The 106,882-nt window shown below is 41.8% G+C and overlaps 3 protein-coding genes and 1 long non-coding RNA gene across 4 annotated transcripts in view; all 4 read right to left on the reverse strand.

Annotated features, from left to right (window-relative positions):
• LOC117457819 (oocyte zinc finger protein XlCOF6-like) overlaps positions 1-11,851 on the reverse strand; it is an 18,675-nt gene extending 6,824 nt beyond the window's left edge. Inside the window, exon 1 of the mRNA XM_034098056.2 lies at positions 11,449-11,851. Within this exon, the coding sequence (XP_033953947.1) occupies positions 11,449-11,538 (90 nt within the window). The 5' untranslated portion in view covers positions 11,539-11,851. The remainder of the gene's footprint in view (positions 1-11,448) is intronic.
• Positions 11,852-17,315: 5,464 nt separating this feature from the next.
• Positions 17,316-58,496, reverse strand: LOC117457818 (zinc finger protein 721-like). The gene is made up of 8 exons (XM_071205178.1): positions 58,035-58,496; positions 43,522-43,578; positions 30,634-32,486; positions 28,039-28,058; positions 27,381-27,758; positions 25,070-25,635; positions 24,027-24,083; positions 17,316-19,095 (listed from the first exon to the last, which is right to left on the reverse strand). Exons 1-8 carry the CDS (start codon positions 58,122-58,124, stop codon positions 17,599-17,601), a joined length of 4,518 nt encoding a protein of 1,505 aa, XP_071061279.1. The 5' UTR covers positions 58,125-58,496; the 3' UTR covers positions 17,316-17,598.
• LOC139434951 (uncharacterized) lies at positions 36,721-38,214 on the reverse strand. Its single transcript, XR_011644231.1, has 3 exons — positions 38,149-38,214; positions 37,361-37,440; positions 36,721-36,818 (listed from the first exon to the last, which is right to left on the reverse strand). It is a non-coding gene; the product is annotated as an uncharacterized lncRNA (long non-coding RNA).
• Positions 58,497-60,363: 1,867 nt separating the features above from the next.
• On the reverse strand, positions 60,364-99,602 carry LOC117457340 (solute carrier family 25 member 36-A-like). The gene is made up of 7 exons (XM_034097365.2): positions 99,158-99,602; positions 96,338-96,502; positions 86,049-86,126; positions 73,231-73,331; positions 70,242-70,308; positions 62,946-63,235; positions 60,364-61,441 (listed from the first exon to the last, which is right to left on the reverse strand). The coding sequence occupies exons 1-7, from the start codon at positions 99,196-99,198 to the stop codon at positions 61,248-61,250; spliced, it is 936 nt and encodes a 311-aa protein (XP_033953256.1). The 5' UTR covers positions 99,199-99,602; the 3' UTR covers positions 60,364-61,247.
• Between the last annotated feature and the right edge of the window lie 7,280 nt (positions 99,603-106,882).

Below are 106,882 nucleotides of genomic sequence, written 5' to 3' on the forward strand. Positions count from 1 at the left end.
TCCGGGTTCGGTTCTGGGTAAAACAAAGATGATGCGGGTCGGGTCGCGGGTATTGCATAATAAATATATTAAAATAATAATAATTTAGTTTAATGTTTAAATCCTCAGACCTCTCCCCCGCGGGACCGCGCATAATCATAACCTCTGCAGCGCATCAATCTGCTGCTGTGCATTCGAAACGGCTGAGGTGAAGCTCTCTATGGAGAATACAGCATTTTCAATAACCCTTCCTCAAGAGCGAAATCCAACGTCTGGGAGGATTTTGGTGTCATCCTAGATCAGGGGTGGGGAACCTCCGGTCCCCGGGCCGTATACGGCCCCCGAGACCATTTGGTACGGCCATCGAGGTAATTTATAAACACACACAAAAAAGATTTTTCATTTTTTTTTTTAAATCTAGACCGCAAAAAAATTAAACAAGCGAGTACCTGTTTTTCCTGGCCAAGGTCAGGGTCCTTGAACACAACATGAGCCAAACGTGTCATCATGTGGTATATGTCTCGTCTAACAGGGGTGTAGTTCTGACGGGGAGCACCAGAAAGTCGCTCCGGCACTTTCAAAAAGTGCAGTACCCATAAGGAGCCGTACACATGCTGCAGTTTTTGCGTGGCTGTGTCTTTAGTTGCCCAGTGGCGATGTGTTCATCTGTCATACTGATCATACAGTCAATAACTTTGTTCTTATACAGTCAATAACTGTGTTCTTATTAGCATCTGGTTAGCTAGCTATGCTAACGAATACAAGAAGCTTTTTCTACAACCAGTCAGGTAAAGGCACATCTTTATATGATCATTATAGTTGTAAAAAAATAAGTGAATAAAGTAAATAGGTATAAAATACTATATGACAGTACAAAAAAGTAGTTATTAATAAACAAGAATACAGTTTGAAAGGGGAGTGATTTGTAAAATATCCATAGAGAAAAATAAATCTGCTTTCAGTTCTGTTTCATATGGGTGTTGAGATGTATCCATAGATCTCTTCATTTTGCTCTCAAAGTGCACCAGATTGATGCTTTTAACTTCAACATTTAAACGGAACTTGTGCCGACGGGTCGGGTCACGGAACTAATTGGCAATATGTGCGGGTAGCGGGGCGGGTTCGGTATTGCACGTCGCGGGGCGGGAGCGGGTCTTGAAAATCAGACCCGTGCAGCACTCTGCATCAGGCACCTTCAAGTTAAACAATACTACAGTAAACAATTAACACAGTAGGCCTAAATTATACGGATTAAACCACATTTATTTCGTTAAATATAAACGAAATATGATTTTGTTTGAATGATTAAATGTCATCAGGCACCTTGAAGTTAAACAATCAGGTGCACACTTTAATGTGCCGCCGCCTCCTGACACGGCTTGACTCGGTTTAAAGAATGCACAAATGTGTTTAATCGTTTATGTCAGATATGTACTAAGTAGCCTAAATACATTTGTTCCTGCTCAAGATTAGATTCAACTTTATTGTTATTGCACATATTGCAGGTACTGAGACAACGAAATGCAGTTTAGCTTCTAACCAGGTGCAACAAGCAGTAAAGTGAAAAGTAATGTGCACACTACTACAGTAAACAATTAACACAGTAAATTATGTGGATTAAACCACATTTATTTCGTTAAAAAGAAACGAAATATGATTTTGTTTGAATGATTAAATGTAGGGTGAATTGCCCTAATGTGGGACATTTTTGCATTTCAGACTTCGGGAATATATTGCGATATGAAGCCGATACAATAAATCAAAATCCAGTAGGCCTACCATTCCCCAGTAATATTAGACACTAATAATACAGTAAACTATTAACACTGTACATATTATTGTTTGCCCGTGGGATTAGGATGATCGGTAGTGAGAGCCGCTGCATTTTCCTCCGGTCGGATGTGATATAAAAACAAAGCGATTATTTTTGTTGTTGTAAACTCACGTGGATTAAATTTAGTGCATTCATTTCAACTCGCGAACATATGATACATTAAATGAATGTGAGGATGATGATTAAACATCGTTTGTTTGAGTCTGGATGCATTTCCTGATCTAAAAACATAGCGATGGTTTTGTACTTACGCCAACGTGAATTAAACATTATTTTGTTAAATAAAAACATGGTGATGTTTAGTAAATGATTACATGTCTCTTATTTAGCATAGAATATGATCCTATCCGTGACATATGGATCTTAACAAATATCCGCTATATCAGATACCTGTAGATCAGCTGTTTATTTCACATGAGTTCCAGTGTGGCAGCTTTTCACGGCTCCCCCTGGTGGATCCATGATCCATTGCAGCTGGTTTAATTATAATTAAATGTATTTATCATGGGGACGTTTCAAGTCCTGCGGGGGGTTTTCCTTTTCAGCAGGGGCCCACCCCGTGCCGATCACGGACCCGCACGGGTAGGCGTCTGAAACGAAGCGCTACATCTGTACATAGGTTGCGCTAGACGGACAGGATCGTAAAACTTCCGTAAAAATCCAGAATTACCCGTCGGCCTTTACACAACTCTGACGAGGGGGGGGGGGGGAAAGCATACTCGTGATCTGACGAGGGGGGGGGGGGGAAAGCATACTCGTGAACTGTCAATGGGGGGGGGGGGGGGACAGTTCACATGCGCCGTGTTATGCATGGTTGCTGCACCTCACGGGAGCGTGCACAGCGTAAAGCCAGATTTGTACGGCACAGTTAGGTTTGGAAACGGTATAATTTCCTTTTTGGAGGGCATGCATAACACGGCATAACACCTGAGCCTCGCTGCGGGGAAACTTTGGCGCTGTTCCGAGTTCGGAAAATATACTCTGCGCTAGTGAGCAGTTTTTTTTTTACATTCTCGAAAAGGTCGTGGGCTTTGACGTGTCTCCCAAGTTTTGCGTTCTGAAGCACATTGTCATTAAAAAATGTACAGGCAACGCCCACATTTGTCATTCGTTGTGACACTTTAAATATAAGTTCATACTCATCCCCAGAGTATGTCTAAAAAAATAAATAAAAATGTCATCCATCAGTTCATGAGTTATACATTTGTCATGTTTTTGGCGCCCCCTATAGCCCAAAATGAAAATTACTTGTTGTGCCTATTCCCCAATACAGACTGAACCTTACCACCAAACTGTGTTTTTTTGGTACATTGTTGATGAGTTATGAGCATTTCTATCTAATCCCTGCCTTTTTGCGAACACGTTTAGAGTAATGACGGCCACATTTATCGACTGAACATGCTGATTTCCTACGATAATTTGTCTGGCCCTCCAGCGATGCTGTATACTGAGTTTGGTGTTGAAAAACAAACATTTGAAATGTAAGTGAATATTTAACTGTTTTTGAAATTATGCTAATTTAAAAAAAAGTAGGCGGAGCATTGGGGTTCGAATAAGTGTGCACAATTTCAGGTCATTCGGAGTTACGGTGCGACTTTGTACATCTTTCCAAAAATGGAAATGGCCATAGGTGGCGCTAGAGAGCATGCTGGACAATTTGAGCAAATTGAGTCCAGAATATTGTAGTTTTCACCGATTCTGGAATCAGTGCAAAATTATACAACTTTTGAAGCATCCTAAAGACCTCAAAAAAAGGAAACGCCAGCAGAAAAATAAGAAGAATTCCTCCAATAACAATAGGTTCCTCGTACTTCGTGCTAGAATGCTGTTGGGTCCTAGCGCTCCGTGCTCGGGCCCTTATAAACATATTTATATTCATCTATATATAAACAACAGTCCTTGTCATTTCACTATGTGTGTTTCTTTATGTATACCTGTGCTCTCACTAGTGGGAGGGGCGTCCATCTTCACGCCTCGAGGTCAATGAGGCACTTTTACAAGTACACATTGGTATTATACATGTACTGTGGACAATACCCACAGGAGCAAATCTGTGTGAAGTGTCTTGCCCAAGGACACAACGGCCTGACGCAGTGGCGGCAGGAGCGGGTTTCAAACTGGAGTTCCCCAGCACTCCCCCTTGATCGGATTCACAGACCACTGTGCCACCCGTCCTGATAATGGAAGAAAGGATTTGAGAGCCCTCTCAGCCAGAGCGGGATAGCCTTTTTTGACATACAGCCAGTACTGAGGGAGTGAAACAGCATGCAAGTTTCCGGAGCCATGAGGCATCTGAAAAACGGCCAGCCAGTTGATGATTTTCAGAAGAGACGAATTCACTGATCTCCCTTCGCAGTTCAACAACACAACACCGCCCCACGGGAAAGCCAGCGCACGTTGGAGTGGAGCAGTAACCCCTCAAACTTTGCACCTATCTCGTTACACAAAATACGCTTAGCAACAAGTTCCTCGCGATGGAGCATGCAGTGCGTTGCCACTATGTGGGGCCTTCCGCCTGATCAAAGCTGTCACTCCGCTTTTTTTGCCGGTCTTAGCCCCACTGCCCCATCTGAACACACACCCACACAACGAGACTAGTCAAGTCCATTTCAGATGATGTACTCATCTAAAACTTGGAAAATGTCTCTTCCAGTGCTTTGCAAAATATATATTCAAACAAAAATATTTCCTCAACAAAGTTGTCTTCTGATATAAATCTGATTTCTGCGACATTTGCTACATCCGTGCTCTCATCCAGCTGCAGAGCGAAATATTCACTTGCTCCAAAAGCTGAGCAGATACTCAGTTTCACTCTCAATAGCGGCAGCTCGATTCTGATTGGCTTGAAGGGCAGTCGTGTGATTCAAAAACAAAAAATATTAAAAGATTGGCATCAAAGGACACATAGATTGATAGATATGCAGTTATTAATAACATCTAAAAAAAAAATCTCTTTTCCAAGAGTGACCTGGCCAAGAAGGGCAGCATGTACAAAGTTACAACATATAAAACACAGACATGAAAGGCAGACAAATACAGCTGTAAAACACAAATAAAATGGCACATTAGCCAGTCAATATGCGAAGTAAAACAAACTATTAAAATCATTCAAAAACTGGCAACATTTAAAACGATTTCAGGATATACGAGCACTCACATCGACCAATGGTGTCGTGTTCTCTGTCCTTTAGGATGGACCTGAATTCCCCCAAAGTGACTAAATCTGAGAGTTTCAGCTCCTTCTGTACATTGTTCCAAGCTGTGGGGGCAGCATATCTAAAAGCTGTTTTTCCCAGTTTTGTTCTCACTGTAGGAACCAGCATCTGAATAAAATCTTGAGAGCGCAGGCCATATGGACTTTCTTTTTGACACATATATGTGCAAATGTAGGAGGGAACCAACCCAAGCAGAGATTTATAAATAAAACCCAACCAATGGGAAAGTCTGCGAGCAGACAAAGATGGCCAATTAGTAGCAGCATATAAAGTGCAATGGTGTACTCGATATCCACATCCAGTGATACATCGTAAGGCACAATGGTACACAGTATCCAAGCTCTTTAGGCATTGGTCAGAGGCATTCATGTATAGCAGATCACCATAATCTAATACAGGTAAAAACGTTGCAGATATCAGATGTTTCCTTGTCTGAAAACAGAAACAGGATTTATTCCTGTAAAAGAAACCTAATTTTATTTTTAGCTTTTAAACAACATTTTCCGTGTGTAACTTGAAAGACAAGTTCTGTTCAATAAGAAATCCCAGATATTTGTAAGTAGTGACCCTCTCAATGTAAGTCCCTTGTGCAGTACAAATATTGGGTAGAATAGATGGTGACTTTTTGCCATTCGAAAATATCATTATTTTGGATTTTTCAGCATTTAATACCAACTTTAGTTGATATAAATGGGTTTAAATGACATCAAAGGCAGACTGGAGGAAATCTAGACTTTGCTCTATAGAAGCGGAGGAACAATAAATAACAGTGTCATCTGCATACAAATGGTAAGAAGCATTTTCTAAATTATTACATAGATTATTTACATATATGGTAAAAATAATGGGTCCTAATATGGAACCTTGTGGCACACCCTTTGCTATCGGGAGGAAGGAAGAAAAGGACCCAGAAAATTGGACGCATTGGGTTCTCGCTGATAAATAATTTAAAAACCAACCTACAGTATGCCTAGATAAGCAGATACTGTGAAGTCTTTACGTCAGGATGATATGATCAACTGTGTCAAATGCCTTTGACAAATCAATAAATAGAGCTGCACAATACTTGTTACAGTCTAATGCCTCAATTATGTTGTTCACCACTTTAATAGCAGCAGTTGTTGTGCTGTGTTGTTTTCTAAAACCGGATTGGTGTTCTGACAAAATATCATTTGTGTCCAAGTATAATTTAAGTTGTTCACTGAGAAGCTTTTCGAGGACCTTCGCTACAACACATAATTTTGAAATTGGGCTATAATTATTAACAGATGAGGGATCCCCTCCTTTCAGTAAAGGAAGAACATATGCAGATTTCCATATGTTAGGAATCTCATTGTTGGAAAGAGTTAAATTAAAAAGATAAGTAAGCGGCTCAGCTATAAAGTCGGCTGCCAATTTAAGAAAATTAGGAGGAAGTTTGTCCGGACCTGCCGATTTGTGTGGATCCAGATTCTGCAATGCTTTATGGACCTCTATCACCTCGATAAAAGTAAAATTGAATGGCTGAGCCATGTGATGGGATGAAGGTGGTGAGGAATCAATGTTCTGTCCAGGGCCCGAATGTAGGGACTCAAACAAAGAACCAGATGAAATAAAATGTTACTAGTAGTATTAGAAATGTAGTACTCAGATTTAGCCTTTTTAACTAGGAAGGTGAATTGATTTCGGAGCTGTCTAAAAACAATCCAGTCCACTTGGGATTTCGATTTTCTGGCCCTCCACCAGGCAATATCCCTTTCTTTTAGAATGCTGGCCAGTTGAGGACTAAACCAGGGATTTGTTTTAGCCCTTTCACCCTAAATTTGCGGAAATGAGCATGTTTGTTTATAATTCTAGTAAAAGCCTCATGAAAATAATCCCATGCCAGTTCAACATCACTAATGAGAGAGATCTTGTTCCAATCAAAATCCCACAGGTCATGAAAAAATGCTTGCTCGCAAAAATGTTTAAAGTCACGTTTAAAAACTATTTGTGGTCTTGTTTTTGGAAGCTTAGCTTGCCTGATTGTAGCTATAGCGCAATGGTCACTCATATCATTTACAAAAATACCAATATCCAAAAACTTATGAGGCGCATTTGTTAAAAATAAGTCGATAAGAGACGATTTATCTTGGTGTTTAAGATTAGGACGAGTTGGGCTATTGATAAATTGCGTAAGATTAAAAGAGTCACAGGTTGATTTAAAACTATCGGAGACAGAGGACAACCAGTCCCAATTAAAGTCTCCAGCAATTAAAATCTCATTAAAATCCAAGCAAGATAACTGATGACTCAATGATGATAAAGCCTCAATGCTTGCTGAAGGGGGTCTATAGCACCCTACAACAGTGATGAACTGACCCTTAAGAAGTTCAAATTTCAGCGCAAGTAGTTCAAATTGTCTGCTAAGAGACACAGATGATTGGATGGTAGCATGAAATTTTGTTTTTACATAAATTGCAACACCACCACCTTTTCTGGGACGGTCACAACGAAACACACACAAAAAAAAACCTCCTCTCGGCGTCAGGTAGAAGGTGAGCAGCCGGCGTGTTGTTTTCCTCCTCTCGGCGTCCGGTAGAAGGTGAGCAGCCGCTCTCAGCGATCGATAAACGCAATGAAAAAATGTCCTCTTGTGTTACTCCAAAAAGGCTAGTTTTTGACTATTTGTAGAGGCTAAACCAACGCTTTAAGCCTCTGAGGATACGCTTGGTTCATCAGATTGCAAGGGTTCATGGAGGTTGTTTGTGTCAAGATGGGACTGAAGCTGTGCAGCAACCACCCTCTCAAGGGTCTTGGAAATGAAGGGTAGGTTGGAGATGGGCCTGTAGTGGTTTAGATCGGCTGGGTCAGTACCGGTTTTTTTGAGGATGGGAGTGATTGCAGCCAGTTTGAGGGAGGTGGGTACAATTCCAGAGGTGAGGGAGGAGTTAATTGTGTCAGTGATCATGGGTGATATGGCTGGTAGGCAAGCCTTGACCAGGGTGGTGGGAAGAGGATCAAGCTGACAGGTGGTGGTTTTAGCTTTACGGATGAGCTCTGAGATGGTGTATTCCGATGCTGGGGTGAAGATGGAGAGGGAGCTGATGAGTGATGGACCAGTGGTAGCCATCCAGGGTGGATCACTTGAGGAAGTGCATGTTGAGGCCAGCTCTAGGTGAATGGTGTTAATTTTGGAGTGAAAAAATTGCAGAAAGTGCTCGTTACCGTGAGACAGAGTGCTCCATATGAGCAGTTTAAAAATCCACATGATGAGTTAAAAACAAAGTAATCCAGCAGTTTGATGATCGAAATGGTTTAAGTGAAGCGACAAACCTGCACTGCTGAGGCAGACGAGTAGTCGTGTTGGTTGTAGCCGCAGGTTTTCTCTCGAGGCGGAGAAACCAGACGTATGGCGCTGGGGACGAGTGACAGGTTAGCCGGTAGTAGCTAACCTGTGTGGGGCGGCCTTCGTGTTGGCAGCAATCCACAGGGGGATATTTGCACCCAGGAGAGCTGGCAGAATGGCAGCGGACAGATCCGAACAGGTCTGCTTTGCAGGGCACCACATCAGGCTATCAGGTGAAATAGAGCACAGCCCAAGTAGTCCAGTACGGTGAGCCGTGTACCGGCGCGGCTAGCTTCAAGCTACCGAGTGACAGCACAGCTTTACACACTAGCGCGTGTAAAGATTGTTAAACGGCTAATTTAAATCGTCACAATCTTAGATGGGACAGACGGGTTTGTAGCTGACGGATTTGGAGTACAGTTGCACAAGACAACATTCAACAGAAACAGCACCAAACAATCGACAGACAACGGAGGAGGCGCGGCAGCAACTTGCCAGCGGTCCCTCACTTCCGGAAAAAGCAATTAATATTATGATTAATATTATAACTTTAGCATTAAGAAAGCTTAATTAAATATCTGCCACAACATAAGTAACCGGATCAAAGTAACAGTACAGTCCGCGGCATATCACATCATAACGTATCATATATTTCCTTATCTGAGTCAGCTTCTTGAGCCGTATCTGGCCGTGCAACACTCAGTGTCAAATACTGTATGCAGAAGTATTATTTTAAGACACATTAAGTTGACGAAAACAACATGGTCAAATGTAATTCTACGGGGCAGTGATATCATAAACCTGTTAATGTACGCATTCAAACACTTTTTCTGTTACCAGCTGTATTCACCTTGCAGGCAGGGGCGGACTGGCCATCAGGATGAATCCCGATGGTCCGGTAGCCCGGTACCGAAGTGGGTGGTCGGACCACTCGAGGCGGCCCACTTCGGTACAGGTGAAATTGTAATCAGCTTAATGCTTGGCCCATGTATACGAGTGAACGTGGATCGCTTTATTTAGTGATCGGATACGATCGGAAAAACATTCCATGTAAACGGGGCTATTGCTAGGTTGTCAAACTTGTCAATCAGTAAAAAAAGAAAGGGTGGGGCTGAAAAAGCCAGAATGAAAAAACGAAAATTGCTACAGGAAGATGCTGGAAAATGTTCGAAAATCACAGAGCTGTTTAGTAGAAGCGCTCCCGCTCCCAGTAATAAGGAGGAGAATGAGAAGGAAGATGATGAACCACAGACCCGACATATAATGGCAGCAGATGCAGTGTGCAGGGCTGTGTTAATTTATGTTACTGTTAGCAATAGCATTAGTTGAGAGAGAAAACTGTCATGAAAAAAGTTTAGCAATGTTACGACTAGTATAATATGCCCAGGCTGTGATTGACAACCTGGACAGCCAGTCAGAAGCTAGAATGCCAACCTAGAGAGCCAATCAGAACCTAGAACGGGCTGCAGGGCTGGCCAGACTATTATATTGTTCATAAAGTTAGATGCATTAGGATAGAGTCATATGCTCATGATATTCCAAGTTCAATTATATAATATTATCAATTTAAATAATTATATTAAATAATATTAATATTCAATAATAAGGACACAGAGATGTGTGGCCAATTCACTATTGCATTCATTTTAGTGATTGACATTATTGTGCATGATATTGATATAATATTGGTAATTTAATTAATTGCTGATGTTCTTCTTATGCAGTTGACCCTGAGGAAAGTGAGAAAGCTGCAGGGTCCAGTACAGTTCATCAGGTCCATCTCTTTTATGTTATGGCTTGACTCTGGGGAATCCAGCCATAACAGTATACAGTATATGAGCATAATAGATGTATAATGTATCTGTAGGCTACAAGGGTGGCCTGCATGCGTTGGCGGCGGCCCGGTGCGTCTGAACGTCCCGGGCTGAATTTGTGTCCCAGTCCGCCCCTGCTTGCAGGTGCAGCTATGTGGCTTTTATCCTGGATATCGTTTAGCGAGAGCGCGTATGTTTTGGATTAGGCCAACCGGTTAACTCAAACATATCCAGGTTAGGTTGAACCAGCTTCGTAGTACAGGCCTCAGGTTTACTAATCTACCCGCACAATTTCTCTCTGGTGTTGGAATGTCTCGCTATGTTAGTTACATTCTTAAAAAACAAAACACCATTTAATTTCGGGTTAAAATAATAACTTGGATTTCTATAGTGCCTTTCATGATACCCAAGGTCGCTTTACAAGGAAGAACAGGAGTATAAACAAACATAACAAAAAGGCAGTCAGACGAACAGTTAGACAGACTAAACAACAAATAGATTAGGGGTCAAAGTCCTTGGCAGACAGATGGGACTTGAGGGCCCTTTTGAAGGCGTCAAGAGTGGGGATGTTGTGGATCTCCGCAGGGAGAGTTTTCCAGAGAGTGGGGGCTGCCATACTGAAGGCTCTATCCCCGAAGGTTCACAGGTTCCGGGGTGGGACATGTGAGAAAAACAGCGAGCCAGCTAGCACCATTAGCCTGGGAGAAACCGGACCTTGAACCTCAGCAGCGGTGATGGAAAACACCCCAGTTGAGATGGCAGGACTGAGGGAGGGTTCGTGGATAGTCCTGGGAGCGGGGCAGAGAGGAGCCCAGTCGGGGTATTCCAGAGCGGGGATTCCACGGATAGCAGAGCACGACGGTGAGCTCGTTTTGCTAATGGCAGGACGGCAGAGGCTAGGAGCTAAACAGCAGCCAAACATAATCGGCTGAGCAAGGGAGACTGCAGAAACACAAAACCAGAGCCGAACAATCTTTTCGCTGTGTATGTGAAAAAGATTTGACGGCAGGGATTGATGGACACGAGGAATAAGCGTTGGCAAATGTGTTGTTGCAACTGCGTTACTGGGCATTGTAACGGGTAATATATTACCCATATTTCATTATTAATGCGTTACATTACTTCGTTATAGAATAAAGTAATATATTACTGTAACTCCGTTAATTTCGTAACGCGTTTGTTGTACACCCAACACTGGTTATACCCTAGTAATTAATGCTGCAAAGCTGGGTATTTTGAGCTTGGCGCAGAGGCTAACAACAGCTAGCTCTAACCCCATCGAATAGGACGTATATTTACCTTCTTTCTCCTACCGAATTGTCGTTGATGATGATGATGATTGTAAAGAAGTATTGAATGTAACATGTAACGACTGTAAAGTCGTTCCATTTAGTTTTGACGGAGCAAAACGAGTAGCGCTTCAATAAAATCGACCATTGTTGTTGTTGTCGATGTGGGGTGTTTCCGCGCGGTTTGGCTTTATGAAGCAGGCACGCAAACGGTTACGTCATGACGCAAAACCATGATGCAATGACGCTGCACGGAAAAGCTCTAGCACGGAGCTAGAATGGGAAAGGGGTATATCAGGCACTAAAAATGGGGGTAAAAGTTATCGGAACTAAGTACACTTTTTGGTATCAACGCAAAATTCCAGGCACTAACGAAACTAAACGGGGAAAAGTACAGGTAAAAGTACTCCGGTGTGAACGGATTTGAAAGATGCACTGGTATTTCCATGGTAACACCATTTTTAAAGGTTCCAATTCAAGTTTTATTTTGATTTGTCTTTGTTGTTGTATTTGTGTCATCTGTTCCCTCTAGCTTAAATAGAGGGTTGTGCTATGTATGCTACTTTGATGTATTGTATGCAAAATCCACCATTGTCCTGAAGTATACTTTTATCTGCAATACGGTCTGTGTTTTTTTCTTCTTCAAAAAACTGGAAAATTAAAATAAAGTTACAAAAAAAAGGTTCCAATTCAAACAGTGTTTTAAAAATAAGCAGCAAAAACATAAACTACTCCTCACAATACATATATTATATAATATTGTCTGAATCTTAACGGCAATACTGCACATTGAGCAAACTATAAACTAATGAATTTCCTTAAATGCGGATCATATACAAGATTATTAACGACATTTAGTTGTAGTGCAAGAGCAACACACATGCCTTAAATGTGAGAAAATGAGTTAGACATTTCACTGATTTGAGAAGTTTAATTTGAGGATTAAGCAGACTGTGAAAAACTGATTACATTGAAATGACACACATTGTTTTACAAAAACAGGTACGACAGAATGCATAGGCCGAGCCACACGCACAGACGGCTCATCGAAGACAACACGGAGAGAAAGAAGGGCGTCAGGAAAAGGCAACGATTTCTTTTAAAAAGATAAAAACAACACTGTTTGCTGCTATTCTTCTGAACGCATACATACTCCCATTGTCTCATTTACACGACAAGACACGACCGAATGATATACGATTGTCATTTGAGCAAACACACATGGAACACACACACACTTACTGGCACACAATGCAAACAGGTGCAAAATAAATCATGAGATGCAGGTAACGATGCATCAGAAACACACACACACTAATACAAGTGAAAGAGATTTAGCCAAACAGGTAATGGGCATTCAATATTTTTGAGAATGAGAGCGAATTTACCATTTAACCTGATGAGTCAGTGTGCAAAAAATTACACGCCCCACCGTCCGGGACCTGTTATTTACAATATCGGACAAGTAGATCTTTCAATTGACTTGTCCGGCGGACAAGTGACGTTTTTCGCCCTCATTTATTAACAAATTATTGATACATTCAGTTTACAAAAGGCAGAACTCATTCGCAAATTGTACGTGTCCGCCATTGTTCGTTTAGAAGTGTTAGTTTCGGTTCTGCTTGCCGCTTTCTGTACAGGGGGCGGGAAGTGTAGCACAGTGGCAGGGTTGGGAAGCAAAACTTGGTTCAAATAACAATTTGTAGGATTTTGACCCTCCATTTAACATTAGACGTTTCTCTTCTTCTACACCGGGATAACACAAACACGCTGAATTTGAGACGTCATTTTTGGACTTTCATTGCCACAAATAATAATAATGAAGCTATTTCGTGTAGAGCTGTAAATACACGTCGACTCCTGCGTTATGAGGCGGGAGTATGAGATTATTTCAGATGCTGACGACCTGTAATCACAGAACCAGTGTACGACTCTACCAAATCTTCACACGAGGCACGTCTCCCGCTCTCTGTCTGCCCTCAACAAGCCTTAGGCACAGGTTTCTCCTTCGCCAACTTGAGAGCCACCTGTCAGGTACTTTAACTCAGTCTCCAGTCTTCTACTCTCTGATGACCGCAGGGGAACACTGCACAATACTAATGTTTAAAAGAACTGAATTGCTGCTAGAAGGGGTGGTGTTAAATCCGCTAGGTAGTAAGGATTGGAATTACTTCTTTTTATATTATTAGTATTGTTAGAAGCAGAACAAGCTGTCTTCCAGAAGCACGACTGAAGGGAGAACAGAATGGAATCAAAATAAAACAATTGGACAACCATTTCTTTAGATAAGCCCCCGAACCAATGAGGACCGCCTGGATCCTCCTCCTCGTGACAGACCCTTTGGTTAGTATTTTGACCCCCCGCCCTGTGTCAGTGGTAAAGATCACCGTCTCTGTCCTCTTCAGGCGGGGGTGCAGTCAGCTTTCGTCTCCGATCAGGGGCAGGGTTATGAGTACTAGGTATGGGTGGGGGAGAGGCTTTAACCGTTCAGGAGGTAGACCACCAGCTCGTAGGTGGAGATGACGATGGCCGTGTTGGGGATCTGCAGACCTGGCATCCAGGATTTTGGCCCGCCCATCCAGGATTTGGGCCCGCTGTCCTAATATTTATTTTTGTTTTAAACTATGTTGAAAGATTAGTTTAATATCTTTTTTTTTATTTTGCTATGAAATTCAAAATGAAATTCTGAATGAAAGGCTGCGCAAGAGACTGGTTTTTCGCTGGGTTGAGTCGTTTGGGTTTTTGAGTGAGATGCGGCACAGCAGCCTGTCAGTTTACTCTGGCTAGGTTAGTTTTGGCTATTATAATTTATATTTATCTGCAACAATGGATATCAGGAAGTGGTTCATGAAAGGAATATGGCAACTCAGCGCCAGATGCAGGCACATTAGAAGACATCAGTTACGTTACCAACGAGCTAGCAAGCCAGCCAGGGAGAACGGAGGCTGGCTATCAATTATATTTTGAAGAGAAATTGACTCAAGCCGGCTCTCTCACAAACTCCTGCTCTGTGCGCAAGCAGACCGTGGCACACGCTCTCTGCCTCGCTCAATCTCTCTCTCTCTCTCCCTTTCTCTCCATTGCTCAACCTCACTCCACCCCGTCAACAGCCTTATGGCAACCTAAAACCCCTCTGTTTCCGTAACAACAATTCTCGAGCGTCTAACAGCACCCCCCCCGTTGACAATTCAGATTTCTCGGGAAATGTAAGTTTCTGGCCCGCCTTGGTAAATCAAATGCCCACCCAGAGACGTATGTCTGCCGCCGGGTCTGGGGATCTGTCGCACCAGGTGGGTGGTGAGGCCGCGGTACAGAGTGCGGTACCCCTGCTCTCTGGGCACTGTTCTTAAAGTCTAGAAGAAGGAGTTATACTTGGTGCCCTCCTCCCATAGGCGGGTGCGGATCACTTCTGCAAGAAGAAGAAAGGGAGCGGTTAAAGGAGAAGAACTAATAAATCAGCCACTATGGGATAACTTCTGGCATAGAATGCCATGTCCACAGTATCAAATGCGTTGGATAAGTCTATAAAAAGGGCAGCACAGTAGCTCTTTGCGTCCAAGCCTTCAATAATGTAATTCACTACTTTCAAAGCAGCCGTTACTGTACTGTGCTGCTTTCTAAAGCCTTACTGGTGAGGAGATAGAATGTTGTTCAAGCTTAAATATTCTTTGATTTGATCATTCACCAGCCTTTCAAGTTCTTTAGCTAAAATGGAGAGTTTGGAAATGGGGCTGTAATTATTCATCAGCATGGGATCACCACCTTTCAATAAGGGGAGAACATTTGCAGTTTTCCAAACATCTGGAATGACATTGTTTGTTATAGAAAGATTAAAAACATGACGCACTGGTTGGGCTATAATATCTGCAGCTAGACGTAAGAAACAAGGGGGGAGATTGTCTGGACCTGCTGATTTATTGGGGTCTAGGCCCTTTGGAGCCTAACCCCCAGTTTCCACCAGGTCCGTCTACGCCGCGTTACGGCTGCACCGCGGCGGTCGTATGGATCGCGGCCACTCTAGTCAATGGATGCTATTCCACCAGACGCTCTGCGTTACGGCTCAGACGCGTCCCAGAAGCGGCTCGGTGCAGCGCTTCTCTAAAATTAGGATGAATCCTATGTTTGCCGCGGCGCAGCCGTAACGTAAAGGGCGGGCAGGCAGCCCCCCCTCGCAGGAAGTGGAAAGGTGAGCATCCGGGCCAGGCCCATCCCCCACATATACTAATTTAGCTGACCCCCTCCTTCATCACAACACCTCCACTACGATACGCACAATGGACGACGAGGTTTTCATCATGGAAGTGGAAAAACACACTATTTGATATGATGTAACCAATGCTTACTACAAGGACAACATCAGAAAGGACAAGGCCTGGTTTTAGTTGCTGCAGTTTGTGGAGTGGAAGGTAACAACTACATATTAGGAAATGTATAACAACAATAAACACAATTTAAACAAGACACAAAAATAAAACATATAACTACGTAGCCTACTTACTTTCTTGTATAAGTACAAATGTCCAGGATGCCGAATCAATAACAAAACTGCGAGCCTGCACGCACGACGCTACGCTTCTGGGACGCGTCCGGTGGGTTATGGCGTTAGAGGAGGTCGGACCAAAACCGCGACACGGCCGTGACGCGGCGCAGCACGGCGCAGACGGACCCAGTGGAAACTGGGGGTTACAAACCTCCCCAACAGAGAAAAGGTCGAAGGAGGATGTCTGGCTACTGGAAAAAGTTATGTAACATCTAATGTAAACATGAATGGACCCTGTGGAACCTGTGGAACCTCTTTTGCGGCTTTCACACCAGCGCTTTTCAGTTTCTAGCTCCGAGCGGGAGCTTTTCTGGTTCAGCTCCGGTTTCCCTTTTCAGCTCCCGCTCTGTGCACACCGCCCACTGGCGCCCCAGAGCTGCCCTTGCTGCGTCATGACGTCACCGTTTACATCGCTGATCGCTCACAACAACAACAACAACAACTGCGTCGGGTCGATGATCGTGTTGCTTTTAATCACACGAAGCCAGAATAAATTGAATAACGACTTCTCCAACCTTACACTTTGCTCCAGAGTGCCGTGGTTCATTGTTTATTAATGTGTTTCTGCAGCATTTACCGACCGCTGCAGTGCTGCTCTTCCACGGGAGTTTATTCTCCCGTTAGCTCCCGGTTAGCTCACACTGCAGCGGCCGCTCTAAAGTATTCACTGTCCGACTCACACAAGCAGCTGATGCATATCCCCAGTTCCCTTAGCCTAAGTGAATGTGTGTCAGTCTGAATTGACACTGTTTGGTATCACAACACTGTTATGAAAGTTTCTCTGGTATAAAACGGGTGATGTTAGCATAGCAACCGAAGCTAAACTGACTACTTGCATCCGATAGCTGCAATAATACAAAACAACACGTCTGCCTCTCTCCACAATGATCGATAACAGTGAACGGATGGTCAAAGTAAGGCACAAATAAACAGAATCACACGAAGCCTGGTTAGTGTTGCCTGACTTTATAAAGTGTGTTTATAGGCACTACTGCTTGTAGGCAGGCATAGCAGTCGACCCATGGGAGGTGGGTTTAGTTTCCTGCACGCCTCGACGTAAGAGAGACGTAAGCGACGTCACCTCTTAGCTCCAAAGCTCTTGCCTCTGGACCGACAATTTTTTGGAGCTGGAAATGAAGCGGATTCCGGAGCTAAGAGCCGGCGCAGCTCCGGTGTGAACTGGAAAACCCGGCGCTTTTCAGGCTCTAGCTCCGAGCCGGAGCTGAAAAGGCGCTGGTGTGAAAGGGGCATTTCTGATGGTAAAATGGCCTGAATGAGTACAGTCAGCAACGGTAATAGTTTATGGTTCAAAGCGACGCTCTATCCAGCTTATATGAGACTAAGGTCTCTATGCACACTTTTAGAAATCAGTAGGCTTTAGCTTGTTGTTAAATTACCACATTTGTATAATATTATCAAATGTAAGTGACTGTTGTGCCTTGTTCTTTAGTGAGCTTTGTGTGTGTGTTTGCTGTGGAAAAAAATACAAGTTGACAACTTCAGTGAATCATTTGAATATTATTGAGAACATTTGAACAACTTTTTAAATCCACAAAACATCTTTTAACAGCAAGTTGTGTCAAACAGTCCACCTCACTCTTTCTGAACAGTCTCAGTGCACTAGTGAAGGTGTTCTCCCATGTGGTCTGGTTTTCTGAAACTCTTCTCACGGGGAGCACAGACGTCAGGTTTTTCTCCAGTGTGGGTAGGCTGGTGGAGCTTCACACTGTATGAGTCACTGAACTCTTTCTTCCACTGGTCAAAGGAGTGGATTCGCTGGTGGCGCTTCAATGAGCGTGAGTCCTTGAAACTTTTCTCACACTGGTCACAGGAGTAGGGTTTTTCTCCAGTGTGGGTTCGCTGATGGACCTTCAAATAGACTGACTGGTTAAAGCTCTTCTCACACTGGTCACAAGTGAAAGGTTTTTCTCCAGTGTGGGTTCGCTGGTGGACCTTAAAATGGCTTGAGTATCTAAAGCTCTTCTCACACTGGTCACAGGTGAAAGGCTTTTCTCCAGTGTGGATTATCTGGTGGTGCTTCAATGAGCGTGAGTCCTTGAAACTTTTCTCACACTGGTCACAGGAGTAGGGTTTTTCTCCCGTGTGGATTCTCTGGTGAATCTTCAAATAGCCTGACCGGCTAAAGCTCTTCCCACACTGGTCACAGGTGAAAGGATATTCTCCAGTGTGGGTCCGCTTGTGAATCTTCAAATTGCCTGACCGGCTAAAGCTCTTCTCACACTGGTCACAGGTGAAAGGTTTTTCTCCAGTGTGGGTATGTTTGTGAATTTTCAAATTGCCTGAAGTCAAGAAACTCTTCTCACACTGGTCACAGGTGAAAGGCTTTTCTCCAGTGTGGATTATCTGGTGGTGCTTCAATGAGCGTGAGTCCATGAAACTTTTCTCACACTGGTCACAGGAGTAGGGTTTTTCTCCCGTGTGGATTCTCTGGTGAATCTTCAAATAGCCTGACCGGCTAAAGCTCTTCCCACACTGGTCACAGGTGAAAGGATTTTCTCCAGTGTGGGTTCGCTTGTGAATCTTCAAATGGCCTGACTGCCTAAATCTCTTCTCACACTGGTCACAGGAGTAGGGTTTTTCTCCAGTGTGGATTCTCTGGTGAATCTTCAAATAGCCTGACCCGCTAAAACTCTTCTCACACTGGTCACAGGTGAAAGGTTTTTCTCCAGTGTGGGTTCGCTGGTGAATCTTCAAATCGCCTGACCCGCTAAAGCTCTTCTCACACTGGTCACAAGTGAAAGGTTTTTCTCCAGTGTGGGTTCGCTGGTGGACCTTAAAATGGCTTGAGTAGCTAAAGCTCTTCTCACACTGGTTGCAGGAGTAGGGTTTTTCTCCAGTGTGGGTTCGCAGGTGAACCTTCAAATCGGCTGACTGGATAAAGCTCTTCTCACACTGGTCACAGGTGAAAGGTTTTTCTCCAGTGTGGGTTCGCTGGTGGATCGTCAAATTCCCTGAACCCCAAAAACTCTTCTCACACTGGTCACAGGTGTGTGGTTTTCCTATCTTGGCTGTGGACTGATGTTGATCCAGCTGTTCTCCGATGATACTCTTCTCCCCCTCATCAAAAAGTCTATCTGGGTTTTTGCAGGTCTCTTCCTATAAAACAAAACAACAAATCAACAGAGTAGTATTAGAGCAGGGGTTCCCAAACTTTGCCATGCCAAGGACCCCCATATAGCATTATCCTCTGGCGGGGACCCCCCTGTTGCCATTTTTTTGAATTACTTTATGATGGAAATATGACAAATTAATCATACATCTTAATACATTTTCTTAATATATATTTGTATTAATAATTAGTTATTCTTCTAAACATTTTTTGTATTTATCTTTTGTTTGTCATTCCTTACATTCATTGTGTCTTCTGTTATACACATTCTTAACACAATATTAAATAGTAATATCAACAGTAAACATATTTTTAAAGCATTTTTAAAGTGATTTCTTTCTTTATAATATTATATAATTTTGAACAGTAACATGAACAAATAACATATATTTGTTAGCATTTTTTAAAGCTATTTATACCTTTTTAATATTATATATAATATTCAACAGTAATATTAACAATTAAAACTGCGGTCGCCCATGTGTGCACAGTGATGAGCGGGCCCTCGCGTCCGTGCGCCTGTTGGGGAGGGCAGCCGGTCGTCCCGGCGTCAAGCAGACGCGCGCGAGTCCTCGGAAATGAGCCGTTTGTTATTTCTCTAATTTTCGCGTCCCAGACTCCCAGGTCCTCCGGCAGCGACCCGGAAATGGATGTCGGCGCGCCGTCTCGAAGGAAAACAAATTTCTCTAAAGGTTCGTCGAGGATCGATTTTCGAGGAGGCTGTCTTGAGGTGCCGTAACCGAGGATACACTGATTTAGAGGAGAGAGGAGTCTCTCTGGAGGAGCTATAACCGAGGGTACACTGATGTATTCTCCGGAGACTATTTAAGCCAACAGTTATAATATATGTAACAGGCCTACATTTCAAACAGATATCTACAAATAAACAGTAGATATTTGTCATGAAACCATATAGTGCTTCACATAATAAAATATACAAGGGCTGTAGCCTGATATTTAGTATATGCTTTAGGAGCTGTTTGTGTTTGTTGTACAATGTGTAGGTGTGGTTTTGTGTGTGTGTGTGTGTGTGTGTGTGTGTGTGTGTGTGTGTGTGTGTGTGTGTGTGTGTGTGTGTGTGTGTGTGTGTGTGTGTGAGAGTTGATGTGGCAGGCAGACAGGCAGGTGTCAGTTGGTTATCTGACATAAATGGTCAAAAATGGTACATTCTCCGTTAGCCTACGAGCTCCCCGTTTGAGCGAAGGACTGTTCCTTCTTAATGTAGCATGACATTGGATATGCGCTTAACTTGTCCTGGATTGGAATTTTTACGAACATTTCCCTAGGAGGAGTTTGCAAAAATGTGCTTAAAATGGATGAAAAACGCACATTTTTCAAAATGGCCGAGTTTTTGGGGGGCGGGGCTAATGGAAGGCAATTTGAAATATGTCCGCAATGATAAGAGCAATGTGTATACAGTGTTTCGTGAATATCGGAATAACTATATCCGAGTAGTTTGGAGTAATTTGCGACATGTAAATCGTTATGAAAAACGCACATTTTTCTTGGGTTCAAGGAGATTATATGTAGAGCAGGTCCACCCGAATACGTGTGTAACATTTCAGGTCATTCGGAGTTACGGTGCGACTTTGTACATCTTTCCAAAAAATGGAAATGGCCATAGGTGGCACTAGAGAGCATGCTGGACAATTTGAACAAATTGAGTCCAGAATATTGTAGTTTTCACCGATTCTGGAATCAGTGCAAAATTATACAACGTTTGAAGCATCAAAACAGGAAACACCACCAGAAAAATTAGAAGAATTCCTCCAATAACAATAGGTTCCTCATACTTCGTGCTAGGACGCCGTTGGGTCCTAGCGTTCCGTGCTCGGGCCCTAATAAACATATATATATAAACAACAGTCCTTGTCATTTCACTATGTGTGTTTCTTTATTAGTGCTGGGGGGAAACGATTATTTCGAAAACGATTAATCAAAATCAAAAGACGTGTTCAATGGCATTAAAATGAGAAAAAACGCGGCTGAATCGGTTAATCCATAGGTTTTTAACGTCTATGTATAAAAAAATGATTGAATTTATAATCCATAATTCCATTTTTATGTAAAAATCGGAGAGCAAATGCTAGCTGCTAATGGTAGCCACCACAGCTAGCTGCCGCTTTAAATGTTCCAACATAGCCGTTGTGCTTGTGTGATATGCCAACTCCATTTGGCAAAGACTGCAAATGACAATATCTTTGTGTTTTGGACTAACTTTAAAATATTCCCATGCTTTTGAAGACCTAGGGCGAGATGTTTTCGTTTGAGGGCTTCGTGCGCAATCCTGTGAGGAGGTGGTAGCCGTTTCAGTCTCCATTGTGTTTGAAGTGCGATTGCGAACTGCTTGTTGCTTTGTTTACACACCCACGTGTGTGTAGCGACGCGTCGACGCGGAAATATGTCGTCGACGATATTTTGAAGTCGACGCGTCGCTCCAGCACTATTCTTTATGTATACCTGTTCCCTCACTAGTGGGAGGGGTGGGCTTGGTGGCTCCTACACAGTTTATCAATCCTAGGTTTTAGGTTTGTCATTGTCCACTTGCAAACGTCCTCTGCGCTTTGTTTTCAATACCTTCAATGTAGAAAAGCCAGACTCGCTGAGGTATGTGGTGGCAAATGGAAGAAAGGATTTGAGAGCCCTCTCAGCCAGAGCGGGATAGCCTTTTTTGACATACAACCAGTACTGAGGGAGTGAAACAGTATGCAAGTTTCCGGAGCCATGAGGCATCTGAAAAACGGCCAGCCAGTTGATGATTTTCAGAAGAGAGGAATTCACTGATCTCCCTTCGCAGTTCAAAAACACAATTCAGCACCGCCCCACGGGAAAGCCAGCGCACGTTGGAGTGGAGCAGTAACCCCTCAAACTTTGCGCCCATCTCTTTACACAAAATACGCTAAGCAACAAGTTCCTCGCGATGGAGCATGCAGTGCGTTGCCACTATGTGGGGCCTTCCGCCTGATCAAAGCTGTCACTCCGCTTTTTTTGCCGGTCTTAGCCCCACCTGAACACACACCCACACAACGAGACCAGTCAAGTCCATTTCAGATGATGTACTCATCTAAAACTTGGAAAATGTCTCTTCCAGTGCTTTGCAAAATATATATTCAAACAAAAATATTTCCTCAACAAAGTTGTCTTCTGATATAAATCTGATGTATGCAAGCAATTCTGCGACATTTGCTACATCCGTGCTCTCATCCAGCTGCAGAGCGAAATATTCACTTGCTCCAAAAGCTGAGCAGATACTCAATTTCACTCTCAATAGCAGCAGCTTGATTCTGATTGGCTTGAAGGGCAGTCGTGTGATTCAAAAACTAAAAATATTAAAAGATTGGCATCAAAAGGACACATAGATTGATAGATATGCAGTTATTAATAACATCTAAAAAGAAAAAAGAAACATGTTACTTTAAAAAAAAGAAAAAATCCCCCTTTCCCTCAAACTTTGCGTGGCCCCCCGGGGGGTCGGGCCCCCACTTTGAAAAACACCGTATTAGAGGACACATGAATGTCTTGATGAAAGTTAAAAATGAACGTCACAAAAGTAAAGTAAGGTTTTTAATGAAACCCGAGAATGCATTCTGACTCGTTGTAGCCTCAAATACCGCTGAATAAAGGAAGAAGTATAAATAAATACCTATTAACTTGATACAACTTCTGCACAAAGACGCACTGATTGGTTGATTGATTCAAAATGATTTGTTGTTATTTTTAAATGAATACAAAGGGGTTGGCTCTCACGGACAAAATGTTTTTAAATATTATTCAAAACATGCAAAATCTAAATGTGTTTTTTTCAACCAATATCATGATGGAATATTGCATACTTGATCTGTTATAAGGTTAGAGTTATGTATAGCTAAATACAAAAAACTAAAAGGGTTGAAGCACACAAACTTGTTTCATTGTTTTATAAATTAGTTATAGTATCCAGGTATCACTCGCTATTAAAATATCTACACCGTGAATTTGAAAATAATTAACATTAAATGATCACATTATATCAGTAAATTCAGAGGTAGGAAGTACATTTACTCAGGTACTGTACTTAAGTACAATTTTGAGGTAATTGTACTTGACTTGAGTATTTCCATGTTATGCTACTGTGTACTTCTACTCCACTACAGTTCAGAGGTAAATGGTGTACTTTCACTCCACTACATGTATTTAATACCTTTAGTTACTCTACAGAACTGGATGAATGATGTGAAATATAACCAAGTGTTGAATCAGACTTTAGTTCCACCTGGAGTAAATCCACCAGCTGCCCTGCAGTCTACAAAGCCATTCAGACTAGCTGCACCTTCACCAGCTTTGAGAACACTTTCATGATCAATCATTATAAAACATATCATATATATTATTCTGAAATGGACCAATCTGCACAATCACTACTTTTAATGTCGCTACTTTCACTATATTTTGATGAGAATACTTTTCTACTTTCACTTGAGGAACATTTTGAATGCAGGACTTTTACTATAACAGAGTATTTCTACACTCTGGTACTTCTTCTTTTACTCAAGTACAAGATCTGAGTACTTCTACTTTTACTCAAGTACAAGATCTGAGTACTTCTCCCACCTCTGAGTAAATGTGAATTATCAGATGTTAACATCTCCTTGTATATGCTACTGTAGCTTTAGCACTCACTATTTTATACAGGTGACTTCCTGTTTACATCTTTGATTGATTTTGCCAGATGTTTCCTAGCAACCAATATGATTCACTCAATATAACGAATGCTTTTTTAATTCTTCATTGTTTAGACTCAAATGCAACCATGTAAACAATTCTGAAAACTTAAAGGACTCTAGACTGCTAAACTTTAAAACAGAATGTCATTGTTTTCACTCAAATATGAATAATTATTTAACCAGGATTCTCACTTTTAAAAGTTAAAGTAACTTACCTCTGCTGATGAAGTCATTCTTCTGCTTGTGTTATCGTCTACCTTAAGTTCAGCCATCTGCAATAACAGAGATTACCATATTACTTATTAGCCAACTACAGGAATTAAAATAAACATTTTGTGTTTTTCTAAATGTTAACCTTGAATCCAAAGGGTTCACATACTTTTTCTTGCAACTGTATATATACAATATATACAAATACACGATATTGGCCACAGACTATAAAGGGCACAATGTTTCATTCACTAATGAAAGTCAAACACATGTTTGTTTCCACTGTTTTATTGTGTGCCTCTAAGCAAATAATTGACTTATCGTACGATAAATAAAAATGAACTCGATAATTTCTGACCTCGATAAATTTCCATTTACATGAGGATGTGACTAGCCGTTTGAAAGGATGTACTTGAATTATTATTATATATTATCATGATGTCAGTTGTCTAAAATGGTCATACAACGGTGCCGACAATATTATCGTTTATCGCAATAACTTCGAGAAAATGTATCAACAAAATTAGTTATCGTGAGAGGCCTATACATGAAACGCACACAAACCTACAGACTTACTCCAAACTGCCAAATATATTAATTAACACACTCACATATACTCATAGACTCTATTTTGGCCTAGTACAGGGGTCTGCAACCTTTTTGACCAAAAGAGCCATTTTGCCCCCTTTTCCAACACTTTTTTTTGTCTGGAGCCGCAAAACATATTTGATAGCTTGATAAATAAGTAAATTCTTAATATGTGACACGTTAATACAGTACAGACCACTGTCAAGGACTATAATGAAGGTTGCTAAGGAGGATCAAGAAAGGGAAAGGAAAAGAGGTTAAAAGACGGAGCAGATAAATCACCAGAAGAAATAATAACAGGATACGGAATGGGCTCTGTAGTTTGTTTAGTATATGGCCATGTAAAGGCCCGGTTCCAGAACAAAATGACTGGGGTGCATCTGAGATTACAGGGGGTGCACCCCTGGGGGACACCCAGTGAAATAGCACTTTCTTGTGACTTGTGATTACAGAGTTGTACAAACTGTTGTCTGTCAGTGAGGTATGATGAGAACCAGGAGAGCGCAACACCAGTGATCCCAATGCCAGCCAGGCGGTCCTGGAGTAGTGGGTGAGAGATGGTACCGAATGCAGCACTGAGGTCAAGGAGAATGAGGATGGTGAGAAGTCCGGAGTCAGCTGCACGGAGGAGGTCGTTGGTGATTTTAACCAGGGCTGTTTCAGTACTGTGTTTTTGGCAGAAACCAGATTGGAAGGGTTCATGGAGGTTGTTTGTGTCAAGATGGGACTGAAGCTGTGTGGCAACCACCCTCTCAAGGGTCTTGGAAATGAAGGGTAGGTTGGAGATGGGCCTGTAGTGGTTTAGATCGGCTGGGTCAGTACCGGGTTTTTTGAGGATGGGAGTGATTGCAGCCAGTTTGAGGGAGGTGGGTACAATTCCAGAGTTGAGGGAGGAGTTAATTATGTCAGTGATCATGGGTGATATGGCTGGTAGGCAAGCCTTGACCAGGGTGGTGGTAAGAGGATCAAGCTGACAGGTGGTGGTTTTAGCTTTACGGATGAGCTCTGAGATGGTGTATTCCAATGCTGGGGTGAAGATGGAGAGGGAGCTGATGAGTGATGGACCAGTGGTAGCCATCCAGGGTGGATCACTTGAGGAGGTGCATTAGGGGTGGGCGATATTGAAAAATATGTTATCACGATATTTTCAAGCAGTATCACGATAGACGATATAAATCACGATATTTTTTCATGTCGGTTATTATGGTTATTTTTCAAGTTACTTAACAGTACAAGCACCTACAAGGTAACAGAAACTAAAACAAAAAGGAGTAACAGACCAAAATAGCATTTCAAGCTGGTTTTATTTCAGAAATGAATCCCTGAATGAACAAGTGAGCAGTGAACATCAATAAACATGAAAAGGAGGGTAAAACATAACTAAGTAAAACATAAAACATCAATGAGGAAAAGTCAGTGCCAAACAATTAAAATGTAAACTTTAGAGTAGACTTGAAGTGTAATAAAATACTTAAGCATAACTGAAGGGAAAAACATAAACGCCACCGCGTCAGTTATGTCTTTCCACTGTTTGCTAGTCTTTTCATAAGGAGCCCCTTTATGAAATGCCTGCCCTATGGTAGTTTGTTTTGGTGCAGTCGCTGCGGTAGATTGTGCATTCACACGCGGGGGACCTTGCACTCAGTCTCTGCATGCTCTTTCTGGTGCTTGCGTTTGAGGTGGTCTCGTAAGCCCGACGTGTTGCCATCTGTCGCTTTGAAATTTCCTTTTTTGCACATTTTGCAAATTACATTTGTTTGCTCCGTGTCTGTTGTGTTATATCCCAAATATTTCCATACCACAGACGTAGAGTTCTTTTTGGGGACTAAATCTAATTCTTCTACATCAGAATCTGACTCTCCGTCCATTATTGCTGTGTGTGCAGACTGCCAACAGTGTATTTTCCCTCGCTGCAAAGAAAGGGGGCGGGGACTTTGGGAGCGTGTCAAACAACTCGGACTGAACGAAAGCAGAGGTGCGCTGACATTGTGAAATCGATCGGGCTTGATATATGGTGAAATTAAAATCAGTAGGTGAGGCTGGGGGAGCGGGAAGGGAAGAGGCTCTCCGTCCGCTGTCATAGCCCCCTGCGCCGCGCACGGAGAGCCTCTCCCCATCCCGGTTTTTTTTTCCCCAATTTTTTTTTTATCACGATAGGACGATATCTCTGAAAAAGCATATCGTGGAGACCTAATATCGTCACGACGATATATATCGTCATATCGCCCACCCCTAAGGTGCATGCTGAGGCCAGCTGTGAAGCTGACCGTTGAACGGCCCAGACCAAGCAAGGAGGCAGAGGCAGAACGTCCAAAAATATAACCCGACGTGGGCATTTATTAAAAACATGGGCACAAAGTTCACAGCCTCAATCAATCCTGCTGTTCCCTTTGTCCACATCCTGCAGCCACAAGGATCTCACACACACACCCAGCCCTCTCAACAGACAGAGAAACCGAGCCTAAATACACCCACTCCAATCAGCACAACCAGACACAGGTGAGGGAGGAGGAGACAACACAGGACACCAGGTGCACACCGTCATCAGCCACAGACAACATACTGTGCAATCACGCTCATAAAGTGCCCTATTACCCGGCCTGAAGCCGTCAGTCCATAGTGACGAAGTTCCCTTCGTCACACCAGCTCTAGGTGAATGGAGTGAAAAAATTGCAGAAAGTCAGTACATTGGTCAATGGAGATATCTGGAGGGAGGGTTTGAGGAGACTGAAGTATGTGACTGACTGTGGAGAAAATAAATCTGTTGTTACCAGTGCTGATGAGGTTGGAGTAATATGAGGACTTGGCATTGGAAAGCGCGTTCTTGTAGAAGTGAAGGTGATCCGAATACATTTGCGTGTGACTTGAGAGTCCGGTGCTCTTGCACAGCCGCTCCAGTCGGTGGCCAGTTGTTTTGAGCTGACGTAGCTCAGAGGTGAACCAGGGGGCGGAGCGGGTGAATGAAACTTTGCGAGTTTTCAGGGGAGCCAGGGCAGTGAGGGAAGAGGAGAGACAGTTATTATAGTGATTTACCAGGTCAGCATGGTGGGTGGATGTTGGAGGATTGGGGTAGGAATTAATCAGAGTGGTGAGATCTGTGGGGTTAATGTGTTTAATGTTTCTGAAGGTGATGGACCGTTGTTCTTTGGCTTTGGAAAGGGGGGCATGGATATAAAAAATTACAGCTTTATGGTCAGAAATGGGGAATTCAAGCAGGCCTTGTTTCTAAAAAAGTCCCAGTTTGAATTTCAGTTTCCTTAAAAGATAGTCAATCTTAGTAGTCATAGATAGTCAATAGTCAAGTTTCTGTATGTGTGAACAGCTTCAATGTGGTTATGCTGTGCAGACACGATGCAGGGAAGAACAGTTGGTAACTTTTTCTTCTTGGAAAACAACATGACTTTTGTCTTGTCTGAATTTTACACTAACCTGAGGTGGAACAGGTGTGACTGAAACGTGTCAAAAGCAGACTGCACACGTTCAAATGCAAGGGCAGTAGTGCTAGCACAACAGGATAGATCAGTATCATCTGCATAAAGATGTACAGAGGCATCAATATTTTTGATGCATATCATTTATATAAATTGTAAAAAGGGTGGGTCCCAAGACCGAACCTTGAGGAACACCTCTGGGCACATTAAGAAAGCTTGAGGAGAGTCCGCTGAATTGTACAAATTGCTTGCCATTTGAAAGATAGTTTGAAAACCAAAAAACAGCTTGGTCAGACGGGCCTATCTGGGGTAACTCCTGGCATAGGATGCCAGGGTCCACTCCACAGTATCAAATGCCTTGGATAAGTCTATAAAAAGGGCAGCACAGTAGCTCTTTGCGTCCAAGCCTTCAACAATGTCATTCCCTACTTTCAAAGCAGCCGTTACTGTACTATGATGCTTCCTAAAGCCTGACTGGTGAGGAGATAGAATGTTGTTCAAGCTTAAATATTCTTTGATTTGATCATACACCAGCCTTCGAAATTGGTCTGTAATTATTCATCACCATGGGATCACCACCTTTCAATAAGGGGAGAACATTTGCAGTTTTCCAAACATCTGGAATGACATTGTTTGTTATAGAAAGATTAAAAAGATGACACTGTTTCCACAGGGGTCTATCCTTGGTCCATTCATGTTTACATTAGATGTTACTATTAAAGTATTCGTTATTCTAGCGGCTATAATATCTGCAGCTAGACATAAGAAACAAGGGGGAGATCGCCTGCTGATTTATTGGGCTCTAGGACCTCTAGAGCCTTACAAACCTCCCCAACAGAGAAGGGGTCGAAGGAGAAAGTGTGGCTACTGGAAAAGGTTATGTAATGTTATACATTAAAATCAATGTTTTATGGCATAATTTAGTTTAAACATACTGTCAGCTTAAATGCTGTTTTATTCTGAAAAACCAGAAGTTCTCGCACAATCTTAATGCCAAGCTTTTATTCTGAAAATCCTTCATCTCCTGTTAGCATTTAGCATGTGCCTAATATCCCCATTCTAGAGATGTGAATGTACACGGAGTATTGCACACCAAAGCCTACTGACTTTAACACTACATCTATAGACATTGAGATATTACTATTGCTGAATATTAAATGAAGGGACAGTTATTTAAGTTTTGTTTACAGACATGAGTTGGTATGACAACATCCTCAACTACCGTAAATGATAACTGCCGTAAAGTATTTCCAGTATTATTAAACAAATGATTGCAGTCGTTAAAATGGATTAAATAAAAAGTCATGAATGAGAGTATGAGGAGAAAAGGCATGTGGAGGTTTACAATGAAGATAGAATGTCTGAATGCTCTGTTATGCGCGATATCGGACACAGATGACCGAGGGGGGAGGTCCCCTACGTTACCACAGCCTCCAGAGAGGAGGAGCGATGGGGGATGCAAGCGGGAAAGACGAATGTGTGTGGAGTCTCTTCTCCACGGCCGTGACTGCGAGAGGGAACTGCAGCTTCTCTCTCCCACAGAACCATCTTCTGCCTGTAACATTACCGCGCCATTTTAATTAAAGTACCCATTTGAACCTTATACCAGAGACTCCATTGGTCTAATTTATCCTAAGCTTCTCTCCTGGACGCTAGAATAACGAATACTTTAATAGTAACATCTAATGTAAACATGAATGGACCAAGGATAGACCCCTGTGGAACCTCTTTCTGATGGTAAAATTGCCTGAATGAGTGCAGTCAGCAACAGTAATAGTTTATGGTTCAAAGTGACGCTCTATCTAGCTTATATGAGACTAAAGGCTCTTTGCACACTTTTAGAAATCAGTAGGCTTTAGCTTGTTTATATTTATAACATTATTACATTTAAAGTGGACCTATCATGCTATATTTGAATAATAGATTGTAGGGCCATACCTATATAAAACATTTCTGTGAAGTTTTTTTTTCAAAATACCAAACAGATCATGCATTTTAGCCATGCCTTATTTCGCTCTATTTGCTCTTTTCCAGCCCTGTTTTTGCAAGGGCTGATTCTGTGAGAAGTCGTCTTCGCTGCTTTTGTGGCAGACTACAGCGCCACTTACAGGCCTGGCATATGTACTACAGCGTCTCCAGCGCTTTTGAGCGGCAATGGCCGTGGCCAAACCCCCATTCCCCTGGTAGGTGGAGAGTTGCCCATATAGGCGGAGCTCCCTGTTTCTGACGTCAGAACAATTTCAAGTGTGTATCAGCTCCGTTGCAGCCCCGTTTTTAGAGATTTGAGTATGGAGGAAAAGAGAGAGGGTTGTGTTTTCTGACACTTGGTGAGTTCCCTGACACACCGGGGACATATATTCATGTATAAAAGACGTACAAAAGTGCATTTTGTGAGATAGGCTGGTGCCTTGTTATTTAGGGAGCTGTGTGTGTGTGTTATTGCCGTTTAAAAAAATACAAGTTGACAACTTAAGTGCATACATTTGAATATTATTGAGAACATTTGAACAACTTTTGAAATCCACACAACATCCTTTAACAGCGAGTTGTGTCAAACAGTCCACCTCACTCTTTCTGAACAGTCTCAGTGCACTAGTGAAGGTGTTCTCCCATGTGGTCTGGTTCTCTGAGACTCTTCTCACAGGGAGCACAGATGTCAGGTTTTTCTCTAGTGTGGGTACACTGGTCAAAGGAGTGGATTCGCTGGTGGCGCTTCACTGAGCGTGAGTCCTTGAAACTTTTCTCACACTGGTCACAGGTGAAAGGTTTTTCGCCAGTGTGGGTTCGCTGGTGGCGCTTCAAAGAGCCTGACCGGCTAAAGCTCTTCCCACACTGGTCACAGGTGAAAGGATTTTCTCCAGTGTGGGTTCGCTGGTGGACCTTCAATAAGTCTGACCTGCTAAAACTCTTATCACACTGGTCACAGGAGTAGGGTTTCTCTCCAGTGTGGATTCTCTGGTGGACCCTTAAATGGCCTGACTGACTAAATCTCTTCTCACACTGGTCACAGGTGAAAGGCTTTTCTCCAGTGTGGCTTCGCTGGTGGATCCTCAAATCGCCTGACTGGCTAAAGCTCTTCTCACACTGGTCACCGACGTCAGGTTTTTCTCCAGTGTGGGTAGGCTGGTGGAGCTTCACACTGTATGAGTCACTGAACTCTTTCTTCCACTGGTCAAAGGAGTGGATTCGCTGGTGGCGCTTCAATGAGCGTGAGTCCGTGAAACTCTTCTCACACTGGTCACAGGTGAAAGGTTTTTCTCCAGTGTGGGTTCGCTGGTGGGCCTTAAAATGGCCTGACTGCCTAAAGTTCTTCTCACACTGGTTACAGGAGTAGGGTTTCTCTTCAATGTGGGTAAGTTTGTGAATCTTCAAAATGCCTGACTTGTTAAAGCTCTTCTCACACTGGTCACAGGTGAAGGGTTTTTCTCCAGTGTGGGTTCGCTGGTGGACCTTCAAAGTCCCTGAACTCCAGAAACTCTTCTCACACTGATCACAGGTGAAAGGCTTTTCTCCAGTGTGGGTTCGCTGGTGGATCCTCAAATAGCCTGACTGGCTAAAGCTCTTCTCACACTGGTCACAGGTGAAAGGTTTTTCTCCAGTGTGGGTTCGATGGTGGACCTTCAAATCGCCTGAACTCCAGAAACTCTTCTCACACTGGTCACAGGTGAAAGACTTTTCTCCAGTGTGGGTTCGCTGGTGGACCTTCAAATCGCCTGACCGGCTAAAGCTCTTCTCACACAGGTCACAGGTGAAAGGCTTTTCTCCAGTGTGGGTTCGCTGATGCATCCTCAAATAGCCTGACTGGCTAAAGCTCTTCTCACACTGGTCACAGGTGAAAGGCTTTTCTGTAGTGTGGGTTCGCAGGTGAGTCTTCAAATCGGCTGACCGGCTAAAGCTCTTCTCACACTGGTCACAGGTGAAAGGTTTTTCTCCAGTGTGGATTCGCTGGTGGGCCTTCAAAGTCCCTGAACTCCAGAAACTCTTCTCACACTGGTCACAGGTGAAAGGTTTTTCTCCAGTGTGGGTTCGCTGGTGGACCTTAAAATTGCTTGAGATACTAAAGCTCTTCTCACACTGGTCACAGGTGAAAGGTTTTTCTCCAGTGTGGGTTCTCTGGTGAATCTTCAAAGAGCCTGAATGGCTAAAGCTCTTCTTACACTGGTCACAGGTGAAACGTTTTTCTCCGGTGTGGATTCGCTGGTGAACCTTCAAATAGCCTGACTGGCTAAAGCTCTTCTCACACTGGTCACAGGTGAAAGGTTTTTCTCCAGTGTGGGTACGTTTGTGGATCTTCAAATTCCCTGAACCCCAGAAACTCTTCTCACACTGGTCACAGGTGTGTGGTTTTCCTATCATGGTTGTAGACTGATGTTGATCCAGCTGTTCTCCAATGATACTCTTCTCCGCCTCCTCATAAAGCCTATCTGGGTTTTTGCAGGTCTCTTCCTATAAAACAAAACAACAAATCAACAGAGTAGTATTAGAGCAGGGGTTCCCAAACTTTGCCATGCCAAGGACCCCCATATAGCATTATCCTCTGGCGGGGACCCCCCTGTTGCCATTTTTTTGAAATACTTTCTGATGGAAATATGACAAATTAATCATACATCTTAATACATTTTCTTAATATATATAATTGTATTAATAATTAGTTATTCTTCTAAAAAATGTTTGTATTTATCTTTTGTTTGTCATTCATTACATTCATTGTGTCTTCTGTTATACACATTCTTAATACAATATTAAATAGTAATATCAACAGTAAACATATTTTTAAAGTGATTTCTTTCTTTATAATATTATATAATCTTTAACAGTAATATGAACAATTAACATATATTTGTTAGCATTGTTGGCAGCTATTTATACCTTTTTAATATTATAAATAATATTCAACAGTAATATTAACAATAAACATATTTATATTCATATATATAAACAACAGTCCTTGTTATTGCACTATGTGTGTCTCTTTGTGTATACCTGTTCCCTCACAAGTGGGAGGGGTGGGCTTGGTGGCTCCTACACAGTTTATCAATCCTAGGTTTTAGGTTTGTCATTGTCCACTTGCAAACGCCCTCTGCGCTTTTTTTTCAATACCTTCAATGTAGAAAAGCCAGACTCGCTGAGGTATGTGGTGGCAAATAGAAGAAAGGATTTGAGAGCCCTCTCAGCCAGAGCGGGATAGCCTTTTTTGACATACAGCCAGTACTGAGGGAGTGAAACAGTATGCAAGTTTCCGGAGCCATGAGGCATCTGAAAAACGGCCAGCCAGTTGATGATTTTCAGAAGAGACGAATTCACTGATCTCCCTTCGCAGTTCAAAAACACAATTCAGCACCGCCCCACGGGAAAGCCAGCACACGTTGGAGTGGATCAGTAACCCCTCAAACTTTGCGCCTATCTCGTTACACAAAATACGCTTAGCAACAAGTTCCTCGCGATGGAGCATGCAGTGCGTTGCCACTACATTTGGGGCCTTTTGCCTGATCAAAGCTGTCACTCTGCTTTTTTTGCCGGTCATAGCTATGAAGGTAGATATGGTGCAAAATGCGAGAGCGTGAAAACCTGATGTGAGCACTTGCAGAAAAAAAATATGAGTTTGTGTGCATACTAGTGCTGGGGGGAAACGATTATTTCGAAAACGATTAATCGGGCGATTATTTGATCGATTAGTCGACTAGTCTAACGATTATTTGTCTGTTGTTCAATTCATAAAAAACGTAATGTAAAAAAAACGTAATGTAAAACATTTTTTTTTCACAATACTGTGTCTCAGGGGATCTTAATATTTAACAAACTATTAATGTGTTATACCAGATTAACGGTAATAATCTCAGCTAACTGCCGATATAAACCATGTTTACCAAAACAAAACACAAGTCTCATAAGAAGCATCTAAATGACCCATGAGCGAAAAATGCTAACGGTCTTTGGCACAGAACTCAAGATAAAAGTACCCTTATTACTCATCGTAGCTGCACATACAAGATATCCGATTAAAGCTGAGACTCCACAGATTATGTAGGTATATAGTATCATCACTGAGTGATCCGAACTCGCGACAGGGGAAGCAAATACAGTCATCACAACACGTACCTTTACAGAGCTTCTAGGGAGATCGTCTCACCACCGTAGCTGTCAATCTAATCAAAAGACGTGTTCAATGGCATTAAAATGAGAAAAAACGCGGCTGAATCGGTTAATCCATAGGTTTTTAACGTCTATGTATAAAAAAATGATTGAATTTATAATCCATAATTCCATTTTTATGTAAAAATCGGAGAGCAAATGCTAGCTGCTAATGGTAGCCACCACAGCTAGCTGCCGCTTTAAATGTTCCAACATAGCCGTTGTGCTTGTGTGATATGCCAACTCCATTTGGCAAAGACTGCAAATGACAATATCTTTGCGTTTTGGACTAACTTTAAAATATTCTCATGCTTTTGAAGACCTAGGGCGAGATGTTTTCGTTTGAGGGCTTCGTGCGCAATCCTGTGAGGAGGTGGTAGCCGTTTCAGTCTCCATTGTGTTTGAAGTGCGATTGCGAACTGCTTGTTGCTTTGTTTACACACCCACGTGTGTGTAGCGACGTGTCGACGCGGAAATATGTCGTCGACGATATTTTGAAGTCGACGCGTCGACGACGTCGCTCCAGCACTAGTGCATACATTTACACTTGTATAAAATATCCACCTAACTTTGAACCAAATGTACACTTGTATAAAATATCCACGTAACTGTGAACCAAATGTACACTTGTAAAAAATATCCACGTAACTGTGAACCAAATTTGAAGTCACAGAAGAAAAAAAAAAGTGTTGTAGCTTGTAGAAAAAAAATGAACTTAGTGATGAAATGTTCACTTGCAGAAAAATACATATTTTTAAAATATATTTTCCATTACAACTGCAACTTTATTTATTACAACCTCTCAAATCAGTCATTACAACTTGACGAATCTGCTCTGTGGCAGTATATATCGACGAATCTGCGGTCTTGACTTTTGCTACACTTCTTGCGATAAATGTGTCGCAAAAGTAATTTTCACCTGTAGATGTGGGGGAGGGAGGGGGGTTGGAGCGAAGGGGCGGAGCTATCAGAAGGACGAGGCTCGGGTGACTGGAGACTGCGGGGCTAACGGTCCATGTCGCTACCAGTCCGCTGACATGGCGCATCAATCAACGGTAAATGTTGCCCATTACTTGCCCAGTATTACTTTGAATATTATTATTGTGATTGAGGATTAAATCCGCTTTGAAGACCACCGTTTTATATCGTGCAGTTTAGCAGCAAAATAACGTCAGTTAGCCAGCTAACGATAGCTTTGTTGAGTTTATGCTAGCTAAACAAGTAGTGGTTGTAGTCTATACAGCAGTAATTCATATATTATAGCCTACTGCTTTGGCCCCAACGGTTGATAACCATTTATGAAAATAAAACCAATTGAACTGTACTGAAATAATGACAAGTTTTATAATTGTCTTGGGCTCCTGCTGTGTTTTTAAAGCCTTTGTAAATTATCCATGCTATTTTCTATTTAGAACGAGGACTTCAGAATCTTAAAATCCCTTAACGTTTGTATGCAATTGTGCTAAATTCAACTCTGGAATCAAGCAAATATTAATATGTTTGCATGACATTAGTTATTTATATTTTGCCATCACTGAACTATACGTGTAATACATTTAAGTCAAGCTAAGGTACATGTGTTACATGTGTACAGCTAGTTAGTGCTCTTACCTGTGATGCCTCCTCCAAACAGCATAATAACCAGACTGTATCATTAAAACTAAGTACCAGTTCTAGATCCTTGACTTTAGACAAACAATTCAAAAGACAACATGTATTTAAAGACCAATCTTTATTTGAAGGTGCCTCTAAACCTGAGATATTAGTTATACAGTAATAGTATTGACAATCTAAAAAAACTGAGCAACTCAACAGTCAACTTTATGTTTCTTATTGTCTAAAGCATTTATTATTTTCATTTTCCCCCTCTCATATTCAGTGTGGACGGATTGAGACAGCGTGGTGTCCAGAGGGCTGCAGAGACTTCAGGGAGAAACCTCCATGTGATGGACGTCCTGTCTGTTGGTTTGGAGAGGACTGAGGGTCTTTCCTCAGCGAGGAGGACCAGGGCTGATGAAGGAGCCCATGCTAGGCAAAGCTGATACCAACTGCACAGGCCTAGTCTGTCACGTTATTTGACTAAATGTGTTTACTTATACATTTAATAGGTTTACACCTTCTGTCCATATGTGCTTTTTATTTAAAACATTTGGTTCACATTTCAATAAATTGTATTTGTATTTGCACTCCTTTTGTCCATTATTCTTACTGAAAGTGTTAATTACACATTCACATCTGACTGAAGATTGGCCCCATTTATTTGTGACGTTGCAAACTCTGCGGTACAAGGCACAAGTGATGTGAAGCTCATAAAGTGAGGCAAATAGAAATAATCAGCTGATGGAGTGTAGATGTGGAAATAGGTGCATTCGATCAGCTGACTAAGTTTTTCGCCACACTTTATAAGCCTGACTATAACCACCCCTTCTCTGAGGTGCAGGCAGCGTCACAAACAAATGATGGTCCTGATAGACTACAAAAATATTCGGTGTGCAGATCTTTGTTTTCACAATAAAAGTAGTTTCTTAGTGAATGTCCTGTACTGGTCTTAAAATCTCATAACATCAGCTTTTAATGTTCCTCTTGGATGTTCTTCTTGACCCTCAGAGAAGGAGAAGATGTTGTGTCTTTCGGGCATGTCCTTTCCTAACAAAAATTACAGGAAACATAAAACATTATTGCAGAACAAGTGTGTTATTTATGAAAGAGGTATGTTTGTGTGTTATGGGGCTGTTGATATCATTATGTTTTAATTGTAATCCGATTATGAATGAACATTATGAAATTCATCAACATTGAAATATATGTTATTATCAAAATAATATTTAACTGTTATCAAAACGTAGTGCAACTGTAGAAGCTTGCTCTGTTGTCTCACTGAAAGAATAACTTTTACCACGTTTTTTACAGACAATATTGAGAGATAAATAGTAGCAGTTCTCACTATGTGTTAAATATCTTTGCCTTCAATACATTAAATTAGAAAGCTGACAAAGTCATATTGCTTGTTAACATCTAAATGTGACTTTTTGCATGGAAAAAACCCTCAACTTAACTGATGTGTAGGTGATCTAGTATTTAGTATTGTTTAATGGAATGTATATCAGTGTATTCAAGTCAATACTTCATTCATTTAAACCAATATCTTTCTTGATTCTTTGTACAGTATGAAAAAAGAGTCTTTGTACCTGTGCTGAGGTTCACTGCTGTGAGGAGTCCAGTTCTGTCTCTCACTCTCTGGTCCAGCCTGTCTGCATCACCTGGACACCTTAAACAAACAGATATATATGTAAAGTACCATGTGTACAAACAATATAACTGATTCTCTTCTGTTGAACATGTTGGATGGTGTATTGTCCGAGTCAGGGTCCTTTTTATTTTACTGTAACTTTAGAAATTGTGTTACCAATGCTTACTGTTTATTTGATATCAATTTGTAATACAATTAATAAAAACAACAAGGTTTGGGTTCGTTCTTCAGATGACTGTGACGTTAACTAGTAAGCTCAATAATGAACTCTAGCTCAACCAACCATATTGTAATATCTAAGTAATCATCTTGAAATATGACATTAATAATTGTAATATACACACATCTTATTGTAAGGTTGATTTCACATACGACGTTAGCTAAATAGAAAATAGCATGGATAATTTACAAAGGCTTTAAAAACACAGCAGGAGCCCAAGACAATTATAAAACTTGTCATTATTTCAGTACAGTTCAATTGGTTTTATTTTCATAAACGGTTATCAACCGTTAGTGCCAAAGCAGTAGGCTATAATATATGAATTACTGCTGTATAGACTACAACCACTACTTGTTTAGCTAGCATAAACTCAACAAAGCTAGCGTTAGCTGGCTGACTGACGTTATTTCGCCGCTAAACTGCACGATATAAAACGGTGGTCTTCAAAGCGGATTTAATCCTCAATCACAATAATAATATTCAAAGTAATACTGGGCAAAACTTACCGTTGATTGACGCGCCATGTCAGCGGACTGGTAGCGACACGAACAGTTAGCCCCGCTGTCATCCGGTTCGACCTGACTGTGACTGACCCAAGCCTCGTTGTTCTGATAGCTCCGCCCCTTCGCTCCAACCCCCCTCCCTCCCCCCACATCTACAGGTGAAAATTACTTTTGCGACACATTTATCGCAAAAAGTGTAGCAAAAGTCAAGACCGCAGATTCGGCGATTTATACTGCCACAGAGCAGATTCGTCAAGTTGTAATGACTGATTTGAGAGGTTGTAATAAATAAAGTTGCAGTTGTAATGGAAAATATATTTTAAAAATATGTATTTTTCTGCAAGTGAATATTTAATCTCTAAATTAATTTTTTTTCTACAAGCTACAAAACTTGTTTTTTTCTTCTGTGACTTCAAATTTGGTTCACAGTTACGTGGATATCATTACAAGTGTACATTTGATTCACAGTTACATGGATATGTTATACAAGTGTACATTTGGTTCACAGTTACATGGATATGTTATACAAGTGTACATTTGGTTCACAGTTACGTGGATATTTTATACAAGTGTAAATGTAAGCACACAAGCTCAGATTTTTTTTCTACAAGTGCTCACATCAGATTTTACACGCTCTCGCATTTTGCACCATATCTACCTTCATAATAGCCCCACTGCCCCACCTGAACACACACCCACACAACGAGACCAGTCAAGTCCATTTGAGATGATGTACTCATCTAAAACTTGGAAAATGTCTCTTCCAGTGCTTTGCAAAATAATATTTCCTCAACAAAGTTGTCTTCTGATATAAATCTGATGTATGCAAGCAATTCTGCAACATTTGCTACATCCGTGCTCTCATCCAGCTGCAGAGCGAAACATTCACTTGCTCCAAAAGCTGAGCAGATACTCAGTTTCACTCTCAATAGCGGCAGCTCGATTCTGATTGGCTTGAAGGGCAGTCGTGTGATTCAAAAACAACAAATATTAAAAGATTGGCATCAAAGGACACATAGATTGATAGATATGCAGTTATTAATAACATCTAAAAAGAAAAAAAAAAGAATCCCTCTTTCCCTCAAACTTTGCGTGACCCCCCTGGCGGCCCCCCGGGGGGTCGGGCCCACACTTCGAAAAACACTGTATTAGAGGACACATGAATGTCTTGATGAAAGTTAAAAATGAACGTGACAAAAGTAAAGTAAGGTTTTTAATGAAACCCGAGAATGCATTCTGACTCGTTGTAGCCTAAAATACCGCTGAATAAAGGAATAAGTATAAATACCCTTTAACTTGTTACAACTTCTGCACAAAGACGTACTGATTGGTTGATTCATTCAGAATGATTTGTTGTTATTTTTAAATGAATACAAAGGGGTTGGCTCTCACAAACAAAATGTTTTTAAATATTATTCAAAACATGCTAAATCTAAATGTGTTTTTTTCAACCAATATCATGATGGAATATTGCATACTTTATCTGTTATAAGCAGGGCTGCACATAACTGGTGCGCAGGTGCACCTCCGCCAAAAAAAGAGCACCATGTCATTTGAAAAAAGGCGCATTTGCGTACCAACATTGAGAGAGAGGGAGAGAGAGAAGAGAGAAAAGAGAGAAGAGAGAAAAGAGAGAAGAGAGAAAAGAGAGAAATATATTTGCGAGTTGCATATGAACCTATGATATGAACTCAGAGCCGGCCCGTAGCACTGGCGTAATAGATGTTCGCCTAGGGCGCCAGATCTGGGGAGGCACTGCGCTCTGGGAGGGAAAAAACATTTTTGGGAGGGAAAAAACATTTTTGACCGTTGGTGCTCATCTTAATTTTTGACCTTGATGTAACGATATTCACAATTAAGTAAATGTAACACCCTTTACACCCCGGTTACACGTTTCATTTGCCCTGTACGATGGGCGCTGTAAGTGATGAAAATGGGGGATGTTGGCTTATCTGGCGCCCGCAGCTCACAGCCAAAATGTGAGTGAGTGAGGGAGAGTGCACCGGTCCCGGCGCTGTTGTTATTAGAATCTGGTGCTAGATACTATAGTCCTCTCCAGTCAGACCGAGAGGCTGATAACTACAGCTCAGTGAGGTAAGGACTCTGAGTGTTTAGATAGTTAACTTTAGTCTAAGTTCAAACGGTTGGGTCACAATTTATGTAAACACATATTTCCAAGGCACTCTTTTATAATTATTGGGATAAACAGGTTTGAAATCATTCCAATGTATACTATAGGACAGTAACCAAAAATATCCTTTAAAACTGGAGAAAAAAAAATGCATAAATAAATGTTACGGTAAAATAAGATATGAATGAACAACATAAATAAAATAAGTTACATTAATTTGTTATTGGCTATGGTAGGTTATTGGTTATCAATCAATGTTTATTTATATAGTCCAATATCACAAATGTTACATTTGTCTCAGTGGTCTTCACAGTGTGTACAGAATATCAGTATGACAATATGACACCCTCTGTCCTTAGACCCTCTGTCCTTAGACCCTCTGTCCTTAGACCCTCACATCGTACAAGGAAAAACTTCCGGAGAAAACCAAGTTTAAAGGGAAAAATGGGAGAAACCTCAGGGAGAGCAACAGAGGAGGGATCCCTCTCCCAGGACGGACAGACGTGCAATAGATGCCGTGTGTAAATTGAAAAGAAGTTATGTTCACATACTTATTTCATTACATCCACTTTTCTAAGATGACAACAGAGACTTTCAACCCAAACCCAGCTGTTGACTTGTGGATGCAAGCAGCTAATCACAGACTCAACCAGAGAGAAAGTAGTAGGCCTACATCATCAGCTACCATGTCTGACAGAGAGGAAGACAGTGAGGAGAACAGTGAGGAGGGTAGTGATGACAGCTTGTAGGATTACTGGTCGTGCTAATGTTGTCTTGTGTTCACCTCTGCACGTGTGTTCTGTGTTCACCTCTGCACGTGTGTTCAGTGCCGTGTGTCTGGCAAATAAAGTAATGACCCCCTCAAAAGTTACAGTTTATTTCATTTTAAGGATGAGCACCAAGCAACATCTCCAGGTGCTCCTTTGAGAACCAGGGCAAAAAAGTGATGTGCACCCCTGGTTATAAGGTTAGAGTTATGTATAGCTAAATACAAAAAACTAAAAGGGTTGAAGCACACAAACTTGTTTCATTGTTTTATAAATTAGTTATAGTATTCCAGGTATCACTAGCTATTAAAATATCTACACCGTGAATTTGACAATAATGAAAATTAAATGATCACATTATATCAGTAAATTCAGAGGTAGGAAGTACATTTACTCAGGTACTGTACTTAAGTACAATTTGGAGGTGCTTTTACTTGACTTGAGTATTTCCATTTTATGATACTGTGTACTTCTACTCCACTACAGTTCAGAGGTAAATTGTGTACTTTTCCTCCACTACATGTATTTAATACCTTCAGTTACTTCACAGATGTGGATGAATGATGTGAAATATAACCAAGTGTTGAATCAGACTCCACCTGGAGTAAATCCACCAGCTACCCTGCAGTCTACAAAGTACTTCAGACTAGCTGCACCTTCACCAGCTTTGAGAACACTTTCATGATCAATCATTATAAAACATAACATATATATTATTCTGAAATGGACCAATCTGCACAATGACTACTTTTACTGTCTTTCACTATATTTTGATGAGAATACTTTTCTACTTTTACTTGAGGAACATATTGAATGCAGGACTTTTACTGTAACAGAGTATTCCTACACTCTGGTACTTCTACTTTTACTCAAGTACAAGATCTGAGTACTTCTCAGGGGTAGACATTAAGGGTAAAATGCCACTGGCCCTCCGGGCCGGTGGACTTGTATTATCACTGGCCCCACCATTGTAACCACTGGCCCGGAGCATTCCTCCACCAAAAAAAAATCGACTAATGATGAAGAAAATTAACACATTTGTTGCAATAGTAATTTATGCACTAACTACGTTACTACTTGTACTACAACATTTGAATCATCAGTTCTTCCTCATTTTCCTCAATTGTTCATATTTGGTTTATTAAAATAATGATATTGTGGTCATTGTTAAAACATTTCTGCTATTATTATAAGTATAATTATTTGTATAATGCACTTTCTGCCTTCCTGTCATTAGGAGTTAGAAATGTAGAGTAGATTAGAGCCTTCATTATCCTAAACTGCTGGGACATTTCGCCAATACCTTTATATTGTCTACTCTTCACTTACTTGTCAGCATAGGTCGGCATTGATGTACAGAGCCGACAGAAGACCTTGTTTATATGGCCATCATATTGAGAAGTCCAGTGACTCGTCATAAAACCAGGAAGTAAGCTGTTGGTTCCCTCGACAAAAAGCCATGGGATTTCTCCACAGGGTTTTGGAAAATAGCTGGAAATAAAGTCTGTGGAAAACAAACCTGTTTGATAAATGCACGTTTTGTTCAGCCGGATAATCTCCACATGTCTACCCTACTTTATAATTTTCGAATCATAAATCTAATCGATAGATTATAAAAGGGTTTTAGGACGCGGCACTGCACCACTAGAACCATCGATCAAGCTGGCTGAAACTTTCTCTCCCTCTTCTTCTCATACTCCCTGTCACTCTCCTTTAACTCCTCCGGTGACTTTCTTTTATTTGAAGATTGTTTTTTGCCCGGCTACCGCTGGTATTAAAAACATTTTGGCGAATGGTTAGGTGGCGCAATAATCTGTAGTGAAGGAGCGTGCTCCCGCTCACGGGAGCCTACTCGCGCTGCACTCCGCAGCAAACAGCTGTTTGCTTTTCCCCCAACAACGACAACCGACTCAAGGAACGCTATGTTGTAGCGTTGATAAACAAAACAATTTAACTAAATTGCTAGTCAAAATACCAATACCACAGGACATTTTTTTTAAAGAAATATATTTAGTGGCCCGAGCGGGCAAGTGGAAAGTACGTTATGCTGGCCCGGAATAGTGCTTCCGGGCCAGCAGGCCATTTATAATGTTGAGCCCTGCTTCCACTTTTACTCAAGTACAAGACCTGAGTACTTCTCCCACCTCTGAGTAAATGTGAATGATCAGATGTTACCATCTCCTCGTATATGCTACTGTAGCTTTAGCACTTACTATTTGCTACAGGTGACTTCCTGTTTACATTTTTGATTGATTTTGCCAGATGTTTCCTAGCAACCAATATGATTCACTCAGTATAACGAATGCTTTTTAAATTCTTCATTGTTTAGACTCAAATGCAACCATGTAAACAATTCTGAAAACTTAAATCAACAGGACTCTAGACGGCTAAACTTTAAAACAGAATGTCATTGTTTTCACTCAAATATGAATAATTATTTAACCAGGATTCTCACTTTTAAAAGTTAAAGTAACTTACCTCTGCTGATGAAGTCATTCTGCTGCTTGTGTTATCGTCTACCTGAAGTTCAGCCATCTGCAATAACAGAGATTACCATATTACTTATTAGCCAACTACAGGAATTAAAATAAACATTTTGTGTTTTTCTAAATGTTAACCTTGAGACCATTCATTTGACAAAACAATCACTACCACAAAGCTCAAAGAGAGATGGAGTCACTCCAGTTAGACACTTGCACATAATATAGACATATGTTATTGTGCTTTAGTTTGTGCATTTTATAAATAAATGCAGCTTTAAAATGAGGTAAAGCTATATATTACAAATATAAATCAGGGTTGCCAACTTTGGGTACCTGGCTGGAGTGAGATTTTGATATCATGGGTTTAATTACACATATGCGCACTAAATTACTGCTATCGTATCAGTAGCGGGACCTTAGCATCTATATACAATAATGGTGCACGATAATTATCGGCCCGATAATTATCGGTCCGATATTAGGAATTATGACGTCATCCCGATAAACCCGATACAAGTATCAATAGCCCCGATAATATACAATATATTTTTTGGGTAAAAAAAGAAAAAAGTACTGCGGTGTGGGTGGATTGGGATGAGGGGCGCTTGTTTTTCCCTCGGCTCCCCCCGTTTTGCCAGTACTGTGGTATTAGTGGTTTAGGAAGAGGGGAGTTTTTCACAAATCCAGCACTCCCTAACTCATGCCTGGCTGTGACGTAAATGGCGTGCGGCCGTGAAGCCAGGACAGTAAACAAACATGTCGTCGGTAGTATGGGACTATTTCAAAGTTTCAGAGTTAGATAGTTCGCGTGCTATTTGTATTAACAGATGCAATGCAGAAGTTCCACGAGGAGGGAAAAAGACAACGAGCTATAATACTTCCAACCTGATCAGTCGCCTGAAACATCACCATCGCTACGATGGTGTGTTAAAAGCGTACGAAGACGCCTGCGCTGCTAAACTAGCGACCAATCCAAAGCCAGCTGCAAAGGCACCGGGGCTTTTACCTATCGACGAGGCTTTTGAGACGACCCCAGGGTTAGTTTTGTTCATAGTAGTAATGCTCATGTCATTTGCTCACTACTAGTCTTTTTTTTTACCACCAGGTGTGCAAAAACTACAGGTACATTTAATATATATATATATATATTATATTATTATCGGTTATCGGTATCGGTCTTGAGAAGCAGGAAGTTATCGGTTTCAAAAAACCAATATCGTGCATCCCTAATATACAATATATACAAATACACGATATTGGACACAGACTATAAAGGGCACAACGTTTCATTCACTAATGAAAGTCAAACACATGTTTGTTTCCACTGTTTTATTGTGTGCATAGGCCTGTCGCGATAAGCAAATACTTGACTTATCGTACGATAAATAAAAATGAACTCGATAACTTTTCTGACCTCGATAAATTGCCATTTACATGAGGATGTGACAAGCCGTTTGAAAGGATGTACTTGAATTATTATTATATATTATCATGATAGCATGCGCACCTCCGCCAAAAAAAGAGCACCGGGTCATTTGAAGAAACGCGCATTTGCGTACCAACATTAACTTTTCGCAGAGCTTGCATTTAACTTCCTTTGGACTTGTAAGTTCGAAGTAGTTCCACGAGGAGGAACTCTTTTTACCTGCCGCTTTGTTCATCTTTAGTCGCACGTGTGAGGGAGAGGGGGGGGGGGTGGGGGGGGTGCAGCGTGCTTCAGCAGCAGTCTGCTCTGCACGCAGGCTTCCTCCAAGTTTACAGTAAAACAAACTGGTGGTGTGGCCATTTACAATTATTAATACTATTACTATTATTAGCATTAGTCTATATTTTAGTTGAAACCAAGCCAGAAAAATAAAAAAATACATAAATAATAATAAAAAAATATATAAATAAAATCGATTTTTAAAAATAATATTCGATTATGGAGACTGTAACGAATATTCGAATAATCACTGGCATCCCTAACATGTACCAGCCATTGTTAATCAATCAGAAGTAGCCAATGATAGAAGGTGATAGACAGCTTGATCCAATCACCTGCCAAGTGCTTCTGAAAGTGCCTGCCCTTTCCAAATGGCTTCCAATGGAGCTTTAGATGGTTTGGTGAACCATCTGGGTCAGGTTAGTAATGCTCCATCACATGTTTCTATCACAGGGTGAATCTTAAACTAAAGCTTGACTTTAAAGCAACCCAACGGAAGTTTCATGTAAGTTTAGTTTTTTTCACTCGTAGCTCGGGCTGCGGGGGTGCTAGAGACGGGAGCACGTTGATACGACCTTTCTAGCCGGAGATATGGCCGCATTTTACAATAAACTTCCGTTGGGTCACTTAAAAACAAATATCGCAATTCGAATCGCAATCGCAATATTTGTCAGAAAAATCGCAATTAGATTTTTTTCCAAAATCGTGCAGCCCTACACTGATGTATTCTCCGGAGTCGATTTCAGCCAACAGTGTTGTTTCCGTTGTGATTATAAGTTATTTAAGATGATCAAATGTGCATCAAACTTTCTGCACTTTACCGTTTGTTTACTCACTAAATCACATCTCTTCTGGATGTTAGGCTATCTATCATACAACTGCTTTCATTGTGATGCGATGTTTACAGTGAGCACAGCTGCTGAGGTCAGTGCAGAAAGCAGAACGGTGTGTATAATATATATCGCTCAAAAATATATATAACAGGCCTACATTTCACACTTTAGGAGATATCTACAAATAAACAGTAGGGTGAGGGAATGCTCCGGTTTTGGGACAAAATTAACATGGGATCACTCCGGTCATTGTACGTACTTCGTCTAACTGGAATATTAACGGTCAGATTGAATACAACATCGACTCAATTTCTCTGGTCAATGACGGGAGAGTTTTGAAAGTGACAAAACACTGTTTCACACATTTAAAAATACTTCCACAATTAAACAATGTTTACCCAGGATTCAGGCACCTTCCCTGGCTTGTAAAATGTGGTGATGGAGGTGTCAGACTATTTAAAACATGTATACCCAGGATTCAATCACTTTTCCTGGCTTGTAAAGTGCTGTGAAGTAGCCTGTTCCCTGGGTGCAGTCTGGGTACAAGAGCCATGCGCTGAAAGGAGATCTGTGGCTATAAAAGTGACATTTCTGGGTGACTTTGTCAGTTTATGGAGCTTAGCCCACAATTCCCGGAGGTTCCAGGCCGAATTTGGGAGCTCATAGGCGGCCTGCCATGCGCCCCCACCCGTGGAAAGCAGAAAAAGTAAAGAAAACGGTCAATTATATTTTAGAATAATCAAAAATGAAGTTAAAAAAAATTCTCTAAAAAGTGCCAGCAGAGGATGGGTCTCCAAAAAGCTCAAGTCTTCGGGGCGAAGCCCCGGACACTTTTGCACTCCCCCGTTGCATTTTACAACGGAGAGGGGAATCGAGACCTCCCCTCCTCAGTCAAAAAAATGCATTCATGTTTTTCAAGCTACCATCTGCACGAAATCGGAAACCCGGTTTTTGAGAGGACTTCACATCATGGAGGAATGCATCCGCTCCATGAGTGCTTTGGCTCGGATACAATTGTTGCATGGAGACCCCCCAGCATGGTTCTTACCAAACTTTAAGTTTTTGAACTGGTCTCTGGAGGAATGCAAGGGGAGTTGTCAGGGAATTATGAGACACTATTTTGGGATACAATTTCTCCATTTTCACCCCTTTTCTCTGGTTCTCCCAAAAGTTAACTTAGAGTTTTTCTGACTCTGGAGGAATGACATGGGACTTGACAGGGGATTCTACCCGGGTTATGAGGCACTATTTTCGGATACTTTTTTACATTTTCACCCCTTTTATCTGGTTCTTTTTATTTTTATTTCTGTTTTGGCCCGTTTCACCCGGTTCCTTCTACCGGGGCACTGCACTGTTCTCCCCCCCCCCCACCCAACTCGACCGTACATTAACGGATTTTGTCCATTTTTGCTGCGTTATTTTCCTCTCACCTCACTGATCGAATGGCAAACGCAACCCGCCATCGGAGGGCCTCTGCCGGCCCGGCCTCGTGCCGGTGCTCTGGCGGTCGGTTCCTCCGAACTGCGGGTTATTCTCTTCTGACCTCACTGATCGAATGGCAAACGTGACCCGCCATCGGAGGGTCTTCTCCCCTGGTCCACGTGCCAGTGCTCTGGCTGTCGATTCCTCCGAACTGCGGGTTCGACTCTGATGGCCGGGAGGGTGTGCTGCGTTTCTCTTACCTACCGGGCCGACCGATATGAAGCTTTTCCAAGACGAACCGTCTGACTCAGGGGTCCCACCACAGGTTCCGCAGCGGGGTGGAAGTTCCACCCACCCACGGAGTGCCAGGCAAACATTAGTTTCTCTAATCCTCCACTGTTGCATAGCGGCCTTAGTCGGCTGCGACATTCAGACATACAGGGATCATTGTGAGGGTGTCACACCGACAAAAAATTGTCTGTCCAAGGTCAGCCGGATAAAGAACTTCCTCGTATTCATGGCCCATGGTGTTAACCGGCTGTCAGATTGGCTGTTCCTAAAACACACGAAAAAGTCGGGCCGGGCAGTCACAACATCGCTGTTGTTCCTGAAGAATGTGAACCATTTCCTGAGGTACTTGTCTGAGTCAAAGCTCCGGGGGTGCAGGCTCACCCAGTCTGATATGACCCACATCATCAGAGGTGAAAGCCAACATGAACGACTTGAAAAAGTCTGTCACTGTCCACCAGTTTAAGGTGAAGAGGAACAAGCTGGATCGTCTGCCGAGCCAGGCTCTCTCGTCGCTATGGCGGCCGTTGAGAAGCGCATCCCTAATCTCCTTGACCTGATGGCTTGCAATCCGACCTCAATCACCCAGTACCTGCTATATGGCTATCTAACCCTCCATTGGAGCCTCCTGTATGGCCACCGTCTAGGTGTGTACGCAAACATGACCAACACTGAGGTCTTGGAGGCGGACAGATGGGGCACTGCTGAGGGCTACATCATCCATGTGCAGGATCACAAGACTGCCAAGACATTTGGCGAAGCACAGCTGGTGCTTACAGTAAAGGAGTTTAGCTGGGTTATGTGGTGGATGGGGATAAAAGAGGGCTTGTCGGGTCCTCAGAATGAATTCTTCCTTTTCACAACGGGGAAGCATGCCTCCAAGAACCTGAACGCTCACTTGAAGAGGGCTTGGGCTGATGCTGGGCTAGAAACAGCAGTCACCTTCACAATCCTGCGCACTGCCCTGGCTGACAAAATCAAGCATCACCAAGATCCAGAAAGCAGGTCGATTCTCGCCAGGTTTATGTGTCACGACGTAAGCACTGCAGACCGGTTCTACGCAATTGAAGATCCGCTCCATGTTCAGGGTGGCGGCAGCAGCTGCAGCAGCAGCATCATCGGAAGGAGTTCTACCGCCGTCAGATACCTCCGAAGAGGGCTCAGGGGCGGAGAGCAGCGATACCTCTTCTTCAGGGCCGGTTGATACTCCTGATGTTGGGGTAGGGGCCGTGGACTCAACCTTTTTTCCCCGGTGCACCGTACAAGTTAGACGGCTAATATGGCCCCTGGGCCCCCGCTAATCATATTTTTTTATTATGTTTATTATGCATATTATGTATACTGTTTTTGTAAAAAATAGTGTGATCATTAAATAAATTAAAAAACATTTATATAACCTTGAAGATTCCCAGGGGTTGATACAGTGCCAGGTATCAGACTATTTAAACAAAGTTTACCCCGCCTTTCAAACACTTATTCCTGGGTTTTAGTCTGTCATTTTGCACGATATGATTTAACATTGAACCTCTCCTGGAAATGGACATATTCTGTGCATTTCCAGGAGAGGTTCGATGTTAAATGATATTGTGCAAAATGACAGGCTAAAACTCTCTTCCAGACGTTTAAAAACACTTTTCCCGACCATTTAAACATTATTTCTGGCTTGTAAAGTGCAGTGATGAGCCCTGGTAGTATCAGACTATTTAAAGGTTTACCAGGAGCATGAGAATATCCTCCACAGAAGGGGGGTGGTGGTGCCGTGAAGAAGGCCGAATATGGATGCTGATGGGCTGACAGAAAAGCACCACAAAATCCACCACCTTTAAGTGTTGGCAGGGGCATGAGGTTCTGTAGGGTGTGATCATCTGGGTTTAGTCCGTGGGGGAGTGCTTAAGTCAGGGGGCCCGGGGACTCACGGTGTGCAAGGTTATGGAGGTGTCCATGTCAGGGACACATGCTGGAGGTCATTAGTCCGTCCATAATCACACTATTAGTCGAACCGCATAATCCTGCTTTATCCGACCATTTCTTAGTAACTTTTGAAGTACTGTTACTAGACTACAAAGCATTAGTCAAAAGCTCCTGCAGCAGAAACCTATCTGTTAGTGCTATAGCCAAATTTAAGGAAGAGATTCCACCAATACTTAACTCGATAGCATGTAAGGGAGGAAACTTATACAAAATGTACACCACCCCAAATTAATCATGTTGTTTATAGTGCTACCGATGCGCTGCGAATAAAATTAGACTCTGTTGCTCCTTTGAAAAAGAAGAAAATAAAACAACATAGATTAGCTCCATGGCATAATGCCGAAACCCGCAAAATAAAGCAAAAGTCGAGACAACTTGAAAGGATATGGCGTTCCACTAAACTTGAAGAATCTCGTTTAATTTGGCATATTACTCTCAATGAATATAAGAAAGCACTGCGTAAAGCAAGAGCAGCCTACTACTCATTAATAGATGAGAATAAGAATAATGCAAGATTTCTTTTCAGCACTGTAGCCAGGCTGACAGAGAGCCACAGCTCGATTGAGCCTTCTATTCCCATAGAACTCAGTAGTAATGAGTTGATGTGCTTTTTTAACGATAAAATTGTTACTCTTAGAAACAAAATTAATGACCTCTTGCCTTTGACCAGTATAGTGTTATCAACAGCTCCCAGAAACGTAAGTTCTAATATTACACTAGATAGTAAACTAGAATGCTTTTCAGCCATAAACCTGGAACAATTAAATTCAATGATTCTCTCTTCTAAACCATCAACGTGCATGTTAGACCCAATTCCAACTAAGCTGTTGAAGGACTTTTTTCCATTAATTAGCACTTCTTTATTAAATATTATGAATATGTCTTTATTATGAGGCTATGTTCCACAATCATTCAAAGTAGCAGTGATAAAACCGCTTCTTAAAAAGCACAACCTCGATCCAGAGGTTTTAGCCAACTATAGACCCATTTCTAATCTTCCGTTCCTCTGAAATTCTTGAGAAAGCGGTCGCAAAACAGCTGTGTGATTACTTAAAAAACAATGATTCCGGAACGGGGATTCCACGGATAGCAGAGCACGACGGTGAGCTCGTTTTGCTAATGGCAGGGCGGCAGAGGCTAGGAGCTAAACAGCAGCCAAACATAATCGGCTGAGCAAGGGAGACTGCAGAAACACAAAACCAGAGCCGAACAATCTTTTCGCTGTGTATGTTAAAAAGATTTGACGGCAGGGATTGATGCAGGGCCGTATTCATGGGGTCAACATTGGGGGGGGACCAAAAATTCAATACAAATTTGAATACTAATTTCCTGCCATTCTAAAGGAAAATACATAAAAAATCACTAACACATTGGATACTTTCAAACCTGTTAAACCCCATGCCCCTGCCCGTGGGGGCAAAACACAACAATAGTCACGAAACTGTGTCTCAGGCATGGGTGTAGGAAGCATCCTCAATGTGGGTGGGACAATTTGACGGGGGGTGTGGGCGGGCGGGGGACCTAACCTCCTCTAGGGGGGTCCGGAGGCATGCTCCCCCGGGAAGATTTGTTTTTAAATGTTGAAGTTAAAAGCATCAATCTGGCTCCTGAATCCTAGTCATCACAGCTAATGTGTGACACTGGCTGCACACTACATTTCTCCAGTGCCTTCTTCCAATTGTTAAAACCAGTCTTGACAAACGCTGAATCTGCTTTTGACGCAAGCTTAGTGCTGCAAAGTATTTAGCACAATAGAAACAGAGGACCCCTTTTACAGAGGGGCTGTAATGGAGCCATGTATGATCTTCAAACCACTTCTCCTGAAAGTAGAGTATTCTATTTGATAGGGTGTGACTGGGTATGACTTTCACATTTGGATGATTTGGGCAAAGAACTATTGACTAGAAAGACTGTTGATACACATTATACATATGGGGGGACACAGGAGTCTGTACATTAAAGTGGACCTATCATGCTATATTTGAATAATATAGTGTATGACCATAAGGCATATTTATACTTTTTTTTTTCAAAATACCAAACAGATCATGCATTTTAGCCATTCCTCATTTCGCTCAAATTAACACTGAGCCTGACATTTTGGATTCAGTGAGAACAGCACCATCTTTTGGCCTTTTAAATGTACTACAGCTTCTACAGCTTCTCCAGCGCTTTAGAACGGCAAAGCACGTGGCTGTCTCCTCCTGATTGGTGGAGTTGGCCCAATAGCCGTAGCGCCACCGTCCTGAGGTCCTGACGGTGCTCAATCTGGATCCGTTTTGTTCAGATCCGTTGCAGCTCCTTTTTTTTAGATTTGGGCACGGAGGAAAATAGAGAGGGTTGTGTTTTCTGACTCTTGGTGAGTTCCCTGACGCACCGGGGACACATATTCATGTTTAAAAGACATACAAAGGTGCATTTTGCACGATAGGTCCCCTTTAACATTAGACTGCTATGTTGTCATTATTCTGTCTTAACCATCAATATAGCTCCTTTCTGGCTTACCTCCATGTCACCAGCGCACACTCTCCCTGTCTGGTCGTCATGCTCACATTCTCCCTCTCCCTCTCTCTCTTTACTCTGAACACACCAGAGTGAACATGGAAGAAATATCAGTAAACTATTGACTAGAAAGACTGTTGATACACATTATACATATGGGGGGGACACAGGAGCCTGTACATTAACATTAGACTGCTATGTTGTCATTATTCTGTCTTAAGCATCAATATAGCTCCTTTCTGACTTACCTCCATGTCACCAGCGCACACTCTCCCTGTCTGGTCGCCATGCTCACATTCTCTCTCTCTTTACTCTGAACACACCAGAGTGAACATGGAAGAAATATTATCAGTAAACAAGCTATCTGACTCACTTTCTCACTGCTCTTAACTTACTTTTTTTCTTTTCTGAGGCTGCCCAAAAAACTGTCTAATGTCACTGCCACCCTTCCTCTTGCTCATGCTTACATCTTGACCTCGGCGATCTGCAGTTGCTGACGTGATGAATACGGGTCAGCAGCGCTGGATATAAGATAATTAAACATGTTTATTAGCAATTCTGAGCGTTCTAAATCCAGCACAAGTTATGATGCACACTGCAAACCTCCTGCGTGTGAGTATCTTTTAAATGCTTCTCACGATTATGAAATACTATTTCATAATAATTGTAGAGTATTTATTATTTAATTAATTCTGGCACCTTTGGTATTCCATAGGTGTCACACATCACAGTTTTAAATCTTTCCACACCCTACAAATTACAAAGTAAAATAGAAATAATCCATATGAATAAATATCTATTGGATTACATCCAAAACGACACCGTCATTTTCCACATAGCTGACACTAGCCCGCCAAACCCTGGCTAACAACTGAAACCAGCTAGCCCACAGCTAGTTAGCTACTATTCCTGAGAAGTTCGGTTTTAACATCAGAACTACAAGTTACTCACACAAAGAAGCTAAACCGGAGGGTTCATTAACATTACCATTACGAAATAAAATAATATAGATTACTTTAGGGCTAACTAGAAAAGATACCAGAACTGATGGAGGGCAAATTAAAACATGACTGACCTGCTTGGAGCATCAAGCTAACTGAAGGTTGACTCAGATGTGTAACAGCGAAATACACCCCCAGGTACAAAATAAGGAACCAATTTACATATGAAAAGAAATATCATTTTGGTGAAGTTCACAATAACAGAAAATATAGATTTTCAAGTATCAGGGTTCTTACACCTTTTCCAAAGTCAAATTCAAGCACTTTTCAAGCATTTTCCAGCTTTTCAAGCATCTTACAGCTGTTGTAAATTACATATTTATATACACATACTTAGTGCTGCGTACCTGGACTCACATTCAGGTTCAGGTCCGGACTCAAGTCCAGAGGTTCAGGTTCAGGTCCGGACTTATAAGTCCGGACCTGAACCCATGGCTTGTGTCAAGTTGTGTGACTAAAGTGAACTTATTGTGAGCTAATTATTCATTGAAAATTAACTCATAATCAACTCAAATTCAAACTCATCAGGTTTATTGTGCTCCCATCTAACTTGTGTCCACATTTCTCTACAAAGTACAAATGTAAAAATAACACTTTTTGCCACTTAGTCTACAAATGACTTATGACAGCAACTACAGTGAACTACTACAAAGTTCAAACATTTATTTCATTTACCAAATTAAAGTAACCAAACAGTCCCTGAGCTGACTGAGCCTAAATCCCTAAAACTTTGCTGAAAGGTAGAGTGTAGAGTAGACTATACGCATTACACTGTTACACACCTACTATACAGTATAGGCTACACTGTGAGTGTACTGTACTGTCTGTACACCATGTATTTTCTACAACTCTACATGTGTACATTATACAGTACATACTACATACATAGTGATGTACATACATACTGTTAGAAATTAAAATCAATGTTGATATGGCCTAATTTTGAATTAAATACACTATTTAATTTAAATCAGTTTTATTCTGAAAAAACGGAAGTTCACACTATTAACTTAATACTTTTATTCTGAAAATTCTTCACGTCCGGTTAGCATTAGCATGTGGCGAAATGCTCCGTTTTCAAACCATGAATCGAAGGTGAAATGACATGTGATGTTGTACACTGAGCACACTGGGATTAGCACTCATGTATTGACGCTGAATAACGTTCATCAGGGAATGTTTAAATTAGGGCTGCAACAAACGACTAATTTGATAGTCGATTAATCTATCGATTAATGAAACGATTAATCGACTATTCGGACTATTACGCCTTGCACAATTTCTCAAGCGCTCTTATTTAGCCATCAACTTTTAGATTTAGCTTGAGGTTGTTTTAGGCATGTGGAAACTAACAATGAAGACAATAAAGATGAATACTTGATTAAAAAATACATATTATTAAATTAACTAAACAAATTGTTTACAAAATGAACATGGCTTTTCATTTAAATTAAATAAATAATATTTATATTTCACATCAAAAGAAACAACAGTGTTTTAGCAAATAATAAATAATGTGATGACAGAACTGTAAACAGAAGAGCTGAAACTTTAACAAACTAAATAACTCAGTTTCCTCTAATCATTAACCCATGTTTGTATAATGTAGTTAACTCCGTGTGTTGCTGCTAGCAGACAGAACACCTGACGTGGAAACGATACTCGTGGGCGGGGCTACAGAGCTGCTAGAGAGACAGTCCAACCCGGTGCATTCCTCCGTCTGGATGTGGAGCACTTTTGATACATGTTTAGACAAATTGCTCGTGTTACCGCCCTGACATGCTGAACTCTTATTGCGCTTTTGGCAACGAGCATCGAGACGGGTAAAGTTTAACAACACCTCGGAGCGGCGTTCTCTCCGCCATCTCCGCAGTGTGTTGCTGCATGTAGCAGCCGCGTGTGTGTAAACGGCCCCGCCCCCTCCACCACAGACCAGGGAGAGAGATCTCGTCTGATCGAAAATACATCACAGACGCATTTGTTTGTCTTTTTGCATATTCGAAACGAGCTGGCCACACTAAGACTGCGATATAATGTTTTTGTATCAATAATACATGACATATATTTTTTAAATGTCCCCAGTACCGATAACGTTGTAGCTTAACGGCGCGTAAAACACACGTGATGACGTCACCAACGAATCGATGACTGAATTAGTTGGCAACTAATTTGGTAATCGATTTTAATCGATTAAGTCGATTAGTTGTTGCACCCCTAGTTTAAATAACCACAGACACCAGAATATACGTAAGTGCTAGTTTTTTTTTGCGAGTACAAGTACCGGTTCCTGACGTTCCGGTTTTAACCGGACTTGAACCGAAACTTTTTACAAGTCCAGTACCGGTTCGGCGTACCGGTACGCAGCACTACACATACTCAAATGATTATTTCCCTACCTCATATTAAATCAGATGTTCTTTATGCTATAAACAACCACATGTGTGTTTCATGATAGCATTCTACATGAGGATGAAAAATTAAAGAAAAGAAAACTAAGTTTAATATTTCAAAATTAGTGATCTGTACGTAGACTAGGCCTCCCCTGAGCCAATACAAAACAATCAGCCAAAAACAATCAGCCTTTTCAATACATTATTGATCACTATTTTTGAGGTACTTTTAGGTTGGCAGTAAACACAAGTCAGAGGTAAATTGTGTACTTTTCCTCCACCACATGTATTTAATCCCTTTAGTTCCTTCACAGATGTGGATGAATGATGTGAAATATAATCAAGTGTTGAATCAGACTTTGGTTCCACCTGGAGTAAATCCACCAGCTACCCTGCAGTCTACAAAGTACTTCAGACTAGCTGCACCTTCACCAGCTTTGAGAACACTTTCATGATCAATCATTATAAAACATATCATATATATTATTCTGAAATGGACCAATCTGCACAACGACTACTTTTACTGTCTTTAACTATATTTTGATGAGAATACTTTTCTACTTTTACTTGAGGAACATTTTGAATGCAGGACTTTTACTGAAACAGAGTATTCCTACACTCTGGTGCTTCTACTTTTACTCAAGTACAAGATATGAGTACTTCTACTTTTACTACAATATCTGAGTACTTATTCCACCTCTGGTAGTGTATTAGTCTGAATTGTAGCCACAAAATCATGCAGAGCTGCATAAAAATAGACTCACAATGGTAACAAGTGGAAAATAATATTTACAAATGTGTACAATGATTTGTAGGTAATGCTGACTACTCAAGACACCTGACTTATACATCTTCAAAGGAAGACTGTGTTCATTCTACAAGTACATGGGATTAAAGCAAAATGTAGTTTTACTTGTATAATACTTCAATTTTATATAAAAGACAGTTTGTTTTCATCTGTTTTCAAATCAACAAAGTCTTGGCTTTCAGAATATTAAACTTGTTTCGGCAAATTCAGATGATAAATACAACTTTGAAGCTTCGGCATGATTACAAGCAGAGAACGGACTAATGTAACGTCACAGCAGGCATAGCAACAGCCGGTGTTTCTTGTGAGTGTTTCCCCGGTACACAAACGCAAAAACACACAAACACACTCGCGAGCTTCCCCCAGACCAGTAATACAAACGAAAATGTGTCTTCGGGTCAATGTGACTGATTTCGATAGATCAAGTCACATTTGGTTTAGGCACGAAACATACTACCAGTAGAAATATATTGCTTTCAAAATCGCTCTGTGTCGAATCAATAGATTATATTTCGTGACTAGAACATGAAATGCCGTGAGAGCTTCATCCTCTGAACACCACACGATGGCAACTGTAACGCACATATTAATATAGGTACGCTCCTCTGAAATGTTTGTCCCCTGCAATTATTATTATCCCTCAATCGAGTTCGCTATTCAGCTAGCTAACGTTAGCTTAAACAAACGTAACATGCAACGTTAGCCTAATCTAAAATGCTCTTCTCCGGCGTACCTTTCATGTGGCTCGTCAGCGCAGACTCTCGCATCGTTATTTTTGAAAACTTTGCAGGAGGCTACTCGTGGGCTTGACCCTCGTCTTAGCCATGGCTTGTATTTGTCTTCTGTTAGCCAACGCTCGTTGAAACGGCAACCTCCTGGCACACATCTATCTCTCATCAGAATGCCCAGGTCACGTAACAAAAACACTTGCAGGTCGCGCGCATAGCGCGGGAAGGTCGGAGCGGAGCGGTTTTATGGAGAAGCGAAGCAATGCTTTTCTTTTAATCTAAAAAGCGAACTATTCAGTCAGACAGCAATTTATTGTAAAAGTAAAGCATTTACATTTTCAAGCACCATTCCCAAAATTCAAGCACTTTCCCAACCTTGAAAACACCACGTCAAATTTCAAGCATTTCAAGCACCCGTACGAACCCTGAAGTATACAAATAACCAAAATAAAGAAGTCATAGAATAGCAATTTATTTATTTTTTTGCTATTTATTGGGGGGGGGGGGCTTTTGAGTGTATCTGAATATTGGGGGGGATGTGTCCCCAATGTATATGGTGAATACGGCCCTGGATTGATGGACCCGAGGAATAAGCGTTGGCAAATGTGTTGTTGCAACTGCGTTACTGGGCATTGTAACGGGTAATATATTACCCATATTTCATTATTAATGCGTTACATTACTTCGTTATAGAATAAAGTAATATATTACTGTAACTCCGTTAATTTCGTAACGCGTTTGTTGTACACCCAACACTGGTTATACCCTAGTAATTAATGCTGCAAAGCTGGGTATTTTGAGCTTGGCGCAGAGGCTAACAACAGCTAGCTCTAACCCCATCGAATAGGACGTATATTTACCTTCTTTCTCCTACCGAATCGTCGTCGATGATGATGATGATTGTAAAGAAGTCTTGAATGTAACAAGTAACGACTGTAAAGTCGTTCCATTTAGTTTTGACAGAGCAAAACGAGTAGCGCTTCAATAAAATCGGCCATTGTTGTTGTTTTCGATGTGGGGTGTTTCCGCGCGGTTTGGCTTTATGAAGCAGGCACGCAAACGGTTACGTCATGACGCAAAACGATGACGCAATGACGCAGCACGGAAAAGCTCTAGCACGGAGCTGGAAGGGGAAAAGCCTGAAAGGGGTATATCAGGCACTAAACATGGGGGTAAAAGTTATCGGAACTAAGTATTCTTTTTGGTGTCAACGCAAAATTCCAGGCACTAACGGAACTAAACGGGAAAAGTACAGGTAAAAGTACTCCGGTGTGAACGCGCTAAATAACTCGTGCCGGGTTGATGGACCTCACGTGGGTCAGGTTTGCAAGATGCACTGGTGTTTCCATGGTAACACAATTTTTAAAGGTTCCAATTCAAGTTTTATTTTGATTTATCTTTGTTGTATTTGTCATCTGTTCCCTCTAGCTTAAATAGAGGGTTGTGCTATGTATGTTACTTTGATGTATTGTATGCAAAATCCACCATTGTCCTGAAGTATACTTTTATCTGCAATACGGTCTGTGTTTTTTTCTTCTTCAAAAAACCGGAAAATTAAAATAAAGTTACAAAAAAAAGGTTCCAATTCAAACAGTGTTTTAAAAATAAGCAGCAAAAACATAAACTACTCCTCACAATACATATATTATATAATATTGTCTGAATCTTAACGGCAATACTGCACATTGAGCAAACTATAAACTAATGAATTTCCTTAAATGCGGATCATATACAAGATTATTAATGACATTTAGTTGTAGTGCAAGAGCAACACACATGCCTTAAATGTGAGAAAATGAGTTAGACATTTCACTGATTTGAGAAGTTTAATTTGAGGATTAAGCAGACTGTGAAAAACTGATATGAAGCACTAAATTACAATGAAATGACACACATATTTTCTTATATTTGCACTTTTTATTGGCTTTTTGTTTTACAAAAACAGGTACGACAGAATGCATAGGCCGAGCCACACGCACAGACGGCTCATCGAAGACAACACGGAGAGAAAGAAGGGCGTCAGGAAAAGGCAACGATTTCTTTTAAAAAGATAAAAACACTGTTTGCTGCTATTCTTCTGAACGCATACATACTCCCATTGTCTCATTTACACGACAAGACACGACAGAATGACATACGATTGTCATTTGAGCAAACACACATACACACTTACTGGCACACAATGCAAACAGGTGCAACATAAATCATGATGCAGGTAACGATGCATCAGAAACACACACACACACACACTAATACAAGTGAAAGAGATTTAGCCAAACAGGCACTCAATATTTTTGTGAATGAGAGCGAATTGACCATTTAACCTGATGAGTGAAATCAAATATCTGCGTCCTGTTTATATTTTAGTGTGTGTTCGTGGCACAGTGTCAAACATCTCTGATAAGATTTGCACAATGAGGCTAATCTAACGCATCTTTCACGCGTGCCTTAAAACTGAAAAGTCTTCAAATGAAAGATCTATATTTCCAGTGGAGAGAAGCATGGGGGGGGGGGGTGAACACACACACCGAAGCAGTTTTCTGTAATCTGAAGCACAATGGCGGCCTCGCGACAAAATGATCTGCATATTTCACCACACTGTGACGGACATATTAAGCAGGAAGTGTTTGGATAGTGCGCTGCAGCTGTTGAAGGGTTAGCATCGTGTGCTAAGCCATGCTGCTGTGCTGGAAATGCAGGCTAGCTTCTCGCGTCATGTGATCACTTAGGAAAGGTACTAGGATAGATGTTGGGACAGCAGAATACTGTTAAAAATAAAAAACAAGAAAGCAAGTATCTTTCCATGTCATGACAAAGTACACAACACTGACGTTTTAAATTGGTAGTAATGCAGTTCACATGTTTCTTAAATAACAATGGGGGGAAATGAACAAACGGCAAGTCTTCTTCTTTCTTTTGTATACACGGTAAATTAGTGTGCGCTCATGACGCATTTTCCTGGCCACTTCCTCCACTCACAAGCACAACACGTTTCCAGAGTAAACTGAAGAGGATTGTCCCTCGCCTGTAGAACTACGTGAGGGAATATGAGATGAGGATTGTAGAGAAAGATGTTGACAGTGCTGTAAGAACAACACCTCGTTGTTTGAGGGAAGGAAACGACCAACAGAACAGCTCTCCTCCTTTTGCACTGTGCCACTTCTGGGGAGCCAAATGCAACATAATCACTTTTTATATCGACATTACATTTTGTTAGAACTTATTTTTCATCACAACATGGGTCAGTGTTTTACTTCCTTGGCTTTAATGAAGCGCATCCTCATGTCTCTGATTTCAGTAGTTGAATTTGGGGACTTTAGACCCTCCGTTTAACATTAGACGTTTCTCTTCTTCTACACCGGGATAACACAAACACGCTGAATTTGAGACTTTCATTCCCATAAATAATCAAGATGAAGCTATTTCGTGTAGAGCTGTAAATGCACGTCGACTCCGGCGTTATGAGGCGGGAGGATGAGATTATTTCAGATGCTGACGACCTGTAATCACAGAACCAGTGTACGACTCTACCAAATCTTCACACGAGGCACGTCTCCCGCTCTCTGTCTGCCCTCAACAAGCCTTAGGCACAGGTTTCTCCTTCGCCAACTTGAGAGCCACCTGTCAGGTACTTTAACTCAGTCTCCAGTCTTCTACTCTCTGATGACCGCAGGGGAACACTGCACAATACTAATGTTTAAAAGAACTGAATTGCTGCTAGAAGGGGTGGTGTTAAATCCGCTAGGTAGTAAGGATTGGAATTACTTCTTTTTACATTATTAGTATTGTTAGAAGCAGAACAAGCTGTCTTCCAGAAGCACGACTGAAGGGAGAACAGAATGGAATCAAAATAAAACAATTGGACAACCATTTCTTTAGATAAACCCCCGAACCAATGAGGACCGCCTGGATCCCCCTCCTCGTGACAGACCCTTTGGTTAGTATTTTGACCCCCCGCCCTGTGTCAGTGGTAAAGATCACCGTCTCCGTCCTCTTCAGGCGGGGGTGCAGTCAACTTTCGTCTCCGATCAGGGGCAGGGTTATGAGTACTAGGTATGGGAGGGGGAGAGGCTTTAACCGTTCAGGAGGTAGACCACCAGCTCGTAGGTGGAGATGACGATGGCCGTGTTGGGGATCTGTCGCACCAGGTGGGTGGTGAGGCCGCGGTACAGCGCGCGGTACCCCTCCTCTCTGGGCACTGTTCTTAAAGTCTGGAAGAAGGAGTTATACTTGGTGCCCTCCTCCCGTAGCCGGGTGCGGATCACTTCTGCAAGAAGAAGAAAGGGCGCGGTTAAAGGAGAGGAACTACTAGATCTTTTATTGTAAGGTTATTTGTTGGGCCACCTGGGCCTTACCATAGATAGGGTATGAGACAAGGGTTTGCTTTTTGCAAATATATTTCTTATTCTTTTCCTAGAAGATGTACGTTTGGAGTTATACGTTTTGACCCAGAATTAAGTTTATTGCGAAGTAGGTTTACAAATACAATAAATATGCATTGCAAAATCTCCATTTATGGCTGTGTGAAAATAGCTTTTAGCCTCAATGCAGAATGCGGGTATGTTTGACATGTAATTACTAGGGATGCTCCGATCGATTGGTCACCGATCGAGATCGGCCGATACTCACTCTCTACCGATCGATCGGTGCTCTCTAAACATGCCGATCGCGAGAGCCGATCGCATGACGTAAAATACATGACACTTTTCTCTGTGCGCGGCAAAACAAGCTCGCCAAAATGGCTTCACCGGTGTGGCAGTATTTTAAGGTGTCCGAAAAAGACAGTAAAATAGTGGAATGCAACGTGAAGCAGAAACCCTGCAGCTCCGCCCGCTGAGACGGACCGGTGAGCGGAACACAAGAGTTAGACCTAACACACTTAGCTATTTTATCTACCTCTGGAACAAGCTACACTAGTTATACATATATTTATTCTTCACTGTCGGGTCACTCATTACTGGATCAGTGAGCTGCATGAGATGCTGACAGGCTGTCAGGAGAGAGAGAGAGAGGGGAGAGAGAGAGAGAGAGAGGGAGAGGAGAGAGAGGAAAAGAGAGGCTTCAGCTAATTTCTCCCGTGTTATTATCCAAAGTGAATGTAAACTTGAATAATGTACATCATTTGAATGTAATAATTAAGTTGATTGTTGTTTGTGGAAGCTCCAGAGAATGAGCCCATTAACTGAGTTGTAAACACTTTAAATGTTAGATGTAAAGTGAGGTTTAAATCTTTCATTTAGGCCCCGCCCACTCGATCGGATCGGTATCGGCCGAAACTGATTCCGGCGATCGGCCCCAAAATCGGAGCATCCCTAGTGATTACAGTTCTTATATGTCTATGATTACGACTCATGACGCTCGAATGTTTGTCGCGGCCCCCTTCAATCGCGCCGCGGAATTCGCGTCCACCGCTTCAAGCTCGCCGTCGGAGCGAATTCGCGTCTGTCCGCATCTCTGCAGTGACTTTACATGTAATCGCGCGGCCCCCAAACATCGCATCGCGTCCGGTGTGAACGCAGCATAAATTCTGTAGAGTTAATTGCTTTGTAATTGTTTGCGATACTAATATAATTATAAATCTTTGTTATTTGGCGATAACAGCAGCACACTGTAACCATGCTACCTGGCCATATAAGTATACTGTATTGTCGTTACAGTCCACAGCTAAAATAAATCACCACGCCTGGAGAAGCCCGTTTCTGTGTTCTTTAAATCGGGACACATATTCATACGTTGAGCTAACTCCCCGATGTCTTTTATAAAACTCTCACCATGAGGATAAGCTAAAGTTGTGGCGCAGGTTTTGGAGGTGGCGGCAGCGAGCATCATCCCGATGAAGTCCGACACGTCTTTGGACGTCTCCTCCTCCTCGTCCATGTTCTGCGTGGCCTTGGCCTCCATGAGGCGCCGCTTGATGTTCTCGTAGATCACAAAGTGGATCACAGTCTCTGAGATGCCGGCGTAGGAAGCCGACATTCCTCTGTAGAAACCCCGCAGGCCGTCCGTCCGATACACCCGCCGCATGCACTCGAACGCACTCATCCTCCGCTCGCCCCGATTCCTGGGGGAGAAAGAGACAATGTACAGTTTCAAAGCCAAGATAAATAACTTGTCTGGTGAAAAACAACTGAACACAAACTAATATTTTCATGCCTATAATATTACAGTTTCTCTCTTACTCTTAAAAAAGGCAATATTCACACTAAGCTGTTTCCATGTCTAATGAAAATGTATATTCAGCTCATATTTTCACTAAAAATAGTCTCCGTCTCCGTGTAGATTGTTCAACTGCGTCTTAAAATGACGACGGCACTGATCGAGGTTTTCTCTAACTGTTCAAATCTGTTCATGTTTTCTGTTCCACTAACCAGTCTGATTCTGATTTCTCTGTCGTCAAACTCTCCGTCTTTTCACCTGTTTCCTTATCTTGTTTACCGTTTCCTTTGTTTTAATGTTCTTCACAACTATATATCTGAATAATCAAAAAGTATACCAGGATGTTTTTATGATGGGTGTAACTGAAATCGAATGTTGTTGTTTTTTGCCACAGATAATACAATTCTTTCTGTGGAGTGATATGACGACACAAAGTCCCTTGATCAAGGAACAGCACAGTGCTCCAAATTGTAACAATCCAACTTTATTTATATAGCACTTTAAAAACCTTCAGACCAAAGTGCTGTACAGAGAGATAAGCTCACACAACATAATATAAATACAAGATACAAACGCAAAACAAACCAGAATAAACGTAATAATTAAAAAATAAATCACAGGCATATAATAAAAACAATAGACCACTGAAAGCAAATAAAAGCAACAATCTACTTGTTTCTGAATGCCATTTAAAAGCAGTCAGTGTGGGAGCCTGTCTGATGAGCAAGGGCAGGTCGTTCCACAGTTTAGGGGCGGCAGCAGAGAAAGCACGGTCCCCTCTGCGCTTAGACTTTGTTTTTGGCACCCTTAGGAGCAACTGATCAGCTGACTTGAGTGTGAGTTGGCGTGTAGCTGAGTAACAGCTCGGAGAGGTAGGGCGGGGCCATTCAGGGCTTTAAAAGTAAATAAAAGAGTTTTAAAATCAATCCTCAAATGAACGGGCAGCCAGTGGAGTGAAGATAAAATGGGGGAAATGTGCTCGTGTTTGCGTGTGCCAGTTAGTAGCCGTGCTGCTGCATTTTGCACCATCTGGAGGCGAGCAAGGGAGGATGCACTTATCCCCATATATAGTGCATTACAATAATCCAAGCGGGAGTATTAGTCAGCACATAATTGAAGGATGCACATGGATGTAAAGTCATGAATCTTAATGTAAAGAGAGCCTAGTGAGTTACATTAAAACCCAGCAGGACTCTGGCTTCTGCACACAGGTGCATAAATAGCTGCGCTGTTGAAGGAGAAGGAGAAAAAAACAAAGGACACATAACGGCAGCATGCCTTACACAACGTATAATCTGAAATAAATGCATTGATCAGAAGACCCGAGTCACATGTCTTCAAGTAAACAGAGTCTGCTTTATCAGCTCTTTGTTTTCTGTGAGGTAATGTTATCCTTTGGGATTTTAAGGAATAAACGTCATGGCTGCAAAGGATTGATCACACCGTTGGGAAAAGGGAGATGAAGGAGGAGAAGTTCTACATCAAGTGTTTTGAGAGCTGTATTTTACATATAAAGCAGTTTCATGTAATACAACCAAGGAGCGTCTTTACAAAGCTACTCAGGCACCGTCCACACGGAGCCGAAAACGAACCGATGTCGATACCAAAAAAGTCTTGTGTCCACACTAGGGATGTTAAGATTCACCGATTCGCATCGGTGCACCGGCATAAACGTTCAACATGCAAGGGCACCGGTTGAAAGAGTGCACATCGGCTACAGTTTGGGTTGAACTCGCGATGCATCGATCGTCTCTTTGCATCGGTAAAAACCGATTCATTCAAATATATAATATTATCCACTCATCCACTCGTGTCAGCACTCTGCAAAGACGATGTTTGATCCGCCACTACTGTGCCCGAGAGCCGCGTGCACGCGTCACAGTTATCAACAAGCATGGAAGTCGAGGAGAAAGAAATACACAGCGCACCGAAAAATAAATATAAATCAAACGTTTGGCAACACTTCGGATTCTTCAAAAATGACGGACAACTTGATAAATCACAAGAAATGTGCAAACAATGCCGTGCCGCTATAAAATACACGAGCAGTACCACGAATTTAGCGACGCACCTAAAGAGGCGACATGGGGTGAATATTACGTCCGCGGCTGTCTCCCTATCCTCCTCGGATTCAGCTGAAGCTAACCCGGCTGTCCCTGGCGGCAGCAAGACTGGTGAGCAGCAGCATATCACTAACAGTTCTACCCGCTCCAAGGCAATAACTGACGCCATCGCCTTCTTTATCTGTACAGATATCCAGACGTACAGTGTCACGGAGAATGAGGGCTTCCAACACCTCCTCCACATTTTGGAGCCCAGGTACCGAATAGGAGGTTCTTCGCCGAGAAACAAATCCCTGCTCTTTATGACAAAGTTACCTCATTCACACCAACGCAACTCCGGTTCAAGCTGAGAGCTTTCCAGGTTCAGAACCGGTTCTTCGGTTTAGCTCCGGCTCTTTTCACACCGCCCAGAGTCCGACTGCTGCTGCGTCATCGTTTGCGTCATGACGTAACCGTTTGCGTGCCTGCTTCATAAAGCCAAACCGCGCGGAAACCCCTCACAGCTCACACAACAACAACAACAACAACACCGACAACAACAACAATGGCCGATTGGGCTCCAGCTTCCTCTGCACCTCTTCGGAAGACCAGATTCCCAGCAGGTAGCTGGTCTCTTCAGTGGAGCACTGCTGCTTGTTAAGTTTCTCCATCGTTGTGTACAAACTGGATAAGCCGGCTATTTGTGGTTGTTCAGGAGTTGATCCCGCCCCTGCCCCCGCCTCGACGTAAGCGTGACGTATGCGGTGCTTTTGCTCTGGCCGGACAATTTTTTGGTACTCAAAATTAACCGGATTCCAGAGCTAAGAGGCGGCTCCGCTGCGGTGTGAACAGGAAAACCCGGTGCTTTTCAAGCTCCAGCTCCGAACCGGCCCTGAAACACCGTTGGTGTGAATGAGGTAACAGAGAAGAGTTGCAATTACAGTTGATGGCTGGACGACTTGCGCCACTGACGCATATGTCACGGTCACAGCACACAATATTGATGACGAGTGGGTATTGCAAAACCATGTTCTGCAGACCAGAGTGTTCAACGAGGCCCACACAGGAAATAATGTAGCAACGTTACTGCAAGAAGTTTTCCGCGAGTGGAAAATTGAAGACAAGAATCCGGCGTTGGTCACAGATAATGCTGGAAACATGAAACTGGCTGGAGTTGGTGCACAGATGGAGCCACATGTGCGATGCCTCCCAAAAAGCCCTGAAGGTGGACGGGGTGTCGGAGCTTCTGGTGAAAATGAGGAAGGTGGCGACTTATTTCCACAAAAGCCCAAAAGCAACTGAAGCTGGAAAAATAATTGGCGTGCTTCCACCGTCCTCTCTTCAGGAGATGTCTGAGGAGACGGTGAGAAAGCAAGGCCGTAAAATCCCATGCGACCCCAAACACGTCCTGTGTAGAGAGTTTGAGCTGCTGAAGGTATAGATTACCAACCTGTAGATTGAACAGGTATAAGTTTTCCTTTGTTCCGCTGTCACTCAAGCTGCTGAACAGTCAGGAACAATTGTGATTATGCTGTTAGGAGCTGTTGGGAGGTGCAATGTTTACAGTGTAGTTTGTGCAATGGAGAAGGTTAAATAGGGGAAGTGCAATATGTGTGAATAGGTATGGATACAAGAGGGATATGTGCAATCTGACGGACACTATGCATAGGTGCAATAGGGATATGAGCAATAGGGAAAGTGCTGTACCTGTATGTTTCTTGTTTGTTTGTTTGCCATGTGATCTCTGTTCTGTATCTATGACTGATTGACCTGAATGTTTTATGTGTATTATCTCGATGCCCAAGACAATAAAGCTCTATCTTATCTTAAGCTCTCCGTGAAATGCAGATCCAGTTACACCTGCCTCACCACAAGCTAGTGCATGATGTGTCCACAAGGTGGAACAGTTCCCTGGACATGTTGGAGCGTTTTTGGGAACAGCAGCCTGCTGTGTTGAGCACCCTGCTGTCAAAGAAGATGAGGAGGGGAGAAGCCATGGCCAGCCTGACATGACATTAATCCCAGAGGTCATCAAATTGATGTCCCCCCTGAAAGTAGCAACTACACTCCCCAGTGAGGAAAACAACCCCACCATCTCAATGATCTCCCCAATCCAGACCAAACCGCGGAGGCACTTCCAGTCAGATGAGAGCGGTCATATGGTCGTTTCCCAGATGAAGGGGCGATTCAGACCGGACTTTGATGGTCGCTACACATATCTCCAAGACCTCCTCCACTACGCCTCAGCACTGGATCCCCGCTTCAAATACCTGGCTTTCCTGGATGACAATGAAACTAAGGACAGGATATTCATGAGGATAACAGCAGAGGTGGTGAAGATGGAGGGACAGGTAAGAATATACTACTCAATATATTGTAGCTAGTGTCCGTCTCACTTTCACTGTTATTTACCTGTGGCTTACTTAACTGACGCTTATTTGTTTAGTTTAAGGAAATCTAATGGCTCATCTGTGCTGATTATTGTCAGGCAGGGGATGGTGATACACTTAATGAGGACCAGGCAGCTGAAACAGAAGGTGACCGGAGCCCCCACAGCAACAACACTGTTGTGTAACTTCAGTTAAATACTTGTATGTGTGTAGATTAGAAAGAGGTGAGATAAAGGATCTGCAGTATTTTATGAAGTATTCATCGTACAAAGGTCAGTTTTATACAAGTAGAAGTGTGTGTTTACCTGGCAGTAGGCTGTCAGTAATGGCTAAGGCTCTCTATTTGGACTGGTAGATCTCGGCAGACTGGCAACTTTAAAAGTAGCTCTCGGTTCAAAAAAGGTTGGGCACCCTTGATTTAAGCATATATTATGTTTAATGAACTTTTAAACATCTTACAACTGGTTTCCTCTCTGTGCCCTTTTCTTTAGTGCAGCCATCTGCAATGAGTTAGAGAGAGACAAGAAGTGGGGCTGCAGGCTGACATGCTTAACTAACAATAATGCTTCATTTATTATATCTGTCTATCTAGCATAACATCCCAATAAGCTGCTAGCAACTGCAAAAACACTAGTGCTAGCTAATGTTTTGCAAACTATTAAAAGTGAGGCTATGACAGTAGACCTAACGTTAGTCTAGTAGCCTCACTTCTAATATTTTGTTAAACATTTGCTAGATACATGTTGGCTAGCTAATGAGCTATCAACCTGAAAAACTACACACACACACACACACACACACACACACACACACACACACACACACCACACACACACACACACACACACACACACACACACACACACACACACACACACACACACACACACACACACACACACACACACGCACACACACACACACACACACACACACACACACACACACACACACACACACACACACACACACACACACACACACACACACACACACACACACACACACACACACACACACACACACACACACACCCCTCTGCTCAGCCAGATTTCCTATAAATGTCACAGTCCATGATATTGACAGAAATGGACTTAAACCTCTCCTACCAGTATTAAGTCCAGAGGCCAGTTATTGTCAATCATTAATATTGTGTCTCACACACAAACTCTCAGTTCAAAACATTTGAAAAAAGTAGTTATCTTACTGCATGTTGCTTCTTTGAAGCGTGCAGAGGATGTGGAAGGGGCTCAAATGCATGAAAGGGCATCATTTAATAAAAATATGCCTGGCCTTTATTCTGCCTGTATCTCTCACACACATTCATGACCATCATTTAAAAATAAATGTAAATAAATGAAGTGGATTTTTGTTAATTCTCCTCACATGACATCTCAACTTGGACCTAACCCTCTGACTGACAGAAGCTCTGCTGACAGAGATGCACTTTTCTCTCTTTTTACCGCGAATCACCAAATTCGGGAGTCCTTCTGTGCCAGCTGCCAGCTTTCCGGGAGCAGGCCTTCTCACATACACATACCACTGCAAGTTGTTACCGTTTTGATTTGACAACATTATATTGAGTTATTACGATTTTATCCGAGTTATATTTCTGCCGATCGGAAGCCGATCTCTCCCTGCACTGTCACATCGCGAGTGCAGTAAAGCCCGCCTCCAGTACTGCAGGATCTGCATTCTGATTGGCTAAAGCACTTCTTTGTTGAAAACTCTGTGTAACGATTGGGCTGGAACTTGTGTGTTGTTAACCCTTTGGGAACTGGGATACATATGCGCAAAAAAAACAACACAATTACAATTCGATATGAACTGAGGAGCCGCATGAGACTCGGCAAACAGCCGCATGCGGCTCGAGAACCGCGGGTTGGCCACTCCTGGCCTACTGAATGAGTGTTATGTACATCAGTCTGGCAGTTGTATTGCACATTGTTGATGCTGGTCAATAAGGAATAAAACTAAATCCTCTGTCGTACCATATTGAATTGTATCATTATTTTGCACCGTGTTGAATCGCATCGTCCCGTATCGCATAATGTTGAATCAAATCGTATCGAACTGTATCGCAACAGAGGTGAATCGTATCGCATCGCCTGGTGTTTCAAATGTATCGTTAATGTATCGTATCGTGGCAACGTATCGAGATGCGCATCACATCGGCCTCAGTGATGGAGATGCACATCCCTAGTCCACACGGAATCGGCTCAATAAACCTGTCCGTCCACACGAGACCGCTCGACCCGCTGGAGACTCTGTAGTACATATGCCAGGCCTGTAGGTGGCGCTGTACTCCCGCCACAAAATACACCAAAAGCTGTGAATAAGAAAAAAAAAGTACTCCGGTGTGAAAGCGCCAAAGGTGTTCCTGTGTGGCATGATAACACCTCGAAGGGCTTTGTAACACTGTCGGTCCCTCTCATGTGAAGTGAACTTTGTAACGCTCACACCCAGGCGTCATGTTTACCTCGCATCCAGCTGCAGACGAGTCTTTATCAGCCATATGGGGTTGGTGGCTGTGATGGCTGTAAAACCTGCAGGGAAAAAGACAAATGTGTTCAAAATGTTCCATGGTGTGTTATTATCAGCTGTCTGACAACTAACACAGAAAGATAATATGCTGTATTCATGGTAGCTAACACAATGAACAATTATTATTTTAACAAAAAGCACCATCACGTGAGAAAGCTTGATCTTCTATAGAATATCCTCTGTGTGATCTGAACAGGAGCTACTGCATGTCATCAAAATCAATGTCAAGCAAACAGCTGTAAAAAAACAGCTTCTTATCCAATGAACTTTATGGTAGGAGAGTAGAGGACAGAAAGGCGTGTGAGAGAGACGAAACGGATATAAAAAGTGGCATAAATCCACATGATATGCTTATAAAAATGAAGACCAGGGATTTCAAAACCATTTGACCTCCCGTAAAAAGCTCCGTGTCATGTTATATGGTAATTTATCAAAGGGACCGTTTTCTGCAGAAAGAGTACCGTACTTTTCGGACTATAAAGCGCAGCAGCTAAATTGTCTGTCTGTCTTGCTCTCGTTCTGTCTCTCGGTTCCACTTTTACTTTGGCGCGCTACCTGTCTCACTCGTTTCCGGCCTCCAGCTTTTCCTGCTGGAGCCCGCCGCTTAAAGGTGGCGGGCGCGGACCGGTCATAGAGCCCGTAGAGTTAAAGGTGGTTAATTTTACCTGTAACATCCATAGATTTAGGAGGTTCCCTAGTGGCCGTTAGCTGTACAAAAAAAATGGGGGAAAAAGTCGCGGCTTATAGTCCGAAAAGTACGGTACTCTCTTTATCAAACTTTACTTTACCAGATGTCTAGGTATCTTCTGCTGGAAATTGAAAACTCACCTGTAGGCAATTAAAATACTCAAATAAAAATGTATGAAGCACTTTAAATGGTTTGGCTTATGCTTTGATTCTTCTTGCTAATCTTTTTCTTCATGGTTGGTTGCACCTAATGTAAGCTGCGTCAGGTAAATGTAATGTAAAAGAAAATGTTGGTGATAATGATTGTGTACATGAACCTATGATGGAGGATTTAGTAAACAGAAATACGTTGCTCTAACAGCTGCTGTGGCTTTCACCTGTCGCTGAGATAAATCACTGCTCCATCGAATCCTCATCACCTGTCACTTTATTTAGTCTGCAGAATATGTGCATTCACTGCTGGAGAGATATTTACAGACAAAGCTGACCTTGACTAAAAGCTTCACCGACTGAGCAGCGCTGTAAAGATGCAGAGGGACACAAGAGCAAACAACCAACCGTTGACAAACAAAGTGTGAGGGGAAAATAACACGGTATTTATTCCTGTCCTTTTAACATGTTACATTTTAACTGAGCTGTTTTAAGATTTCTGTTGGGGCAGTATATCGCCACCGAAAGGTGAAGGAAAAAAGAGGAGGATTCTCTCTGCAGGACAGAATTTAAACAAGTCTGCAGCAGCATGAGTTATTGAAAATGTTATTAGCCAGATTGGCCTACTTGTACTATGGTTTGTTTATAAACCCAAAAGAGATTTTTGTTAAGTTTTGTTCTCAAAATCCTAACTTTTATTTAAAAAAAAAAAAAAATTCCCCTTAAAAAAAGTTTGACTTGTTTTTTCAAAATGTTTGACTTTCTAATTTTTTGTGTGACTTTTTCTAATAATATTTTGACTTAAAAAAAAGGAATGGAATTGACTTTTTTCACAATACATTTTTGTAAGAATTCTCACTTCTATAGTGAAAAAAAAACATGTGTTGTCCTAATCCTCTTCGGTACAGAGGCCTGTACTACGAAGCCGGATTTTCGCTTAGCGGCTAACTTCAGGGAAAACTCTGGGTTTCCGGTCCTTATGCTTAGCGGCTAGCCTGGTCCGGAGCAGGTTAGGTTCCAGGACAAGAGATCAACTCAGTGAAAGCACCAATCAGAGCTCCGTGTGCGGAGTTTAAAGCGATCAAGTCATATTACAGGAGAAAGGAAATACAGAAAAGCTGCCGTTGCAGGAAAGACGGCCGGCAAAAATCAACGGACTGTGTGAACGTGAAAATTAATAGAATATCAGCTCCATCTTCAGAGCAATCTGACTATTATAACATTAGCGTTAAGAAAGCTTACTTAAATATCTGCCACAACATCAGTAACCGGATCAGAGTACATTAAGTACAGTCCGCGGCATATCACTTCATAATGTATCACATATCTCCTGATCTGAGTCAGCTGAGCCGTATCTGGCCGTGCAACACTCACAGTGTCACAGACTGGATGCAGAAGGATTATTTTAAGCAACACATTAAGTTGACGAAACACTCGAGACAAATGTAATGAAAGTCAGATCGTGTTTTAGACGGGGCAGTGATATCATAAACCTGTTAATGTACGCATTCAAACACGTGTTCTGTTCCCAGCTGTGTTCACCTTGCAGGTGCAGCTCTGAGGCTTTGATCCTGGATAAAGTATTTAAGTCATGGATGTTTAAAGTTCAACTTCTTCATATGTCTAATATTATAGTTGGCTTTTCCTTCAGGAAGTATGACGCTGCGCTGTCAGTACGCTTCTCCATGTTTGTGATTGGTCAAATGTTGCTAACCCCGCCCCCAAACATATCCAGATTATGTTGAACTGGATTCATAGTACAGGCCTCAGGAGTCTATTTAATTAAATAACTTACTTTTAAAAGGGCCTTGATGTGATTTGTGATAAAGCCTCCCTATCAAATATCTTCAAGCCCAATAATAACCTAAGGTACTATTTCAACAGAATATCTCCGGGACATTGAAATATTCCCCATAAAGTTAACCAGCACCTATTTCTTTCTAGTGGAAACTCTAAGGCACATGCTGGGGTTTGTGTTTCTTAGAAAGCAGCATCCCTAACAAGAATGGTGAGCATGTGACGAGCATGCTGGATATGTTCCCATATGTCGAAAAGCATTGTGGTAAACGTCCACCCGTTGTAGTTACCTGCCATTCCAGCCGACACCATGTGTACCTGCGTGGAGTCGGGTTCAAACACACCGTTCAGTTTCTCTTTGGCCGTGGAGTAAGCAGCAAAGTAGATTGCTCTGTTGGCAAAAAAACACGAAAAGGTGAATAAATAAATGTAACACAAGTACAAGGAAAAACATGTTTTTCTGCTGAAGTGTCAATACAATTAGTCCTGATGATGTGCCTCCGGTAGCTTTGTAGCCTTTTAATTACACAACATCAACAAATACAAGCGTCCTCATGTCTGCTTCAGCCTAATGAGCTTTGAAAAATTAATGAGGTGTAAAGCAGAGAGCGGAACCAGCAGCAAATCAGCTGGGTAGACACAGAGGCTACTCAGTACGAACGGCACGTCTTAATTATTTTCACTAATTAAAAGACAAAATCACATCTCAATAAAAACAACTGCTTCCGTTCTTTTTAACAGCATAATGTACCGTGTGTTTGCTAATGAAGCTCATCAGTCACTTATAAGAGTGTCTGTGTGAGCGTTCATCTTCAAATCTGCGTCACAGCTCCTCTGCATCAGCATTTATTCACGCAAGATGCCAACAAAACACTTCACATGTGCTAAGCACTGACATCTGCCTGCTGCGGCATTACGGCTTCCCACTGCCATTAGCGCCCACTTTGTTCCCGTCACTACCACCGAGCGTGATTAATGAGCGCTAATGTTGTATACAGTACATAGCATTAGCTAACTTCAGTCATGTACAGCAGGGGTTCCCAACCTTTACTGGGCCAAGGACCGGCAGACGCATTAAAAAAAAAAAATCACGGACCGGTTGTCAATTTTAACTGATTTTAATATTTACTCACCAGCAGCAGCAACAGAGGCTAATTGTATGCAACAGCCTGAACAAATACTAGAACAATATGCATCCACAAAATATTAACAACGTTTAAAAAAGAACCAGTGTCGTTTTTTGTTTTTTTCGGAAAAACGGAAAACCAAAAAACTGACGTTATTCAGTTTTTAAACCAAAACGGGAAAACAGATAAATCAACGTTTTGGTTTTGTTTGTATGATTTACGGATAATACATTGAATGCTGGGAAAACGAGGAGAAGGCGCATTATGAAGGAGATGTCCGGTCGCCTGTCTGTGTGTGTGTGCGTGCGTGCGTGCGTGCGTGCGTGTGCGTGCGTGACACTGGCATTTGTTTTCAGAAGATATTATGATAGTGACGTTCGTTCCGGTGCACGTCCGAAAGCATTTAGCACTACATCGAGATTAAGATTAAACTAATTTATTTTGGGAACACCCGCATATAGGCTACCTATGGAGTTAGCCAGATGTGTGTAAATTACTGTTCATGGTCATTTGAAAACAAATGCCGGTGTCGGACAGACACAAACACACCGAACACACAGAGCTGAGCAGAGTATACACACACACATCATGCGCCTTGGTGACTGGACATCTCCTTCATAAAACTAATAAAAGGGGGAGTAATCGGGCAGTTCGATGTGTGTAGAGGTGTGTGTAGAGGTGTGTGTGGTTAACACGTAGCAGCCTGAAGTCACTCGCTGTTCTGATGAAGGTAAACACAGCGAAGGCAGTGCGTAAAAAGGCACAGCTCTCGGCGCGCTGGTGCTGCACTTCTCAGAGGCGGAGTATACGTCCCGCTGCCTCCTGATGCTGCCTGCAGAGATTTCATGAAGTGAAGGTTTTCCTTCTATCAAACAGCTGCGGGCAGCAGATACCGTGAGAGTCCCGGACATGATTTCATAGATCAAGGCAGACTGGTTTAATCTCCTGTTGTGCCAATCCGGTGCTTAAACATATAGCTCTACACCCCTGGCCGACATGTCCTTAAAATGAAGTCTGAGTTTGAAATATATCTCAAATAATGTATGCACTGCCATTTCCCCACATAAACATAACAGTCTGCAATTAAACGATTGTCTCCTGTGCGCTCCTCTTACTTGGCGCACCGGTAACTTTCTCGTGCGCACTGAGAGGCTGAGACCCTGATCCGCAGAATCCCTCGGAAACATCATAAAAGCCATTTTCAACAATTTTCTGGTGAAAGATTAACTAGGCTACTGGATGAAATAATATGACTGGTATTGGTGCAACAATTAAACACTTTTTAAAAAAAATATTATGATAAAATATTTGTATATATTTATAATTCTACAAATATTACGATAAACTCACAGCTATTTCGCGGCCCGGCAGTAACACGTACCGGTCCGCGGAGAACCCCTGATTTACAGTATTTACAGGACACAGACCAAACGCTGTTGCCATGTTTGCGTGTAGAAACTGCTGAAAAGCCACGAAGATGAATGAGCATGTATTTCTAACACATTGTATGTGATAGGGTAAGGAGCGGGACATCTCTAAGCAGTTGACCAATCAGAGCAGACTGGGCTCTGGTTTCAGACAGAGGGTGAAAAGGCAGTATGAGAAACGTAAAGAGCTTTTTTAACATTAAAGCATGGAGACATATCACAGTAGAGCAGTTGTTCTCAAAGTGGGGGGCGCAGAGGCATGCCAGGGGGGGAGCAAGAGACCAGGAGGAAAAATGTTTATTTAAAAAAAAAAATCATAATTTCAAAAATTATTGATTCGAAAATAATATGATGCAGTACAGTACTATTATGTCTGGGTCTCTGTGTTTCATTAAAGCTCGACTCTGTGTGTGTGGAACGAGCCATTTTGTGTGCGCGAGAGAGAGAGCGCCCCGGTACTGGAGATCGTTGTTGTTAGCTTCTGGTGTTAGCGAGCTACGCCAACGGATATAAGGAGTTTTTTCAAAAACAAAGTGGAGGAGAGTCCTCTCCTGTCAGACTGAGAGACTCAGTGAGCTAAAGGACTCTCTCAGCGTTATCTCAGTGGGCCTCAAACGTTTTGGTCACCATTAATGTAAACAATTATTTCCGAGGCACACGTTTATATGATCATTATAGTTATACAAAAATAAGAGAATAAATTAAAAACAGGTATGAAATACTATATGACAGTAAAACAAGAATAAAGTTTAAAAGAGTGATTTGTAAAATATCCATAAAGAAAAAGTAAATCTTCAGTTCTGTTTCATATGGGTGTTGAGAGATGTATCCATAGATCTCTTCATGTTGCTCTCAAAGTGCACCAGATTGATGCTTTTAACTTCAATATTAAAAAAAAAATCGTCCCGGGGGAGCATGCCCCCGGACCCCCTATGTGAGGTCCACACACCACCTATAAAAATAGCACTTTACCCCTGCTTACACCTATATGCCGTGAGCTGATTATCGAGCCTTCATTGCGACAGCGCCCGGTACATTAATGGGAAACCCTAAATGTTTGAGCACCCTCTATGAAACGTCAAGCTACCCCACAGCACCCCCAAAAGAAATCTCTGGCGCCACCACTGAGCCTGACTATTTGTGTTGGGGGGGGGGGGGGCCGACCTTTTTTTTTCTCCAAAGGCCTGACAGAAAAAGTTTGAGAACCACTGCAGTAGAGACACTACACACTGATATACACCTGAAAAGAGCAAAATAGGGCCTCTTTAACAAATAGTGTTATTCTTCTGATTTTAATATAAGAACACATTGTAATTTGGCTAACATTTGGATTATTTGTGCAGCCCTAGTGGTTACATAACACCACTTTTTCTAACAGCCATGTCAGCCCTTATGTTGACAGATCAGCCTTGAAAGTACTGAGACAAAGTGACAAATGTTAATGAAACAACTGGCGTATAATAAGCACCGCTGTTATCAAAGCCCTGTAGGAAACTGATAAGATGACCTTGGTGTTTGTTTTGTATGACGTGCGCCACGGGTGCTGAGATAAATCTATGAATACATGCACACTAGGGCTGTACCCGAATATCCGAATATTCGTTCGTTGGAGTACTATTCGGGTTTCAATTTCGTTAATCGGATATTCGTTTTGTTTTGTTTTTTTCAAATTGAATTTATTGAAATCTCCAATATCAACCTAAGGCAAGGCAAGTTTATTTATATAGCACTTTTCAACACAAGGCAATTTAAAGTGCTTTACAAAAAATGAAAGACATTAAGCATTAAAAAAGAAAAGCTAATAAAATAAACATTAAAAGGAAAAATACATGGATAAAAGTTACAGTGCAGTTTAAGATATGAATAGTTCAATTAAAAGCAGCGACAAAAAGAAAAGTCTTCAGCCTGGATTTAAAAGTAGTAAGAGTTGCAGCGGACCTGCAGGTTTCTGGGAGTTTGTTCCAGATATTTGGAGCATAATAACTGAACGCTGCTTCTCCATGTTTAGTTCTGACTCTGGGGACAGAAAGCTGACCAGTCCCTGAAGACCTGAGAGATCTGGATGGTTCATAGTTTAGCAGGAGGCCAGTAATGTATGTTGGGCCTAAACCATTCAGTGCTTTATAAACCAGCAGCAGTATTTTGAAATCTATTCTTTGACACACAGGAAGCCAGTGTAAAGACTTCAGAGCAGGAGTGATGTGATCCACTTTCTTAGTGTTAGTGAGGACTCGAGCAGCGGCATTCTGAATCAGCTGCAGCTTTTTAATAGATTTTTTAGTGAGACCTGTGAAGACACCATTGCAGTAGTCGAGTCTCCTGAAGATAAAGGCATGGACAAGTTTTTCTAAATCCTGCTGTGACATTAGTCTTTTAATCCTAGATATATTCTTTAGGTGATAGTAGGCTGATTTAGTAACTGTTTTAATGTGACTGTTGAAACTCAGGGCAGAGTCCATGACTACACCTAGATTTCTGGCTTTATCTGTTGTTTTGAACATTGCAGGCTGAAGCTCAGCGCTAACTTTTATACGTTCTGACTTGGCTCCAAAAACCATTACCTCAGTTTTATCTTTGTTTAATTGGAGAAAGTTCTGACACATCCAGTCATTGATTTGTTCAATGCACTTACTCAGTGTTTGAATTGGAGCATAGTCTCCTGGTGAAATTGTTACGTAAATGCGTGTGTCATCTGCATAGCTATGGTAACTTATTTGGTTGTTCGCATGTAGATGTTAAAGAGAAGAGGCCCCAAGATGGAGCCTTGAGGAACCCCACATGTCAGATATTTGTCAACTCAGATGTGTATTTACCTATAGAAACAAAGTTCTTTCTGTCCTTTAAGTAGGATTCAAACCAATTTAGAACTGTTACCGAAAGAAACGTAAGAGCTTGTGCCTCTTCGGGGGTGCCAACACTTAAGGCGAGACACGGCAGGCAAAAACATCGTTTTTCATGCACTGGTCAATTTTGAGATTTTGTGCTATTTTGATTCAATAACATGTTTTCTTTCAGGCTTTTGAAAGGAAAACGTTGAAAATACACATTTATGTGTTTATTTTACTATAGTTTGTCTATTTGCGTCTTTAGATTTCTCCTATATTCACCAAAAGTTAGCATTCTAACGTAACATAAAGTTCCGCGAAAGCTGTTTGCACCATGTCATCAGAGGTATCGCTGGAAAGCTCTGTTTCTCCTGCACAATCTCATCGGATCCAAATATGGTCATTTCCTTTGTATCAGCAACCAATCGTGAAAGCACAAAGGGGTCTTAAACCAAGAAACAAAATCTGATTGGCTGGTGTCAATTTCTGACAACGTGATTCGTTCAGATGCGTCACGTGGTGTGCTATGACACTTCCTTGTTTAGCTTTTCGCAGAAAATGTAAATCTCAAAATGGCAAAACAACCGCGGAATAAACGTACAAAGAGAAGACAACAACAATTGTTACTTGCATGAGGCAAGGTACAACACAAAACAAATGTCCCCGAACCTGAAATACCTTCAATGAGTGTGTCAATGCGCAAGCTGTCACCCAAAGAGCAGGAGGGTTTAGATAGCGCCACACAGCAGTGGCTGATAATTCATGCAGCGCGGCTGAATGAACTGCTCAGTGGGTTGATTTGTCCAAATTGCGCAGGGACAGGGCTCAAAGTCAATATTGATCCGCAAAACCATGGTTTCTGTAGCAGCTTAATTTTAGAGTGCAGTCTGTGTGATGGCCGGTACCGCAAAAGTGTGTACACATCTACGCGTCTTCAAGACGAAACCAGGAAGGATGTTGCTTTTGATGTGAATGTGCGAATGGTGCTCTTAGCGCACGAGTTAGGCTTGGGCTTTGCAGCTCTGAACAAAATCAGCAAAGTGTTGGGGATTCCTGGACTTCATCTCAAAACCTATCAAAGACATGACAAGAGAGTGACAGGTATAGAAACAGGATTGAGACCAAGAAAACTTGAACTATTGAATACAGAGTATAACTTATCAGGACATTCAAGTTTTTTTCTCTAATTAGTGGCAGAAATAGAGAGAGGCCTGGAGTCACTTCACAGGACAAGGGAGCAGGTCAGGCAGGCTTATGCAGATGTAGACCCAGATGTTGCAGAGTTGCTGAGGGAGGACGCAGATGCAGTGATAAACATCAGCGTGTCATTTGATGGCACATGGCAAAAGCGAGGCTTCACATCCCATTATGGGATAGGTGTGTGCATTGACATCCTTACTGGATTGGTGATAGACTATGAAATCCTATCATCATATTGTCATGCTTGTGCTCTAAAGGGAAATGCCAAGCAAGTGCAAAATATTACAGAGGAGGAGTATAACAGTTGGCGACAGACACACATTGATTGTGCAAGAAACTTTGCAGGTTCAAGTAAGGCAATGGAGCAGGAGTCAGCCAAGAGAATGTGGGCCAGGTCTGTGAATCGCCACCAGGTGCGGTACACCGAGATGTTGTCAGATGGGGATAGCGCAGCATTTAGGGAGGTGGTTGCACTGAATCCATACCCTGGGCATGAAGTGGTGAAATCAGAGTGCATCAATCATGCCCACAAGCGAATGGGTACAGCACTCACAAAAATTGAGTTCACAGGGAAAGTTAGGAGGGAAGGGTGTAGGGAAGCTGACTGCAAAGAAATGCAAAACATTGCAAAATTATTACAGGGGGGCAATTCTGAACAACCAGGGTTCAATTGATCAGATGAAGGCCGAAATATGGGCAGGTCTCCTCCACGGCATGTCTACAGATGACAGCCCCTTACACACCAGGTGCAATCCCTCCTGGTGTTGGTATAGGAAAGCAGAGGATAATGGGGAAACACCTGGTAGCCACAAACTACATGCTGCAAACTTTTTAAAGCGAGAGGTGGGGCAAAATCTTATCCCTGTGTACCACCGCATGTCAAGTGACAGCCTGCTACAGAAAATGCAGCATGGAGGTACTCAAAATGCCAACCAGTGCCTCAACTCAGTGATATGGGCGCGGTGTCCAAAAACCGTCTTTGTGGGGAAAAGCAGGGTTGAGGCAGCTGCAAGTATGGCCATCTCTACCTTTAAAAAGGAATGGTATGCTCATGACACTCATTTTTTAAAAATTATCATCCGATAAAACAGACCAGTCTCTGCCAGTCTCTCTCTTTTTTTTTTTAATCCGATGACATTATCAGTGATTTTAAACTGATTATATACCGAAATAACATCAACACTGTGGGCGCCGCCATTTCCCGGACGTGACGTAATCCATGCGTTTGGTTTTCGAAGACACGTTGATCTCCATGTTATTTACTGTAGTTTCTCACTTCAAATATGCCTCACTGTATCGCGAAATATTGCCATAATTCGGATAGGAACAATCCACGGAATGCTCGGTTCCATCTGTTGCCAAAAGGTAAGCATAAGAAGTACATTCAGAGGCAGTGGCTAGCGAAATGTGGCCGGCCCGAACCGAGAGATTCACAGGCTCATGTATGCAGCGAACATTTCACATTTCCGGACGACTACTCTGAGAGTATGATCAAACATAACATGGGATTTAAAGAACAACCATTACTCAATGGAGATGCAGTACCATCGGTCTTTCTGGTGTCATCACCGACCAGGACACCAGTTCGGCCAGTAGAGAAATCGCCCTCTGCAAGTGTGAAGCGACGGAGGAGCAGAAGTAGTGCTCGGAGTAAGAATACGGTATAGCGCATTTCCATTGCAGCGGCTAGCCCCGTTTTAACGTCCTTTAGCGTCCAGGCCGGGACAGTTTTTGGTGGCCTTTCCATATAGCGTAGTACCGACTAGTGTGTATTTTACCGGCCCCATAAAATCGTGATTCTATGGCCAGGGACAACGAAGCTGAGTATGCTAAACTAGAGAGGGAATCGCTAGCAAGGGTGGTACTACATGCATACATATAGTATCTTATATCATCTTCCCATTATACACACAAGCATTTCCAAACATTTGGACTACCTATGTTGCAAATGTATTATCTTTTCAATTTACACACGGCATCTATTGCACGTCTGTCCGTCCTGGGAGAGGGATCCCTCCTCTGTTGCTCTCCCTGAGGTTTCTCCCATGTTCCCTTTAAACTGTGGGTTTTCTTCGGAAGTGTTTCCTTGTACGATGTGAGGGTCTTAGGACAGAGGGTGTCGTATCGTCATACTGATATGTATGGCTGAATTCCCCCATCCAATCTCTTCACATTGGTCAAAACTTGTTCCTCTGCTGACGAGTCCGAACTGAAATACTCCACCATATTTCCGTGTGTTGACAAAGTGAACGCATGGATGACGTCACGACCATCACGTGACTACTGAAAATGGCAAACATGGCGGCGGCCAGACGGAATATACAGGTCTTGATAAAAAAGAGCTATAAAATCATTATTTACCGGGGAATATCGCTGATTTCTTCAGGGTATGGTTTAAACATAACGTTTCACTAAATACTGAAGTTTTGATTAATTATCTAATGAGTGGACCATTCCTTTAATGAAGGTGCCTCTACCATGCTGGCTGTTATGCAGAAGTTGTAAGCACAGCTGTTACTGTCAGAGCAATGAGAGAAAATGATTTGCTTAGAATTTCAAAAGCTGAGGCTGTTACATCTGCCAGTTTAAAATATAGGCGCAAGAGTCGAAGCACAGCAAAAAAAGTAAAAATACATCAACAGGAGATGCAGGAGGGGCCTACTTATGGAGCAGGCATGGACTAGGCTGTGTTATGTAGGACGGATGGACATACAACTAGGGTGGCAGATATTCTGGTGGCAGTGTGTGTGTTACCGTGGTCGCAGTGTGTTTGTGTTACTGTGGTTTTGTTCATCAGGTCATATACTGTGTTACTCAGTTTTCAGGTGTATTGTGTTTTATATGTTCTATATTGTTGTTGGTAAGTATTAGATTAGATATTGTGTCTGTAAATAGTGTCTTCCAATAAAAACTTTTTTGAATTTGACAATATATATCTTTAACGGTCGTTTTCTCAAAATGAGTTGTTTCTCCTACTCTGAGTTCGAAATGTCCACTTCAGTAGCACTTACATACACCAAACCTTCCAGTTATATTACTATCAATATTATGAAGGCTTTTACAGAAGGGTTTGTTCATATATCATTCTTAGCCTGAATTATACAACATTTATACCTAAAAACATGGCGAAAATTGATATTTTAGGGCTGTTGACAATATTTTCTGATTTATGGAGTGATAAAAAGAGATATCCAAAATCCCTTCTGTAAAAGCCTTAGTTTCTAATATGACTACAAAATGAAAGAAGAATTTTGAACTTGGCTTTATCCAATGTTCAGAATTGGGTTCCTGAAATGTGTTAAAATATGCGCATATTTTATATGTAGATATTACTTTTCTCCATCACGTTGTTTCCAAAGCAACAACAACTTCCTGTCAACTGCGCTAACTCTCCTTCAAAATAAAAGCATGTCCATAAATAGGTATCCAAGCGAAATTACACCTAAGACATATACAACTGCAACGCAAAGAACACAAATTGGGTTTTACACATTAACAAATAACTATAAAACAACAACACTGCAGAATAACAAAATTAATGCCGTGAATACACCGAAATACACGTGTTGAAGCGGTGCACTGCTGATTGCTACGCCTACGCCCCCGCCCCGCGTGCGGGCCAAATAGTCGCTGCTGATTACTACCGAATATCCGGAGCCTGAAAAATGGTATTCGGGACAGCCCTAATGCACACATTTGATTTAAAGAGCACTGACTGAGCGGCATGTGGTTCCCTGGGCTTTAGATTTTAGATTTTGTTGATTTGTATCACACTCTTTCACAGTAGACATTTTGGCTACGTTCACAATCACATTACTGAGCTTAATGCTGCAGGATTTCATCTGGAGAGGGATAACAGCACTGGAGACACAATTTAGCAGATTAACAATGTTATCAAATGTTTATTTGTCAAAGAGATACTGAGTTTTGTAATTGACTTTACTCAGTAACTATTTAGTTGAAGAGAAAACTAACAGAGTTGTGCAGGAATGAGTCAGCATTTTAGGGTTATGAAACAAGGTCTGTGTTTAACACAGGAATCTTGAAGTCAAATGTAAGACCTTTTAAGACCCTTTCCATACATTTTAAGACCTCATCGCCACTTTGAGTTTCAACCGGTTACATTGGCGACACGCACATTGACTATATACAGCAGGGGTCGGCAACAGGCGGACCGCGGTCCGGATCCGGACGCCGACCTATACGGACCCGGAGCTATAATCAATACATTAATAGGGGATTTTTCGGCGCCTCCCGCTTTTTTCCTTGAACACAACACGAGCGTAACGTGTCTTCACGTGGTTATGTCTCGTCTGAAAGGAGTGCTGACAGAGAGCACCGGAACGCCGCTCCAGCCCTTAAAATATTGCAATACCCATAAGGAGCCGTACACATGCCGCAGTCTTTACGTGGCTGTGTCTTTAGTTGTAAGCACAGTGGCGATCTGTTGTTATTAGCATCTGGTTAGCTAGCTATGCTAACGAATTTAAAGAGCTTTTCTACAACCAGGTGGAAGAGAGCTCTCTCCAGAGAGGCTCAAATAACCTCAGCTCAGTGAGGTTAAGGCACACCTTGATATGATCATTATAGTTATTAATGAGACTAAATGAAAAACAGGTATAAAATACTATATGACAGTAACAAAAAAGTTGTTAAAAATAACAAAAGAGTTTAAAAGGGGAGTGATTTGTAAAATATCCAAAAAGAAAAATATGCTTACAGTTCTGTTTCATATGGGTGTTGAGAGATGTATCCATAGATCTCTTCATGTTGCTCTCAAAGTGCACCAGATTGATGCTTTTAACTTAAATATTAAAAAAAAAAAAATCTTCCCGGGGGAGCATGCCCCCGGACCCCCCTAGAGGAGGTTAGGGTCCCCCCCCCCCCCACTTAAATCATGTTCATATGGATAGGAAACTAAATACATTTGCACACATCTTGTGTCCATATCTTTCTGTGTTGGTGGTCATGCCACACCGTGCACATGCATGCATACGTGAGTCATGGTGAGATATCTGGATTAAGAGGTTGCTTTTTCTTTGCACAGCCTGAAAGAAAGGCGAAATGAATGGGCTGTGATTTTTGTTTTTTTAAGCAGAGGTTGAGTTCAATCATTTGTACGACCCTCGGAGGATGTTGTAAAAATTGAAAGGAAAAAGGTTCCCCACCCCTGCTGTAAATAATAATAAAAACCCTTGATTTTTAACTTAACATCTCTGTCTCCTATTGATCTGATTATAAAGAATAGCCAGTTAATTGAAGCATTATAGCGCAGGCCTTTGTCAGATGGTATATTACGCTGTTTTTTTCCTGCTTCGAATAGTTCTCTCTTTTTTCACCATACCTGTGTTTGCATCACTGTAACCAATGAGCATCTGCATGTGTGTGTGAGAATGGCCCTGACACCATGTCGGCCCAGATTTACAAACTCCTGGCAGGACAAGCTCCAGCTCAATTCTTACACAGAATTTAAAAAAAGTGAGTGAGGGACTGCAATATAAGAGGGAAAGAAAGAGAAACTTTAAAACTGTTCAATTGTTATGATGTGTAAAGACTGATATTGTTCTATAATCGTCTGAAACTGTTGAGTCATGATGTGAAACGGTTAACAAAGAAAAAGGGACACTCAAGCTGCTGCTACACTTTATTTTATTTATCTAAAATTAAGCACTTTTAAGATGCACACATTTTCAAAAGTTTTAGTTGAAGACCCCTGATATACAGTATTGATTGTCCTTTCTCCTTATCTTCCAACCATTTGGACGCAGACTTAGCGATGTTGCTTAGCAACCGGCGTAAACAGACCTTTGCGCGCTATCAAGCAGTGAGCGCGCGATGTCCTGTTCAGATGACGTCAAACCCAACGGGATGCCATCAATAAACTACACAGAATCACACTACACACCTACGCCATGATTACATTCAGGCAGACTGTGGAATACAACCTCTTTGGACAATTTATATACTTATTGACAACAAGCTACAAAATATAATACCTTGGAAAATGCCGTTTAATAGCCTTAATTTTCGCTAAATTGATTTATCAACTTTTAATACTGTTTAAGACCCCGCGGAGACCCTGTAACACAAGCTGAGTAGAACAAGCTTTTGTTGTGTGAAATAAAATATGTCAATAAATACCTCGCTGTGTCTTAAAAATAGTGGTTGCTAACAAGTGTCTAAATGAGACGACTAAACGTCATCACGCCAAACATTAGCCACCTTTAGCTTGACGTGAAGTCATGTGACCAGGATGTACTTAGCTTATAGCCTAACGTTTACACTTTGACTATAAAAAAAGGGGTTTTAATAAGTGGACATTATCCTGTTGAACAATACATGTAAGTATCATGAGAATGTTTGACACAGATCTTATTTTCTTCCAATAGAAATATCACATTGGCTTTTTGTCGAGGGAGCCCTTGCAATGCTAACCCGCGGGTTGTAAATGCATCATCACTGCAACACTTTATAGCTCAATATGTACACATTGCTAAACATACGATGAGGATTAAAGGTGACAGCTTACCTAGAAGGTGCCACTCCCACCAGGTTTGGCCCCAGGCCCCTGAGGAGAGAGCGGTAACCCTCTTTCTTCAGGATCAACCTGAAAACAGAAAACACAGAAAAAAAGTAAGCACGTATTATAACTCCACCGTGCATGTTTTAGTTTGACTGGTGTGTTAACATCATTTCTACCAATATTGTCCGATTTCTGGAAGTTTTGTCTAATTTACAGATATAATTCCAATTAAAATATCAAGAATAAGAAACTTAAGATTTCTGTTTACGTGTGTTTTTTTCGGGCCAACTGATCACCAGTGAATGAACCCAATTGTCTTGAAGATTGGTGGGGTGTGGTGCGATAATACTGGGTCCATTCAATCTACATTTAGAGATATTAGAGCAGGGGTGGGGAACCTTTTTTCTCTCAAGGGCCATTTCAATTTTTTCAACATCCTCCGAGGGCCGTACAAATTATTGACCTCTGCTTAAAAATACTAAAATCACAGCCAATTCATTTGGCCTTTCTTTCATTCTGTGCAAAGAAAAAGCAACCTCTTAATCCAGATATCTCACCATGACTCACGCATGCATGCACGTGCAGGGTGTGGCATGACCACCAAAACAGAAAGATATTGACACAAGATGTGTGCAAATGTATTTAGTTTCCTATCCATGTGGACATGATTTAAGTGGGGGGGGGGGGGGGGGACCTAACCTCCTCTAGGGGGGGGCATGCTCTCCTGGGAAGATTTGTTTTAAATGTTGAAGTTGAAAGCATCAATCTGGTGCACTTTGAGAGCAACATTAGGAGATCTATGGATACATCTCTCAACACCCAGATGAAACAGAACTGGAAGCAGATTTTATTTTTCTTTATGGATATTTTACAAATCACTCCCCTTTCAAACTGTATTCTTGTCAACTTTTTTTTACTGTCATATAGTATTTTATACCCGTTTACTTTATTCTCTTATTTTTGTATAACTATAATGATCATATAAAGATGTGCCTTTACCTCACTGGTTGGAGAAAAAGCTTCTTATATTCGTTAGCATAGCTAGCTAACCAGATGCTAATAATAACAACAAAGTTATTGACTGTATGATCAGTATGACAGATCGCCACTGGGCTTTCAACTAAAGACACAGCCACGCAGAAACTGCGGCATGTGTACGGCTCCTTATGGGTACTGTGCCGGAGAGACGTTCTGGTGCTCTCCGTCAGCACTAATACACCCAGACGAGACATATACCACGTGATGACACGTTAGGCTCGTGTTGTGTTCAAGGACCCTGACCCTGGCCAGGAAAAACACACACTCGATTGTTTAATCTTTTTGCGGTCTAGATTTCTTTAATTTTTTTTTTGCGTGTGTTAATTAATCATATTTTAATCGCGATTACAATTATGGCTTGCAACGATTACAAAAACAAAGTAATCGAAATAAAACGATAATTTTTTTATTATTTTCAGTTGAGTTGGGTAATAAACTGTTAAAAACACTGTTCAAATGTTTTTTCTCCAATAAATCGATGTTTTCAAAGTAGATGGATAATCGTTTTGAATAATCGTGATATCAATTATTATTAGTGATATCAATTATTATTAGTGAGTGGAATATGTTGAATATGTTTTACCAAAATGTTGGCTATATGTTAAGGAGTTTTCAGGTTGTGACAGTGCACTGCAACATGTTTGTTGATCTTGTTTATTGGTATTTATTATTTTGATATTATTTATTTAAATGTAGATATGAATGTATAATTTACTTTATTTTGTATTGGTTTTTCAGGTGATTACCCTGAACATATAATTCAACAGTTAAAAAGTTCAAATTATTATTTGTAGGGGCGGTGGTGGCGAAGTTGATAGCAACTGGAAGGTCACCAGTTAAAGTCCCGGCAAGACCAAGCGCTACCGAGGTGTCTCTGAGCGAGGCAAAAAATCGGGGATCGGGAATTTTTTTTTAATATAAAATATTTGTTTTATTTAATTTAATGTTACAAAACAAAAATGACCATGTTCACGTCTTAAAGTCATCATGAGGCCTTAGTTTTGATTTAAAATTACACAGCATCATGTATGTGTTGCTTCTTTTGGGCTTGTTTCAGACCTGGTTGCTTATTCCTCTCAAAGCTGGCAACAGAGTGGGCGCAGTGTCTAATAGTAGCAGCAAGCTAACGAGAGGCTACGTTCAGCTGGTGACTCGGGAGTCGGGACAGAGAAAATGTCAGGAGTTTGGAAGTATTATAAAATTGAAAGCGAAGGCAGTGTAACAGCCAGATGCAATGTTTGCAAGGCGGAGGTCCCGTGTGGTGGAAAGAACAGAGCTACGTTCAACACGACCAATCTAATACACTACCTGAGAAACAAACACCAACAACAACACGGCGAGTACACAGCGGCCACTCGGGTAACGGCACTGAAGCAACCGACACTTTCAGAGACTTTTAAAAGGAAAGAGAAACTGCCCCAGAACAGAGAAAAGGCCAACACAATAACAGCCAAGATAGCTGAATTCATCGCGTTGGATGATCAGACAAACCTTTTTTTCTCTTAATGCATAAAGATCGGATCGGGAAAAATCAGTATCAGCAGATTGTCAAAATCAAATGATCGGAATCGGATCGGGAGCAAAAAAAGGTGATCGGGACATCCCTAATCGAAATTACAATTATTGACCCAAATAATCGAGATTATGATTTTTGCCATAATCGAGCAGCCCGACTACAAATGGTCTCGCGGTCCGTATACGGCCCGGAGGCCAGAGATTCCCCACCCCTGCTTTAACACAATGGGAGTTATCTGAGAGTCACCTTTTTTAATCTACACATTGCAGCAATGGTTTCACACCGTTTCACTGATTAACAGTTGGTGGTAACAAGGTAACGCGCCTACAAAGAAGAAGTCTCAAAGCAAGTTAGTATAGATAGTTATCAATGCGGGCTAGGTTATCTACTTTACCATTATGAGAAAGTAAGTGCATTCAACAGATGTAAGACTTCAAGTAACACCCACAGGTCACTTTCAATTTCTAACCGGATGAATATGGCGACCCTGGATCTAGCACCACCTTCAAGGCAAAGTTTCCACCCCAAATGTAAGGTAAAGGTTGCCCTGACATCTCACGAGTACCCGAACAAACCCTTGTTATAAATACAACATTTTCCATCCTTCCACTTTAGGAGGAACTTTAGCCTACATGCAAAGCCCTCACCCCAGTCAGCAGCTAAGAATAGAAAGATGGTCAGTTGATTGTCCGCTTAAAATGCTTTTGTATTGAGGACGGTATACACTAATAGTTGTAGGGGACACACCAAACGGAAGGGTTACCAGTTACTAGCAGCCATATGTGCTCCTGTCTTCTGAGCTCAGTTTGTGCCGTGTCCCGACGCCGCTGTGCAAATCAGTGAAATTAATGTCATGCCGCCTCACTGACCGCTAATGCCTGCAATATGTCGTGGTGTTTTTGATTGGTAGTGGCTGCAGGCTACATAATGCTCCGTCTGATTTTATAATAACGAACTTGACGAAGATATGTCTGCTGCCTTTGTGTCTCGCAGGGAACTTAATCTACTACGAAACAACGTAAATGACCAGGAGGCATTTTAGCATGTGCTTGAAACACTGGTAACACTTGGATTTTGATAATATTCCAAAATGTATTTAGTGGGGATTATTCTGCCAGACGACAGAATGACGTCTCTGCTGTTACAGTGACTGGCATTTTATTTCAATGTAACTTAACTCAGCGTGCGTGCGTGCGTGCGTATGTAAAGAGATAGTATCTATAAAGGGACAGCTCAATTCAAAATTCAAGTCACGCGACACGACGTCACGCGCCTCGCGGGGTGGACACCCTCTCAGCCCTGGACTGGCGGAAACACTGATCATAATAAACACGGGTTACTGAGGTGTAAGTTAAGAATTTTGTAGAATGCATGCAAATAATCAGGGGCGGCGGGTACTGTAGGCTAGGGAAGGCTAAGCTAAGGCTCAAATATTTTTGTCACATCCTGGTCAAACAAAAATATAATGTATAATGTTTGTGTCTTTGACATTAGCGCTGCTATGCAGCCACCTGTTCCATGTGCTACGAAGCCAGTTCCACAGACCCTGGATATGTTTGAGTTATCTTCACTAACCCTACAGTGTGAGAAAAAGTTTTTAGAGAGTACTTGTCCATGGACAAGTGAGTTTGGCAATGTACTTGTCCGAATACATTTTTCACTTGTCCAGAATGGACAAAAATTGGGGTCACTGGAATCTTCTTCTTCACCATCGTATTTTACATTTTCCCACGGTTTTTACGACACCGCTAACGTAAGTGAGCGGTAAGATTTTACTGCATCACACATAGGGTTGGGTATCGTTTGGATTTTAACGATTCCGGTTCTGCTTTTCGATTCCGGTTATTTTCGGTTCTCTATTCCGGTTCTTTGAGAGGGTCAAAATAAGTCAAACTGGGAGAAAAATATATTTATGAAAACGTTAAGTCAAATCTGTATTCCCATTTACAAATCACTTCATACTGTTTAATTTCTTACGGTTATTGAATACAATTATATAAAAATAATCTCTGCATTGTTTAGTTAGTTCTAAGTGGTGCAGTTTGAGAATGTACGATTGGCCCAGTGTCCTCTGATGCTACACTGCAGCCTGCTGGGAGACACAGTCCAACCACACATGTCCAACACATAGGACATAACCTAATAATAATAATAATACATTATATGTATAGCCTACAGTATAGGCCTAGCGCTTTTCTACAGCTCAAAGACGCTTGCACGCTTACACATGTCCTGCAACACACAGCAGCAGCTGCCCAGCTGCTCACTGTTTGTAAAAGTAAATAAATAGTATTTTCATCTCAATAATGTACTTTCTATACCCTGCTTCATAAACAATACTGACATCCCTCCTCCTCCGAGTCTGGGGGTCCGGGGATGTGAGGACAGCGCGAGGACACAGGGAGGGAGGCTGCTTCATAAAGGAAATGGGTCAATATTAACAACACAGGAGCTAAAACGCTTAATAACCTTCATTATGTGTTAGAGAAAGAACATAAGAACATTTGACAAAGATGAGGCTGTTAAACGGGCAGCGGATCCGCTGTGTGTAGAAAGAGAGAGAGAGAGAGAGAGAGAGAGAGAGAGAGAGAGAGAGAGAGAGAGAGAGAGAGAGAGAGAGAGAGAGAGAGAGAGAGAGAGCTGCACCGTGCAGAGAGCTGCACCGTGCAGAGATCAGCTGATACGGAGCATAGAGAGAGCTGCAGTCCGCGGGCTCGGCCTCGCCTCCTGTCCTCACAACTCTTATTAATCCCGGTACCGGACAATTGTTATTTGTTCCTACTCGGAACCGAGTTTTGCTTCCCAACCTGCCACTGTGCTGCACTTCCCGCCCCGCCCCGTCTAACTGTACAGAAAGCGGCGAGATGCATTTCCTTAGGAATCGACAAGCAGAACCGAAACTAACACTTCTAAACGAACAATGGCGGACACGGACAATTTGCGAATGAGTTCTGCCTTTTGTAAACTGAATGTATCAATAATTTGTCAATAAATCGGGGCGAAAAACGTCACTTGTCCGCCGGACAAGTCAATTGAAAGATCTACTTGTCCGATATTGTAAATAACACGTCCCGGGCGGTGGGACGTGTACTTTTTCGCACACTGCCCTAACAAACGAGATCTCGCTAAGCGGTCCTACGACGCTGGTTATCAACTCTGTAAATGAATCCAGGGTTTCTCTCTCCAGCTGAGAGCGCGTTCACGTGAAAGGGGCGGGGTTAGCTACATTTGACCAATCACAAACAGAGACAAGTGTACTGACAGCGCAGCGTCATACTTCATTCATGAAAAGTAAACTAATATTAGACAAATATGAACTTTAAACATGACTTAAACATATAATCCAGGACACAAGCCACAGAGTTGCTGCAAGGAGAATACAGAACAACTGGTTACAAAATAAATAAACTACCGAGTGTTTGAATGCGTACATTAACATCTTTATGATATCACTGCCCCGTCTAAGACACGATCTGACTTTCATTACATTTGACTCGAGTGTTTCGTCAACTTAATGTGTTGCTTAAAATAATACTGCATACAGTCTGTGACACAGTGTTGCACGGCCAGATGCGGCTGGAGAAGCTGACTCAGATAAGGAAATATATGATACATTATGATATTATATGATCGATGTTCTGATCGATGATGTGATATGAACGATAAGTGCGACACGTCGGCGTCTTCTCTGCATACGGCAGTTTAAACTGTATTTCCTTTAATATGACTTGAGAGATTTAAACTCCGCACACTGAGCTCTGATTGGTCAGCAGGCGGTGCTTTCACTGAGTTGATCTCCTTTCTATAGACGCCGGAGGCGGGCAGCGTCAGGTAAAAAAAGTTATTTAGCCTTCCCAACCCTGAGCCTCACGCGCCGCCTGTGCAAATAATGCATAGGGTGTACGACGTAGCAACGTCCCACAAACCTTGTTTCAGAATATTTACACACACTTTTTTTTCAACTGTTTTCTTTGCAGTCTGCCCCTCACCACCACCAGGTTTTAGCCAGAGCAAACTAATTAACCTAATAGCAAATTGCACTCAACAAGCTGAACTAAAAGCTGAAATAAGCTAAATCTTGTGCGTAAACCCTTAAGCTCTTTTCTAAAATCGCACTTGTTTTGGATGTCAGGAATAATATGCCTTTTATTTTACAAATTCCAGGAAGATAAGATATCATTTATGTAGTCATACATGTATGGATTCACTGTCTATTTAACACATACACTTATTAATCCTGTTCAGAATTGACAAATGTATAGATATTTTTAAGATAAGCTAAAACTAGCAGACCTTGTGGCTGAGATGTAAAACCTGACTGTCGTTCCTTCCGGCAGTATTTAACTATTTTCTATATTGCACTTGTTTTGATGTCAGGAATAATATGCACATTTATTTGACACATTCCAGGAAGATAGGATTTTATTTATTTATTTATAGATGTATGGATTTGCTGTTGCTGCTTGGGAAACTACATTTGAGTTATATTTAACAATATTAAAATGAATACAGAACAAGATAAAACATTAATAATAATTAACTCTTAGTGTGTGTGTCGCTCCGCTCACCGGTCCGTCACAGCGGGCGGAGCTGCAGGATTTCTGCTTCACACACGTTGCATACCGCTATTTTACTGTCTTTTTCGGACACTTCCAGACCGGTGAAGCCATTTTGGCGAGCTTGTTTTGAAAAGAGAGACAGAGAAAAGTGTCATGTATTTTACGTCATGTGATCGGCTCTGCTGATCGGCCTTTAGAGAGAGCACCGATCGATAACGATTGGCGGCCGATCGATCGGAGCATCCCTATAAGACAGGGGTCTTCAACTAAAATTCAACAAAGTCCAGTTAGAGAAAATGTCCCCATGCAAAGGTCCGGAACATCAACATGTCTAAGTTGCTTCATGAATTAGTGTGATATATATTGAAGTAGCTGCAGCTTTATCAACGTCTGCATGTAATCAGCAACTGACTGCCAATCAAATAAAGAAAGTACAATTCATAAACAACAATGTGTATTGTCAATTAACATTCAACTCTACAGATATACAGTAAATACTGTGGATATGTGTAATGTTCCTCTCGGACTGCATTTACAAATAAAATAGAGACAATAAATGAAATAGCTTTTGAAAATGTGTGCATCTTAAAAGTGCTTCATTTTAGATAAATAAAATAAAGTGTAGCAGCAGCTTGAGTTTTTCTTTTTCTTTGTTAACCGTTTCACATCATGACTCAACAGTTTCAGACGATTATAGAACAATATCAGTCTTTACTAGGGCCGGGACTTTAACGCGTTAATTAAGATTAATTAATTACACAAAAATTAACGCATTTTAATCGCACTTATTTTTGCACAGCGGAACGTTTCTCACTGGATGAGTTTCAGGCGTACCGATTAAACTGGAGCACCAACTAACGTTCATGACTTCATGGGACTTCAAACAACAACAAACCACGGTGAACAATAGTCAAGCATGAACGAACAAGCTGATGAGACCGCTTTGGTCGGCCCCGTGGATGGGACATTTTGTTTTAAAAAACGGACAGATGGAAGCGTCGACAAGAGCCGCAGCACATCAAGCCTGAAGTATCACCTAAATGCAAAGCATGTAGCAGCTAGCATGTAGCAGCTAGCGTGGACGTTAGCCCGACTCCGAGTGCAAGGAACCACACCCTGACCCAACCCACACTCAGCCAGACGACTGGTTTCAGGGCCAGGATAAGTAAGTCCACGTCTGAGAAAATAACCAGCTCCCTGGCTCACTGGATTGCACTCGACTGTCGACCACTTGGAGTAACATCCATTTGAAAACTGCTTCTCACTGTTCTCAGGTCAAATATGTATATTTGATTAAAAATGCGATTAATTTCGATTAATTAATTACAAAGCCTCTAATTAATTAGATTAATTTTTTTAATCGAGTCCCGGCTCTAGTCTTTACACATCATAACAATTGAACAGTTTTAAAGTTTCTCTTTCTTTCCCTCTTACATTGCAGTCCCTCACTCACTTTTTTTAAATTCAGTGCGAGAATTGAGCTCGAGCTTGTCCTGCCAGGAGTTTGTAAATCTGGGCTGAAATGGAGTCAGGGCCATTCTCACACACATGCAGATGCTCATTGGTTACAGTGATGCAAACACAGGTATGGTGAAAAGAGAGAGAACTATTCGAAGCAGGAAAAAAACAGCGTAATATACCATCTGACAAAGGCCTGCGCTATAATGCTTCAATTAACTGGCTGTTCTTTATAATCAGATCAATAGGAGACAGAGATGTTAAGTTAAAAATCAAGGGTTTTTATTATTATTTACAGCATGGGTGGGGAACCTTTTTTCTTTCAATTTTTACAACATCCTCCGAGGGCCGTACAAATGATTGAACTCAACCTCTGCTTAAAAAAACTAAAATCACAGCCCATTAATTTGGCCTTTCTTTCATGCTGTGCAAAGAAAAAGCAACCTCTGAATCCAGAACAAATGTATTTAGTATCCTATCCATGTGAACATGATTGAAGTGGGGGGGGCCTAACCTCCTCTAGGGGGGTCCGGGGGCATGCTCCCCCGGGAAGATTTTTTTTTTTTTTTTAAATGTTGAAGTTAAAAGCATCAATGTGGTGCACTTTGAGCAACATTAAGAGATCTATGGATACATCTCTCAACACCCATATGAAACAGAACTGTAAGCAGATTTTTCTTTATGGATATTTTACAAATCACTCCCATTTTAAACTCTATTCTTGTTATTTTTAACAACTTTTTTGTTACTGTCATAGTATTTTATACCTGTTTTTAATTTAGTCTCATTAATAACTATATAGATCATATCAAGGTGTGCCTTAACCTCACTGAGCTGAGGTTATTTGAGCCTCTCAGGAGAGAGCTCTCTTCCACCTGGTTGTAGAAAAGCTCTTTAAATTCGTTAGCATAGCTAGCTAACCAGATGCTAATAACAACAGATCGCCACTGTGCTTACAACTAAATTACACAAGTCACCCATATCAGCGTTAAAAAAGCGGGAGGCGCCGAAAAATCCCCTATTAATGTATTGATTATAGCTCCGGGTCCGTATAGGTCGGCGTCTGGGTCCGGATCCGGACCGCGGTCCGCCTGTTGCCGACCCCTGCTATAAGACATCTACAGCAGTGTTTCTCAAACTTTTTTATACCAAGGACTTAACCAATAAAAAAACACTCGCGGACCACCTAACTCCACAAATATCCAAAATCGCATCGTTTTTCTAGAACAGATTAGAAATCGCCTGAAAATGGTACAAACAAGTGGCAACATGTGTGGTGAAGGTGTTGCGCTGGGCCATATCATTAGCTCGCTCTATTGCGGAAATATTCGCGCGAGAGTGCGGAAAACTTAAATGTATTTATTTATTTCAAATGTGAAATGTTACCAATATACTCGCAGACCACTAGGGGGCGCTCACGGACCACCAGTGGTCCGCGGACCACACTTTGAGAAGCACTGATCTAGTGATAATATGTTAAAATAAAACAATATTAAAAATAAAATGTAAAATTAAAGTAAAATAGAAAAGAAATGCAGTAAAACATGGACAAAGATATCAGTGACCATTGAAAGTTAACCCAAATTAAAAGCCATATTAAACATTGCAAGGGAGTTTGCTGTTCTAAGATGCAATAGCACTGCACTGATAAGGAATGGATAATAAGTAAGACGTGTAGAATCGATAAGGCGGTGAGACTGAGGTAAATGTAATGTAGTACTCACTTGAGGCAGTGCAGGGGGCCGGGGGGGGACATGCGGGCCACACTGGCCCCGTTGACAGTGCTGAGCTGGACCTCAGACATATAGAAGTTGATGGTGGACGACTGCAGACGGGTCTTCACGACCTCCAGAGGACACGTCACTATGGCTCCCACCGTGCCCCCACATCTGGAAGGAGAGACACGGAAAAAATGTTAGCTAACAAGTCTCAGCTGACAGGACAAGACTGAAGTGTCGTTGTTCGATGGTGTCAGCGGTCAGGGTGGAACCTGCGCAACGTGTAAATGCTCAGACATCAGTTAATTAGCCGGTGATGTGGTGGGTTAGTTGGAATTCTGATGACGCCTGGAATGCAGTCACGATCTGGCAAAGTGTGGGAACAGTGAGACGGTCAGGAATGCTTTGTGTGAATGACAACAAGCTTTTACTCAGTGCCACACCTCTTTGAAAAATCACACATGGATGGAGTTTTACACGAGGGTGAACCAAGCCGACTCGGTTTTTTTAAGATCAACATTAGGAACATTTTGTTGTTAAAAAAACAAACGTTTGTAGAGATGATATAATAATAATAATACATTTTATTTAAGGCACCTTTCATGACACCGTACAATTTGTCAAAGGTCCCATGTCCCATAAAGCTCTAACACAGAGAAGACCTGTCTGCTGCCCCAGAACGCCTCGCTGGGGATTTCTCTTTCTCCATTGTTTGCTTCTTGGGTTCTGTGACGTATTTCAGGTATAGTGACATAACGTAACGTCCGCGGATCCGTTACGTTTGGAGACACACACACACACACACACACACACACACACACACACACACACACACACACACACACACACACACACACACACACACACACACACACACACACACACACACACACACACACACACACACACACACACACACACACACACACACACACACACACACACACACACACACACACACACACACACACACACACACACACACACACACACACACACACACACACACACACACACACACACACACAGACTAAGAGGTAAAAGCAACAGAACATGATAAAAACACAAACGTACCATCATGGTGAGGACAGGTATTCAAGGGAAACAGATGATAGCGAGCACTACAGTGCAGTACGCGGATCTGAACAGGTTATGTTGCGTTTCACATTCTAAACACAGACGGCTTTGAATTGTGTAACAAATCATTGAAAGTGTTCGCATTTACAAATGCACAGGACGCCCTGTGTAAACAATGTGCAGGCCATGGGTTTCTGAGCAGCTCCGGTTATTCAGGTAAATAATCTTCTTACTGAGACGGGACTGCACTGGAGGACACAGCCAAGGATTATATATTTATTTTTTTTTAAATCGAGAGCGACGGGAGTTATCTTTAGTTAGGGTTCACTTTCAAACAGCATCAAAGCATAAATACAAAGTCCTGTCAACACAGTTTTTGGCAGAGTGGGCTGATCTCTGGCAGCTACCGAAGGAACCACAGAGGCAGCAGGTCATTGGCAGAGGGAAGGCATGCATGTCAAATTAGTCACTTTATTCTCACTGAAGCTCATGCTTGATATGCAACTCTATCCTTAACGGGTGTGGACACTTTAAACCATTATGCTGATTTAATAGTGATGCAATATAACAGAAAACGCTCTGAGAAAACAGCACGGTCATCACTGCTGTAAGTGAATTGGCCAATTGCCCTAAAAAAGATAAACATGTCCAAACTCATTACCCTGGTCTGCTGGAGGCAATTTTTAATTTTGCTATGCATCAGTGTAATTAAATGGATCTGGTTTTAGGGAGTGGTGTTAGTAACTAAGTAGATTAGTTACTAAGTAGATTTCTATTTGTTCTCCTCCACTACAATTCAGAGGTACATGGTGTACTTTCACTCCACTACATGTATCTAATACCTTTAGTTACTTCACAGATCTGGATGAATGATGTGAAATATAATCAAGTGTTGAATCAGACTTTAGTTCCACCTGGAGTAAATCCACCAGCTACCCTGCAGTCTACAAAGTACTTCAGACTAGCTGCACCTCCACCAGCTACCCTGCAGTCTACAAAGTACTTCAGACTAGCTGCACCTTCACCAGCTTTGAGAACACTTTCATGATCAGTCATTATAAAACATATCATATATTATTCTGAAATGGACCAATCTGCACAACGACTACTTTTACTGTCGCTACTTTCATGTGGATGCTAATACTTGTGTACATTTACTTGAGTAACATTTTGAATGCAGGACTTTTACTTGTTACAAGATCTAAGTACTTCTGTCACTTCTGGTTTAAGGCCATACTTTGAGGCTGTATGCAAGATATTATTAGGCAGCAATGTGTGCAATATCACCTTTCATTAACGATTTTAGATTGCATTTAATCCAGATCTTGAGTGACAGTCTGATGTTTGTTGATATGCACTAACGTCATGAACGACACAGAGCTGTTACATAAAGCACGCTTTTAAAATGTAACACTGTACACAGAATGCTATTTTTGAGTTTAATTTTCAGAAAACGTCTGTTTCTCGGTAGGAAGCCTCAAAAAACATCACGCTTCCACAAACCAGCCATTTCATTCATGCCCTGAAATGTCATTGTGACATTGAAACTACTACGGGTGCACATGCAAGGACAATATTGATGAGCATATGCCAGAGTTAAGCAAAAAACTATAATATTCAATATTAACCAACTCCAAATTATTATGAAGATACCAATACAAACATCCCATTATGTGTAGCATATTATGCTAAGCAACAAAAGTTAGCCTTTAGCTAGCTAGCTTAGTTTTCTGCATGTTTGACACTCACCCTCCAGCAAACAGATGAACCAAGGTGTCCCTTTGACTCATTATGGATCATATTCGGGAAGCTTCCACAGGGCACTACACGGGGACAAGGAGGAAAGACACAGGAGGAGAAAGACCCCAAACTAGCAGGCAATTGATACTCTATCCGCCTGTGTTGTGGTGGAGGTCAGCTGCGTGGGGGAAAAAAAACGAGGGTATGTAACGGCTAACTGAGCTAGCCTAGCTGCTAAAGCTAACGGGTTTCCGTTGTTAGAGGTCGATGTCAGGGCGCTTCGTTTCCTTTTTCTTGAGAACAGGGGTAATTATTCACCGTGCTTCTTTTATATTGGTGAATAATCCCGATGTTGCCGACTGTGGACGAGACTCGGCCTTTAGTCACGTTGACGTGCCTTGCCTCTCTGGAAGCTCCTCTGCGGGTCGCAATGTTTATCGACGAATGGGAAGCCGCAAAACAGAGACGCTGATTGGCTGAGGGATTACGTAGTCACTACTCTTTCACCTGATGTCTGCTTTTATTTTGAAGGGCAGAGATCATCACTGAGAGTTGTCTGATGTAACACTGGAGAGACGAGAAACACGACTTTTACTCTAAATAGAAAGGTAAAGCTAAAAGGTGATTGTAAAGCAATTCACACAGTACAGTAATTGTAGATCCTACTTATAATCAACTTTATTTAGATAGCACCTTTCATGCAAGATGTAGCCCAACTTTTTGGAAAATTGGAAAGTGGATAAAGAAACTATATTAGTATGAATTAGCATTACTAACCTATTGCTATTCCTAAGCTGATTTACCCCTCATTCACTATTAATTGTTGTGCTATTATTACCCAGCAGGACATACCAGTTTGTTGTACGGCTCCAAACAGTTTCAGGGATGTAAAAGCTTTTTCCCCCCATTAATGATCAAATGAAGATAACATTGAATAGTCAAAATCGGTTTGAGCACCCCTGGCGTAGGTTTTACAAATATCTACGCACTAACCTCTTCCATGGAATTATGTTATGCAACACTACAGGACTTGGAAGGACTCTCAAAGATGTTTAAAGAACGGGCCGATTGTTGCAGCCTCTAAATAGGCCCTTGGCTTATGTTGGACAGGCATGAGAGGATGAATGTAGACAAGGAGGGGGAAAGTGTTTCTACCCACTGAGTGAGACCTCAATCCTTTTTGGAATAAAGTTGTGGCCAACGCATTTCATACAGAGTGTCTTTGTGCATTTGGGAAACACTTGTGTGTGTGTGTGTGTGAGAGGAGAGAGAGAGAGGAGAGAGAGAGAGAGAGAGAGAGAGAGAGAGAGAGAGAGAGAGAGAGAGATATCCGGAGCCCGAAAAATGGTATTCAGGACAGCCCTAATATCCACATATTTATGTTATTTCACTTTACAGTATTTAATTTTATATTCAGTTTTGTGTTATTCTGTTTGACATTTTTTGGTTTTTTTTTGCGTCTTACCTGCACCATTGTGTCGCCCAAACTACTGTACTGTGCATATGAAGCCTTTGGATGTAACATCTTGGAGTCTTTGAGGACTGCATAGTGGTGATTTGAGCTAAATGATAACGTAGGCATGCTAACACACACTGTGAAGATGCTAACATGCTAAAGCTAAACAGATATAATGACGTTCATGTCTTTCAAACCAAAGAATTGAACATAATCAAATTGGACCACAACATTGGTATAGCTGTTTAATCGATCATTTTTGATGTTAATTAATCAGTGGACCGTGCGGAAAGGAACATTTATATCAAAAAACGTTCTTTGTTGCAAAAAAAAGACAGTCAACAAAAGTAGAAAAGCAGCTACTGTTTGTTATATAATCAACTCCATTCAATACATTCATGGTTATGTAAAAATGAATCAATGCAGCTCCAAGACTAATGCAAATCTCATGCTTTACATCTGGCATCTGGCTACCAAGCGTGATTCGGATTTCTCCAAAATTGTCAACACAGCATTCATCATTTAATTTACAAAGGGCACGCTTTAGGATGTAACACAGACATATTACGCACTAATGTTATCAGTTGAAGTCTTCCACATGGCAGCAGAGAGAGAGAGAGAGAGAGAGAGAGAGAGAGAGAGAGAGAGAGAGAGAGAGAGAGAGAGAGAGAGAGACAGAGAGAGAGACGAGAGAGAGAGAGAGAGAGAGAGAGACAGACAGAGAGACAGACAGACAGAGAGACAGACAGACAGAGAGACAGAGAGACAGACAGACAGAGAGACAGACAGACAGACAGAGAGACAGAGAGACAGACAGACAGACAGAGAGACAGAGAGACAGAGAGGACAGAGAGAGAGAGAGAGAGAGAGAGAGACAGACAGACAGAGAGACAGACAGACAGAGAGAGAGAGAGAGAGAGAGAGAGAGAGAGAGAGAGAGAGACAGACAGACAGACAGACAGAGAGACAGAGAGAGAGAGAGAGACCAGACAGACAGAGAGACAGAGAGACAGAGAGAGAGAGAGAGAGAGAGAGACAGACAGACAGAGAGACAGACAGACAGAGAGAGAGAGAGAGAGAGAGAGAGAGAGAGAGAGAGAGAGAGACAGACAGAGAGAGAGAGAAGAGCAAGGCAAACTAGGACTTAAGACTCAAACGTTCACAGAAAATGAGGTTTTCCAATTTGGGAAGCAGAATAAAATCCATACGCCTCTCAATTTGATAATTGCAAACGGGTCCAGGCCGGATCATGTGCCACGGTTTCTCAGGTCATCACGTTGTCTGAGTGAATGACAGGCACAAGAGTGTGTCTCCGGAGGTCAACGACCAGGAGTTGTTTTCTATGTATTCTGGATACACGCTTGCGAAACAGAGGGCCTCATGTTGGCCAGGGACGGCCTGTGTAAACCCTGCTTTGAATCTAAAATGCACTGGCTGCTAAATGCAGTATTGTGTTAAACTCCTGCACATCAAATGGGACATTTGCAAACAGCACCAAACACAAAGTACATCGGCTGTTGATGGAAATGTAATTCATTTCGCATTTTTGTACATTTTTTATCGCATTTTGTTAGTAGATAGCATTAATCCTTGGGAACAATAGACATATATGTTTGAAAGAAAGTGTGGATCATGATAGCAAATTGGGGAAGGGCATCGGAAGACATGTAATAACTCTTCTTTGAACTTAAGCAAGGCTGTAAAAACCCCTCTTGGTGTTAAAGGTGACATGTCATGCTTTTCCGGTTGCTACCCGTCCCCTTGTGTTATGAAGGTTTGTCTGCATGTGAACGGTCTGCAGAGTCACAACCCTCAAAGTAGGGAGTAAAACTCTAAAACTCTAACACCTCCCCAAAACGCCTCGTTGGAGATACGTCACTGTCCATTTGATTCTTCCGGGTACATCATGATGTCATGTCGTCCCCGGAACGAAATGGACCAATCCGTGGACCCGTTACGTTAAGCCCCGCTGATTGGTCCAAATTGACCAATCCACGACTTCCTCACACACTCAGTGCAGGCAGCTCTGCTGATCTCTCCTCCCTGGCTGCAGGCTGATAACAGACAGTTGGGATCGCGGCGACATTCTCTCTGCAGACCCATTCTCACAGCGTTTATCAACCTGTTTCTTACTCGATATCAAGCCACACTTATTGTTGTTACTTCGGCTGCGACTTTGTGTGTGCTCAGGGTGAGTTTGGCTGTGTTTCGCTAAACAAGGAAACCACACCTCCACGGAGCTCAGCGCGATTCACAACGTCCCGACGGGTCCCGACCAATCGGAGCACACTGGGCTCACAGGGGGGGGGGTGGAGAGAGTGAATACACAGACTTTACAGAGATGCTGTGAGAAACCAAAGTGAGTTTGGAACAGAGCACAGTATAAATCTATTCTAGTCGACCTCAACAATGGAATTATGATCAGTGGAAATGGCCATTACATGGGACCTTTAAATGTTAATCTGCCAATATCATACTTCTTAGAGCATATACTCCAAAACCACTAATGCTCTTATACACACAGAGTAGTTAAACTGTGCTTATTATTACCAGGTCTGCTCCTGAAAGTGGTCTTAAGCACTTTCAAACAAGGAAAGGTTTGTTGTGTCTCTCCAAACTTAACAGAAGTTGGCAGTTCAAGAATGTTAAGGGTTCTGGGTGTAGGGGGGACAGAGCTTTCTCCATCGCTGCCCCCACCCTCTGGAACTCCCTCCCACAACACATCAGAGACTGCACTGACCCCCCCACTTTCAAAACACTGACCAAAACACACCTCTTCAGACTGGCTTTTAATCTGTGAATTATGCTGTATTGCTGTTTTAATAACTTTTAAATGTTATTTTATCTTGTTCTAATAACTTTTAAATTCTATTTTATCATGTTTTATCACCACTGTAAAGCGTCTTTGAGCACCTGGAAAAGCGCTTTGAAATGCAATGTATTATTATTATAGCCTGTGCTGGTTTTTGCTTTCTTAAATGTAGGAGGTATAGAGTACCAGCCCTTGAAATGTGACAGTGCTAGCTGGATTCTAGGAAAATTAGTTGACAGCATGATTAGTTGTTGGTGTCTGTTAGTGGACAAAATGTATTTTTGGTCTGCGTGCTCTGTGCTTGTTTTGGCCAGTTGAGGCAGACGCAAACATATTTTGTGTCTTCCGTGCAGGTCTGTCTGGAAATAGTCAGATTGAACTTTGAGAGCAAACATTCTCCAGGACTTTTGGTAGGCCTCTGCAAACAAACAGAATGCCATCGACAATTCAGCAGCATGTTTTGAACAAGTGGACACAGTGTACTTATCGGGATTGCGCTGTCTTTTTGTTGTTCTTTTATACATTAGAATCCCCAACAGTGAATGTCACTATTAAAAGTAGAATTACACATTCCTCCATGTATGGAAACTTGCATTCATAAGATACAAAGCACATTCTGTCTTAATCTAACAGACTCAGACAGGTAGGCGTGTAATGGTGGGGCTCTTAGCAAACATTCACTACCCATTACTGTATATACATTACTGATTTAGTTCAATGTAAGACCTTTCCCAATGTGTGCTACTGTTACAGAGTTAGCATTCACCATTATTGCCACAGTTTCTGGGTGTGTTTTTTGCTGCATGTCATTGTCATGTATTTGTTTAAGCTCCAGGGATAAAAATACACATTGTGTCAGCTTTAAAAGAACAGTGAGCAGTCAGTGATAAGCGGACAAGTCTCCGAGAGAAACACGGAGTTCCCTGTCCCCTCTATATTAGGGAGAGACGGAGAATGTGTAGCTCCTGTGTGGCGACCATATTAGGGTGCTCCCTTATAAAGGACATTGATTTGGGGAATCCCTCTGTGTTAAGTAATCCCTGGCAAATTATATGTGTCACAGTCACCATATTACGAGACATGTTTATCTCCGGTGTCCAAGACACACTGGTCATTAGGTTAGGAGTGTGTGCATGAATATATAGTGTAGATGCGTCAAAAGAATGCAAATAACTATTTTTCCTCATCGCTTCTTAGAGGATTTAGTGAATATATTATGTGGGGCAGACACATTTTTCCAAGATCTAAAAGGACACAAATGATTAGTTGTGTATATTTGATCGCATGACTGGACATGTATGTAACCTGCAATGCAAAAGCTGGCAGGCAAACGAAACCTGACACTATTATTCCTTCAGGAGGCTTTATCTGTGACATGTGGTACACGTAGGTCAACACGGCATTAATGATCAACCACTGGTTTGACCACCTGAGACTACTGAACTCTGCTGATAAAGAAAACTTCCTTGCATACTCAGGGTTCATGGGTGATGGTCTCGTGTATTAATGTGTATTAATCTCTACTAAACAAACGAAACAAACGATATTCATTTGCAAAAAGAACATTTTCAGTCCGTCCATGGGCAGGCACACACACATATTGTCTATTACTAAACATGTAGAACAATGCATGTATCAACATATATACCAGCATATTTATTGATCAGTACAACTCAAATATTGATAATTCATTTGAACAAAAAGATCAAAGTTAGTGTTGACAAGGACTGAGGGCTCATTGTCCATTTTCAAGTCTGTGTTTTGATGAGGAAACATCTTTGCTGTTAGGAAAAAACCAGTTGTACTTCAATGCACTGCTCCAGGGCACTGTCCCCTCTATATGTGTGTGTGTGTGACATTTCAGGTCTACCTCACACACGTGAACAGAGCATGGGTTTGTGCCCGCGAGCAAATGGAGGACGAAAATCCACAACATCTGGAATGAGCACTGACAGCTGGAGGAGTGGCAGGTAGCAGGAAGCCAGGTGTTTTCGTCCACTGGACAACATGACATATAGGTGGATGATTATAAGACCCCTAAATTATTGCACATATTGTATGTATCTTTAGGCAGCCTACAGTACTTCCACCCTAATTAGTCACGACATAAGTTTGTGATTGTTCATGTCATCTGTGGCCTTTTAATCGTAGAAACATTGATTGCCCATTAATTTATGTGCACTATCACTTTAAACTTTTTAAATACGCGTCCCAAATCTTTTTTTAGTAGCTTTAGCCATTTTACTATAGCCATGTCTCGGTTAGTATAAGAAATAATGTAGAACTTTCATGGACTCAGAACGATTGAATGCACATGTAATTAAGTACCAAGAGATTGTAAGAAATTAAAAACAATGTTTATATGGGGTAATTTAGATTAAATATTTTAATAGTTATATTTAAAATAGTTTTATTCTGAAAAACCGGAAGTTCACACACACTTTTAACTTCAAAGTTTTATTCTGAAAATTCTTCATTTCCGGTTAGTTTAAGCATGTGGAAAACCATACGTTTTGAAACCGTGAATTGACAGTGAAATGACATGTGGTGTTGTACACTAAACACACTGTTATTAACACTCATGTATTGACGCTTCAATACTGTTATTAGGGGATAGACCCCAAACTAGCAGGCAATTGATACTCTATCCGCCTGTGTTGTGGTGAGGTCAGCTGCGTGGGGGAAAAAAACGAGGGTATGTACGGCTAACTGAGCTAGCCTAGCTGCTAAAGCTAACGGGTTTCCGTGTTAGAGGTCGATGTCAGGGCGCTTCGTTTTCCTTTTTCTTGAGAACAGGGGTAATTATTCCACCGTGCTTCTTTTATATTGGTGAATAATCCCGATGTTGCCGACTGTGGACGAGACTCGGCCTTTAGTCACGTTGACGTGCCTTGCCTCTCTGGAAGCTCCTCTGCGGGTCGCAATGTTTATCGACGAATGGGAAGCCGCAAAACAGAGACGCTGATTGGCTGAGGGATTACGTAGTCACTACTCTTTCACCTGATGTCTGCTTTATTTTGAAGGGCAGAGATCATCACTGGAGAGTTGTCTGATGTAACACTGGAGAGACGAGAACACGACTTTTACTCTAAATAGAAAGGTAAAGCTAAAAGGTGATTGTAAAGCAATTCACACCGTACAGTAATTGTAGATCCTACTTATAATCAACTTTATTAGATAGCACCTTTCATGCAAGATGTAGCCCAACTTTTTGGAAAATTGGAAAGTGGATAAAGAAAACTATAGTAGTATGAATTAGCATTACTAACCTATTGCTATTCCTAAGCTGATTACCCCTCATTCACTATTAATTGTTGTGCTATTATTACCCAGCAGGACATAACCAGTTTGTTGTACGGCTCCAAACGTTTCAGGGATGTAAAAGCCTTTTTCCCCCCATTAATGATCAAATGAAGATAACATTGAATAGTCCAAAATCGGTTTGAGCACCCCTGGCGTAGGTTTT

This window comes from Pseudochaenichthys georgianus, chromosome 13, assembly GCF_902827115.2.
Source record: "Pseudochaenichthys georgianus chromosome 13, fPseGeo1.2, whole genome shotgun sequence".
NCBI classification, from domain to species: domain Eukaryota; kingdom Metazoa; phylum Chordata; class Actinopteri; order Perciformes; family Channichthyidae; genus Pseudochaenichthys; species Pseudochaenichthys georgianus.

Excerpts from the sequence above, each read along its gene's own strand:
- LOC117457818 (XM_071205178.1), bottom strand. The coding sequence starts at position 58,124 with ATGGAACGACTTTACAGTCGTTACTTGTTACATTCAAGACTTCTTTAC. Across the intron at positions 32,487-43,521 it reads GAATGACTTCATCAGCAGAG|GAAGAGACCTGCAAAAACCC; the intron begins GTAAGTTACTTT and ends TTTGTTTTATAG. Across the intron at positions 25,636-27,380 it reads CTCCAACCTCATCAGCACTG|CATTGGAATACACCATCTCA; the intron begins GTAACAACAGAT and ends TCTTCACCCCAG.
- LOC117457340 (XM_034097365.2), bottom strand. The coding sequence starts at position 99,198 with ATGAGTCAAAGGGACACCTTGGTTCATCTGTTTGCTGGAGG. Across the intron at positions 96,503-99,157 it reads GTTCATCTGTTTGCTGGAGG|ATGTGGGGGCACGGTGGGAG; the intron begins GTGAGTGTCAAA and ends CTCTCCTTCCAG. Across the intron at positions 73,332-86,048 it reads GTGGGAGTGGCACCTTCTAG|AGCAATCTACTTTGCTGCTT; the intron begins GTAAGCTGTCAC and ends TTTTGCCAACAG.